The sequence below is a fragment of the Gossypium raimondii genome, chromosome 9 (assembly GCF_025698545.1).
Source record: "Gossypium raimondii isolate GPD5lz chromosome 9, ASM2569854v1, whole genome shotgun sequence".
Taxonomy (NCBI): domain Eukaryota; kingdom Viridiplantae; phylum Streptophyta; class Magnoliopsida; order Malvales; family Malvaceae; genus Gossypium; species Gossypium raimondii.
The window spans coordinates 34,860,185-34,978,452 of record NC_068573.1 but is presented as its reverse complement, the minus strand read 5'-3'; the positions used below and the strand labels follow the sequence as shown (position 1 = coordinate 34,978,452).

At 32.8% G+C, this 118,268-nt stretch overlaps 10 protein-coding genes, 1 long non-coding RNA gene and 1 other non-coding gene across 15 annotated transcripts; 2 read left to right on the top strand and 10 right to left on the bottom strand.

Annotated features, from left to right (window-relative positions):
* Positions 1 to 10,854: 10,854 nt before the first annotated feature.
* Positions 10,855 to 16,326, bottom strand: LOC105799235 (OVARIAN TUMOR DOMAIN-containing deubiquitinating enzyme 6). 3 transcript variants are annotated; one of them, XM_012629674.2, is made up of 9 exons: positions 16,135 to 16,326; positions 14,761 to 15,756; positions 14,186 to 14,347; positions 12,654 to 12,731; positions 12,195 to 12,273; positions 11,955 to 12,100; positions 11,679 to 11,744; positions 11,407 to 11,581; positions 10,855 to 11,311 (listed from the first exon to the last, which is right to left on the bottom strand). In XM_012629674.2, exons 2-9 carry the CDS (start codon positions 15,445 to 15,447, stop codon positions 11,070 to 11,072), a joined length of 1,635 nt encoding a protein of 544 aa, XP_012485128.1. In that variant the 5' UTR covers positions 15,448 to 15,756; positions 16,135 to 16,326; the 3' UTR covers positions 10,855 to 11,069. The 3 variants fall into 3 exon arrangements, with proteins under 3 accessions (XP_012485128.1, XP_012485129.1, XP_012485130.1); XM_012629675.2 differs by having other exon boundaries at positions 14,761 to 15,644; XM_012629676.2 differs by having other exon boundaries at positions 14,761 to 15,634.
* A 5,462-nt stretch (positions 16,327 to 21,788) lies between these two features.
* On the bottom strand, positions 21,789 to 23,666 carry LOC105799234 (capsanthin/capsorubin synthase, chromoplastic). Its single transcript, XM_012629672.2, has one exon. It carries the CDS (start codon positions 23,447 to 23,449, stop codon positions 21,956 to 21,958), a length of 1,494 nt encoding a protein of 497 aa, XP_012485126.1. The 5' UTR covers positions 23,450 to 23,666; the 3' UTR covers positions 21,789 to 21,955.
* A 7,161-nt stretch (positions 23,667 to 30,827) lies between these two features.
* On the bottom strand, positions 30,828 to 34,271 carry LOC105799233 (vesicle-associated membrane protein 714). The gene is made up of 4 exons (XM_012629671.2): positions 33,917 to 34,271; positions 32,801 to 32,991; positions 32,198 to 32,361; positions 30,828 to 31,174 (listed from the first exon to the last, which is right to left on the bottom strand). The coding sequence occupies exons 1-4, from the start codon at positions 34,131 to 34,133 to the stop codon at positions 31,084 to 31,086; spliced, it is 663 nt and encodes a 220-aa protein (XP_012485125.1). The 5' UTR covers positions 34,134 to 34,271; the 3' UTR covers positions 30,828 to 31,083.
* A 2,673-nt stretch (positions 34,272 to 36,944) lies between these two features.
* LOC105799232 (transcription factor SRM1) lies at positions 36,945 to 40,086 on the bottom strand. Its single transcript, XM_012629670.2, has 2 exons — positions 39,580 to 40,086; positions 36,945 to 37,304 (listed from the first exon to the last, which is right to left on the bottom strand). The coding sequence occupies exons 1-2, from the start codon at positions 39,936 to 39,938 to the stop codon at positions 37,031 to 37,033; spliced, it is 633 nt and encodes a 210-aa protein (XP_012485124.1). The 5' UTR covers positions 39,939 to 40,086; the 3' UTR covers positions 36,945 to 37,030.
* A 4,509-nt stretch (positions 40,087 to 44,595) lies between these two features.
* On the bottom strand, positions 44,596 to 45,829 carry LOC105799231 (NAC domain-containing protein 90). The gene is made up of 3 exons (XM_012629669.2): positions 45,622 to 45,829; positions 45,241 to 45,533; positions 44,596 to 45,152 (listed from the first exon to the last, which is right to left on the bottom strand). Exons 1-3 carry the CDS (start codon positions 45,773 to 45,775, stop codon positions 44,913 to 44,915), a joined length of 687 nt encoding a protein of 228 aa, XP_012485123.2. The 5' UTR covers positions 45,776 to 45,829; the 3' UTR covers positions 44,596 to 44,912.
* A 6,154-nt stretch (positions 45,830 to 51,983) lies between these two features.
* Positions 51,984 to 53,570, bottom strand: LOC105799230 (uncharacterized). The gene is made up of 2 exons (XR_008188628.1): positions 53,098 to 53,570; positions 51,984 to 52,188 (listed from the first exon to the last, which is right to left on the bottom strand). It is a non-coding gene; the product is annotated as an uncharacterized LOC105799230 (long non-coding RNA).
* Positions 53,571 to 54,382: 812 nt separating this feature from the next.
* LOC105797916 (putative F-box protein At3g23970) lies at positions 54,383 to 55,573 on the bottom strand. The gene has a single exon (XM_012627792.2). The coding sequence runs from the start codon at positions 55,571 to 55,573 to the stop codon at positions 54,383 to 54,385; it is 1,191 nt and encodes a 396-aa protein (XP_012483246.2).
* Positions 55,574 to 59,512: 3,939 nt separating this feature from the next.
* LOC105799229 (uncharacterized) lies at positions 59,513 to 60,505 on the bottom strand. Its single transcript, XM_012629666.2, has one exon. It carries the CDS (start codon positions 60,388 to 60,390, stop codon positions 59,659 to 59,661), a length of 732 nt encoding a protein of 243 aa, XP_012485120.1. The 5' UTR covers positions 60,391 to 60,505; the 3' UTR covers positions 59,513 to 59,658.
* A 5,673-nt stretch (positions 60,506 to 66,178) lies between these two features.
* LOC105799228 (uncharacterized protein At2g27730, mitochondrial) lies at positions 66,179 to 68,698 on the top strand. Its single transcript, XM_012629665.2, has 4 exons — positions 66,179 to 66,330; positions 66,839 to 66,963; positions 67,805 to 67,843; positions 68,221 to 68,698. Exons 2-4 carry the CDS (start codon positions 66,859 to 66,861, stop codon positions 68,419 to 68,421), a joined length of 345 nt encoding a protein of 114 aa, XP_012485119.1. The 5' UTR covers positions 66,179 to 66,330; positions 66,839 to 66,858; the 3' UTR covers positions 68,422 to 68,698.
* Positions 68,699 to 69,788: 1,090 nt separating this feature from the next.
* LOC105799227 (N-carbamoylputrescine amidase) lies at positions 69,789 to 74,267 on the top strand. 2 transcript variants are annotated; one of them, XM_012629664.2, is made up of 9 exons: positions 69,796 to 69,996; positions 71,599 to 71,647; positions 72,335 to 72,426; positions 72,583 to 72,734; positions 72,834 to 72,880; positions 72,991 to 73,024; positions 73,291 to 73,457; positions 73,722 to 73,818; positions 73,921 to 74,267. In XM_012629664.2, the coding sequence occupies exons 1-9, from the start codon at positions 69,908 to 69,910 to the stop codon at positions 74,094 to 74,096; spliced, it is 903 nt and encodes a 300-aa protein (XP_012485118.1). In that variant the 5' UTR covers positions 69,796 to 69,907; the 3' UTR covers positions 74,097 to 74,267. The 2 variants fall into 2 exon arrangements, with proteins under 2 accessions (XP_052477447.1, XP_012485118.1); XM_052621487.1 differs by lacking the exon at positions 73,921 to 74,267 and having other exon boundaries at positions 69,789 to 69,996; positions 73,160 to 73,457; positions 73,722 to 73,820.
* Positions 74,268 to 76,466: 2,199 nt separating this feature from the next.
* Positions 76,467 to 76,556, bottom strand: LOC128033000 (small nucleolar RNA R24). Its single transcript, XR_008189335.1, has one exon. It is a non-coding gene; the product is annotated as a small nucleolar RNA R24 (small nucleolar RNA).
* Positions 76,557 to 97,426: 20,870 nt separating this feature from the next.
* On the bottom strand, positions 97,427 to 102,023 carry LOC105799225 (rho GTPase-activating protein 5). Its single transcript, XM_012629662.2, has 5 exons — positions 101,355 to 102,023; positions 99,291 to 99,411; positions 98,957 to 99,076; positions 98,449 to 98,679; positions 97,427 to 98,231 (listed from the first exon to the last, which is right to left on the bottom strand). Exons 1-5 carry the CDS (start codon positions 101,762 to 101,764, stop codon positions 97,629 to 97,631), a joined length of 1,485 nt encoding a protein of 494 aa, XP_012485116.1. The 5' UTR covers positions 101,765 to 102,023; the 3' UTR covers positions 97,427 to 97,628.
* Between the last annotated feature and the right edge of the window lie 16,245 nt (positions 102,024 to 118,268).

The following is a 118,268-nucleotide window of genomic DNA, read 5'->3' as shown; positions in this document are numbered from 1 at the left end:
CCTTCTTTTATTTTAACTTCATTTATTGATTATTTTGTGTTTTCTCTTCCAATTCGGTTTTTTTACTTTTATCATTATTATTATATTATTTATTATCACTTATTATTTCTATATTTATACGCATATATAGTATATATACATTTTTTAAAAAACTTTTATAAATACATACATATATTTTTGTACATACAAACATTTATATATATATATATATATATACTTTTATATCTTAATATTTTTTTTACTTTTGTAAATATGAATATACATTTTTTATGTTATCCTTTGTAGATTTTTTTTACAAACGTATGTATATATGTATACCTACATATTTTAATACATATGTGTTTCCCATATCCTATAGCTTAAAATATACATTCATTTTCTATAGTATAAATATATATATATTTTGGTTTTAAATTATTATAAACATTTTATTATTTTATATATGCTCCATTATTTTATATACATATATACATATTCAATTTCTTTTTAAATACATATTTCTTTTCATATATTTAATAATTTATATATATATATATATATAAACCTAAGTATATATTTTTTATTTTTTAAATATATATATGTATATATAAATTTTGCAAATACATGAACATACCTTTACACTTTATTTATTTCTCCTAATTTTCACATGTATCAATACATATACTTTTCTTTTATAATTTGTACATACATAAATTTCGGGATTATCATAAGCCTTGTGCTTTATATGTTTCATTTTTTTCATACGTATACTAGAATATGTATGTTAAATAGGTGCACACTCATATTCTCGAATTTGCTTGCACATTATACTTGTATATATTTTGTGAACACATATCCATATATGCCTTACATTAAATTTTTGTTTCATATTGTACATTTTTTAACATACCCTTTTGAAAATATAATTTGGTTTTATCGGTATATCAAAATCATTTTCTCTTGATTGAAGTTTTGTTTGAATAAAAGCAATATTCAAGGTTTGGGATTTTCAAAAAATTGAGCCCTAACGTATTGGGTTCCGATTTTATTTGTTAATCCTAAATAACCAAGAATATTCTTTATTCAAAATGCATGAGAATAAAAATCATTTTTGGGAACTTAACTTGTCGTGTCCTAACGTATTGGGTGTGGCATGTTACTTTCTCAAAATGAAGATTTTCGCATAAAATAAAGTGATATTCAAAGTTCGGGGATTTTGAGGAATTGTACCCTAACGTATTGGGACTCGATTTCTTTACATGACTTGGGTAATTGATTATCTTTTTTCAAATTTCATCATTTGAGTTGATTTTAAAATTTTTTTAAAACCTTCGACACTAGGACATCAAATAATTAATTTGGTACCGATTTTGGGCGTTACGAGGGTGCTAACCCTTCCTCGTGCGTAACTGACTCCCGAACTCGTTTTCTCAAAATTCGTAGACCAAAATCATTTTAAGGTGAGCCGATCACACCTTAATAAAGGATCGGTGGCGACTCCAGTTTTTATTTTTAAAGTCGACAACTAAATTTTTGTTTTCAAAAAAACGGTTTCGACAGCTTGGCGACTCCACTAGGGATATTTCAGAGTCGAGCCATGAATTGATTATGCTTTGTCTTTGTGTCGAAAGTCAAATTTTAAAAAAAAAAAATCATGATTTCCTTTTGCATTTATTGATTTTCATCATTTGCATGATTGAATCAAGTTGGTTGATCTGTATTTGCATTTTGCATTGCATGGTCAATGTTACCCTTTAAGTGGGAGCGAGAAACTAGTCCTTCGTGAGGTTTTCACCTCCGTGCAAGGTAGCGGACCGCTTTCGGGATACATCCGTACCTATGTCTTCGTGAGATTTTCATCTCCGTGCAGCCATAGGGAAATGTATCCCCCTGAACTGAACTCGATCCACATGAGCCTATAATGGGTGAGGATCGAGGAATCTGCTGGTTCGGGTACCCTTACTTTAGAAAATAACCCTCATATAGTAAACATTAGGAACTTACCCTAGGTAGAGCTACACTAAACCTTAGTAGATATCTGAATAGGAGTTTTACTATTTCTTGGTTATATTTTATGTTTATATGATACTGACCTTTTTGTGTTTTGTTTTGATTGCATGACATGGCATTACATTTTCATTTTAAAAAAGAGGTGTTGATTCACGTTCAGTTGCTAAATAGAGAGCTTGTCATAAGAAAATGGGTTTCTTGATAAAGTGGATGACAATATGGTTGTCCGAATATGGTCCAAGAACTCGTGGTAAGAGAAGGATGATAATTTAATGGAGGACTACACGACTATGGCTCCGTTGCCCAAGGATTCAAGATGACAAAGATTATTCGAGAGCTGCTGAACCTTCTTAAAGAGAGGCCAATGAGCATCACGAGGATGAGTGAGCAACGAGTTGTGACCCGGATCGAGCAAAAAGAGGTAGAAGAGACATCTTTTTTGAAGAGTTTGTGAGATTTATCTTAACGCTCGAATGAAGAAGAGGATCGAACGTCTCCGCCTATGAGGGCAATGCCATATAAATATCCATTTTATGTAAAGAGATTTGTTTTCTAGTAAAGTTTTCTAAATGGAATTGAGTCAGAATCAACGTCTCTTTATGCATTTATTGCATGCATTTGCATCACATGACATCATACGCATTAAAGTCCATTAAAAGATCCTAATTGATTAAAATCATTGCTCAGTTAACTTGGAAACCAACCAACTAACCAAGCACCGTTACGGCACCCGAGCAAAGATTAAAGATATGGATCAGAGGTTGGAAAAACTAGAACAGTGTCAGAAGGAGATGCAAGACCGACTTCAGCTACAGGTGCAGGAGCGGTTAGACAAGATGAAACAAGAGATGTCTGAGAAGATGCAAGAATCCCAAGATGATATTATGGCGAAGCTAACCAAACTGTTGACTGGAGGAGGTGATAAAGGAAAGGGTCTCATGGCTGATGGCGAGGAAGGTAACGAGGATGAACTACTATATCCTCCAGGCTTTACTTCTCCACATGCGCGAGCTCAACCTGAAGCATACCCGCTCAAACCTCATCACACAATTAAGCCTCAGCAGTCTCGGTAGATGCTTGAACTTTCAAGCTGCATCGGGCTCTAACCCCAGAAATAACCCTGTCAACCTGGCCATTCCTGACTTTGATGAAGTGGCAGAGAAGGAAAGAATAAAGGAGAAGTTGTCGAAACAGATAGAGGAAAGATACAAGTGGCTCGAGGAGAAGTTCAAGGCAATGGAGGTCGCTGAAAGTTATCAAGGTATTGACCCCAAAGAGCTGAGTTTAGTACCGGATTTGGTACTCTCTCATAAATTTAAGATGCCAGAATTCGAAAAGTACAATGGGACAAGCTGCCCAGAAGCTCACATCACCATGTTCTGCAGGCGAATGGCTGGATATGTTAACAACGACCAACTCTTGATACATTGTTTCCAAGACAGCCTTGCAGGGGCAGCATCCAAATGGTACAATCAGTTGAGTCGTGCCACGATTGGTTCATGGAGGGACTTAGCACAATCGTTCATGAAACAATATAGTCATGTGACAGACATGGCTCCCGATAGAATCACCCTTCAGAATATAGAGAAAAAGCCGAACAAAAGTTTTAGGCAGTACACGCAGAGATGGAGGGAGGTCGCAGTTCAAGTTCAGCCACCGCTCCTGGAAAAGGAAATGACCATGTTGTTCATTAACACCCTGAAAACACCTTTCATCACACATATGTTAGGAAGTGCCACAAAAAGTTTTCCTGACATAATCATGAATGGTGAAATGATTGAAAGCGCTATAAGGAGCAGGAAAATTGATACAGAGGAGAGTAACAAGAGGTTAGTCCCAAGGAGAAGAGAAAATGAGGTGAACAACACAAGTTACTCTATATCAGTTACTGTAAGTCACCCAAGAAAGGGGGTTGCTAGTCAACAAAGTTCATTGAGACAGGAATTTGGAGTGAAACCAGGTACTGAGAAGCTCAAGTTCACGCCAATTCCGATGTTGTATAAGGAGCTGTACCAAAGTTTATTCGATGCACACGTTGTTTCCCCTTCCTACTTAAAACCCCCACAACCTCCGTATCCCAAGTGGTATGATGCGAACGCACAATGTGACTACCATGCGGGAATTAGAGGGCACTCAATCGAGAATTGCATTACCTTCAAAAAGCTAGTTGAAAAACTCATCAACATGGGTATTGTCAAGCTTGATGACTCATCAAGTGCAAAAAATCTGCTTCCCAATCATGATTGACAATAGGGTGGATGCAATATATGAAGAGGTGTTGGGGGTGTTCACATCAGTGACATATACGAAGAAACAACTGAAGAAGGGACCTTGTCAGATATTCGCCATTGTAAACCTGAGAGTGTTCTAAATAATTGGACCGTAGAGGAAACCCCTGAAGTATTTAGAGTCTGTTAGAGTAATGTTCAGAACACACTTGTTGCTTTTAGCCTAAAAGCAATAAGGATTTCTTTGTGAAATAGGCTCACGTCTGAACATTATTATTTTAATGAAATACATTATTGCAATCATCTTTGAGCAAATGTTCTTTCATTCTTTACATTTTTTTCATTCTTTTGGACTTTTTCTGCTAAACGATTCATTCATTCATTCATATTATTCATACATTCTTTTGTATATTCTTTGGTACCCACTATGGGTCCCCAAATATCAATGACATGAGTGACACTGCTACAGACTCAAAATTGCCTTTTGAGTGAGACATGTGTTTAGAGGGATCTCATGACTTTGAAGATGTCATAAATTGTAGCTTATCTCCTGACTTGTTAAGGATGGTAAAGCAGGAAGGAAATTTTACCTCATGAGGAGACAATAGAAACGGTGACTTTGAGGCAACATGCATAGCCGAAAAACAAAGCAAGACGTTGTTGGGTTACTTCAAGCATTCAAAGATGCCTTCGCAAGGACATACCAGGATGTGCCCGGTTTAAGCGCTGTTATTGCAATCTGAACAACAACACGATATCAGAAATTTGCGGTATGTTTAAGGTGAATATTATGAATGGTGCAGTGAAAACTCTACCGGGGCAATGCCACTCTTTTCAGTTTATCACGATTTTTTCATTGAAGTTGAAATTCTTTCTCTTCGAGTTTTGACTGAGCTGAAGTAGGATAAAGATCCAATCCCGACACAATTAGTTGAACTTAATTGAAGAAAAAGGCTAGAAACTATTCATCAGGGTCAAATGTACCAAGAAATGAATGATGCGAGCCTATAGCAAAAGGTTTGTCCCAGAGAATTCCACGATGGCAACCTAATGCTGAAGAAGATCCTCACTCTACAAAAAATATAACGGATGCCAAATTGGGAAAAACATTATGTTATAGAGAAGGTCTTTTCCAAAGGAGCTTTGATTTTGAGCGAGATGGATAATAAACCTGCAAAGTCCTATAAACTCAGGTTCAGTCAGGAAATACTCCGCTTAAAGAATGAGATGACCAAGGTGAAAACCCACAAAAGGTGCTTTGAGTCCAAAAAAATAAAAAGAGAAAAAGAGAAAAATGGAGAGGCCAAGGTGAAAACTCGTAAAGGGCACATTGAGATCAAAGGGGATTTGAGTTGAAAACCCAAAAAGGGCGGCTCAAATATTGATCAGAATGGGGCGTGAGATTATTAAAGCAGCTCAAATACTAATCAGAATGGGGCATGCAGTGGTATTGCTATACCTGAATCAATAAGAAAGGGTAAGCGACATCTTGGGGCATCGAAAAAGTACTTCTAAACACATGTTAAACTCAGAATGGTCTTCAGAAAGTTTGTACAGAGAAGTTCAAGCTACGATATCTGGGGCACCTAATCCTTATACCATTTTTGTTATTCTTGGAACACTTCATTCATTTCCAATATACACATTTCTAAATCTATTTCTTTGTCATTTATCTTTATTATCTTTGATAATTTATTCATTTCGAGCCATGCTTAGAACCAATTCTATTCTTACCCATTGTTATGATCTCTTGCAAGCATGTTGCATTAGAATAATGATTGACAGGCTAATAAAACTTTCAAAAGGGAAGTTTTGCATATTACTCTAGAAGCTTCTAAATAATACAGGAACCTGAAACAGGACTATTGTTTAGAACGCACCTGGTTGGAAATCTAATAAGGAAGAGTCTAAATTAAGACTATCCTTTTGAATTTTGTTGTCTAAAACATTGATTGAAGAACAGCAAGATGTCGTGTTGGTGACAAAGCCTCAATGAACAAGCAAGCAAAGATCACCGAATAATAAGAAGAAGTTGTTCTTGGAGAAGAATATTCTTCATTTGTGCATGAACATTTGGTATGATTCCCTAGAAATGGTGAAAATGGCAAATGAGCTTCACATTCTATATCCCTGTGTTGTGATAGCAGATGATTAAGAAAAGGCCAAATCTTTTTACTCTTAGGTTACAACGGGAGAAAGATGGTACAAATTTTGCATTCCAATGGATCAAACTTGGAGGTTTACAGTGGGGGCAATCTGGTCAAGTGCTTATTGGGTTCGCCAGCCGAGCAAAAGGGCACTATAGCACATTAGCGATAAAACACTAATAAACTTGGAGTAATAATAACTCGAGCATTAAAATATCATTTTCATGACATTTTGCATTCATTCAAATGTCATTTATACACGTCTAGTTAGGAGCATTTGATTCATTTTGATCATGCCATCCTAATCATTAGGCATAATTAGGTTCATTATACAGGTCATGTTCCCCAGAGAACAGATCAGTGATGATAGCAGATCTTACATTCCTGCATAGACAGCGAAGCTGATCGAAGATGGCAGATTTTACCTCCCTGTGGTTACAGTGGAGAACATTGATGCCAGTAATTCTACTTCCCTGGGCAGCAGTGGAATAGATCAAAGATAGCAGATCTTGCCTTCTTGCATAGACAGCGAAGCAGATCGAAGATGGCAGATTTTACCTCCTTGTAGTTACAGTGGAGTACATTGAAGCCAGTAATTCTACTTCCCTGGGCAGCAGTGGAATAGATTGAAGATTTCAGATCTTGTCTCCCTAAGCAGTAGTGGGGCAGATCAAAGATGGTGAATTTTACCTCCCTGTGGTTACAGTGGAGTACATTGAAACCAGTAATTCTACTTCCCTGGGCAGCAGTGGAATAGATTAAAGATTTCAGATCTTGACTCCCTAAGCAGTAGTGGAGCAGATCAAAGATGGTGAATTTTACCTCCCTGAGGTTGCAGTGGAGTATATTGAAGCCAGTAATTCTATCTCCCTGGGTAGCAATGGAATAAATTGAAGATTTCAGATCTTATCTCCCTAAGCAGTAGTGGAGCAGATCGAAGATGACAGATTTTACCTCCCTGAGGTTACAGCGAAGTATATTGAAGCTAGTAATTCTATCTCCCTGGGCAGCAGTGGAATAGATTGAAGATTACAGATCTTATCTCCCTAGGCAGTAGTGGAGTAAATCGAAGATGGCAGATTTTACCTCCCTGAGGTTACAGTGGAGTACATTGAAGTCAGTCCTATATCCATGAAATTGCAATGGAGCAGATCGAAGACCTCAGTCTTATCTCCCTGAAGTTGCAGTGGAGTAGATCAAATATGACAATTTTTGTTCTTTTAAGAAGCTACAGAGTATGAATCCTATCTCCCTGACATTGCAGTGGAGTGGATTGAAGCACTAGTTCCTATACCTCTGAAGATGCAGTAGGAAGGAATGAGGCTACTTGAAAGAGAACAGCACTGAAGAAAGCGAGGCTCAGTAAGACCGGGCACAAATGGGCTTTTAGTCTTTGCTCTATTCTCGTTACACGACAATGAGCAAAGAGGGGCAGCTGTACAAGCCCAATAATGCCCGGGCCCAAGCAAATAAACAAACCCAATAAACTAAACCTAAGCCCAAACCAAACCTAGCCCAAAACAAACAAAAAAAATAGAAACCCTAAGCAGAAAAATTACCAGCCGCTGCCCTCAACAGCAACCACGTTCGTCGCCGCCTCTTGCGCGCCTTCCCCGCTCCGTTCGCTCCACGCCACACTGCGATGTGACGAAACAAAATGAATAGCAAAAACGAGCAATAGTATAGATTTTGTTTGGATTTTATTTGATTTTATTTATTTTTCTTTTCCATTTTCGGCTATAAAAAGGGCCGTTATCAAATCTGTAAAAATGGGGGACAAAAATTGATTGTGAATACAAAAAAGGTGATTTTTTTTCATTCGGGGTTCTGTTTCTTAGTTTCGTTCCTTGTTTTTTTATTTTCATTTTATTTTTTTTAGTTTTTGCTTAAAAAAACATAAAAGAAAGAGGGGGATTTACCTTTGTCGCCGAAACAGTGGGACCGGTGCCATCTCCGTCACCGCCGAAGCCTCGGCACAGATCGAAGCCAGCGGCTGGAGGCGACGAAACCCTAGGGAAGCAGACTCTGCTTCAGAGAAAGAGGAAACAAGTGTTTCCCTGGTTTTTTTTTGTTTGTTTTTTACTTTTAAAAAACTTTGAAACATTAACAAAACGACGTCGTGTTGATAGCCAGACCCGCGCGGTGACCCGACCCGGAGGGGAGGATCCGCGCGTTCTGGCCTCGAATGGGAAATTTGCGCATCTGGTCCTTAAATTTCTAAAATCGTTTTTAAAATCAGTTTTTGTTTCTTTTAAATGTGGCCGCACACTTTGCTTTTATTTCGATTTGATCCTTATTTAAACGCACCGTTTGGGGAGAGGAATTATTTCCATTTTGGCCCCCATGTAATGCGCGTGTGGCAGATTAGTCCTTCTTTTTATTTTAACTTCATTTATTGATTATTTTGTGTTTTCTCTTCCAATTCGGTTTTTTTTTTACTTTTATCATTATTATTATATTATTTATTATCACTTATTATTTCTATATTTATACGCATATATAGTATATATACATTTTTTTAAAAAAAACTTTTATAAATACATACATATATTTTTTGTACATACAAACATTTATATATATATATATATATACTTTTATATCTTAATATTTTTTTTACTTTTGTAAATATGAATATACATTTTTTTATGTTATCCTTTGTAGATTTTTTTTACAAACGTATGTATATATGTATACCTACATATTTTAATACATATGTGTTTCCCATATCCTATAGCTTAAAATATACATTCATTTTCTATAGTATAAATATATATATATTTTGGTTTTAAATTATTATAAACATTTTATTATTTTATATATGCTCCATTATTTTATATACATATATACATATTCAATTTCTTTTTAAATACATATTTCTTTTCATATATTTAATAATTTATATATATATATATATATAAACCTAAGTATATATTTTTTATTTTTTAAATATATATATGTATATATAAATTTTGCAAATACATGAACATACCTTTACACTTTATTTATTTCTCCTAATTTTCACATGTATCAATACATATACTTTTCTTTTATAATTTGTACATACATAAATTTGGGATTATCATAAGCCTTGTGCTTTATATGTTTCATTTTTTTCATACGTATACTAGAATATGTATGTTAAATAGGTGCACACTCATATTCTCAATTTGCTTGCACATTATACTTGTATATATTTTGTGAACACATATCCATATATGCCTTACATTAAATTTTTGTTTCATATTGTACATTTTTTTAACATACCCTTTTTGAAAATATAATTTGGTTTTATCAGTATATCAAAATCATTTTCTCTTGATTCGAAGTTTTTGTTTGAATAAAAGCAATATTCAAGGTTTGGGATTTTCAAGAAAATTGAGCCCTAACGTATTGGGTTCCGATTTTATTTGTTAATCCTAAATAACCAAGAATATTCTTTATTCAAAATGCATGAGAATAAAAATCATTTTTGGGAACTTAACTTGTCGTGTCCTAACGTATTGGGTGTGGCATGTTACTTTCTCAAAATGAAGATTTTCGCATAAAATAAAGTGATATTCAAAGTTCGGGGATTTTGAGGAATTGTACCCTAACGTATTGGGACTCGATTTCTTTACATGACTTGGGTAATTGATTATCTTTTTTCAAATTTCATCATTTGAGTTGATTTTAAAATTTTTTTAAAACCTTCGACACTAGGACATCAAATAATTAATTTGGTACCGATTTTGGGCTTTATGAGGGTGCTAACCCTTCCTCGTGCGTAACTGACTCCCGAACTCGTTTTCTCAAAATTCGTAGACCGAAATCATTTTAAGGTGAGCCGATCACACCTTAATAAAGGATCGGTGGCGACTCCAGTTTTTATTTTTAAAGTCGACAACTAAATTTTTGTTTTCAAAAAAACGGTTTCGACAATCGGGATCGTGAATTTAGGTAAAACCCAAATATTAAAAAAAAAAAAAGGGGGGAGAAGCAAAGAAGCGCTCGAAAGAAAGCTTCAATCATAAGTAGAGGATAAACATTATACGAAGTAAAGTGATGAGAAAGGAAGAATCCTAATCCGAAGAAGATGAGGAGAACTCCAAAGAAACAAACCTCAAAAAGAGAGTACCAAAGACCTAGCAACACAATGATATATAGATTCATTTTATCAATCTAGTTAAAACAGTTGGATTTGTTACTTTTGAACCTCTATCGTGAGTTTCAAGTTAATTACGAATTCAAGCTTTTTTCTACTCGAAAGGTAGACTCGGACTGGATTCTGGGTGCATGAGCTATTCGAAAGGTAGCCTTCGAGGGAACTCTTGCATTTGGATGTGTTGTGCAGTTTCCATTTGTTCCTTTCATTCAAGAAAACTACATTATGATCTATCGTCTAATGATTCAAAACTGATGAACGCACTTCAAATTTCTACAAGCCATGCAGATGCAGCTAGTCAACCTAATAAAATAGATGAATATACAGAAGCATATAACCAAAAAAGATATTGGATGCTAAGCTAATAATGCATTTTATTGACTTGGAATTTAGTTCAAACACATCTAATCGTTCGATGTTTTGTTCTCAGTAGATAAGAATTGTTCTATCTATTTTCACCAAGGCTACAACGAGGGAGAAAGAGGCCAATATTATGTTCAATTATACCACGCTCTGCACAGCCAGCCTGCTACTACTGTTTGTTCTTTTAAAAGTTTTTGGGGACTAGTCTATGATTAAATCTGTTGCCTTGCCTTTGCTTCTGCTGCTACTACCGGTTTCTATGAGATAACAGACCATGGAATCTACGTCATCCCCAAATATGCTATAAGCTTCATTTGCCTGCAAATAACTGAATCCCATTGACAGTAGTAATTGCATGCCACTGCTGAGAACACTATCCTGCAAACCATGCTCTTTTGAGCCCTCCAGTTTGGTTTCACTGCCTGCTGGCCCTGTCCCTGTTCCTGTCCACAAATAATTCAGAACAATGTATGATCATATTCATGACAGACAATAAGAGAACACCAACATGATGTTTTGAAATCTCTAGAATACTCACTAGCTCCAGACGATGATGGTTCAGCAGTTGAAGTAGACGATTCTTTATGGCCCACTTGTGGCTTAAACTTGTCACTGGCAAGGTATTCAGCTCGAGATGCTTCCATAACCGTTCGCTCAATTTCCTTCTCAGTAAGTTCAAGATCAGAGTAAAATCGACCCTCAGCCAGGAGTGCCTGATGGTATACAAAGTTGAAGCAAGATTCTGTTAGTTACAATACCATCCTAGACACACGGTAAAAAACTAATCTCAAACTATCGAAAACTACTTGCATTGTCTATCTGCTGGTCTTGTTGAGATTTAATAGCGGCCTTGACTTGATCCTTGTCCACATTTGCCTGCACATCCGAGCACAGTCGATACCATAAATCCAATTTGTGATTCTAATTCATTCAAACTCCATATTCAAATTGAAAATATTATGCCATTGAAGCCTTGCATACGAATTCAGTTCCATAGCATGACCGAAAGCAATAAGCATGTTCTAACCGAGAAACAAAGAACCAAGAAAGCAGAAAAAGAAACATGTGAAAGGAATTTAGACGCACCCCTCGAAGACAGCTAAATCCAAGCCCAGCACCAACTGTCAAACGACGAGGATCAACAAGGGAGTTGTAATGATTCCCATGATGGTAGCTCAGTCTTATGGGAGGTGTGTCGGTATTATAGCTTCCATGAAATATGTTGATAGGTTCTGCATCAAATAATATTTGTCCGTAGAAGGTATGAAGAAGGAAGAACACAAAACTATAAAAAATCAATCATCAAAACCATCAGTTGAGCATCACCTATGCTGTAGGAATAGATATGGATAGGTCTGTTATACATTTCAGATAACGCTTGAATCTCCACGTTGTTCCCATAGACCTGTATCCAAGATAAAAGAACAGATGCTTTCAAAACATTTAAATAGACAATGCACCTAACCCAGTAAAAGGAAAATGGATTAGACAAAGGGAAATGGATTAGCAAACAAAATGGTGATGGGAGAATCAAGATATTACTTTGGCAGAGAAGAATGCATCATCTAGAAGGTTACTTGACTCAACATTTTTGAATTCATCAAATAGAGTGCTAGCAATCTTGGATATGGACTAAAAAGTTCAAAATAAAATATCCAGATCACCATTATCAACGGAACCAAGGATGAGTAATAACCCTCATGCAAATTTCAAAAACAAATAATGATATGCTCTCAAGTATGAACATTAAGTTAGTACACAATCAATTATAATGCCTCTGCATACCTTATCTCTTCTTTTCCTCTTACAATAAGATGTAAAACCTTCTGTTATAAACTGAGAAAAGTGATCCCTCTCTCGCTCCTGGATGAACAATTAAAGATAAGCATTCATCCCAAAAAATAATCATAATCATGCTACTCAAGCACCTCAAAATTAATGTGATTGAAGCACCAAAAATAATGCAAATTGTAATCAAGAAAGCTAGGAATTATCTACACTTCAAAACAAATAAAAAATGTTAACAGTGGTCCAAAATAAAAAATATATATCATGCTCCTTTTTAGTCACATCCAAAAATTTAATCTGATTCAAATATTAAAAAAGAGAGAACAAGATCATTCTTTGTTCTACAATTATCCCTAGAACCAAGTTACATTTGATGCATCAGCATGGGGTTTACTGAAGTGGACAAAACATGCAGGCAACCAATTATCTGAGTTTGACAGGTAACAGAGATTCAACTAACAAGCTTAACAGGAACTAGAAGAGTGCTTAGGCTTTGTTTACCATTGAGGTTGAAAAGCACTTTTCAACCCAAACCATGGTTTCAAACAAAAAAGTTTGGTAAACAAGCAGCTTTTTAAACCAAACCTTGATTTTAATCTAGGATTTTAACCCAAGCCAAAAAGTAAAAATTTTTAGCTTTTGGCTTTTGGAGAAGTGTTTTTCAATGAAATTACCAACCCCTGATTAAATCTAATACTTTACAAAATCATGTCTACAAAAATAGGCATTTTATCTCCCCAAAAGCACTGTTGACAGTAATGGTAAATACTATCAAAATTTTCAAATGCACTGTTCTAAAGCATTTTTTCACAGCACTTTTCAACCTCAATGGTAAACTAGCCCTTAACAGTGCTTAGAAGAGGAATATACCAAAGACATTGCAACTGCATGTCGATAAATCCATTTGCTTTCAATCATCCCTAAAAGCCTAAGATTTGGTCTTACTCATTGGACAAAGATAACAAAGAAGGATACTAGATACAGAACTGTGTTACTGTAAATATAAAAAAAAAAATTGTTGCTACAACGCTACGACACCACTGTCCTGTAATTATGCTCAAAACTCTAAGCTAACTAATGACGATAGTTCTATTTATATGCTATCAGAATTTACAGCTGAGGATTTGATACTTGAGAAAAACAGGAACATTCAGCCTTCATTTTACGATGTTAATTTTGGAATCCCAGATTAATGAAAGTCTATTCCTCTTTCCATATTTTAGGATTCACTATTCATCTCCCGCATCCAGAAAATGTGAAGCGAAAATCTACTTATGTTGCAACTAACCAAACGTGAATATCACAAGTAAACAATTCATTAGAAACTCCAACTCTCTAATCAACTCTAGAGATGGCGTCGGTAGCTAATAATTCATGGTTTTCCATTTCTAAGAGAATTTTCACCCAACTGTTTCATTCAAATTGAGATTAGCATGCCACAGAGTGACTGTCTAGCACCTATAATAAAAGTAATAGAATCTTATGGCACGTAATTTAAAAATCAAAACTCAGGTAAGAGATATACATACCATGTAATCAATGCACATTTGTCGAATTAAATCATAAGCTTCAGAGTCCCCATACACTTGATCAGCAACAGCACGGAAGAGGCAGTTCCCATCTTCTAGCATCCGTTTAACTTCTAAGCCTTTTGCTCGTCTGATATCTATTTCGAATTGGCGTTCTCTTTCCTGGACCAGATGCAATAAACCAGAAAAAGGTGAATCTGATGTCGAAAACCAAACCACAAAACTAGGCATTAACTTCAGCTCATATCACTTCAAAAAGAACAATAAGTGTACAGAACATTTCATTCAAACATAAGAAAACATCATAAATTACAAGTTCAATATTCAATATAAGAAAACATGGCTTATCTACAAAAAAATAGAAAAATGCACGCAGAAGTAGCAACCTATTATATACAAAACTTAGGAAACTGAAGTCAACTGGGGTAGTCTTACAAGGAAAAAAAAACAAGGTACGATAGCATATAATTATATCAGATTTTCCCATGCCAGTGATATGAGAATTTCCGAAAAAGATGATATGTAGATAATCTACATGAAACACAATAATGATTTGATTATTCAGAATAACTTACTGCATCATCGTAGGAGGATACAAAGCATGGATTCTGCTCATCAGCACTATTGTAACCCTCACTCTCACCATGAGATCTAGGAGAAGATGGACGTGACCCAGACGGTGATGTCCTTATTGAAACAGTGGGCCAGGCAACAGCTCTTCTAGATGATCCAGCACGAACAGGATTTGAACTTCCTGAGGCAAATCTTCTTGAATTCGAATTAGCTGCTGAAGGTTTAGGAGGTGGAACAGGCGGTGGAGGCGGATATGAACTTCCATTTCCGAAAGGTAAGGGATCATTGCTTGAACCTTCAGTTTCAGCCACAACTGTTTTTGAAATCCTCAACCCACCCAAATCATTCATTACATCGCACGGACCTGAGGCATCAAGAGTGTTCACTTGTTCAGCCTCAGCAAGTGCATCACTTGAAGTTATGTTCCGATCATTACGCAAGTTTTCTGGCGAAGGATCATCACTTTCTGTGGCCTTATTTTCATTACTGTAACACTCTAAAATTTCATCCGAAGCAATTTGTTCCTGCACTTCCTCACTAACTTCATCATCTCTTGAAGCTGGTGGAACCTGAAGGGAAGAAACTTGTGGCTCTGCCCGAGAAGAAGATGGCCCAGGCAAAGAAGAAGATCGGCTTGGATTTGAAGAAGAGCTGCCAGTGGAACCTCGTTGAACCAAAATGCGAGTCATTGCTTTTGATGATAACTATTCTCAATGAGAAGCACTAGCCCTAATTCTTCCTTTCCAAAACCCCCTAAATTTAGAGACCGAGACTCATAGTTTTGTCTCGTTTTCTTGCCTTGGGCGCGGTAATGCCAATCCCTTGGCTGAAGGATTTCTTCCAGCCCAGCACGTTTGCCTCCTCACGAAACAATCTCTGCATTCCCCTGACAATTCTCATGAGACCCAGACCTCGTACTTTAAACAATAAAACCCTCAAAGTACTCGATATTTTATACCCAGAAAAAATTCCCCAAAATTCACCTTCACTAGCCCAAGCTGCAATCAACAACCGCGCAAATTTCCAAGAAAAAAGAATATCAACCAAAACATGAAAACTATATCTACCAAAACCTTGTTTGATTCCCAAGAAAAGGTAGGAAACGGCTAAAAATGATCTTAATAACCACAAACCCTCTCTATTATCCTATCATATATATAATTAATAAAAAAATTTCTCTACAATTAAATTACTGATAATTTCCTACCATTTCTCAGCAATCAACCAAGCACACAAAAAAGGGTAACAAAATAACACAAAAATCAAGCAAATATCAAAACCCAAAAGAACCAATCCCCGATCAAGAAAGTCCCAGAAATAAAAAACCAATCAATAAATCGAAATCAAAATAAAAAGGAAAAGAAAAAAAAACTCACCTTTAAACAGAGAGAGAAAGGTTTTGGAAACCCAGTTTAGATCCGCAAGAGAAGAAAAAAAAAGATGGGTATTTTATCTATTTTCTGGGTTAGGGTTTTTGTTTTGACGAAAGGCAACAAGGCAAATAAAGGAGATAAGTAGGAAGGCAAAGAAGAGTATTTAAAGGCAGAAAATAAAGAAAATAAAGAAAAGAAAAAAAAAATTGAGAAAAGTCGCTTTATAAAGAGAAAATGGGAGGCTGGCTGATTTTTAAACGTCGACGACGGGGTGGCTCGTCGCCGAGAAGCTGACACGTGGGGAGTAGGCCGGTGGAGCAGGTGTGGGATTTGTACATCAGGGGATTAAATTGAGGAGTGTGACGTGGCCGTCTTTAATTGGGTGAGAAGGATAGTACTTTGTTGTTTTCTCAGTTTGCTTTATGAGACTTTATTCCTTGCTTTACTTCCCCTCAAGCTAAGACCATGCTAAGCTCCTTTGTTTGTGGATGATAAATTTACATATTCAAATTCATTTTTATTTTATTTTTTATTTTTTTTATCAAAAATATTTTTATATTTACTAAATACAAATATTTAATTATTTAGTTATTTGATATAAAATTTAATTACTCTGAATCCAAATTAGGATAATAATATCATATTTAATGCGAATAATAAATCAAATTCGTAGATATTATATTGTATTGCATTATAGTGTTGAATCGTGAATTAGGTTTGAAAGATATTAATCGTACTTCTATAGTATTGCTTCCCAAAGTCTCTAATCTTTTTAGCATGCCTTAGTTGCGACCAATAAGTTTATGCTCAGTGCTATACAAAATTATTTCTAAAGTTATTTTCAATAGATTTCAAAGTGTGTTGAATCACTGTATAGATGAAGCTCAAAAGTGCTTTCATTCTAGGAAGGCTTATTTCTGATAATATTCTTATAGCATATGAAGTCTTATGCTCCCTAAAAGATAAGTATACGGAGGATAAATGTAAAGGAGCCTTTGCATTGAAGTTGGATATGAGTAAGTGACACAAGATTATCGAATAATGTGCAAGCGCACACAGTCATCAACATGTAATAAAGTAGTAAGTATAGAGTTATCGTCTCCACAGGGACTGTATAAGTCAAGCAAAAATTGTGAAACTATCAATTTGGCAAGTTGGTGATTGAAATAATTAAAAGTGAATTGAAGTGACTAATTAACCTAATTAAGATTACTAAGTATGTAAGACAAATGAGAATGTTAACACAAAATAATAAGCAGTAAACAATTGAGCAATCCTAGAAAACATGCTCAACATTTTCCACTTCGCCTGTACATTTGGGATAATTCACAGATCTTACCAACCTCCTTTGGTATAGATTATATTTAGTAGGAAAATAACTGTTAAATATCCTCTAATTCATCATTTTTATTTTAGAAGGTAGATCCAAGAACCGAAGTCTTTTGTAAAAAGTGTTGTAATCATGTTGTTCATTGTTGAGAGTAGTCAGTATGTTTCTTGTATTAGTATTTTGTATCCACTCCTTACCGAGTATACACCAGAAGCCTTACATCACCATACCAACGTGTCCTCTTGTGGTGCGCATGGTAGAGGAATACATAAGATCCTATCAACCTCTTGTTCATTAAATGTAGCTTTAATTAACCCTTCCTTCCAACAATTAGCAATTTGGTTGATTAAATCCGACACATAACATTTATGCTGGTCGTTTGCTCGTGTTTGGATTTTGAAATCCACAGCACTTGGCACACACGCGTCCTCCCAAACCAAGACTTGATCTCTTGATCTAATTCGCCAGCACAACCCCTTCTTTAGTAACCCTTTCGCCGCTCACACACTTTTCCAGATATATGAAAGTAAATTGCCTAAACTAGCACTTAAAAAATTTGATTCTGGATAATATTTAGCCTTTAATGATCTTGCCAATAAATAATTAAGATAACAAATTAGACGTCAACCTTGCTTTGTTAATAATGTCAAATTAAATTCTGATAGGCATTGAAATCCTAATCCCCCATCCTCTTTCAAATTGCACAAATTCCTCCATTCACACCAATGAATACCCCGCTTGTCATGCCTCTTTTGCCATCAAAATTAGATAAATTAATTTTCTAATTAAATAATTTTCTCAGTCAAATTCTAATCCTGTTAAAGTCATGGCAACTTTACGGTAAATGAATTTATGAGAAACTATATTTAATTTTCATATTCAACGAACTCGCAATGACTAATTAATTTAATTTCATTTTTTGAACGTCAATTATTTGATTGAATAATAATTCAAAAAAATTAAATTAAATCTTAAGTCATTTCCATACTTAGTGAGAAAGTACATTAATTTCTGAATGTGATTCATTTCTTTAACTTTATCGTTTTCATCTATTTATGTTCATTTGATTTTGTATGCAATTCATTTCTGGTTTCAACAAGTTAGCAGAGGGATTGATTGGACAAATATAACTAGGGCTCAAATGATTTATAATTAAGTTTTAGCTTTTCGCCTAGTACTTATAAACTTATTCAGTCATGAATTCATTCCACTATAGCATCGTGACTGCATTCTCCCTAATTACATATCATTATGAAAGCTACTCGAACAGTGCTCGTCCAATGGGCTTGTCATAAGTGTGTTATCCTCACAAGATATTCTTAATCTCTTTGGGATAAATCTATTCTTCCAATATGATCATATTCTATCTTATGGTAACCATTACATCTTTCTTTCATGAAAAGTCAATTACTATCAAATAATAATTAAGTTATGTATCAAAAAGGCAAACGACCCATGACCATGTTAATAACATATCACCACTCAACATCCTTGTGAAATTGGCCTATGTAATTTGACTCAATATGATGTATACAATACCCATAGTGTGTATGATCCCATAGGCTTCCATGTTGATCAATTGCAACTTGTATTTTGGGTGCCCAATAGAAAATGATGCATATATTGAGTTGCGGCACAATATGCCTTCTCAATTTAGTCAAGAAGAAGTCTCAAGCATCAACGATTTCTTGTTCAACAATTGCAAAAGCTATTGGCTGGATTTTTCGATTATTATCTTGTGCAAAAACCAACGACAATTGATGCTCGTGTCTCTCGTACATGAATGTGCGGTCAATTTGGACTAATGACTTACAATACTAGAATGCTTCAATGGCTTGAATGTCTAAAAAAGACGATGGAAAATTCTTTTCCCTTGGACCATTTGATTTCTATCATACGCAGGTTCCGTTTGTAGACCAATGACAATACTTGGGACGTACTAATTCGGTACCTTCAACTATTTCCACAAATTATTATATGGTTTATCACACCCGTTATGCATATTTTTCATAGCCTTTTTATTTTGCAATCCATTCCTCGTAGTACGACACAATGTATTCGTACTGACTATGAATATTAGCAATCAAAATCGACATGAAAATCCTAGGACTCATTTTCACCATAGGTAAGATAATGTCAAAGGTCAAGTTAGAATCCAGTTTCAGATGATCTGTAACATACCTGCAACAACACAAGTACTTCACCATACGTAAGACAACGCCAGCGATCAGGTTAGAATCCAATTTTGGTTGATCCTGTGACATACCTATAACAACACAAGTATGTGGAGCATTATATTTCTTAATTGTTTAGAACCTCGTCTTCTTTCTCATAGATGTCATGATTTTCTACTGAAATCTATTGTCACAAATTGTGCACTTCGCTTTATATTTTTTGGCTTGCAATTTTCTAACATGGAAGTTGACCCCATACTTTATGCTATACCACTTCACTACAACAATAAAAGTATCTTTATAGGGAAACTTCATTCTAACTTGTAAATCGCCAAAATTTGTAGAAGAACTCGTATAGCCTGATCTTTTATGAGAAAGTTTTGGAAATTCTATCTCATCTTCAGCATCAAGGTCGACATTAAGCATGTGGGGTGAAAGTGTATATGTTGTAAAATCTGGATAGGTTCCTCCAGTATTGTTTGGACCTTTACCGTCAGAACCACTCCTTTCTGGTTCAATAGGAATGACCTATGGTTCAGATAATAATACAATTTTAAGCCATCCGACTCGGACTACCAAATTGGATCATCATTGTTTTCAGATCCTCTTCGTTCTCAACTCCCTCTTCGTTCTCAGTTTCCTCTTTGTTATCGACCCCAATTGCAAGTATAGGGTTGGATGTCCCTTCGTTGGGTAGATTGTAGGGAGTATATCACCCGTTCTCGTAAACCCTATGTTAAAACTAATGTTACTTGCAGATTGCCCACCAGTGTAACTTGATGACATACCCGCATAAGTATTTCCAACATAGAACATCAACTTTCAGAAATTGAAATCAAAAGCACTAACGGGATGTCGTGTTGGGGTCTCCAAGTTCAGGTTACCAACTAACCTCGATTATACTCCAAAGTTGAAACGTAACAACACTGTGGAACTTTTGAGCTCAAATATATCATATTTAACAAGATTGGACTTTCTACTTCCTATTCTCAAAACAAGTTTATTGAAACTGCTCTTGAATTTGGACCACCTTCCTCAACATCGACAAAGTGGACAAATAACTCTAGTATAGCATTTTCACTAGAGTAGTGCGTATGGAGCATTGCATCGACATCCTTATCACTTTTGAGCTTAAACATATCATATTTAACAAGGTTCAATGACGTTAGATATCTATATTTCAAGCTTGAAATTATTCTCCGTCTTGAAGTCGACACTTTCCTTCTAATTATTAATCGAAGCTCGTTCAATTTTATGCTTCGGCTGAAAGCCAATTTTGTAAATTGGACTGATACAAAAACGACCCCAATAGCAGTATTGCAAATTTGACCGTCGTAATAAATAAGGGCTGTAGTTCGTCTACTCGTCTTTGCCCAAAAAACTCATTTCACAAGTTTAAAACGAAAACATTATACAGAAGAATAAGTACACATTATCCAAATTCAAACAACGACACATACTTGAACTAATTTACTTTGTTGGGTCGATTTTTGAACTATAGATTTTTAACATCAACAATTTTCTCCTTATGAAAATAATCTGCTCCGAATTTAACTATAGATACCTCTCCACAAAATATCTTCATTTTATAGGAAATTCTACCACCGAATATGAAATATAATTTCAAAATGTTGAAAAAGATTGGATATGATAAGTAAAAAAAAAAAAAAAAGCTTCTAACAAGAAGCGGTTTCTAAAATGTTTTTAAAGAAAAAAAGATTGGATGAGATGTGGGAATTTTATCTTGGGATTTCCAAGTTTCTGAAATTTTATCTTGAGTTTCTCGATTTTAGGGTTAGGATTTAGGTTTAGTGATGATGAAGGTTTTAAGAAACACCTCCTCTAAAAACAGCCTATTTCCTTACATTTCCAAAATAACAGGCCTAAATTTGTCCTTAAGTTTCCCTTTAATCAATCCTTCCTCTCTTTTGAGAACCTTAATTGTATTACGTGTATAAAAAAATGTTTTCTCTGGCTTTCATTTTTATTCATTTTTCGCGTAATTTTTAACGTAAACTTTCGTTTTCAATTGAGTGAAAAGAGATATTCAACACATGTTGAAGAAAAATATTTGGGTTACAATGGGAATAGCTTTGATAGTTTTGATGGTGATGATAATTTAGTATAAATTAAAATTTAATAACACATTCAAGTTAAAAGTTATAATCAATTCATTCATAAAATTTTAGTATATTTTACATCAAAAAATGTGCTTAAAAGGTGATCCAGAGCATTCAAATAATTTCATACATTCCCACATAAGAAAGAAAGAAAAAGAAAGCATACAAAATGGTGCACTCATTGATCAAATCTTCCATCACTAAATGACTTGGAGAGCTAGATTTCCCAACATTCGAACCAAAGGAACAGGGCATTTTGACATAATATCAAGCCTGGAAGAATTGGAGGCATGTCCGAACAAAGACAAGCTAAAAGAAGCAAGTTCATGAAGAGACAGCCTTGAAGAGAGGAACCCATGCCAATAATATGGATCCAAATCAAAGAATGCTTCAAAGAAATTCCTTGTTCCCACTAAGTCAAGCTTCAGCAAGGTTTCCATGCCAAAACAGCAAAATTCTCTGCTAAGTCTCCTCTCAATCGGCCACAATCCGTTCCATACTTTATGGTAAAGCGGTCTCCCTCGTATCATCCTCGTCGAACCAAGACATTCTGCAATAGCCTCCGCCACGAGTGGCGCTAACGCCATTGTCCGAGCCACCATGTACCCAGTCGATGGATGGACTACCCCAGAAATCCCACCTATAGCCATTACATTTTGAGGGATTCTAGGGAGAGGACCACCCATTGGAATCAAACACTTCTCATCTTCTATCACTCTCCTAACTCTAATTCCTAGATGCCTAAGCCTTGCTTCCATCCTTCTCTTGATCTCTGAATAAGATAGCACAGGTCGACTAACCAGAGAAGTCTCTTCCAAAAATATTAAGTTCGAATCGAATGGCATTGCATATAGAAACGTTGCTAACTTCGAGTTGTTAACCCGTAAATAAGGTTCGTTTCCTAAATGGGAATCTCTCCAATCCATGAGAACCATCTTATCCAAGTCAAAAGGATGACTATCAACCTCAGCTAAAATACCATGAGCAATTTGATACCCATAGTTCCTAGGTTTATCATACTCAACGAAACTGCTACTGAAACCGCTAGCATCTACGATTAAGCTCGCCTTAAGCTCACCGCCATCATCGCACTGAATGGTAGACTCGAATTCCTCATGTTTCACTTGCCAAACCTTAGCTTTATGAAATTTAACAGAATTTGAGACACAATTCTCCAACAACTTTGTCTTGAGTATCTTCCTAGAGACCCTACCATAAGGCCGGTCTAAATACTTGGTCTTATGATCATCAATATAGACACAAGTCATAGGCCATATCTTGTCTAGACATTCCACTAGTCCTAAGCTCTCAAACTCATCCACCCACACTCCATAATTATTAGGCCAAAACGAAAGCGGTGAAGGATCCACACAACATACCTTGATTCCGTATTGGGATACTTGCTCGGCGAGCCGGAGACCACCGGGTCCAGTGCCGATAATGATGACATCGAAGCACGGCCGATCCGAAGGGTTGAACCATGGAAGATCGGAATCTAAGCACCCGGGTTTCGACTCTGGTTTTAAGTGGAGGAAGTTACCAAACCTGCTGGTGTTGATCTCATGATGATGAATCTTCCTTGATGTTGTTAAATGGGGTTTTGAAGAAGGAAGAGAAGCAGTGGGAGAAGGGAAGAGTGGTCGATACTTGCTGGTTGTCAAAGCTGATAAAACTGGCCCAACCAAGGTTCCCATGAATCGGAGGAAAAGGGAAGTGGATACAGAGAGAAATGAATTGTTTTGAAACGGCTGGAACAAGTGATAAATTTGGCATTTAATGAAGCATGTGATATAGAATAGTTTATGTTGTCATGTTTTGGCCTCCATTATAAATGCCACTTACAGATGCTTCCATCTGTGAGAGGTTTTTGGTTTTGGAGCATATGGGTTGGTTAGATAGAGTTGGAAATATGCAGTTTTCTAATGGTTGAATTAGGCAAATAATGGGGCGGCCACAATTAGGCAAAGGAGAATTACGCGGCGGTGAATGATTGGATGCAAAGCTAGTGCCTTGTCGTTTTCTCATTTTGCTATGTCAAACAGCTTGGACCCTTTTCTACTTCCCACTTGAGAAGGTCATCTTTAATAAAATATATTTGATATATTACAGTAAGAAAATTAAGTACAATAAATAACTAAACAGTTTGATAAATATAAATTTCAAATTATAAAAATTATTATTCTTATTTTTTTAACATTTTACTTATATTAAACAAAACCAAATTCTAAATCATTTTTAATATAAATACAAAAGAATTGACATAAAATTTATTATAAAATTTAAACAATAACCGATTGAAATGATTGAATCGAAAATCGATCGAGATACACATCCGGAAAAAATAATTAAATTGTTTGAACCACAGTCGAACCATTTTGAGCTACAGTCGAACTGTGAACTGTCACTAGACCTGTCCATGGGTTAGGCCCTAACAAAATTCTAGGCTCGTTTGATAGCCTCGGGTCCTGCCCAAAAAACGGGCTTAATTTTTTGCCCAAGCTTGACCCGAATTAAATGCTAAACCAGGGTCCGGCCAGGCTCGGCCCATATTAAAATTTTTTTATATAAAACATTTAAAATATAATACATCAAAAATAATAAAAATATTAAAATTAATGTTTCCTAACAAATTGAAAATAAATTTTTAAAAAATCTTTATACTATAACACTGCAACTTAACAAACAAATGCGTCTAAAATAGTAACAAAATTAACAATAAGATAAGAGTTATACAATATCCAAACAATAACAATAAAATAGTAGAGCAAAACAATGGAAAAATAGCAACAAAATAGCAGGTCTTTTTTTTCCAAATTTGGGCTTGGTCCGGAACAAAAAAACCTTACTCAAGGCTTGAAAACAGACTTATTTTTTCTCAAACCTATTTTTCGGACCTATATTTTTTTCCAAACCCTCCCACTTTTCAAACGGACTTTCGTAACCCGACCGTTGACAAGTCTAACAATGACCATGTTTTTATGTTTTTGGGCTAATTTTTTCATGGACAGAAAAAAGCCGAACCATCTAAACTAAGGCTTAGTTTGGAGAGGCAGTGTATTTACTTTCGGTGAGGTTAAAAATAGCAGTGGCGGTGAGATTAGTTACTGTAACGGTGAGATTAGATACTGTAGCAGTGAGATTAGAAACAATGGTGGAGTGTGTGTTTGGATTCAAACGCAGCTATAGCGGTGAGGTGAGAATAAAAAAATGATTATTAAGGACATCAGATAAGAATTGATATATAATAGAAGTTTTTAAATTATTTTACTTTTATAAAATTATTAAAATATGTGAATTTATAAATTAATTTAAAAAATATTAAAATGTATCTTCCAATATTTTATTATAAATATTTTAATAAATTATATAATCAATTTAAATTATTTAATAGATGAAATGATAATTATTTTAAATTTTATAGTTAAATATTCTTTTATAACAATGATAAATATTATTTTCACAAATAGTAACATTATACTTGGATCGAATTTTACAGAATTCGGTTGGGAAAGAAATTAATTTAACTTTCAAGGATAAAATGGTAAAATAATAAATAAAAATATGAGTATTTTTGTCTGTTAAAAATACCAATTACCAACTGCCCACGTGAATTTTAATTGCTGCTGAAATCTCCAGTTGATTTTCAGCATATCAGTGTGGTGGAAATGCATTTTCACTGAACTGTCATGCTGAACCAAATAGCATAGCAGTGAGGTTGGTAGCAATTATTTACCCCAACTGCACCTCATTGGCATTAAAAGCCAAACCAAAGGAGGCCTAAATCAACCAGCCCAAATAAAAAAAAAAAGTAAACTATACCACGGGTCACCTAATATTGTCTCTCATTTTTTTTGTCACTCAATTATCAATTTTTTTAATTTGGTCATCCAACTAATTAAGAGTGTTTATTTTCTGTCTATTTCTGTTAAGTGTCGTTAAATCTCTTATGGTAGGGTAACGTGGCAGTTAAAAAATTAATATAATAATAAATTTAGCCCTCAACTTTTACATATTCTATTGATTTAGTCATATTTTTTAAAAAATAACTGTCAAAATTTACAAAAGGTCTCAATTTGATTATCAAAATTTACCTTCCTCTTCTACTTCCCCTACGGACACTACCATTGTTGCCTCCACCTCCACCTTTCTCCAAAAAAAAAAAACCTTCCTTCCTTTTTTCTATTTGAACCTAAATTATCATTAAATAGTAGCATATATATTCTTACATATCAATATATAATTTTATTATAAAAACACTGAGGTTTTCTAAAATATATCTAGCAGTTCTCACTTCTACAGAAAGATTCAATTCTATTAATACTTCTCAAACCCTTCTTCAAAAGGGGCATAATAAACAATATCAAAAACCAACAATTTATGATGTTATATAATAAAACGAGAATATTGTGTTTTCATCTAAATTGTAGAAAAATATAGTTATCAAACAAACAAAAAATGAGAGTAAAAAAGAGATGTTTTACTTGAAGTAACAGTAGAGACAACATTGTTGTGGTTGTTGGTGGCGGTAGGATGGCTGGTGGTACTATGCTGGCAGGTGGGCTCGTTAGAAAGAGTGGGGTAATAGTCATAATTCATCGTTGTCGTTGGATTCCTTCTTCTTAAAGAGGATTTAAATGTTAATGATGCCACCATTGAAATATTCATATTACAAATAAACCAAAAAAAAAAAAAGTGTTTTTGATTAATTATAAACGAGGTCCCTAACTTTAGTCAAAAGTCAAAAAATGCCACGTCCAACAATCCGTTAGTGGGCTAACGGATTTTTTGATGACAGTGACCAATTCAAACAATTATCTCAATTATAGTGATTAAATTAATTAAAAAAAACTAGAATAACCAAAATCGAAACAATGCTATTTTAGGGTGACTTGTGATATAGTTTACACAAATCTTAAATACTAAACAAGTTAAACTCGTGTACTACTTCAAATATTATATATAATATTATGATTACGACCTTAAATAACTTTTTATAATAAAATAAATTTCAAATATTCAAATATTATTATTCAGGTGCATATGTAAAAGATTTTAAAAGAATTAAAGTCTCAGTCCAAAAATTTCTAATTAAAATAGTGAAAATATGCATAAAATTATTTCAAAGAGTATATATTTGATTGGTAAAAGTAAATCATATTAAAATATAATTTTATTAAATTTTATAATGATTTAATTTTGCTTTTCTTTCTTATGAGTATAAGAATAAGAATAAGAATATTAATTCAATAATTAATCTAAATATATATTTGATTGATTGGAAATGGAAAGAGATAAAATTGAACCAATAGTTAATGAGGTTTTAACTAAAAGTGTTATCAATCCATTATATCAAATTATAAAACCAAAATAAAAATTTAGAGAGACGAAATACAAAATTTACTTTAGTTGGCCTTAATTTATTGTTATATTATAGAAAAAAGTTTAATATATTATTTAGTAATTGAGTTTGATTGATTCAATCTGGTATTTGTATGATGAAGTTCTTTAGGTGAACTCTAAAATCCAAATTAAACACTAAAAAGCTAATATCGTTATCTTTAGGTACCAAAATGTATATTTATTTTCAAATATAGCCAGATTGGATAAAAATTAATACAGTACCATATTAAAAAAGTGTCAAATTTAGATACCAAATGATGTATCTTTGCTAGGCCATTGAACACATTAATATTATTTTTATAATAAAATTATTTTGCATATAAATTTGGAACAATTTAATGCTCTTGATGTTATTACATTTTTGGTATTTTCTTTGAAATATAATACAAATAATTTAACACATATTTTTATATGTTGTTTATCCTAAACTAATAATTATTTCGAGTTTTCTTGATGTACATTTTCTTTTGCCCATATTGAAGTAGTTTAAAAAATTTGGAATTGTTTTCTTTTTATAAATTCTTTTACATAAAACAACAGACTTTATAAAAAGTTATAAGTTGCAAAACATAATATTTTGTAAAAGAATGTTGTAGGTTGGTTTAACAGTTAATGTGTTGTGACTTGGGTTCAAGTCATGTTAGTCGCATTTCTATTTTGCAAAAATGTAATACTGTGTGAAAAAATATTGTATTTTAACCTGATGGTCAGGACATTCACCGCTCTAGATGTGGTATGGGTTCAAGTCGAGTTGTTAAAATTTTTGTGAAATACACAATTAAATAACAAAATTTATGTAAAAACGATTATTTTTTACAAGGATTTAAAAACAGCTCTTAAATATTGTGTATATATATGTAACTAATTAAACCTGCCTTATATATGATTAGTAGCTGCTAGCTATGTACGCCCACACCAAAATTGTAGATATTTTATCAAAAACATGAATTAATTTATAGAATCTAAATTACTTTTACAGAATTACGTCAAGTTCTTAAGAGTAAAGATTCTATTTAGAAAACCCTAGCTAGCTAGGTTAACCATAAATAGGGGATTAGAAATTAGGTTGTCGACAAAAGGTTTGAAGGTTCCTTTGATTGAGTTTCGACATTTCGCTTTCTTCCTAGTTAGCTAACAAGCATGGCTACCTAATCTTGATTTCTGTTTCATAGCATGCAGCCCCCCCATGGTAATGAGTATCATAGATAAAAAAATTTAATTTAGAAAAACCAATTCAAATCGATGATCCAACGTGATTCTTCTTTTGAAAACCTTATTAGCTTTCTTTCATTGTTGGTTTTATATTCAATGGAATCGGAAGGCAGATATTAGAGATATTGAACGTATGTAGAAGGAGTGTTGATAGGGGTGCTTCGTGATTTGGTCATGTCGTGGAGAAAATCAACTGAAGCACAAGCAAAGCAGAACCAGAAGAAACGCATGTTCATGCACCAAATGAAGAGGAATAATGACAAGGAATAAATCGTAAAATTTGTTTGAAAATATTTCACTAAATATTTTATTTTAAAATTATGTTTGGAATAATACACAATATGATTCCAAAAATTATGTTGACCAATTTCTTTCACTCTCCAAAAACTACCACAAATTAATCTTCATCTTCTCTCTTTGATACTTAAATTATTTTCTCCTAAATCAACCTCTAAAATGGTAAATCTAATTTTAAAGAGAAAAGCCAAATAAAAATATCAAAATTTCACTTCTATTTCTACCGGAGATCATCAATTGTTTTTAGATAATTGCATGTTTGTGTTCGAGGAAGATGCTGGTTTTAAGGTCTTTTTTAAGTTTCACTTCTATGTCTCTTCGTATTTTCTGATTACATGTTTGTGTTTGAGAAAGATGTTAATTTTATGGTCTTTTTAAGCTTCACTTCTATCTCTTCTTATGGTCTTTTTAAGTTTTCACTTTTATGTCTCTTCTTATTTTTTAGATGATTGCATGTTTATGTTTGAGGAAGATGCTGATTTTAATGGTCTTGTTAAGTTTTTATTTTTAATTTTCCCGGCAAGTTGTTCTCCGGCATTACTATCTCCGGTGTTAGAGTTAGTTCCCTCTCCCTACACGGTTTTCTGTTGGGTTTGTCCACTATTTTAAGTGGGGATAAAATTGTACATGACTAACACCCGTACTAACCATTCTCAAGCCCCTGCAAAGAATGACTATTACAGCCTTGAATATAAGAAGGGAAGAATAGCCCATTCCACGGAATGGGATTCATTCCAACCAACCCTAAACCTAAACTTCACTACACAGCATGGAATGAGACCTGAATGGGAATCTTATTCAGGTGAACCAAATCTATTTAATAAAAGAAATGAGTGATTTACTCAAAGTTTGGTATTATTATTATTATATTATTATTTTTTGAGTTTACTAGTACAATTATAGATACGAGCATATCTAATCACAATACAAAACACGAATCAGAACCTAAACCAAGATTTTAAATCTCACATATGGTTGACTTTGGAGAAAACTCACACGTGACGTTTACACATGATTGAACTTATTTCTTAGAGGAATCGAGTCGAATTAGAATTATAGATTTTTGAATGAGTTAAAATGTAATTTTATCACCATAAAAGTTTTACAACTTTTGAGGGATTAAACTATAAACTTCCCATTTTAGAGGGGACAAAATTAAATTTTAAAAAAGGTCTAAATGCATTTTCACCATTTAACTAACTTAAAATTTTGCAATTTCCAAAAGAGACTAGAACAATTTTTCAATTTGGGAGAGGGGTAAGGTCATACCTGATGCTCTGCCTCTAGTTAAACTCGAATAACTATTATTATGGTATGAAAAAATATAGTTTAGTGCAAAATAAAAATTAATAGAATATTCGAAGTTGCACTAAATGTGCTTAAAAAGTGATCCAAAGCACGCAAACAATTCTCTATACACTTTACCCCTTTCCTCGGAGGAAGCTATCTTGTGCCAAGTTTAAGTTGAGCATATAATCTTCTTAGTAAAACTTCAAATGACAAATCATCAATTGAGTTGAATCAACTCAAAGTTGTAAGAACCTAAAAATTCAACTAAAGTTCGATTGAATTTCATTTCCGAAACTCGATTCAAGATTTATCTATTAAAAATGAACACGATTCCCATGCTCGATTACTTATCCTCAGGCTCAAATACAAGTTCAAAATTGAAAATTTCAACACTAATTAGAAATAAAAAGCTTCATTAAGCTCATGAGCTACTCAATTCAAATATTAAGATACTCGAATTTGCCTTCTTTAATACCTTGAAAGCTCAGTACAACTCAATAATGACCTAGTTGAACTCAAGTGCTTTTTTTCCTGAGTCAAACCCAAATGATACGTGAGCACATATCTCTCGTTTATCCCCCATCCCCTCCCTTCAATTTCTACCAACACTTCAAACATTAATTAAAGCTTAGCATATGAGTAATCACATAATTTACAGTTAGAAGTTCCCACTTCATAACTTTCTTAAAACCTCAGCAGCAACATAGTACAAAAAGAACATCGTAAAACTCGATTCCATTTACAACCTAATTGCATTTATACTACAATGCAACGTACATTCTGCAAGTAAGTAAAGGAGAGGTCTTAAATAAACCAAGAACTAAGTAACATGGATCGATAGAGAGAGAGATTGAGAGAGGTGCAAGGAAAAAGGAAAATATAAAGACACCAGAACTAAAATCATTGAACAGATGATTGTGTGAATATTATGATTGTTACAACAGGCAGTTTTCATCGAACCCCAAAAAAAAATAGTGGACACAATTGAGCGGGTATAGAGACTATGTTGCCAAAAATACCTAGAAACCTCCATTGGGAAACCAAGGAGCCTCCAAAGGTACAAACTTGCACAAAAATGTTGAAGATAAATGCGTACCTCAGCAGAAATTTAGACCAGTAAGACTGCCACTCAAGATCTGCAAGAAGGTAGAGTGATGCCTCCGCAGCAAGCAGCTATTATTATGTACAATAACAGAACAATCAAGCATGTCAACAGTGCCCTGTACACACAGACATGTAAGTTTCCTCATGTGGAACTGAATATGTTCCTAAGAACCGAGTAGTTACAACTATAATATCAAATTAAAATGATTCATGAAATTAATTTAAGATACTAAAATGATTTCTATTGACATGCATGTATGATAACAGCTGATAATGGCAAACTAGCAATACAGTCTGACAAGTTTTTCACACAAGTTACGAGTAGCCTAAGAATAGGGAACATCAGTTACAACTCCATTGACATTGCCCAACAGAAATTCTTCATAAGTAGTCAAATATCAAACCGATGCTTTCCTCAATTTTTCATGTCATCCCTTATAAACAGGTTTTGTACACAGTACATGAATTAGAAGAATCAGAAACTTGAAGACTTTGATTAAACACAATTGAGCAAAGTTTCTTAAGCTCAGTGGCAGAACAAAAGGCCTATGTAGAATAACTCTAGAAAGAAAATTCAAATCTAGCCAGTTATCTCTCTCTTGAATTTTGCATTGTTTTGCAAGTCTATAACAACTAGTTTTTTCCCCCTTTTGCTATGTTCTATTTACGTCTTTCATTCTCCTGTTGGTTCCCTTCCTTGGATATGGGCAGCCAAAGTCAATATTTTTGTTCCAAGATTGTAGCTAATAGGAATTAATAAAGGCTAAAATACTAAGAAGGCCCACATTTTCACTTTTCTTAAGCAAGTCCCCCATACTTTTATTTTACAGTATCCAAACAAGCCCTTATCCTTTGATTTATACCTACATAAGCCCTTAATCCAAATAGAAGGTTGATTTATGTTAGGGGTTTATTTAGGTATCAATTCAAGGTTATATTTGGGTTCAAAGTACAGGTAAAGGTCTTATTTAGCTGTAAATTAAAGGTTATGAGCTTATTTGGGTATAACTTATGTATACGGGCTTAATTTAAGTAGTAAAGTTTAGCTGTTTTTTCATTATTTAGCCATTAATAAATGGGCTATTTGTTTGTATTTCCATAAAACAAAATAAGATATATAAAGAATTTAAATTACTCACAAGAGTTTGGCATTTTTCATCCAAAGAGCTTGACGAAGACGTTTAGATTGTTTCTTGAAATGGAATGCACCATCTTTCATCGTTGCAGTTTTGTCAACAAGAAGTTCAATCCTGTCGCCTCTTTCAAGTATTTTCTCAATGTTCTCCACCATAATTGTACGAATCTGAAATTTAAAAATTAATCACAAATTCAGGGCACAATAGTCACTTGATGTGCAGCCATTCAACTTACAATGTTAATGTCACAGACAATAACAAGCATAAGGGTGTTTTTCCAGAGATCCTGATCTAAAGTGTTTTCCCCTTAAAGAACTGGCTAACACTAGTGATGAAACTGGTATCTTGTTCGTAAGGTTGAAAAACCTCATTCCAACAGGGTTCGAGATTTGAATTTCAAAGACATTATGCGGTGAAAACAATTGCCGAGGAACTACATGGTCAAATGCAAAGGTAATTAACTTAGACTGAAAAAGAGCAAGTAATTTTGCAACACTCTAAAGAACCCATCCACACATCATGACAGACACGAGATAAAAAAAAAAAGATTAGGAAAATCCAAAAGATGAATAAATAATGAAGTTCCAGCTATAGCAAGATACTTGCCTCACCCACTTCACCTCTAACACGATTGAGAGTATCTGCACCAGGATTATTAGAGAAAAACTCCATTTGTTGATGTAGCACCCGCGAGAATTCATCATTCATTGCATATGCAGGTGCATAATGAGCCACTTTGCCATAGTTTTTCATGAACCTCATGTGAATATCCTCCAAGTACGAAAATGGAATTCTCCCTGCATTGAGGCAGGGTAATTAATAGTGACTCATAAAGGATATCTTCTGTTTCTTTTACTTTTATCAATGAGATAAAGCTGTATACAAATTAATATCCATATTTTAAATGATAAAATCAAGCCAAACTCCCAACCCCCCAAAAGGAAACACATTAAATTTTTTTGCAAAAAACAGTAAAGTAATCCATAGTAATGAAACTGCTCATAAGCTTAAGGTACAAAGCGATTGTTATAATGATACAGAAATGATTAGAACTTCTATGAAAGGAAAATAGGATAAATAAAATAGAATAACATACCAAATTTTATCTCCATAATGGGGGAAAAAAGGAACGAAAAAACTACTAATCCAAAATCAAAGCAAAGGAGAAATTTGATGATTTTGAATGGAATTGTTCAAAGCTATTTTTCGAGAATACCCCAATGTTAGCTTCAAATAGAAGTTGTTAGTTGCGTCAAATGTATCTAATCTGAACCTAAGGTGTTGGAAATGGATCCATGAGAGAATATATGAATAAGTTTAGTGTTTTAAGGGCAATAGAATTAACTATATATATATATATATATATATATATATATAAATTCATGTGATTAACTGAGATTCTCTAGCTAATGATTAAGCACCAAAAACGAACACCTTATGCTGATATATTTGCTAACAGATAAATCCTATGCATTATTCTTAAATCAATTCTAAATTAAATGAAAGTAGCTGGTTAGTTCTACTATAAAGCAAGATATAAATACTAGAAAAGAAAATTAAACGAAGCATACATTTCAAGTCACAGACTTTAAATCCCTAAACTTTAAAAGAAAGAATTCAAAATCCCTTTCACTACTTCAATTGTCGACATTTAGATTTGAACTCGTAACAGAAATCGAGAAGATGTAGAATTTTAGAAATGATGAAGTAAAAGAATCGTACTTCCGAAGTTATCGTTAGCCATACAGAGGAAACAAAGGCCATCGGATCTAAGGATATGAAAGATATAACGATCTTGCGAGAAGCATAATCTCGAATCAGCCTCCTCCGGAAGTTTCTCCAGCACCCTCCGTGCCACCGCCCCAGCGTTCCCCGTCACGGCGCTAAACTCCGCTAGAACCACCGTGCCTCGAGCCACCACCGCGTAAAGGATCGCCATCGAGAATTTTTTTTCCTTTTTTGTTAATTTATTTTTCTTTTGCTTCAGAAAGTAAAAATTGTTTAAATATTTATGAAAACAATTAAGCTAAAATTCATGCTTTACATTTTAATAATTCTTTCTTCTCCTTTTGTAGTTTAAACCAAGTATGTATCATTATTTTGGTTTAGCTAACTTTCTTTTGGTACCTAAATTTTAGTACATTTTTTAATTGATGTTAAAAGAAATAAGGACAATATAATTTTTTACCACCAAATTTTGTAATACCTATAGTATTTTGGGTAAATTACTAATATAGTCACTTTTGTTTATCTCAAGTTACATTTAGTCACTGAGTCGTTAATTGCCGTTAACGGTGTAACAGATGACTTCTTGCCAACGAGATGTACCAATGAGTGCAATGGTTTGAGTTAAGAGGCGAAGGTTCTGAGGGGCAGGACGACCCGATAGTGAGACTAGTTAGGAAAAAGCTACGGCGTCAAGAGATTTCAAAGGCGAATAAGGTCGGTGCCATTCCGAAGGCACAATGAAGGCGTTGCGAGAATGGGTGGAGGGAGAAGGCCAAGGTGCAAAGGTCGTGACCATCGCACAAGATGCATCCCATGGAGGTCTATCGATTAGATGGGAATCATTTGACCCACGAGAACTGACCCGATTCAAAGAGTTGTTGGACAAGTCTATTAGACTAAAACATGGATGGCCAATGATGTAGATATGAAAACATAGGCTACCTTAGTAAATATGAGAACTAATATTAGAAGATTGAGGGGAATCATATGTTGCAAGATTATATTATATTTGATATTGTAATCTTGTAAATCCCTTGATTTAAGAGATAAGCTTAATCTCGTCTGTCGATGTAACTTGATTTAAACCGTCGATTTTGAGGAGCTCAACTATAAATAGAGTCTCCTCACTTGTAAATCATCAATTGTATCTTGAATTCTTAAGAGTAATAGAATTCTTTGAGAGCATTTACTCAAACACAAGATTTCTTTTGTTTTGTGTTGCTTTCGCTATATAAATCGGTGTTTTGGAGGAATTCTTTTGTGAATTCTTTTGTGAATCCTCAATTGTTTGGTAGTTAGGCTGACTTAGGTGTGCTTGCATCGAAAGGATCGTCTAAGACCACATGGATTATAAGACTAAAGTTCTAGTCGCGTGACACAAGTATGTAGAAGTCAAAAATATATTATTTAATTGCATCTGTTGAAGGCTTGGCTCCACCAATTAAGTTAAGCGTTATAATGTTGTATAGACGGACTTTTCACTAGTATCTCATCTACATAGACTTCCACAGACAACCCATGTGATTCTTAAAAATGTGTTCATCAATCTTTGATACATTGCTCCAATATGTTTTAGTCCAGAAAACATTATGACAAAACAATAAGTTTCAACTTCAATTACTAAAAAAAAAAAAAAATTATCATTAAGGTCCATGTGTTTTTTGGTCGTAGCCTAAAAAAGTGTCCATGAAGCTCATAAGTTGGTACGTTATAAAAGTCTCAACCGATCTATTAATGGAGGAGAGTGAACATTAATTTTTGGGAAAAGCTTTGTTTAAGTTGGTAAAATTTATACACATTCACCACTTTCCTTTTTTTTCTAACCATAACAATGTTGACTAACCATTTAGGGTATCTTATATCATGGATAAATCCTACTGCAAGTAGCTTGTTTGTTTTTTCTCAGATTGCAAAGATTCGCTTAGAGGCAAATCTGTGCTTATTTTGGCATATTAGTGTTATTTCAGGATTGACATTGAGTGAGTGAATAATGACATTCATGTGTAATCTTGCCATATTTATTGCAAGTACCATGCGAAAATGTTAATGTTATTTAGGAGAAAGGCAGACCTGGGGGTTGACTGCTTTGCTTATGTTCACTATGAGGTCGAGATTTGTTGGCTAAGTTAAAGATCTTCTATTTTGTTAGTTGATTGAGCTCTTGGTTGCACGTCTTCCTAGTGATCAAGGTTTTTTTAAAGTTAAGGGCAAACATTAAATGAGGCTGCAAGTTAGGTGGAAATTGTTAGATTTTCCAAGATGTTTTCCTGCGACCTTATTTTAATTCTAGGGAACATGTTGTAGCTATTTGTAAGCAATCAACTGCCTCTGTTGGCTTCGTTGTTCTGGTGAAATTGAAAGGAACATAACATTAGTGTAGGATGGTTAACGAGGGTCGTAAGATGTCACACTATTGCTAGAGGTGAATGGCATTGTATGGGGGATTTAAAGGGTTTTGGTAACATAAACAAGTAAGGCTTATAGTCAAGCTTATAAAGGTAAGTCTTAGCACTGGGGAAAGGAATGTTAGCTTTAAGGGGGTGATCCATGGTTCTTTTCTCAGTTTCTATAGGTGGTGTCAAATATTAACGATTTGAAAGTTAATGCACTTACGAGATAAATGGAATTCTATAAATGTGTCAAAAGTATGTGGTATAGGATGCTTTCAGATACTTAAATTAAAAGAAATGAAATGGGCTGAGAAAAGTAATAGTAAGACAAAAGAGAAGATGCTTTTAAGGTTGCCATTTGCAGGAGAGTGTGTGAGACTAAATTGTCCCCTACATATGATTGATTAAGATATATGTCTTTGATCGACGATACTATACCTCTAACCCTTTTGTTTGTTCATCTTATCATTTGACTTAAGTATGGGTCTTCAGGATTGTTGGTTACTTAGAGTGTGAGGCTTGCTTGATGAGCTAGTCTAATAAAAGTCGTATCATAAAATAGACTGCTAGGTTCTTAAATTTTTTTTTACAAATATATGTTGTATAAACTTGTTTAGATAAGTTGCAAGCTGTTTTATAAAACTGTACAAGTTACAAGAAAGGGTATTCATACAAGTTCTTAAGTTTGTGTTTTGTGTAAGTAATCTAACTATACAAGTTACAACAAAGGGAATTCATACCCATGATTATTCACAAAGGAGCTTCCTTGTTCATTGAAAAACTTGGATTGGGGGTCCATCGAATTATCATCTCCCATTTTCAAATCATGAATGCTTGACCTTTTCTTGTTTTTCTCATTGACGGAGTTGAGACGAAGAAAATACTTCTGTGCATGGCTCGCTACTTGAGTTGGCGTTCTTGAAACGACGGCGTTTCTTGATATGCTCCTCCAATCTCCTTTCCCATACTTTTGAAGTCCAATCAGAAATAGTCTATCCAATAATAGTAACAAAAAAAAAATACTATTGTGAAAATTTTTAATTTTGAAAAATTATAACAATCTTTTAAGTTATATTAAAAAAAAAAGAAAAAAAAGAAGAAGAAGAAACGAAAACAGGATATGTGGCAAATTTTACTATGTACCTAAGAGAGTAACCTATATTAGTAGAGACTAGAGATGTTCAATCGGTTAATCGACCTGAATTATTATTAACCGAATTAATCGATCCTTTTAAACCTTAACCATTAACCGATTAATTTGGTCGGTTAACCGAATTAACCGACCGATTAATTTATACTTCTAAAAAATTAACCAAACCAACCGGCCCCGATCAAATACTTATATATTATAATATTATTTATTAAGTTCGATTAATTCGGTTAACCAACCGAATTAATTGTTAACCGAACTTTCAAAAAATTATTAACCGACCTCCAACCGAATTAATTCGGTTAACCAACCAATTAACCGAATTCAATCGGTTAACCGAATTAATTCGGTTTTACACGAAATTTACACACCCCTAATAGAGACCTAGGGGACCATGGCCTCCTAAAATGGTAAATTGTCAAATTAGGTCCTTTATAATTTATAAAATTTTAAATGAGTAATAATAAAATTACACTTTGGTCCCTCTAAAAATAATAAAATCTAATTTAACCCTTTAAAAAATATAAATATATAGCCTGTTAAAATGATGAAATTACATTTTTACTATTGTAAAAATATACAATTTAATTCTAGCCTTCCAAAAAGATTTTCTAGCTCGCCACTATGCTAAATCAAAGATTTAATCAATGTAAATTAATTTGATATATTTAATCTCTCTAATTTTATGACATGCCCAAACAATTAACATATTTAACTAGTTAATTAAAATGTTGAAGTTAATTTATTCTTTTAAAAAATCTATTTACGTATGATGTTGACTTAATTTTTTTGTTTTAAATGCTAACATGGACTTCTTCTTTTTTTTTTGTCTTTAAGGGTGTTTTATCTTTTAACTAAAAAGATTAATACGTAGTTGACCTCTGAAATTGTTTAAAAGTATCTATTTGATATCTAAACTTTTTTTGGGCTTAATTGGTATTTGAATTTATATTTCGTAACACATTTTGATACCTTCACACTACCATCGTTAGTTTGTGCTGACGTAGCATTGACAACTAATTACACGATAACACGTGGCAACCTCTCATTATGACATATGTCAAATATAACTACAAAAAAACTAAAAATATTTAAAAATATATAAATTAAGAAAAAACAATTTTTATATCAAGAATGAACTTGGACATATGACTATCTAGATTTAGATACTAGTTGTCCATATTCATTCAAGTTACATTTTATTAATTTTATATGTTTTTATATTATTAGTTTAAACTTAAAAATATTAAATTTTAAAATATACAAATTAATAAAAATATATAAAATATTTTTCATATCAAATGAACCAGAACAATCATTTGTCTACATTCATTATTGATGTGCTTTTAGTAATTTTATATATTTTATTTTTTTATAAAATAGTAGGCTTTGTGTTATTGTTATTTTGAAATATATATAAATATAAAATATGATATAAATTTATAAAAATATTTAAATATAAAATTATAAAATCATAAATTTATATATAAATATATATAATCACTGAAAAAATCACATCTAGAATCACCTGAACAAATGGCTGTCTAAATTTATTTGAATATAGTCAAAACATTAGTCTAGGTTCATTCTCGATGTAAAACTTTTATTATTATTTTTTATCAAATAATAATAATAATAATAATAATAATAATAAAGCAAAATATTTTATAAAAATAAAAAATATAAAATTACTAAAATTGGAAAAAAAGAATTTTTATATTAATTTATATTTTTAAAGATTTAAAAAATTATTTATGTTTGTCATTTGCAAAATTAGAGGTTTTCACGTGTTATCGCGTGATTGGTTGGTAATATCATATCATCATAAGTTGACAGTGTTAGTATAGAGGTATCAAAGTGTATGACGGAATATAAATTCAAGTACCAATTAAACTCAAAATATAGTTTAAATACTAACTAGATATTTTTGAATAAGTTTAGGTAGCAAACTGCATATTAACCCGAAATACTTAAGAATGTTAACTTTTTGGGCACTATAAAAATAAAAGGAACAAATGATCAGAGACGAGAGTATTGGGACTAAATGTCAATTTTGACCGTAGTTGAGGAGCAAAAGCAAAAATAGGCCATTTAGGTAAATAATTCTAGGTTCTAACCTGTGTTCTTCTTCGGTCCAAGGGACGCCTTTCCTTCTTTCGCTTTCCCTTTCCCTTTCCTTTCCTTTGGATCCAACCCAAACTTGGCTCCTACCTGACTCGTTAACCCAACTCGCTGATTCCAACTCACCCTCATAACTCGGCAACTCGATTCTTCCTGACTCAATCTCCAAAACATCATGCTCCAAATCCTCGTAATGTCTCCTAACATCCGCCGCCGACTTCCCCGGAACTTGGGCAGCGATTTTTTCCCACCGGTCGGACGATTCGTCGTTGGAGAACATAACCAAAGCTCGCTCGAACAGCTTGTCTTGGTGCCAAGACCAGGCCGAGGAAGCATCATCGTTGGTTCGGATCATAATTGTAAATTGAAATTTGTGTGTGTGTTGTCTGAGAAAATTGATGCTTGTTTGGATTGGGGGTGAGTGGGTGTTTTATAAGATCTGAATCTGATTTTGATTTTCTTTTTGTTTTTTAGTTTTGGATTACGTTAACTTTCGGCTATCTTTGACTTAAAAACAATTGATCTGATGAGATGAGATCATGTTAAACACGTTTCGCCATTATTTTTCTCGATTCTCAATTAAATTTAATATATTTTTTATTTTTATTTTTATTTTTTTCTGTAAAATGTAAACTCTTTATTACTTCATCAATAACTGAAGCTGTTTTGTGTTTCCTGACTATTTTTTTTTTAATTTAGCTTATTCTGTCTTGTCATGATGTCGGTTGGAAAATCTTTTTATTAAAATTTTCCAATTGATTCCGCTATTTTCTGATTGTTAATGGCGGAAAGTTTTAAAAGGCTGCTCTTTATTTTTTCCTTTTTCAATTTAGATTTAATTTTTATTTGATTGATTTAAAAATAAAGTTTAATTGATAATGTTGTTAAACTATAATATGTGTATCAGAACATGTTTAAAATTTATAAATATTATTTGGCTTTTATTATATTTAAAAAACAACCAATGAGGTATTGGCTCTGTTAACAATGGTGGAGGTTTTAGATATTGAGTATCTAAGTTTGAGGTTTATCATGTACGATTTTAAGTGTAAGTATTTGAGTTTCATCATATACTGTTTTCATGGATAGATTTTAGTTGACTGCTGGCGGAGTGAACTAAATTTTAATTGGATAAACTATATTATTAGACATTTAACTATTAGTAAAAAAAAATTGTCATCGAACTTACAAAATAGTCACTCAATTATTCAATTTTTTTTCACTAGATGTCTAATGGTAACAGCTTTTAAAATTGGCATAATAGTTACTTTAACCTTCAACTTTTGTACATTGAATCAATTTAGTCTTAATTCTAAGAAATCTAATCCTCAATATTTACACATTATGTAATTTGGTCTTTTCTGCAATTTTACTTTTATTTATGACCCTTTCACCTAAAAGTTAAAAAAAACATGTGTATTAACTAAATTGAAATAGACAAAACTGGAATCACCCATAAATCTAAAATAACAATTTTCATATTTTCTCTTTCTTTTAAAATTAACTCTCAAAATAACAAAGAAAAATAAACCTACAGAAAAAAAAATACCATACTACACAATGTGTAAATGTTAAGGGTTATTTTTAGAATCAAGATTAAATAGGCATAATTTATAAATGTTGAGAGTTAAAGTTATTATTATGTTGATTTTAAAAGTTGTTACTGTTAGTCAACTAGAAACCAAGAAAAATAACATTAAAAATTGAGTTATTATCTTATAATTTTTATATTTAAATAAAAAAATACTTGCTACTAATATAATTTACCCGCTATAGTACTATAAGTACATACTTTAGAACAAATTGGTGCAAGGGAATATTCTGGAGTGCCATGCAACTCCACATTTTTAATGTAGTAAGATATTTTATTTTGGGTGTTGTAAAGTATAAGGTTAATTAGTTGTAAGTCTTAGCCACTTTTTAGACTCATATCTTTTTATGATCAACTATTAAATGCTAAATTCATTCTTATCCGATTAAGGATTATGAGAGAAGAGACAAATCAACTGATTCTGGTTGGTTGAATATTTTTTTTTAGATTCTTGATTATCATTTCAACAATTTCAAATTTATTTTTTTAGAGTGCAATGTGTATAAAATATCTGAATAATTTCATTTTAATTTATCCTTCTAATCGAATAAAATACTGCAATTGAATTGATTTATACTTAGGTGGGTTTGGATGAGTGGTGCGTTTACTTGCAGTTAGTATAAAAATAGAGGTGGCGGTGAGATTAGATGCTTGTAACGTGGGATAAAAAATAAGTTAAATGCACCGCAACACACCCCACCACCCGTCCAAACCTACCCTTAGTATTATGTGTAGGATAGACCTGTCCATGGGCCGGACGGCCCGGCCCGACGGCCCACCCGAAATATGGGCTTGGGCAAAAAAACGATGCCCGTTTAAAAAATGGGCCGGGCTCGGGCTCAACTTTTTTGGCCCGGGTAATAAATATATATTTTTCAATTTTAAAATACTTTAAAAATATTTTTTGTGTTTATTAAAAACCGGGCCGGGCCGGGCTCGGGCTTATTTTGGGCCCATATTTCGGGCCGGGCCGGGCCTAAGAGTTGGGCCAAAATTTTTTTCCGCCATGGACAGGTCTAGTGTAGGATAGATAGGTGTTGTATGATAAACTAAAACATTAAGTTCTCGAAAAATTATAGTTGAAAATTGAAGTATTGAATTTAAGTTATAAAACCGTTTTTATGTATTACTTAGAATTAACTACAAAATATAATTAGATTGTTTGATAAATATAAATTATAAAAAATATATTCTACATTTTATCTTTAGTTTTAAAATATTTCATCTTATTCTAAACAAAAATCTAATTTTAAACATAATTTTTAATAGGATAATATAATATTAAAATAATACAATAAAATTGAATTAATTGAAAATATTCTCTATTAAGTAATAAGTAGCTCTTATCTACTTATTATTTTCCACATTTTTTGGATTATCAAACATGTGTAAAAATTTAAATCATTTAAAATATTAATTTTAATTGATTTATTTTTCTCAATGATTTACCAAACAAATCATTAGTTGAGTTGAATTAATCTAGTTAGTTTAGAACTTGTAATAATTGATTTTTATCGAAGTTATTAATATAATTAAGAGTTAATGCATACGGAAGTATTTGAATTTGACAATTTATACTTACTTAGTACCAAAATTTTTTGACACTTAAATAATATCTAAAGTTGAAAACTGTATGCCAATATGCTCCCCTTTCAATAATATCTAGTCTTTAAATTTTAGTATTTTTTTAAATACAACATATTTTATTATTACACTCATTATTTACTAATTATAACTTTTAACTCAAATTGAAGCTGCTGCTACCATGTCCCATCATTTTAACACTAAATTTTATCTGTTAATAAATGCCAATTAGTTCTGGCCAAAGGCCAATAAATAAAACAAGAGAAATGCCAATTAGAGATTTTGCTTTCAAAGATGAAAGTTGCAAAACTGCAGAGTCTGTCTGACAAAAAACTTGCTTAAGACTGAGATAATCCTACAAACCAATGTTGCTTCTTAATGTAATGTTGTTTAAACTAATCAATGCAAATTTTTATTCTCAAAATTAAAACAAAATTATGTAATCAATTGCATTCAGATTTATGTAATATAAAATATATATAAATATTAATACGCAGCCATCCCTCAACTTAAGCAACCCAGGTAGCTCTTGTATGAACTCGATTATGAGTTCGGGACCTCTCAATTTCGAAAGTTGGACGAAAGAGTGGGAGGGTTTGGATAAAAATATAAATTTAAAAAATAAGTTTCAATAAAAATAAAGTCTGTTTTTTAAAGAGTCGAGTTTCGGGTGAGATTTTTTAGCTCAAGCCCGGCTCAAATCTGCCTAATTTTAGGACCATTTTTTAGGTCGGAACTATGTCTGAAAAATAGACCTAAAAATTTATATTGGCTCGGCCTGGCTCATGGTTAGTTCTACGTGTACCATTTCTTTTTTAATTTTAATTACAAACCTTCAAAATCTAAGTGCCTATAACAATAAGAACACGGTGATTAGTAGTAAACACTTTAAGAGGAAGCCTCTTATTTTTAGTTATAGATAGGGGTGTTCACATTTCGGTTAAAATTAAATTAATTGATCGAACTGATTTAATTCGGTTAATCGCTCGGTGGCCGAATTTAGTTCTGTCGAAGGTCAATTAATGATTTTTTGAAATTTTGGTTATCGATTAATTCGGTTCGAAATTGGATAATTAACTTAATTATCCAATTAACCGAAATATTTGTGTTTTCAAGACTTATGTAGTGTTTCTAATGTGTTATTTGTTGTTTTCACTTCCATTTAAAATTTTTTGAACTATTAAATAAAAGAAAATGAACATTATTTTAACCAAAAGACAAAAATATATAAATTTCGGTTAATTTAAGTAACCGACTAAATTAATCAAAATATTTCGTTAATGTATTTAAAAAAATTAATTCGATAAATGGTTAAAAATATGTATATTTTAATTAATTCAATTAGAATATTAACCCACCGTTTGAACAGAAAGATGTAGAAAAAGTTCGACTTAATATGTCCGTATCGATTGTTGTAATGGCACTGGACATTCATCTAGTTTTTCCGCTCCTCAAAGTGTTGTATTGCTTTTTAGAAGACTTGCTACCTTCGGCTTAGAAACCACCTTTGTCACGGGATATTTTTTTTCTTTGACTTGTTTGATTGGGCTGATGACTCCCACTTCACTTGAAGGGCCTTTTTTTCATCCTTGTCGTGTGCTTGTAAAGAACCCATTAGATCATCAAAGGTAAGTCAATAGCAGCTACTACATGTTCAGACATTGGAGTCAAACTCCTCAATAACTTGATTCAACAATCTAATTTTGACTAGTTTCCCCTCCAAAAGACCTCATTTGATTCATAATTGTAGACATTTTAACAGCCACAAAATCTTGGACGAATTAACCATCACTCATAAAATTATGTTGTAGTGATAGCATAGAAAAGCAATAAAAAATTAAAGAAAGAATCGAACCATTTTTTTCATATAAATGATGGGTATAACCAACACAACAAAATCTAAAAAATTATAAATAAAAAAAACAAATCCATTTTACACAAGCTTCAGTGACAGATATCTCGACAAAAAACCTACGGGATTTCTCCGAAAGAAAAAAACAAAAGCCTATTTTACACAAAATGATCTCCTTAGAACTTGCTTATTAGTTGTATTGTTCCTTTGGTCTACAAGTATGAACAAGCAAATCCGCTACTTACCAAGTTCGTTTGTTCATGCTCTTCGGTTATATGTGCCGAACGGGGCTGATTGCCTACTTATATTTCATTAATTTGTCCCCATCCTATGGCATGTTCTTCAAGATTGTTAACCAACTCCCAAAACTCATCTTCACTAGCCTCGGCTGGATTATAGTGGTCTCCTCCAGCATGTGAAGTACCTGAGGCTCCCCCGGAAGTTGTTGCAGCATTGTTGTGTGCTTCTAGTGGGCGTCTATCGAATGCTCGAGAGCTGCTCGATGCAACATAGACTCGACACAAACTGAATTCATGTCTCAACTACATTAAAAAATGGTAAACAAGCAAACGATAATTAGAAAATAAAGTAGTGAATTTAGTTTTAAAATATAAATCTTCATATGTTCACCTTAGGAGGAGCAGACACATATGGGTCGGACAGTGCTTCGATGGCTCTATATTCATTCATCTTCCATTTGGTTTTCCTCCCATTTGGGGCTTTTCCCTTGTAAAAGACCATTGTTTTCTTCATCCCGATCACTCGATCGTCCGACGAGTAGACAAAGCCGGGAGACCCCGTCGCCTTCCAATATCCCGAAGCTGTAGTTCGGCTAGCTCTTCCCCCACGAGCTTCCCTCTCTTGTCTTGGTGTAAAGTAAAACCATTGCTCCACGTCTCCCTTACAAAGCTCCCCAGCAAGCTCTGCAACCATAAACAAAAAAAGGTTACCTACTTACAGTGGGATTCATCATGTTGGTGTGATCAGTGAAGAAAGTGTATATATATATACTTGGAAGGTCCCAGGGCTCAAGGTCGTAAAAAATGTTGAGGACTGGGATAACAAGGTGCATATCTTGTCTCATGCCTTGTAACTGGTTACGTAGGTAGAAGGAAACCAACTCTTCTTCCGTCGGAAAGAAGCGAAAACCGATGGCCATCTCCATCTCTGACCGGTACGTAGCTGATCTATACGTGTTGTGTGTTGGAATTAATGAGCTTTCCATGTAAATGAAATTGGTTTAAATAGCTTGCTAGCCGAGTAAATTTGGAAAAAGAAGCTGTGGATTCCACACGGTTACAGCCAACATATTGTTCTTTTATATCCTATGATAAAACTTCACTCGTCTTGTACGGATCCAAGTTATCCTATGAAAATCTGATGTTGAAGCAGTCAAAGGTCAATTTAAGACAGATCCATCCTTTAGTTTCTAATAATTAAAAGTCAACTGCTAGGAGTCTTATGCAGTTCATCTAGTAGAAATTAAAAAAATAAAAGTAACAATCCCTATTGGCCGTGACCCACAATCCATGAGTTCAAACTGGACCGTGCAGTGATTTAAGTAATAATTTTTTTTAATTAAAGGCAAAATTAAAAATTAACTACTATTTTTTAAATCAGGACAAAAATTAGTAATTATCTGTAGAAAAACTAAAATAAGATTATAAAATTTGAGAAAATCAAAATTAAAAATTTAGCTTAAAAGAGCTGAAATTAAATATGGCAATTTGTTTCATTAAAAAATATAGAAAAGGTCAAAATACTTTTTTTATTAACCAAAGGCTAAATACACAATTTAACTTTTTGAAGAGGACACACTCTAAAAACACTAAAAAAAAACAAAATTTTAGGTACCAAAATAGATATTTTCAAAATATATGTAACTTATTAGAAGATATGATAAAATACAGAGGCTAAATATGATTTATCTTTTTAGGCTTTCCTTTCTTCTTTCTTAATCCCAGGTGCCAAATCATAAAAAAATTTCAAACATTGAGGGCCAAATATCTAGAATGCCCTCAATGTATGTTATTTTAGATATGTTATTTGAATTTATAAATATAATTTTTGTGTTTATATAACTACACAATTTAAAATAAATAAGTTGTAAAATTTATGAATAATTTTTATGATAAGTTCTAAATTAGCAAGAGACTTTTAATAACTAATGTAAAGTTCTGGGTTTTTTCCATGTATGTCAGTTGCACCCCTCCAAATGATCAATCCACTCTGTCATGTATATCCTGATCATGGACATTAATGGTTATTAGAATAAATATGAAGGAGGCTATTAATGGTTTTCTCTTTCCTGGCACTTCACAGGCTCCTTTGTCATTCATTGATACTAGTGATTTTTCTACTCCTGGGCCAACTCGAGAGATTCTACCATCTTTGATACAGGACATACTCCTTTGGTCGATAATCTTGTCAATCCAAATTCTAGTGTGGGTGTTGTTGGAGAAAACAGAGGATAGAAGACCAAAGATTATATTTAACTAAGGAATTGATTTGATATTAAGGAGGCATTGTGGGACTTGGTGGAGCAAGGATATGAAGTCGAGTCCAAATCGGATGTAGAAGAAGAACTGAAGAAGCAATTGAAGGAGAATACAAAGAAGAATGCGACAACTTTGCGATTTATTCTACAAGGGGCGAGTAAATCCATCTACCACACGCCCCCTTAATTTGTAATTTTCATTGAGTCTTTAAACTTCTCGAGCTTCTCCAACGACACAGGCTTCATAAGAACATCTACAGGCTGCTCGTTGGTCCCGACGAACTTCAAGCAAATTTCTCTTTTGTTCACCAAATCTCGAATGAAATGATGATGGAGCTCAATGTGCTCACTTCGGGCATTAAGAATTGGATTCTTTATCATCGCGATTGTCAACATATTATCACAGAATATGGTAGTCGAAACCTCTTCTTTCTGCTGTAGATTAGTTCTCATCAGCCATCTCTCCACCATCTTCTTGCTGCAACTTCTCATTAAGTGCCATTGGCATAGGCACCAGTTTACAAGTCGACATCTAAAATTTCTTCAATAGGTCCTCCACATACTTTTCTTGCAAAATAAAAATCTCGCCACTTGGTTGCTTGACTTGAAAATCGAGAAAATACTTCATAAGGTCGAGATCAGACATCTCGATCTCTTCCATCATGGCCCTTTTAAAATCTTCAACCATCTTCATATCGATTCCCGCATAGATCACATCATCAACATAAAGAAAAACTATTCGAAAGTTCCGATTTAGTCCAATCTTCACATAGAGGGATGGCTCGCTCGGGCATGACAGCTTGGAGAGCTTGAAACCCCTTAGAGCTTGTCCATGTTGATATATGTGCTTTAATACTCATAGTGTTCTTATATGTGCTTGTCCAATGCAACATAGCCCTTTTCTAGAAGGCCTTATGAGTAGATAGGCCTTACGGGTAGAATATCAGTGTATCCATCGCAATTATGTCATTGGTAAGCCAGAATCAAACTAAAAAGATATTTACGATAGGAGGTGTGTAAGGAAAAGTGAGACTCTGCAAGGATGGTGTTTGTCTTGAACCCACCAAAATTAGTGGAATGGTTATGAGTCGGCCAAGTAACAATCACTCAGCGATCAATCCTCCATTAAAGAAAGGTGGAAGTTGAACAAGGAGTAGTGCGTTTGATTCTTTTCTGTTTAACAACCTATGCAAGATATGGTCTATTTTCGAGTATTGTGGTAAAGAAATTATGTTCGTTTGAACTTACAAGGGTTTTGAACTGTGGGTGTAGGATTTGCAAGATAAGGAACTTGAGGAAGGACCCAGTTAGCTCATGATAAATCAAGGATTATCGTCAGGCAGTGTCATGCACATAGGAAAGGGGTATCTTAAAGGCTTCGCCTTGAGGGTCAAATATGTTGTAACTAAACGGTTTCCCCATAGTCCGAAAATATTGTGATAGTAAACTTTTAATTTAATTTATTATTTTTTGTTGTAAGAGTATTCATTTATGAGTATTAAAGTTCGTCGTTTAAATAGTTAAGTTTAAAATTTATCGATAAGTCCAAACCAGGTTTAATTGTTACATTCTATACCCGGATTCGGTAAGTGAGTCGGGTGAGAGTGTTACATGAAAGATTAGAGTCATAATTACAAAAGAAACAAGAGACAAGTAAGGTAAAAAGTAGGTATATTGGGGGGCTGTCAATTTTATCTTGGTTTTTTTTTTTAATTTTCTTCTTAATTCTCATTCATCCTCTCTTTCTTCGTTTTTGGTTTCCCTGTCTTTCTTGTATTTACCTGCTCATTTCAAACCTTCCTTAATAGACATGTTTCCTTAATAGCCAAACACAGTAAAAGTACCATGGAGGAGTTTGTATTAGGAGCCAAATTGTATTTTACCCTTTACTTAAAAAATAGAAAAATTAGTCTTTGTATGTTAACTCAAAGAGAAACTTGGTTCTTTCTATTAAAAATTTCATCAAATTTTATTGTTAAAATTTGACATGGTTATCGAAATAACCAAATAGTTACACATTGCATCCCACATGTACCTTATGTTGATGTGCAATGACCAATTTTTAATAATAGAAACGGATTAAATTTTTAACAAAAGGGCTAGTTTGCTATTTTAATCTAATGTACACGAATTAATTTGCCCATTCTTTTTAGTAGATGGGACAAAATGCAATCTGAGTCCTAGTACAAGAGCATCCATGGTACTTTTACTCGCCAAACACTTATGTGTAGTAAATTTATTTTCTTATTATTTATTTATATATTTGCTTTTGTTTATCATAAAATAGGGCAAAACATAAACTTCATTAAAACTTTAATTGTCACTATATTATCCAATTAACTCGTAATAGAAATATTAATTAACATAGTTTATCATTTATAACTTATTGGAGTCCTAGGCTTTAAAAAGAGTAAATGAATTATTTAAACTAAAGCTAATATTCATTAAAATTGTACTATAATCAATGAGGTTGTATTATCTAATTAACTTATAATTGAAAATTTTAAGTAACATTATTTGCCATGTCATGTTGGAGTCTTATATTTTAATATATTCAATTTAGGATTCATATAATATATGTTTTTTATCCTTTCAATTTTATTAGAATTTATACTATCATAAAGAGGTTGTGGTATTCAATTAACTCATAATCGAAATATTAACTTACATTGTTTACCTTATTGGAGTCTTAGATTTTAAAATGAGTGAATGAATCATTTAAATTAAATCCAAGATTCATATAATATATATTCTTATTCTTACAATTTCAATTTCAATTTGTATTTGTATTTGTTAACTCATAATTGAAATATTAATTAATTGTTGTTTACCATTAATGATTTTAATAATATCAATTTTAAATTAATGATGAATGCTAATATACAAAGATTATTTTTGAGCACGTCGAGTAAACTTTAAAAATTAGTAGAATAAAATTTAAAGAGTGTGTAATCAAAGAAGAATATCAAAGCAAACCTTGAAAAACAACTAAGATTTCTAACACATACTCTTGAGACTATATTCACCAATTTCTAACTTATATCCCCATCTGTCTGAAGTAGTTTCTAACTCATATTTCGGTACAAGCTTTTAGTGTTTTTCCCTCCATAGTACAATCTTAAGAGATGTTTGGTTGTAAGCAAATTCTATGACTCTCAAACATTTCGTGACCTTTCACCAAATTTGGCAGAGGATGCAGTATGGTAAACCTTACTGACATAATCTAAGCCCTTTTAAAATTACATATGTTGTGTTGATTTTTTTAGAAAATGGTAATTCATTTCAAAGACATGCCAAACATCACCATCGATAAATGCAAGATCGCATAGTACTTACAGAAAAAACAAAAAAAAAAAAATCCCAATAATGACCTAGACAAAATGAAACAAATGCCAATCCAAAAAAAAAAAGAACAGAAACAGCCCTAGAGTAGTCCCAAAATCAATGGCCTAACAATATTAAAAGAACAATCATCCAACCGCACGAAGTACCAACTCTTGCACCTCCTATCCTCCACTTTCATGCAAAATGGAGATGCATGGTTTGTTTGCCATCGATCCTCGATTGAAAGTTGTACTATGAATTGAGCTAAACCACCAAGAGCCTTTTGATGTGTTGGTAGTGCTAGGAAGTGGGGGAACAAATAGATGCATCTTCATTGGCTACCTAACAGTAGGAGATGACCCTTCCTCAACTTCTAGAACAATATTATCAATTTTAGCACCAACAACAATAGGAATTGTGCCTTACCAACACTACAATTACCTCAAAGTGGCAGGATGATAGTATTGTCCCCATCTATAGAAAGGTAAAAAGAGTTTAAAAATCTTACAACAACAATGGTAATGCCAACGACTGTCCCACTCAAAGGCTAAACTAGAATAAGGCTTCCTAGCTCATAAGCATAGACGGGTTCTAAATCCCTCTAGAATTCAAAGATATTATTGCTAGGTAAATTCATCTCAAGTAAAACTTCCTCACTTTAGGTTAGACTAAAAGCACTTTTAAAAACCTCCCTATCCTCTTTCCTTTCCCGTTTAGTTCAGTCTATCATACTAGTGAAATGCACTTCTTGTTTAATCTGAAGGAAACTTTTACAATGCTTGTATTTTGCTTATTCTTCTATGTAGAGAGGGAGAAGAGAAAATGAGAAGAATGTGATGGCAATGATAGGAAAGGAGAAGAATCCTCGTTCCTTCATGCACTTTAGCTTATATAGTAGGTCATCCCTTGTCTGGTAGTGTTGCATGGCGATCTATGTAGGGCCTTACGTAGGTGTGTGGCTAGTTAGGTGTCAATGTCATTACAGGTCATTTGTTGCATTGTTACATGTTACATGATCTCACTTATGTTGTAGGTTGTCCTGCTCTAACACTTTTGTCCTTGAAGCTATATGAGACAATTAAGCCAAGGTGGTTCCACAAGAGCGGCGTTTTAAAGATATGCAAAAAAATCAATAATTTACACCGGAGTGTCACTTTTATTTGTAGGGGTGTGCTATTGTCACTACACCGAAGTGCCACTATCGCGAACAAAAATTTCCTAATGCCATACCATTTATATCCTACTAGTTCTCATTTTGTCTACATGAGCATTTAAATATTTATTTTCTCTACATTTTCTCAACAAATAAAAGCAATTCAAACTTTACTCTTTTTACGATTTAGTTCTTATCGATATAGAAACCAACAATCATCAAATTTCATTTAACATTCATTTTATCAACACTTAACACTTCACTTCATAGTTTATCTTATTATCTATTCTACTTATCAAATTTTATACACTTTACAATTTAGTCCTTTTCTCCAAATTCACTAAAAAGCTATTTAATTTATTATAATAATTCATCTTCACTTTCAAATAAATTTCATAATACACAAATATTTTCTTATATCAATAAATCCCATAAATGTTACAAACTAAATAAACAAATTTTCATTTAGATTTTAATTAGGTAAAGTAAAATTTTGAAGTACTTGCTATTTAATTCTTGGATGGGTTTCTTCATTCTTCCTTCACTCTTTTGTCACTTCTTTGCTTTTTATCTTCAACTTGTTGCTCACTTTTCTTCTCTTTCTCTTCATTAACATAACACACATACACAATATTTAATATCAAACAGCAAACAATAATCACATACTATTTCCATGAGTTTTTTTATGAACTAAATATAAAATCCTTAAGAAAACTTCATCATCCTTACCTTGAATCCATATTCAAATCCCTAACTTCTCTTTTCTTTTTTCTCAAATATATACTCAAGCTAACTTTAAAAGAAGCATAGCTTGCCATCGTGTTGTTCTTTTGATTTCAATAACAATCTATGGAAGAAATTTGAAATTTTGAGCTTGAAATGGTTGATAACGGTGGAAAAAGGACCAAAATAAAATGAAATGAAAGTTGGCTAAAATAAGCATGAAAGAGGTGTGGGAGAGAAGATGAAGGTGATGATGAAAGACTTTTTCTACATCTTTCTATTTAATTTTGTATTTTAATTTATTAATAATATTTAATTAAAAATAATCTAATCATTAACATACCAAACAAGTGGACCACGTACCATTTCAATCTCATCCACAACCTATTGTACCTTCTTGATTAAATTGCACTTCTAGTCCTTTCTCTTTTTTTCTCATCCATCTAATCTAATCATTTCTTATATATATTTTTTAATTTTCACACTTTTGCCCAACACTTCTCACACATTTATGATTTGGCCAATACCTCAAATTAATTTCTCTAAATTCAAAAGTCTTTTTAATTTCTTATGATATCAAACTACCTTCTCCACTAATATTAGTAATTTCTATTTTACCTACTTCAAAAATTCTAACATGTATACAATTCGAGATGACATTGTTCTCATCTGAGGGGTGTTAGGGATGTTACACATTCACCCAATAACAACACATTTCATGTTTATTCATATAACAAATATCATGTTTGTTGCCTTATTTTCATATTAATAACTTCAATTCATTATTTACCTTAATGGACGCTCTACAACACTTAAGTATGTCTCCATAAGCTCCAATCCATCATTAATCAAGCTTGGAAACCTCATTCTCATCATTCAACATTTTCCGTACATAAAAAATAATCAAAATATTAACATATAATATTTCCATGCTTTCTCAAAGCAACCCATAACAAAAATCAAACTAAAGGTGTAGGAAGCCTTTTCTTACCTTATTAAACCTTTCTCCTTCAATCTTCATTTTCTCACACAAAAACCCATGAAACCCTATTTTGAAAATTGAGAGATCGTTGGTGGAAATGTATTTAGGTGGGTAATGGAAATTTTGGGAGAAGATGGAGAAATGAGAGAGGAAATGAAGGAGAGAAAAATGGCAGCAATGGCTACTGCTAGTGGCGGGAAAATAAGGGAAAATAAGGTTGATGGGGGTTCTCATGATTCCCTTGTAACCTTCATTATAAGACCAGGATGATGAAAATTACATTTTACCCCTTTTTGATAAAATTGGAAAATTTACGATTGAGTCTCTCAACTTTCTAACCTTTCCAATTTGGTCTCAAAAGTAATTTCCACTATACTAATTCATATTCTCATGTCAAATAGGAAGTAAAAACCGTTATTTTCCCTTTTGGCCAAATTTACATTTTAGTCTTCAGACAATTCAAATTTTGTGATTTAGTCCTTTCATCACATTTTCACCTCTAAAATTCTTTTCATTAAATCCCACATCGAAAATCCAAAATCATTTTATCTTCATGATTTTGTTTTTGACAAAATTTCCAATTTTCTCAATAATTCATTATATCTGCTACCGGAATAGTGCCATGGGTCAAATAAAAAATTTGAGATTTTCAAATATGGATAAAGAATATAGCTTAGGTTAGGATTTTTCATTATCAGTAAGCGCGCATTATATGAAATTGAGACGCTCTGTGGGTGAAAATTAATTAAAATTAAAAATGATTTATTATTATAAAATACGAAAGAAGTAATTTTTTTTATAGTTACAAAATTAGTGCATAAAATAAGATTAAAAAGAGGTAGTTTTCATTTTGGATAACCGAAAAAATTAGTTTTGTTTTCCTTAGAACTTGAATTTGAAGCTTTATTATAGAAGTAGAGATAAAGTAGTTATTTTATATCATTTCTCAAACAAATCAATTATTTAAATTCATTTAATGTCATTTTCCGGTATCTAAGAAAATCATATATTAAATTTTAATTTTTTTTTATATTTACATAATTAACATCAACTCAATCATCTGCATAGAATAACATGGTGTGTAGTTAATGTATTACCAAAATGGTTGAGGAATTGTTGTTGGCCATGGTGAGAAGACAAAAGCCAGCAATTGATGAGAGTAAAAGTTCCTATGAACTACATCTAGTTTCCTTGTCCCCAGGTTATAGGAAACCAAGCAACCTCCATATCCCAGATACACAATATCAAATTCATGAGGGTGGAGTGCCAATGGGAAGATATAGAAATTATCTTTGGGTATAAATTCGTTTACTTCATCAATCCAAGAACCACTGAACTTAATCCTGTACTCCAAACACCATCGTTGAGCATCATAATCCGACAACACCCACACACGTAGATCACGTGGTCCGAAACAAGTATCCGTCACCTCGAAGTACCGGAAACGACCGCGAGACACCCCTAGGAGGGAGAGATGCTCGCTTTGTTTGTCATCGGGCAAGTTCATTAGATGGAGTCCAGTGTTGGTTCCATTGTGGGGATCGTATGTAATAATTTTGCTATGGCGGAACTCAAGCCAATGTAAACTCCCATTGTAGTGCACAACGGGGGAATCTGTTTTGATATAATAGTCCAGAACAGGGCAATTTACAATCGAGCAATGCCATTTCCCGGTCTCGGAGGAGAAAGTTTCCAATCGTAAAGTATTGGACGGTCCGTAATTGGCAGTCGGAAACCGTATCACTTCATAGTGGCCATCTTTGCAAATGAAACCAACTGCAACTGATTTTATAGCTTTAGGTGGTTTAGGAAGAGCAATCCATTGTTGAATAAGTGGGTTGCAGATGTAGTAATTTTTTTGCCAGTAAAAGGTTTCACAACATAGTAATAAACCATTGCTTGATGCCAGGATCTTTATTGGGCAATCATGTTTAGAATACGGAAGGAAGTTTAATGAAAAGCCTGGGGATGAGAAATCCTGGGATTGTTGCAGGGCGATTCGGGTATCGATCATACTCGATGGAACGATGCGAACTTCGTATAAGTAACGGAAAAGAAGGTTCCATGGTGGAGATGTGGATAAAGATGTGTTGATTCTGGTGGAATAAAGACGAGCAAAAAAGGGGTCAGAAATGAGGATGAACCATCTCTTGGAGACGCATTTGAACTTGAAGATGTGTTTAACCGGTAGCCGTTGAAGGATCTCGGTTAAAAGCCAATCGGGAATGTTGGAATCATCGATTAAAATTTGCTGTTGTAATGCTTTTTGGGAAGTTTCTGCCATGGTGATCATCACACAGAATCAGCTTGAAAATGTGTGATTACCCAGCAGCGAAAAGAGCTTCATTTGAAGTCCGACATATGATCATCGTCATCAACATTTATTTCTTGAGAATCTAGTTTAAGAATAGAAGCAAAGAATGGTTGTTGATGGTTACCAGGTTAGTGGTTGATGTTTGATGAAATGACTGCTACAGAATGGTATCCTTCCCATCCTTTGAACTAAAATTTTAATGGTCTTATCAATCACACTCCCCCTGTCCCTAGTCTCTAATTCTAGCTTCCTTAAATATAGGGTTCCCTGAACTACGGGGTAAGAAGATACCCAAATAAACAAACAATTAAAAATGCTACAAATACATAATCTTTTATGTGGACAGTAGATTCCGGTGCTTTACCATTTACATTACAATTAAATCCATGATACATAATTAAAAACAGAGTAAATCATTTGAACCGATTTTTCAACTAATTATGAATTTGTGTTCAAAATTTTTTATTTATATTGACCAATGATTCAACTAAAAATTAATCATCTGATCAGTTCCATCACTATTTCAGTTCTTACAGCATTGGAATTTCAACTAAAAAGTGGAGAGAGTCCAGAATGGCCTTTGCTTGCTGGCCAAGTCATTAGGTAAGACTTGAAAAAATTGAAAACCAACTCCCAAAAATACCAAGTTTTAGGATCTGAACTACTCATTCATGATTGTCCTCTGAAGTTTTAGTAGTTTCCCTTCTGACCAAGATGTTATCGACCCAAGCAAGCAAACAGATCAAACTAAAATACTTTATGTAAATTCCTGCAATTGAATATCACAGCACTGTCACACAAAGAAAAGAAGGGCATTAGACTACCAAAACAGCCTTCATCCGAGTACCTCGGGTTGTATTTAGTTTGTCGCTGTGGTTCCTTTCTAGATGAATGCATTGATAATCCCACAGGTCATTTATCCAAATAAGTACAACCTTAGATCACTAAAATCCAATTGTATAGATAAAATAGAGATTCTGAGAATTGTTAAAAGTTTCATAGTCATATTCAAGTATTTAAATTATCTTAACCGTCGCATTATGTTTATTGCGATTGCAGATTTGACAGATGTTATTGTGATAATTGTAGTTGTAAATTGTCTTTTCATTTTTGCACAACTCATTGCAAAATTTAATAATTATACTTTTATTTTTTTAACAATTGTAGATGAATTATATGATTTTAAATTGATTTAATATTTTTATCACAAATTTTATATTTAAAATAATTTAATTTGTTTATTTATAAGTTAAATTGATGTATTCATATAATAATAATCTAGAATCAATTTATATAAACCTTTATTACCATAAATACTTGAAATACATAATTTTCTTTAAAAATTTATATTATTTAAATTATTCACAAATATATATTTTTGAAGCTAAAATATATTTTATTTTATTTATATAAATATAAATCTAGCTAATGAAATTAATATATAAAACAAATATATAAAAACAGCTTATTTAAATGGTTAATTATGTTATTAGTCTTTGGTACTTTAAGAAAGTTGTAAGTTTAATCCATATACTTTTATTTGATCAACTTTATCCTTGTACTTTTCGAGTTGGTCACTTTCAATCCTTATATTTTCAAAATTTTAAATTTTTTATTCTTGATCCAAACAGTAAGAATTAAATTTGTTTAGTTAAATTCAATTACTAGTCTTGTCTTTATGCGTTACATAATTAGTCCATTTTCTCCAAGTGAATCATTCTACATCGATTAGTGAGTAATATATGAAAATAATAAACTGACATAATATTATACATGTGAGAATATATTTGACATATCAAATTTTAGAAATAACATAACTATTCGGTGAGAGGACTGATGGCAGAATTTAAACCTTTGTTTTCTTATCTAGACTCCAGATTCTCCCCCTAAAACTAAACGTGTAGCAATAGGTATAGCCTTTATTATAGCATTTTTCATTTTATATTTGTCTCTATCTTCTCTTCTAACAGACTAACATCATCTTCCTCATCCATCCCTCTCTTTCATCTCTGAAAATAAAAAATTTCACAGAAACAGTAAGAAATCAAAGGTCTGGGTTAGTAAAAACGGTAATAGCGGGCCGGTTTTGCGCTTTTCTCCGTTATGACGCTATTTGAATCCCCGGCCACATCCTAATCACAGATTCCAGAAAAATAAGAAGTTATCAATACAACTTTAAACAATTAAATTGAAAATAATTAATGATGCCTTGCAGTATGTATCTAATAATAAGGTAATCACCTTAGACCCAAAGGACTATACTTCACAAATCCTTGATCCTTTGTCTTCCATTGAGGATCATGTAACATGAGCATAGTTTTATTGATGAGCCATCAATAGAAACAACATTCTTTTCATCAAATCTATTAGCTTTCGAATGTCAATTCTTGCAGTCAAACACTTATTAAAATGAACAGTATTAGTCCAACATAAAAGTTCAATTGTGTTGCACCTGTAAATTTCAACTTCTATAGAACTTGATGAGCAATCTTGTGAGATGAATTAACATGCCATGCCCTGGGCATATTTTAAGCAAGGAATTAAACAAACAAGGGATACTAGAGAGTTCAAAAGTTGATGACCAATACACAGACTGGCTCCTTACTTTCTTAAAATGAATACATCTATTCAAATGACTTTAACCATTTACTCCATGGCTCCGGCCAAAGCACTATCCTACATGAAGAGGCTACTCCTAATGCAACTAAAAAGTGTTGATGCATGACCAATAATATAGTGCCAATCATGACCAGTGAAAGTCCAAATGAAAATATCTTCAAGTTTGGCACCTGTATTGATTTCAGCCAAGCTCCATAGTACATAATCATGACATGAACAGCTATAAATTATTCTATCCTCTTCATTATCCATTCTTACAATTTTACTTCAGTTTTGTTACCAAGGTTAAGACCTAAACAAGTTCCATTCAATAGTTAACAGATATGAGTTCTTGGACAGCAACTCAAAAGCTTAGCCACCAGCTTTTCAATTTTTCCTTATTAGATAATAATAAAATGGTGACTTCCTATTTCAGTTTCAGTCAACACTGGCATCAAAATAGACCAAAATTTAATCATGCACAACTAAGCCAACCTACCATCATCATCCCAGAGTCCTTCACACTAGCAACTTATGAACAATAAAACCTTCTAACAGCTTACACCCAACAAGCTAAGTCAAAGCTATCAAGCCACCAGTAAAAACCAAGCATTCCACAATAATACCTCACCACATTCAACCAAAAACGATAGAACACAAACTCCCTGGCTCCAAGCGTTCATCATCCCAGGCAAACCTTTTACACTAGCAAGTAAACATATTGTGAACAATAAATCTTCCAACATTGTAAACCCAATTAGAGAAGTTCAAAACTATCAGTCCATCAACGAAAGAGAAAACCAAGCATTCGACAATGATACATCAATGCATTCAACCCGAAACTAAACCACAAATTCCCAGCTCGCAATCATTGTCCAAACAATACAAGCCCCTTCACGCTAGCAAGTTATCAATAAACCAGCAAACATCTTCAACCCAACAAGAGAAGTTCAAAGCTATCATGCCACCATGGAAGCCAAAACCAAGCGTTCTACAATAACACCTTGCAGCATTCAAACGAACACTGGACCACCAATTGCTTAGCACCAGAAGGGGCTATTATGCATAAAGCAATTTACTTTGACACAATATGGAACGACGTGGTAGAATGTTGACCACCCTCGATAGCAATAAAATTAGTGAAGAACTTCCATTCTTTAATTCAGCAAAGATTAATTAGACGATTTTGCAGTATGAATAAAGCAATTTACTTTCAAGTTTCTAAGTTCTAACATTACTAACACCTCTAAATTTCTTTTTTCTATTTGCTTAATATATATTTTTTCATATAACCAGAAAAACTAAACCACATAACAAAGAGTTAAATTACATAACAAAATAATCAAATTTTGATTACATTAATCGAATACTTAATACTTTGCCATATCCAACAGTCAATAATCAAACCCCCAAAATGAATCTTCAAAGAAAAACCAAAACACAAGTTTCTTCCTCAATTAATCAAGAAACCCAGTTTGTCTCCAAACAGCATTCCTTACCTGCCTTAGATCCCTTCCTTTTAGGGTTCTCCCCACGCCTTCGAGCACTGAACAAGCCAACATAGGGGACTGGGCTAAGCTCTTGGCCACAATCTCATGCGGTGGCAACATTTCCCCTTCTTCCTCCAGCTCCATGTCGTAATAGTCGTCAAAATCTTGCTTTTTCCTCATCGGTTTCGCCAGCATGGGCACATTAACCGGTGCCGATTGATGAAACCTTCCTAAAGAAGAAGATGAAGACGAAATGACGGGGATTCGTTCTTGCGGCGGTTTAGGAATCGAAGGAATTGAACGAGCAGAGGAAGATGCTGAAGCGACAGAGGAGGAAGAGGAGGCCGAAGTAGAAATCGAGGGCTTTTGGTAGAAATGGGATTGCGGACGTGAAGTGTCGCGGATGGCGGCGAGGATTCCGAAGTTTTCGGAGTGAGGGAAGGATTTATGGTTAAAGGGAGTGGAGGAAGGAGATGTTTTTTGGTGGTGGGAATTGGAGAAGCCACCGGCAGAACTGGAGCCATTGGAGTTGTCGGAGAAGTCACCAGATGAGAAGATATCATCTTCATTGAGCTCTTCAATGACGGCGGAAGAGTGGGAAAGGTGGTTGGACGGTGGTGCATGGGGGTAAACGCCGAGGAAACGATCGGTTGATTGGGATTTGGGGTTGCGGAAGCGGGAAGGTCCGTTGATTTCCATCGTGGGTCGGGTCCGGTGGTTTCTCGTAGATTCGTGGCGGCGGTTGCGTTTACATTTAAAAGAGAGTTTCTATTTTTTTTAAAATTGTTATTTTTAGCTTGTGATATGAAAGCGAGAGTGACATGAAAAATAATAATTAATATTATGCATTTTTTCAATAAATATTAGGTAATTTTAAGCGATAAATGCGACGCTCACTTTTAATAATACTAAAAAATACGACACTCACTTTAATTTGAGATAAATCAGATGACTTAAGCATATTGTGATGTGGATTTTGAAAATCTAAAATAGATTTTAGAGTATTAGTTTATGACTTGTAATAAATATATATTAAAATTTTAATATATTATGGCAATATCTTGTTATAAATAAAATAAAATTTATGTGGCACCGTTTATTTGTTGCTATTTGGTGCATTAATATGATAATAACGGTAATTAATAGGTTTTATTAAAGAAAATATTTTATGATATTTATTTCCATATTGAAATGAATTTTTTTTAAAAGGTAATTAAATATTATAATATTTATTGAATAAAAGATGGAAGAAATCGAAAGATTGAAGCTATGATTTTACGTCATCCTTATCCCTTTATAATAGTTGAATGACAAATCGATTTTTCTCCTAATTTTCAACTTTTTAGTTGGATATAAATTTTTCATCCTTATTTTAATTTTTTAGTTACAAAGATTTTAACAATTTAAAAAATTATAAAAAATAATTTTAACCATTTTAATATTAAAATAAATTAATTTAATAATATATATAATAAATAATCTATAAAATTATTAATAATGTTATTTAAATTATAATAAATTAAGATTCAAGCCAAGATGATTTTTTGTATTGCTTTAATATTAAATATTTTTAAGATTAAATAAAATAATATAACTAATCCTAGATTTGTTATATAATTTCAAAAATATTTTGAATTGCATTACTTTTTTATTATTTTGAAGAAATGCATTAATATTATAAAAAACTATTATAAAGGTATGCACAATCAATATGTGTATCGTATGAAATACGAAGAGTTAAAAATTATGGTGTTTTAGGTTTGAATCCCACCAAATGTATTTTTAAAATATCATATGATTTGATATGACAAAATATCTCCACAATAATATTTATTATTTTTTCAATTGGGTTGAGACTCAGTTGAAATGTGGTATAAACTTAATAAACCCGTATCAAAAATAAATTAAATTGCACGCTAAAATTAACTAAATTGATCATATATATATATATATATGTGTGTAAATTGAAGTAATCAAATCCAACTTATTAAGGCAATAAAGATCCACAATAACTGAAGGAGTTTCATACAAGGGTGCGTGGCGAGAGCTAAACAAATATTGATAGGTACTAGAAGAGGTGTTCAAAGTTGATTGATAGTTTTAATATTAGAGTTTAGCTATTTATATACTTTCTTGGTGGATCCCTTAATAGTGCAATTGTTGAGCTAGTCATGCATTAGGAAGTGATTAGGATGTGACTCTTGCAAAAGGATCTTGCATTGTTTGGAATGTGGAAGGTGAAGGTCCACATATTGCATGCAAAGTTGTGTTGTCTTTTTAGAGGTCATATGATTAGCCTTTGATTTAATACACTAGGGATCTTTTATGTTAGTTTTTCCTGTGGATATAGAAGTGGAGTGAACCTATATAATTGTAATACCCCTTATCCGAGACTGTTGCCGGAGTCGAACTCGAGGCATTACTTTACTTAACTTAAAATTTTGGGGCATAAAATTTTACTTTTAAAATTAATTTCACTATTTACAACAAAGCTGTCCACCTGTGCAGTAGTTACTAATTTAGTTATAACTCGAGCTACGAAATTCAAAATTTAAATCCATAAATTTTCCCTGAAACTAGACTCATATGTATTCTTACCATAAATTTTTCAGAATTTTTGGTTCAGCTAATTAGTACAGTTTATTAGTTAAAGTCTCCCCTATTTCACCACTCGACTATCCTGACCTCTTGTTACTAAAAATAAGCTTTCTCATTGTAGGATTTTCATATAGTGTTCTCACTTATTTCTACAGAAAATAGACTCAATAAGGAATCTAGACATATAAACTACAACTCATAACTATTTTTTACAATTTTAATGATTTTATAAACTCAGAACAGAGGACTCCAAAACAGTTCTGATCCTGTCTCACTAAAATTCACATATCTTAAAATATAAAATTCATTTTGCTACATAATTATTTTTTATGAAAGTAGACTCAATAAAGTTTAATTCTATATATCATTCACCTTCTAACTCATTTTATACTATCCTAGGTGATTTTTCAAAGTCACGTCACTGTTGCTGCTTGAAATTTGTTTCTTTGCAAATTTTACTCTTCCATGATTTCTATTTATGATTTATCACCTAAACATTTGTAACAACAAACACCTTCATACTTAGCCATTTTATCAAAATACTTACATATCATTCTTTAGCAAAATCATAAATACAAACATTCAAAATAACTAAGTCCCTATACATGCCATAATCCAAACATGGTTCATCATAAAATACTGAGTTGTTGTCGATGATAGTGTGGACGATCTCCGACGTCTTTAAGTTCTCGAAAGTAGCTTTACAATACTTAGTACAAAATATAGTCAAATTCACCAACTTAGCCTTCAACTTTATTCTTTCCTTTGTCTAACCTCGAGTTTCGTTCTTCTTGATTATGGAGCTTGGAAGCTTGAAAACCCTAACTATGGCTTCTTCCCTTACTAAATTTGGCCTAATAAAGAAGATGATCAAAAATTGGCTTTTAATTTTGTTTTTAATTCATTTTAATAACTAAATGACTAAAATGCCCTTAATGAAAAACTTTAGAAACATGCCTAACCATGTTCATTTTTGTCCACCAACTTAACCAATAGTCTAATTACCATACAAAGACCTCCAATTTAAAATTTCATAACAATTGGACACCTCTAACATATAGAACTCAACTTTTTCATTTTTTACAATTTAGTCCTTTTGACTAAATTGAGTGCCCAGACGTCAAAATTTTTGAACGAAATTTTTACGAAATCTTTCCATGAAATTGTAGGCCATAGAAATATAATAAAAATAAATTTTTTCTCATCGAATTTGTGATCCTGAAACCACTGTTCTGATAACTTTAAATGTGGGCCATTACGATAACTGAGAATATCATATATGTGTTAGGTTTTTACTTTGGATGTAGCAGTTAGATGAACCTATATAGAGTATCTTTTAAGTAAAATTATCAAGTGAAACAAGGTGGATTCTAAGCTTTCTTAATGTTAAATTCAATAATTACTACCTAAACAAGGAAAAGATCATAAACTGACTTTCATCGAGACTAGAATTATTTAAGTTATATGTTAAGTGTTTATTATTTTACATGTTGAAGTATCATTCTCCATTAAAAATGCTAAAATTGAAATAATCAAATTGAACTTGTTAATAGCATTTCACATCAAATAGCATTAAAAGGCAATGAAAACTCTGATATAATTTGTGAGTGATAAAGGGTAAGTGATCGAAGAATGTTGATAGAATGTTTGGTGATGGAGGTTGGAGAAGGCTTACATTTATAGTGCTAAGAGCCATAGGTTATTCTAAGGTTGAGATCAAAGAAATATTTGGAAATATTTAACTAGAGAAAAAAATGTAATCCTTCTTTTGATGATGATAGAAGGGACATGAAGCATGGCATGGGCATACCTAATATGCTACAGTTGGACGTGATATGATTAGACTAAACATAATTGTGTTTTGTTTGGAGGTATTGGCATTAGGACTTAGAGAAGAATCATGATTTGACATGAGCTTGTCATGGATGGATCTCTTTGAAATTTGGCAGCGATCACATATCCTCCAAGTTGGGTGAACTCTTTAAGTAAGCCTTTTTTTTTTGGTAATTGTCTTGGTGATTTCTTTTTGGGTCAAGTGAGTTGAGAGGACACGAGTGAGGTGAACGATCTATTGGCAACCTCATATTCTAGGTGAGGCAAAGTTTTTATGTATAACAAACAAGAAGTATTTATGAATTAACTTGTTTATGATCTAATTTAGATCAACCTCAAAATAAGTAAAGGGTTAGGGTAATGACAAATCGATAAAGGAAGTATTTTTGCATGAAAAAAACAAGTTATCTATAGAGTTTATATTTGGCTTAATACTTAGGTTCGCCTTAGGTTTATATTTGTTTTTCTACATTGGTGCCTAAATTTATTTTTGTCTCACTTTAGTATTTAAATAATTATTTCGTCATTTAATTGAGTCCAATTTTTATAACGATATTAAAAACTCGATTAATCGTGACACCAATTAAAATGTGTCATGTGACAATCCAATTATTTAGAAGACCAACGTGTAGCATTCATGTTTTTATTTAAATTAAAATGTAAAATAAAAATATAAAAAATTAAAATTTTAGAAAATACACGTCAACTGTGACCAATATTGACATTTATTGATCAGTGTTATTTATAAAATTTTATGTTTTATAAAATTATATATATTTGAAATTGTTTTTAAAAAGCTATTACAAAATTTCTAGAACTTATATTTTTGGAGTTTTTTTCAATTTCTAAGTTAAACTTTTTCAAAATTTTAATTCCTACCATTTATATCGTGTTGAAAATTTTCAATTTTGTTAAAAATTTTAAATATTGTTTTGAATTTTATAATCTTTTATATATTTCAGTTGTTTTACAAAAAAATATTTTAAAAATTTATTGTAATTTTTCTAAAATATATATTTAATCTTTTTACTTTTATAATTTTCAAATTTTAGCTAATTTTGTCTTTCTAATATTTTTTAATCTTTTATATATTATTTTGAAATTTTAGAATTTACATTTGTAATTTTTAGTTTTTTAATTTAATTTTATTTTGAATTATTTATATGTTATATATAAATTTTAATTTTTAATTAATACAATTTACGTAATATAAAAATAAAAGAAGACGACGTGACATGTTCCAATAGTAGATATGTTAGTTTTTTAAATATCGTGGATTAAAATGTGTAATGGAATAAAATATTTTAAAAAATGTTTAAATGATCAAAATGAGAAATTTGGTATGGTTGAAGGAAAAGCTTTAAGCTTTTATTTTTTCTTAAAAAATTGTTTATATTTTTATATGGGTTAAATGTAGTTTGCCTTCTAAACCCTTCTAAACTTGCCAAGAAGTACTTAGTTGGTACTTAATTTTTTTTTGTCCTTAGTTGATATTTTAACTTGTATTCCGTTCACATACATTGTCTCAATTTATTAACAATGTTAATTTTTGTAAGGGTTGAACTTATTCACAAATTTATATTTACTAAATTAATTTATATTTTTAAAATACTTTTAATTTATATATACTACGTATCATACTGAAAGGTTGCCATCAGGGGCGAAGCCAAGGGGGCTGGCAGGGCCCCAGGCACCCTTAAAGTGAAAAGTTTCACCTTTAATCTTTTTATAATTTTAAAAATTTTAAATTTGTATGTGATAAAATTACACTTTAACCCCTCAAGAATGAGAAAAAATCGATTTAACTCTCTAAAAGTTATAAAAATATAGACTATTAAAATGGTGAAATTTCGCTTTTGCTATCATAAAAATATACAACTTTATTTTGGCCCCCTTAAAAAATTTTCAAGCTCTGCCCTTGGTTGCCATGTGTTACTATAGAATTGATTACCAGTGTCACGTTAGCACAAACTAATGGTATTAATGCTGAAGTATCAATTTGAATAATAGAATAAAAATTTAGCTAAGAAATTCAAGTATCAATTAGATAATTTTGAACAAGTTCAGGACAAACAACATATTAATCCTTTTTATATCATGTAACGGGGGATGAGCTTTCCTTGGCCCAATTTAAAATCCCCTACAAACCCTTCTTTTTAGGTTTCGCACAACAAATTCTCGACTCATCGGTTTCAGTTCAGCTACTCCGTAAGCAATTTCTCTCTTACCCCGTTGTCACTTGGTCTTTTTTTCTCTCTTAGATCATTTAATCCAAGATATGGGCATTTTTTTTTGTCTATTTATAATTTAATCTGATAAATTGTGTAATCTCGGTTTAATTCCTGCGGGACTTCACTATGTAGGATTAGTGAAATGAAAGCAAAAAGTAGAAATGAAATGGAAATAAAACCTGGGTTTTAGTTTAAAATGCTTAGAAATGAAGTTTCCGTGGTTATCTAGAACGTTTTTAGCTTTAACTTTTACATGGTTAAGTCCTTTAGGTTTCCATACCCTGGAGGTTTGATTTGTTTGAGGACATTATTAGATACCTTTGTTTGAAGCTTATGTGATTTTTTAAGTTCTATGAATGCATGGTTATATTGTTTTAATTTGACCATAACCTCCTTGCTTTGAGAAAATTTGCTATGGTGGTAATGTGAGATTTTTGGTTCTATACCCTTTGGTTACCTGATTGTCTATGGTATGCTGATTTTAGGTATTATATAGTCAACTACTATGGCAACCAGAATGTCTGTTAGATACGTTTCTCGTAGGTTCTCGAGTGGGAGTGGGAAGATACTCAGTGAGGAAGAAAAGGCTGCTGAAAATATTTACATCCAGGTATTCATTCTTTTCTGCCTGTTTTCTTCATTTACCATTTGCTTATAAATACCGTTGTTTTGGTGCGAGCTCAGAGTTCGGAGGTTGTGTTAACATTATGATTAATCATTTTTGTTTAAACTACTTTCATTTTGTTTATTTCCTATAGATTTTATTATCTTTCCTAGTTCCTACTAGATTGTTTTTAGGCCTGTGAAGTGTCAATTGTTTATTCCCTAACAGTATTTATTCAACTTGGGGTTATCAATAAGTTGATGATGGTCATAATATTCTCTAGGAGATAGGTACAGTGAGGTTCAAAGGTCTTGAAATGGGGTCGTCCATTTTTGGCCAAGCAGTGAGAAGAGATATCTAAGGTCTTGACTCTTGAGTCTTGACACCATAACTTCCTGGCCTAGTATACGTAAAATGTGACGATGGTTATCTTTGTTGTTCTCTTCTTTTTCTCACATCAGAACTAGATAACTTTGCATTTTAGAGGGCATGGATTACTACCTCGGATTGTAAATAATATCTTTGAAAGGGTCTAATATTGGTCTCTGAGTTAACATTCTAGCACTTAAAATGGCAAATATTATAGATTTCATAGTAATCAATGATGTTCAAGGTTTGTACTTCATAATGGTGTATATATGTATATATTTATGTTATGCATCATTGAGGTTTGTGATTAAACGTTGCAAGTTGATCTGTTAAGTGTTTCTCTCTCTCTTCTGCTTCCTTTCCACTCTATTGCCCCCTTCCTTTTGATCTGTTCTGCTAAATGTCCTTAACCAGTGTATTTAATTATTTCTTCTCTGTTATGACTTGATACTGAATTAAAAAAGCTGTATTGTTGCAGAAAACTGAGCGAGAGAAATTGGAGAAACTTGCACGCAAGGTATGTTCTTATCATTGTTATGTTGATATATCTTGACCTGAAATCTATGGGGTGTGGATTAGATGCTTAAAACAGTTTTTAGATTTTTATTTCTTTTCAATCCTTATTCAGCCTACATTTTTGTTCACACAAGATATTATCCAATAGCTAATGATACTTGCACAAACACTTTTTACTTTTCATGCCTATGCATTGTCTTATACACTCGTACATGTTTGGTGAGTAACTAGGATGCGCAATGGTTTAATGATTAGGGTCATTACTCGTTAGTTATTTGCTTCCCTTTTTCAAATTGTGATGATCATGTGTAGACAGAAAATTTGAGTTTGTGTAAGAAATAGTGGTCAAGCATTCAAAGAACTGTTGAAACATTTCAGGGACCCAAGCCAGAGGAGAAACCGGATGCTGGTTCAGGGGGTGCTGCGACCGATGGTAGCACTACCTCTACATCGGGAACATCTGCTGAGAAAGTATCAACCGATAAGTACCGAAACTACGGGGTTCTCGCTGGTGTTGCAACCCTTGGTGCTGCTGTGGGATGGTATCTCAACTCTAAAGACAAGAAGCAAGAGGCCTGAAATGGGGGTTAATGCGATTGGATTCTCTAGGTGGAACATGGCATGAATGGTTTACCCCAATGCCCTGTTCGTGTGCAAAGTAACTGAAAAATAAAACAAACTTTGTAAAGCAGCTTATCATGTTTTCTGATAACGTCTGTGTTTGAATCAGTAGTGTTCTTGTGTACCTCAATGCCAATCATGGTTTTCTGCATTGTCTTTTAAAGAATCTTTGATGCCAACTGATGTTTTTTTCTTTTCTAAATAAAGGTGTTTGAGACTTCATACCATCAAAAAAGTTGCCAAACATGCTGTCTTTGTTATTTTTGAAAATTGATATACTCTGGCTGCTTCCACCATAAAGCTCCCCTTGATGGTTGCTCATATTTTATCTGCTCCGGCACAATGGATAATATCTTCGGCAAGAGGTGACCCTACCCTTTCTTGACGTGCGGATAGGTTACGTTCTCGGTGATAAGGGGTCATTTTATGTAATACCTCGTGATGGTCTGCATTTTGGTTGAAGTGGTGGTGGGAGAGGTAACACAATCCAAAATGAAGGATATCCAAGGCTTATGGAAATCGAAATGATAGAGCACTTTTTTCCCCTGAAAAACCTCCCTTTGCTTTTTCAAGGTCTAATTTTATCACCATTAAACCAAAATTTTCTTTCTTTTGCTGGAATGGTGATGGTGATATAAGATGTTTATCACCATTAGGTCATATTCTCCCTATAATTTGAGAATTAGGCGTTAGTACTTAATATTTTCAATTTTTTTACTTTTTAATTTAAAAATGCTAATTTAATTATTATCTAGTATTTTTTGCCAATTTTGTATGTTTATTTTTATCAATTATTTATCTTTTCAACAATCTAATCAACATGTTAATGTTCCATTTTGATTTTAAATTGAAAAAAATTATCTTTTTTCTTATTAACTTTAAATTTTAATTTTTATATGTAAAATTAAATCTCAAATTTTATCAAAATATATATTTTATTTTATTATATATATGTGAACTTCAAAGGTAACTGTCAAAAGTGATTGACATAAACCTTATTTAAAATTTTAAAATTAACAAAATTATGCAATTTAAATATGTAATTTATTATTTTATTTGAACTTACAATTATAAATATTTTAAAATAAAGTTCACACTATATTTATCTACTTTAAAATGAATGATTTAAATATGAAATTTTATAATTAATTTTTTTAAATTTCAAATTAATATATCTATTTAATTATGTTAAAAAAAATTTAGTAAAATATAGTTGGTTTACTTAAAAATTAAGTTATTAAATTCTAAAGTTTTAAATTAATTCTTTTGGGTAAATTTTGTCAAAAAATAAAAATAAAAGTTGTGGTGCATACGGCACACCTGGAAAAAGCTAGCGGGACCCAAAACAAGAGCTGGATGGTTGAACTTTTGTGTTGCTCTGTCTGCTTAAGTTTTACTCTACTCGGCGGCTGTGGTTTGAGGATTGAGAATCGAGATAAAAGAAATGGAGAAGGGAAACAGGCAAGTAGTTGTTTCAGCATTGCAATTCGCTTGCACCGACGATGTGCCCACCAATCTCGCCACTGCCGAAAGGTTTCTTTTCTTTTTTACTCCTCCTATTACTTCCCATTTGATTAGATTTTCTGGGTCTTTCATTAATTTCGAATTGTATTCTCTGGTCAAACCTATATTCTGGATTTGCTTTGCTACTCTTCCACTTTCATCTGTTAAAAAGTCTCTTCATATTGGTTTTGTGGTTTCTTTTAGTTAATTCTTCCTTTAGTCTCTATTTGATTGAGATTTGGAACTGTGGTGTAAATTGTTTGTTTGATTCTTATATGCCTATTTACTATGTGGTGAAGAACCGATTAAAGAAAAACAAAGGATATAGAGACTGTTCATGGTTATAAATTGTTTTCAAATTTAATTTGGTTTCATTGGAACCGTCCAAGTTCGAACTTTGTTGGGTTTTTAAGCTAATGTTATTACCTTGGTGTTTTTTCATGCATAGTCACTCTCATGATTCATTTTGAGCAACAGTGAATGCCTCAATTTACTTATAAGCATAAGGCTATATGCTTTTATCTACACAGCTTTGGTGGGAAAACTCTAATTAAATTTCATTAGCTTATTGGTTTAAAGGTAATCATTTTTTGGCATCTGTTTTCCGATACATGCTTTTCTTTTTCCTGTTTCAAAAGAAAAGATTTTAGATGGGACATTTCACTTTAGCTCTTTGTATTTCTTCACCAAATTTGGGATATTTGGTATTCACAATCTACAAATTTTAATATTAGCCTTAATTAGCAATAACTATCACGGTTCTTAATGCTACATTTCCCCTAACCAGTATCTCATCTTTTCTTAGGATACATGTCCATTTTGCCTTATTGTTGTGTTTGATCCTTTCCATTTTGGAGTTTTTCACTTGAACTAAGGAAACTGTTAGCAATCTTGATGCTTATTTTCCTTGGTTCTAGGTCTTTCCGTATTTGGTATGTATTTAGAAATTCTTGAATGCCCCAATTGCTTGCATATACTATTCCCATAGATATTGTCTGCTTGCAGTGTCTAATACACACTGTGTGTGTATGTCCTGAGCAGCTTCTGAAGCATATGTATGAGGTCAATGTGTTATTAGGATTTTTTTCCCTACTTCCTTGGAGTTTCAAAACCCCTTTTTGTTAAACCATAGTCTTATAAAGCAAATACTTGAACTGTATTGATCTGACTTTCATCTTTGTATAAGTCACTACTTGTAATTAAGTTGTTTTCTGGCTCCTTTTTTTATTGAATCTGTGCTTTATGCGTGGTGTAAATTTGAGGTTAGTGGAGATGAAAATGTAAAGAAATATTGGCTTATATCCATGAAGAGCTAATTGATGATAACACATTTGAGGAAGTTCAGACGTGAGAGGCAAAGACCTCTAAGTGTTGAATAAGAGAAGTCACTTAGTAAAGGATGCCATGTTGGACAGGGAGGGAAAAAAATAAATGGAGCATGATCATGAAATATTATGCATGCAGCTTTCCTCATGTAGTGGGGCATCGTTTGTTTGGCTATGGTTGTCTTTTTTTTTGTGTGTGTGTGTGTAACATACTCTACTTTTACTCTCTAATTTATTGTGATATTTTGCATCATTTCCCCATGGTAACCTTCTCTTTAGTAACTTAAAATGACTCTCCTCTACACAGGCTGGTTAGGGCTGCTCATGCAAAGGGAGCAAATATCATTCTTATTCAGGTATGTGCTGTTCAATTTTATAAAATTGGGCACTCATAATGTTTTCAGCCTTTTCTTAGAGATGATCTCTCTCTCTCTCTCTCTTTTCTATTTTTGGGAGGTATTTCAATTATATTGTGTCTAGTAAATGCTTTTTTAGTCTAAACCAAAATTTCTTTTCTATTCTTTTTTTGGCTTTGTTTATTGCTGATGAAATTATTACCACTCCTCAACTCTAATACACTATCTATCTTGCAAATGCTGAACAATATTCTTAAACAGTTAACAAAAACAATTGAATGCATGCCATAACTAAATGATGCTAAGTGGCTGGAAAATAAATTGATACAGAAAAGAAAAATGGAAGGAAAAATTCATACCTCTCAAGAGTTAGAACATAGGAACCAGAAACAGATTGTGATGTTAAATGAAAATCAAGATAAATTTGTACATTAACTGCTTTTAATGAAGAACATAATGCTACAGCTGTGAAATACTGGCTTTCCAAAATGGAAATTTGAGTAGTTCATGACTCTAATTTTAATGTCACTATCTAATTTCTCTCATTTTCTCCAATACATCTGAGGTTCTGTAATTGGTTGTATAATAGAAGTAAGCTATCCAAATGATTCAATTTTTTTCTACTGATTAATTCCTTCGTATTTGATTTAGTTTAGCTGCTATTTTTGTGTATTTATTTGTCTTCAGGAACTGTTTGAGGGTTATTACTTTTGTCAAGCACAAAGGGAGGATTTCTTTCGGCGTGCTAAGCCTTATAATGATCACCCTACCATTAAAAGGTAAAATCACTGCCTACTGACTGACTTCTAAAGTGAAGTTGATTGGTTGCACCAATGCCTTGTTTTCTCTTAATAAGAACAACTAAACTTGCTTTGAATTGCAGATTCTAGTTATTTACTCAATTCAACTTGTTTTTGTCTACTATACGCTTTCAGGATGCAGGGACTTGCAAAAGAGTTGGGTGTGGTGCTGCCAGTTAGTTTCTTTGAAGAGGCAAACAGTGCCCATTATAATTCTGTAGCTATCATTGATGCTGATGGGACTGATCTTGGACTGTACAGGAAATCTCATATACCTGATGGACCAGGTCTCTAGAAAACTTAATGCTTTACACCTTCAATATGATATAATTCATTTTGATTTTGGCTTTGATTATTAAAATCGAGTTTCCACCCTCTTCTTTTAGGATACCAGGAAAAGTTCTACTTTAATCCGGGAGATACGGGCTTTAAGGTAGGTACTTAGTAAAACCTCAGTTCCTCTGATGCTAACATTTTTCATAAACTTCAAGATTTTATGTCTATTGTCTTTATTACTTAACATGTGGATGCCATTGATAACAGGTTTTTCAGACCAAATTCGGAAAGATTGGAGTTGGTTAGAGCTTCCTTTCCTTTTCCTTTTAGACAATTCTTCTCTTGATATTGTGAAGCCTGCAAATTTTTTACAAAATGTTTCGTCTGTCACTTGAATGAACCAATGTATGGTTACCTTATATTGTTGCCGTTACAGTCTCGGTGCTGGGGCTAGAATGTGTTGGCAACATAAATTACTTGCAGAAATGTGTGTTTATTTCATCAATTTACCTGCAAAGCCAATATGCGGAAGACAACATAAAGTTATTGCTTGATTTTGCATGTCAGCAATATGTTGGGATCAGTGGTTTCCAGAGGCTGCCCGTGCTATGGCTTTGCAAGGTGCTGAGATATTGTTTTACCCTACGGCTATTGGCTCTGAACCACAAGATGAAGGACTTGATTCTCGTGAGCATTGGCAGCGAGTGATGCAAGGGCATGCTGGTGCAAATGTGGTAAGTGAGAAGACTGGTGAACTAAAAGTTCCTTTTCAATGTTACTAACTTTTTGTTGCTTTCATGGTATATTATGATGTGATCTTTGAAATCCAAATTTCCCGTTTACATTTTGATTACCATTTCATTTCCTGTGATCTGATAATTATGTTGGCTAGAGACATTATGTATCTGTTGATTGTAATCAAGGGCTTAACCAGCCCGATTATTATTCTGTTATGAAATTTAGAGAGGAAGGATTAACGGATATCATGCTTTATATAGGTACCTCTGGTAGCTTCTAACCGCATTGGAAAGGAAATAATTGAGACAGAGCATGGGAAGAGTCAGATTACGTTCTACGGCAATTCCTTCATAGCAGGTATGAATTTGATGATTCTTTTCTCTTCAGCGATTAGTCATATTATATTCATCAACTTTACTTTGTCCAGAATAAGTCTAAATATCAATATTTCCATTCCAGGACCAACTGGGGAAATTGTTGCAGCTGCTAATGACAAAGATGAAGCAGTTCTCATAGCACAGTTTGATCTTGACAAAATCAAATCCAAAAGAAGTTGCTGGGGTGTGTTTCGTGATCGGCGCCCCGATTTATACAAGGTGCTTCTGACATCAGATGGAAGCAAAACTTCATCGTGATTCAGAGCTCCCCTTTTGCTTATCATCACTATGTTGTTGTGGAGATAATCAGTGAGTTCCCTTCCATGCCATGTATTTGTTTGACTGCAAAGAACGAAATGACATATATGTAGGCAAATTTCCATGAATACAAAATTAAGAATATCAATAAGAAGAACCGAAATTCTAACACTTATCAATTATAGGATGCTAACTGGTAACGTTTTGCATCCTGAACCATTTATCTTAGGTCGAACCGGGTGATCCATATGTGTTTTAAGTTTGATCGTTCTGCTCTTTTATGATTCTTGGGTTTTTCCCAAGGCATTTTGCCATGGAAGAGGATTTCATGGACGTCACATATTATAGTTTTTACCTTACATTTAATGGATAATGAATCCCCTTATTTGATATGTTGTTCTACTTTTCTCTTTTCGAACGTCCAAACATTTCCTTGAAAAATATCAGACTGGATCAGTGGGTTGAATCTGCTGAACTTGAATAACTTGATTTATAGTGGTTTAAAATTGTAAAATATTAAAGAAAATCAAACTGGATTGTTTTGATTTTTAGGGCACGTTTGGTTCGCTGTAATGGAATAGAGGAGTAATGGAATAGAGCTGTAATGGAATAGAGGCGTAATAGTAATTTAATTGTTTGGTTGAATGTAATAGAATAGAGGCGTAATAGTATTCTTGTGTTTGGTTGAATGGAATGATGTTGTAATAGCATAAGGAAAAAAACTAAAATGATTAGAATACCCCTTAGTAGAATTTTTTTTAGGTAGATGATTATTGTTATTGTTATTAAATTATAAGATTATTAATATAAATAATAAATAGTTTAATCTTATTTTAACATAATTATTATTAAATATAATTTAATAAAATATATAATTTAATAAAATTCTTAATATTAAATATTCTTATATGAATTTTCTAAAACCATAATATATAATACTATAAAATATAATTTAACATAATTATTATTAAATATAATTTAATAAAATATATAATTTAATAAATTTCTTAATATTAAATATTCTTATATGAATTTAATAAAATCATAATATATAATACTATATAATATAATTTAAAATAATTATTATTAAATATAATTTAATAAAAATATATAATTTAATAAAATTCTTAATATTAAATATTCTTAAATGAATTTACTAAAATCATAATATATAATACTATAAAATATAATTTAAAATAATAATTATTAAAAATATAATTTGGTAAAAATATATAATTTAATAAAATTCTTAATATTAAATATTCTTAGAATTTACTAAAATCATAAATACTATAAAATATAATTTAAATTAATTATTTTTAAATATAATTTAATAAAAAATATAATTTAATAAAATTCTTAATATTAAATATTCTTATATGAATTTACTAAAATCATAATATATAATACTATAATATATAATACTAGAAAGATCAATGATGAATGTTCAAGTTTCGATTAATCAATCAATTCATGATTGTTTTGGTTTCGATAACTTCCTTGCCCTGGTTCTTTATTTTCGTTCTTTGTTTCACTTGATCCTGACATTAGCATTCTACTTTCTGGTTTTGGGGTCAACCATTTTCAATCTCCACCTTAAAATAATCTGACAAATTCCAAGAAAGAAAAGTCTAAACAATAAAATCGACATCTGAAATTATATATTTTATCCCAGTTATTATGGCTCATCCTTTTGTTATATACTTCACAATCAACAGACACTTACAAAGTTCCACTACTGCAGGATTATTTTGGAAAGGTGATAATAGTTGGCTATAAAATTGCAATGGCAGAAGCAATGTCTCAATATCAGGGGGAAAATAAAGGGTAAATAGCTCCAAATCTCTGTTGTTTCAAAATCTATCTAGATATAAAATTCAACAACTCAGTTCAAACCATGAAAAATAAGACAAATTCAAAAAGGGTAAAAAATGTCAGGGCAATGAAAATAGCAGAGCTCATACAACTGAAAGGTCTAGCTCACTTCACCACGAACCTTCAATGCTTGCCTGTTCCTCTTCTTGACACTAGACTTGGCTACCTTTAGACTCCTGTGCACAGCACTCAACATTGCAAGGGCTGCTTTTGTTAAATCTGGCCTGTAGTAGTTGTCTGTCACCTAAAATGTTAGAGAAGCAACTTAATTATAAAAGCGGACTAGAAAAGCACCTAAACCTAGATTATCTGAATATTTGTATATCATAGAAAGATACATTAACAAAATCTCAGAATATCATTGAAAATCTATAGTAATAACAGCACAAAAACAGTGCACACTTGGCAAGTTCACACACTAAAATTCAGCATAAATATACATATTATTGCCCAAAGCTAGCAATATAAGCATTGAAATGACATTTTATAACATTCAAAGCCCAGAAGCCAAGCGTAACAAGTAAATTTCATAGAAAAACCCAACAAATATATCCTTCTTACATGTTATTGCTTCATCACTGCAAGATCTTCCAGAAAAATTTATGCTTGAATGGCAAGTAACTACACCTTTAGACAGACAAATCATTATTTAACCAAGAAATCCAACAAATTTTACTAGTTCATAGACTACACATTAAATATAAAAAGCCAACATAAAAAAGGCTTCCAACATGATCTTAGACAAACAATTTCTTTCCACACACAAGACAACCTAATCATTAGCAAATTACCAATAGCAAACCCAATAAAAGAGTAGAGAAATGAGTTTCAGAAAACACTAACTATTTACCTGGTTTTTGACCGCCTTGGCCATCCTGGGGAACTCTTTTTTCATGAGTAACTTGTGAAGCAAGGCCGAAGGCTTGTTCTGCTTCTTAGTCTTGGTGGTTGCTAGCGACCTGATCGGTCTTTGCCCCACTTTGAATGGTGATTGTTTTCTTGTTTGCCAACCCTAAAATTACAGAGTAACTCAATTAAAAAACAAAAGCGTACAAAATGTGCAAAACATGAGAAACGGAGGATTAAATACAATATATTAGACAAACATCATAGCTTGTTAGTCATAAATTATATCTCAGACATTAATATATTGCCCGGCCCACTACCCAAAATTTCATACCAAACCCATCTAATCTAAAACCCCATCACCCAATTACAATTAAACCAAACCCAATACCCAAAACAAACCCTAATAGCCCAAATCACAAAAGAACGAAATAAACAAAACCCTAGGTGCGCCGCACCTAGGGCTCTCTATCTTCGACTTGGCCGCCTCCTCCATCGCCATGCCGCCGCTCTGGCTGGCGCGTCGTCGTCCCATCGCCATCACCCCACTTGCATCATCAAGTACACCAAAGCAACCAAAGCAAAGGATGAAAGAAGAAAAAGAAATAAAAGAATATTTTTTGTATTTTTTGGGGGATAGGAGAATCGGTTTAAAAACCGACCTTGGCATCTGTAATGGGGGCTTTTTTTATTTTGTAAGAGCACTTTAGCAAAAAAATATACAAAACAGATTCAAAAACAAACGAATAGATTTACACCAAGGTGGTTTCCGCTTAGATTTCTTTTATTTTATTACTTATTTACTTTTGTCTTTTTTCTTTCTCTCCAAAAAAGAGAGTTCATATTCGAGCAAAGAAATATATAAAAAGAAAGGTGCGAAAAGGGGGAAAAATACCTTTTTCTGAAAATGTACGGTGGCGGCGCGACGCCGGTGTGACGCCGGTGCGGGGGGGCCTTGGCCGGAATCTAGACTTAGTCCAGAGAGTTTTTTTTTTCTTTCTTCTGTTTTTTTTTCTTTTCAATGTTCAAATGATTTTTTTTCTCAAAACACTAATTTTTATACCCCAGTGAAACGGCGCCGTTTTGGCTCAGCTCCAAAACACCCAAAACGACGTCGTTTCACTCCCAAGATCTTGTCTTGATGACCCGACCCGGGGAGGATCCGTGTTTTCTTTAAATGGGTTATTTATGCTGCATGATCCCTCCTGCTTTTCAAATATTCACATTTGGTCTTATTTCGCTATTTTCTTTTATTTCTAATTCGCCCCAAAGTTTTATTTTTCTCTCAATTTAGTCCATTGCAGACAGCTTTTTGGGACTTTGGTTTATTTACTGTTTTGGCCCTTCTACTTTTCAGCGCTCACATTTTAATCCCTTATTTTATTTTATTTTGATTTCAAATACTAGATTTCGTTTCCATTTTGATTTAGTCCTATTGTTATTATTATTATTATTATTATTATTATTATTATTATTATTATTATTATTATTATTATTATATATAGGAGTATATTTTTTATATTTTTATATATACTTATATACATACCTACTTTTTATGTATTGTATAATTTTGTACATATCCATATCCATATTTATATATGTATTTTATTTTCATATATATATATATATATATATTTACATATTCTTCATTTTTTAAAATATGTATTTTATATATGTATTTTATATTTTATGATTCATATATATATACCTATATGTATATACTTTTCATATTTTAATTTACATACGTATATATGTATGAATATGCTTACTTATATATATATTTTTATATAGTAATTTTAAAATATATACTTATATATATATTTTTATATTTTTATAATTTTATGTATATACATATATATAGTCCCTTTATGTACATACATATTTTCATATTTTATAAATTTCATATATTTTCCTTTATTTTTATGTTCATTTATGTATTTATTTATATGTTTATTTTATGCTTTAGTTTATTTATTTGTTTATTTGTTATGGTATATGCATGATTGATTTATTATTCGTTTTTGTTCATTTTTATTTACATAATCATGTTTATTATTCCATCATACATATAAATATCATACTTCAAAAAAAAAAGGGAAAATATTTCTAATTGAGGCAATATTTAGCGTTTAGAAATTCGAGAAAACGTGCCCTAAGGTGCTGGGTGTCGATTTTTCTCGTTCAACCAAATAGCTAAATATCCTTTTAAAAATTTTACAATAAGGCAATATTTTGCGTTTGGAAATTCGAGAAAATATGCCCTAAGGTGCTGGGTGTCAATTTTTCTCGTTCAACCAAATTGCTAAATATCCTTTCAAAAATTTCAAAATAAGTTAATGTTTTGCGTTTGGAAATTCGGGGAACGTGCCCTAAGGTGCTGGGTTTCGATTTCTCGTTTAACCAAATTGCCAAATATCCTCTTGAATTTTAATCTATGCTATTCGAGTTTTTTTAAGGATCGTATTTTAAATTTCTTTAAAGTTTTCAGTTTTTCGACACTAAGACATTAAATAATCAATTAGGTACCAATTTTGGGCGTGTCGAGGGTGCTAATCCTTCCTCGTATGTAAATCGACTCCGAACCTGCTTTTTCAATTTCGTGGACCAAACTTATTGTTTTAATAAAATAAAATCATTTTGTTAAAAACAACCACTTTTCGAGGTGATCCGATCACACCTCATCAAAAAGGATCGATGGCGACTCCCATTTTCATTTTCATTTTCCAAAACCCAAGTCGACCCCGTTTTTCATCAAAAAAATGGTGTCAACAGCTTGGCGACTCCACTAGGGACTTTTTTTCAAAATAAGTGAGTCGAGCCACGAGTTGATTATTTCTTGTCTTTTTGTCGAAAGTTGAAAGTTTGATTTAAATATACGATCCTCTGATTGCATTTCATTTGTTTTGAGTTATAGTTTTTATAATGTTTTGTATTTCAAATTTCTATATATCTCTGCACATTACATTGCATGACCGTTGGTCACACCTTTTAAGTGGGAGTGAGAAGCTACTCCTTCGTGAGGTTTTCACCTCCGTGCAGGATAGTGGATCACTTTCGGGATACATCCGTACCTATGTCTTCGTGAGATTTTCATCTCCGTGCAGTCATAGGGAAATGTATTCCCCTGAACCGAACTCGGTCTATATGAGCCTATAATGGGTGAAGATCGAGGAATCTGCTGGTTCGAGTACCTTATCTTTAGAGCCAAAACTCATATAGTGGACTTAGGAACTTAGCCTAGATAGAGCCACTCCAAACCCCTAGTAGTCACCCGATTGGGTACTTTTTGTTTTCCTTGTTTATTTTTGTACTAACCCCTCTTATTGTGCTTTGATTATGATTGCATCGCATCTGCATCTTAGGAAAGAGATATTGATTCAAGTCTGATTACTAAATTAGAAAGCTTGTCATGGAATACGAATTCCTTGATAAAGTGGAAAACAATACGACTTCCCAAATATATTCTGAGAAACACAAGAAAGGCGATGAAAGAGTTCGTGATCTTTACTTCGTGGCCTAAGGGTTCGAGACGATTGTCTAAAAGCCTTCGACAAGCAGACGAGCCTTATGAAGATGGGCAGATGATGGATCGCGACCAAGATCAAGAAAATGAGCTAGCAATGGCATCTATTGGCAAGATTACCTCAAGCATGCAAATGAAGAAAAAGACTGATGTTGTTTCTTGGAATATGAGGTGAGGTCGTACATGTATCCGTTTTATGTAAGGGAATTTGCTTTCTAGAAAAGTTTCCTAAATGTAATTGAATCAGAATCAACGTCTCTTTAGGCATTCATTTCATGCATTTGCATTACATTGCATGACATGCATTAAAATCCATTGAAAGAATCTAAACGAGTAAATTTATTTCAGCTAACCTGGAAACCAACCTACCAAACCAACACCCTTGCACTACCAGAACAGGAACTAAAGAAATGGATCAAAGATTAGAGAAACTAGAGCAAATGCAGACAGAAATGCAAGAACAGCTACAGGTGCAAATGAAAGAACATATGGAAAAGATCCAGAAAGACATGGTACAAAAGATGAAGGAGTCTCAAGATGACTTAATGACTAAATTGACGCAATTAATAACCAAGGGAGTGGATAAAGGGAAAGGTCCTGTGATTTGCGATGAAGAAGAAAACAATTATGAACCACTTTTTCCTCCAGGTTTCACGCCTCCGCATGCGCAAGTTCAGACTAAACCACATCCACGAAGACCTTCTGTTTTGATTAGGCCTCAGCATTTTCAAGGTGATGCTTCAATGCCGAAGAACCTTCAGGTCGGATCTGGTTCTAGTCCTGGCGATAATCTGGTTAATTTTATTGTCCCGGATTTCGATGAAGTAGCTGAGAAAGACAAGGTGAAGGAAGAGTTACCAAAGCAGTTTGAGGAGAAATGGAAATGGATTGAAGAGAAGTTTAGGGCAATAGAAAGTATATACAGCTATCGTGGAATAGATGCGAAAGATCTGAGCTTAGTTTCGGATTTGGTACTTCCTTACAAATTTAAGATGCCGGAATTCGAGAAATATAATGGGACCAGTTGCCCAGAAGCCCATATCACTATGTTCTGCAGGAGAATGACGAGGTATATTAATAATGATCAATTATTAATACACTGCTTTTAGGATAGTCTTACAGGTGCGGCGTTAAAATGGTACAATCAGCTAAGCCGAACCAAAATTGCTACTTGGAGAGATTTGGCACAGGCATTCATGAGACAATACAATCATGTCTCAGAAATGATGCCTGACAGGATAACTCTGCAGAATTTGGAGAAGAAATCGAACGAAAGCTTCAGACAGTATGCTCAGAGGGGGAAAGAAGTGGTAGTGCAGGTGCAACCACCTCTTTTGGAAAAAGAATTGACGATGCTCTTCATCAACACATTGAAGGCCTCGTTCATCACGCATATGTTGGGAAGTGCTTCAAAGAGTTTTTCAGACATAATCATGAATGGCGAAATGATTGAAAATGCCATCAGAAGTGGAAGAATAGATGGTGGAGAGAGTAACAAAAAGTCAGTCTCAAGAATAGAAGAAGATGAGGTGAATAACATAGGTAACTCAAGATCAGTTACTGTAAGTCATCCAGGAAAAGGAGTTGCTGGTCAACAAGGCTCATTGAGGCAAGAACCTGGATCGAAACCAGGTACTGAGAAGCTCCAGTTCACACCAATTCCGATGTTATATAAAGAGTTGTATCAAAGTTTATTCGATGCGCATGTTGTTTCCCTTTCCTACTCAAAACCCCCACAACCTCCGTATCCAAAGTGGTATGATGCAAACGCACAATGTGACTACCATGCAGGAATTACGGGGCACTCAATAGAGAATTGCATCACCTTCAAAAAGCTAGTTGAAAAACTCATCAACATGGGTATTGTCAAGTTGGGTGACTCATCTACTGCAGAAAATCCGCTACCCAATCATGATTGACAATAGGGTGAATGCGATGTATGAAGAGATGTAGGGAAATGTTCACATCAACGACGTGTCTGAAGACACAATTGCGAAGGGACCTTGTTAGATGTCTGTCCTTATGAATTCTGGAGTGTTCTAAACAATTAGACTGCGGAAGAAATCCCTATAGTTTTTAGAGCTTTTCTAGAGTAATGTTCAGAACATTTTGTTGTCTTTAGCCTAAAAGTGATAGAAATTCCTTTGTGAAATAGGCTCATATCTGAACGTTATTATTCTAATAAAATACATCTTTGCGATCATTTTTGAGCCAATGTTCTTTCATTCTTTTTGAATAATTATTTCTGATTATTTCATTCCTTCGGATTTTCTTCCACATCATTCATTCATTCATAATCATATTGTATAAATAATTGTTCATAAATTTATACTTTCTTTTGTATATTCTTTGGTACTTATTATGAGTCTCCAGATATCAATGACATGAGTGACACTGCTACAGACTCAGATTTTCCTTTTGAGCGAGACATGTGTTTAGACGGATCTCATGACTTTGGAAATGTCATAGATCGTAGCTTATCTCCTAACTTGTTAAGGATGGTTGAACAAGAGGATAGACAGATCCTACCTCTCAAGAAATCATTAGAAATTGTGAGTTTGGTGAAGATTAGAATTGACCTGACTGCAAAGACGAAACAAAGCCTTGTTGAGTTACCTCTAGAGTTCAAAGATGTCTTTGTATGATCATACCAGGATATGCCCGGATTAACCGCTGATAATGAAATCTGCACAATAGCGCGATGTCAGAAATTTACAGTATGAACGGTACAATTCTTTGCCGGGGCAATGCCTTTCTCGTGGAGTCAGCATACTTTTGCCCATTTGAAGTCGAATTTCTACCTCTTCAAGTTGTTGTTGGGTCCATCCTGATTAAAGAGGAAGATCCAAAGTTTTACGTAAGTGAGTTAAGCCCCAAAAGGCTCAGATCAAAAAAAGGGAAGAAAAAGAAAAATCAAAATCAAAGTCCAAATGAAAATGAAAAAAATCAAAAATCAAAATAAAAAAAACAAAAAGAAGAAAGAAGAAAAAATCAAAATCAAGATCAAAATGAAAATGAAAAAAAGAAAGAAGAATGGAAAAAGAGAAATCTAGATGAAAAAATTAGAATGAAAAAGAAAAGAAAAAGAAAAGGAGAGGCCAAAGCGAAAACCCGCAAAGGGCGCTTTGTGACCAAATGAGGTTTTGAGTTGAAAACCCGAAAAGGACGACTCAAATTTTGAGCATAATGGGGCATGGACATCACCATTATCGAAGACTTCTAATGGGCATTGCTTCATTTTGAAAGGCTACTTAATGAGCCAAAGTCATCGTATACCGATACAGAATTTCAGAGAAGAGGGTATTGGAGAATGCATTGAGCTTAAACAATAGCACGATCGCTGAGGTCTCAAATTAACTCAAAAGTGGACACCACGATCTGTCACTGAATTGCCTAGAGTTGAACATCGAAAATTGAAGGAAAATTACTGAGACTTACAAGGATTGGCATGAGAAATTACTATTTGCCTTCCTTACTTGTCGAACATCTGTACCGGGACAATACCTTTCTCTTTGGTTTGCGGGGTTTAGGTAGTTTTACCTATTGAAATCCTTTCTCTCCGGGTATTAGTTGAGCTAGAATTGGATAAAGCAGAATGGATCCAATCGCGATGTGATCAGTTGAACCTAGGAAAAAGGTTAAAAGCTATTCTTCAGGGTCAAATGTACCAGAAATAAATGATACGAGCCCATAATGAACAGTGTCATCTCAGAGAATTCCACGAGAGGGTTAGATGTCGAAAAAGATCATTCCTCTCCAAAAGGATTCTAGAGGGAAATGAATGTCAAACCGAGAATGTCCCTACGTTGTAAAGAAGACATTTTTCAGAAGAGCACTGATCCTGAGTGAGATTGCTAGTCCTATAAACTCGGATCCAGTCAAGAAACACGTCTTTTAAAGAAGAAGAAAGGACCAAGGTGAAAACCCGCAAATGGCACTTTGAGTCAAAAAAATGAAAATGAAAAATGAAAAAAATGAAAAATGAAAAATGGAGAGGCTAAGGGGAAAACCCGCAAATGGCATCTTAGGCCAAAGGGGATTTGAGTTGAAAACCCGAAAAGGGCGACTCAAATATTGATCAGAATGGGGCATGAAGTGATCAGAGTAATTCAAATTTTGATCAGATTGGGGCATATGGTGATCTTGCTGTGCTTGAATCAACAAGAAAGGATAGGCGACATCTTGGGGCATCGACAGAGCGCTGTAGATCTCCTAAGCACATGTCCAACTCAAAATGGTTTTCAGAAAGTTTGTACAGAGAAGTTCAAGCTGTGATATCTGGGGCACCCAATTCTCATATTATTTTTTGTTCTTGGAATATTTTGTCCTTTCCAAGATATACATTCCCAATTAATTTCTTTGTGATCCTTCTTTACTATTTTCGATAATTTGTTCTTTCGAGCTATGCTCAGAACCAACTTTATTCTTATCCATTGTTATGACCTTTTTGCAAACATGTTGCATTGGAATAATGATTAATGGACTAATAAAACTTTCACAAAGGAAGTTTTGCATATTACTCTGAAAAGTTTCTAAATAATATAGGAGCCTGAAGCAGGACTATTGTTTAGAACACACCAAATTTAAAGGTTGAAAATTTGGGAAAGGAGTCTAAATTTAGACTTTCTCTTTGGATTATGTTGTCAAGTGCATTGATTGAACAAAATGACAAGATGTCGTGTCAATGACAAAGCTTAAACGAACAAGCAAACAATGATCATCAGGCAGTAGGAAGAGGTTACCTCGGAGAAGAGAGCCTTCATCTGCGCATAAGTCTTTGGTATGGCACCCTGAGAATGGTGTAAGAAACCAGAATGATTTTGGTCATGCATCCTTGATTTGTGATAAGATAGGATTGAGATAAAGGCCACATATTTCTACCCTTGGATTGCAGTGGGAGAATGATAACACAAATTGTGCGCCCTAATGGATTAAACTTTGAGGTTTACGGTGGGGGCAACCTGGCTAGAAAACGCCAGTCGAGAAGGAAGGTGTTATAGCACTTCGATGACAAAGCCTTAATAAACTTCAAGTAATGATAACCTAAGTGAGATCATTCACGAAAAAACAAAATTCTGCATCCATGCAAACACCATTCACACATGTCTAGTTAGGAGCATTTGATTCATTTTGATCATGCCATCCTAATCATTAGGCATAATTAGGTTTATTATACAGGTCTTATCTCCCTAAGGTTACAGCGGAGCAGATTAAAGATAGTAATCCTATCTCCCTGATGTTACAGTGGAGCGGATTAAAATAAATTATCTTATCTCTCTGAAGTTACAGCAGAGTAGATCGCATCAGGTCTTGTCTCCCTGAGGTTACAGTGGAGTAGACCGAAGAATTTCAGATCTTATCTCCCTGAGGTTACAGTGGAGCAGATTAAAGCCAGAGATCTTATCTTCCTGAGATTACAGCGGAGCAGATCGAAGACACTATCCTATCTCCCTGAAGTTACAGTGGAGCGGATTAAAATAAAGGATCTTATCTCTCTGAAGTTACAGTAGAGTAGATCGCATCAGGTCTTATCTCCCTGAGATTACAGTGGAGCAGACCTAAAGATTTCAGATCTTATCTCCCTGAGATTACAACAGAGCAGATTGAAGATAGTAATCCTATCTCCCTGAGATTACAGTGAAGCGGATTAAAATAAAGGATCTTATCTCTCTGAAGTTACAGCAGAGTAGATCGCATCAGGTCTTATCTCCCTGAGATTACAGTGGAGCAGACCAAAGAATTTCAGATCTTATCTCCCTGAGATTACAGCAGAGTAGATTGAAGCCAGTAATCCTATCTCCCTGAGATTACAGTGGAACGGATTAAAATAAAGGATCTTATCTCTCTGAGGTTACAGTAGAGTAGATCGTTTCAGATCTTATCTCCCAAAGTGGAGCACATTGAAGATGGCAGATTTTACCTCCCTGTGATTACAAGTGGAGTATATTGAAGCCAGTAATTCTATCTCCCCGACGTTGTGGAGTGGGCCGAAGCGCCAATGCCTATACCTCTGAAATTGCAGTAGGTCGGATTAAATCTATCATAGCCAGTCTTATCTCCCTGACGTTATAGTGGAGTAGGCTTAAAACCACAAACCTCGCCCCCCTGAAGTTGCTGCGAAGAAGATAAAGGCTACAGGACGCATCTCTCTGAAGTGCAGTGAAATGGATCGAAGCAACAATACACGGTAGACTGGAATAAAGCTACTTGAAGAAGAAATGCACCAAGAAGTCAAGACTCGGCGAGACCGGGCAAAATTGGGCTTTCTTAGTCTTTGCTCATTTTACGTTACAACGAGCAAAGAAAGAAGCGATTAATCTGACCAATATATTGCCCGGGCCCACAACCCAAAATTTCAGTACCAAACCCATCTAATATAAAAACCCCATCAGCCCAATTATAATTAAACCAAGCCCAATACCCAAAAACAAACCCTAATAGCCCAAATCACACAAGAACAAAAATAAACAAAACCCTAGGTGCGCCGCACCTAGGGCTCTCTGTCTTCTGACTTCGGCGCCGCCTCCACTGCCACCACCGCTCTGCTGGCCGCCGCGTACGTCCCATCGCCATCACCCCACTTGCATCATCAAGTACCTACAAAGCAACCAAAGCAGTGACAGAAAGAAGAAAAAGAAATAAAAGAATATTTTTTGTATTTTTTGGGGGGGTAGGAGAATCGGTTTAAAAACCGACCTTGGCATCTGTAATGGGGTTTTTTTTTATTTTGTAAGAGCACTTTAGCAAAAAAATATACAAAACAGATTCAAAAACAAACGAATAGATTTACACCAAGGTGGTTTCCGCTTAGATTTCTTTTATTTTATTACTTATTTACTTTTGTCTTTTTTCTTTCTCTCCAAAAAAGAGAGTTCATATTCGAGCAAAGAAATATATAAAAAGAAAGGTGCGAAAAGGGGGAAAAATACATTTTTCTCAAATTTTCGGCCACCGTACATGGTGGCCGGCGCGACGCCGGTGTGACGCCGGTGCGGGGGGCCTTGGCCGGAATCTGGACTTAGTCCAGAGAGTTTTCTTTTCTTTCTTCTGTTTTTTTTTCTTTTCAATGTTCAAATGATTTTTTTTCTCAAAACACTAATTTTTATACCCCAGTGAAACGGCGCCGTTTTGGCTCAGCTCCAAAACACCCAAAACGACGTCGTTTCACTCCCAGTCCTGCGCGGTGACCCGACCCAGGGGGAGGATCCGCGTGTTTTCTTTAAATGGGTTATTTATGCACGCAGTCCCTCCTATTTTTCAGCGCATTACAGTTTGGTCCTATTTCGCTATTTTCTTTTATTTCTAATTCGGCCCCAAAGTTTTATTTTTCTCTCAATTTAGTCCACTGCAGCACAGTTTTTTGGGACTTTGGTTTATTTACTGTTTTGGCCCTTCTACTTTTCGCTACCTCACATTTTAATCCCTTACTTTATTTTATTTTGATTTCAATTCTAGATTTCGTTTCCATTTTGATTTAGTCCTATTGTTATTATTATTATTATTATTATTATTATTATTATTATTATTATTATATATAGGAGTATATTTTTTATATTTTTATATATACTTATATACATACCTACTTTTTATGTATTGCATAATTTTGTACATATCCATATACATATTTATATATGTATTTTATTTTCATATATATATATATATATATATATATATATATTTACATATTCTTCATTTTTTAAAATATGTATTTTATATATGTATTTTATATTTTATGATTCATATATATATACCTATATGTATATACTTTTCATATTTTAATTTACATACGTATATATGTATGAATATGCTTACTTATATATATATTTTTATATAGTAATTTTAAAATATATACTTATATATATTTTTATATTTTATAATTTTATGTATATACATATATATAGTCCCTTTATGTACATACATATTTTTCATATTTTATAAATTTCATATATTTTCCTTTATTTTTATGTTCATTTATGTATTTATTTATATGTTTATTTTTATGCTTTAGTTTATTTATTTGTTTATTTGTTATGGTATATGCATGATTGATTTATTATTTGTTTTTGTTCATTTTTATTTACATAATCATGTTTATTATTCCATCATACATATAAATATCATACTTCAAAAAAAAAGGGAAAATATTTCTAATTGAGGCAATATTTAGCGTTTGGAAATTCGAGAAAACGTGCCCTAAGGTGCTGGGTGTCGATTTTTCTCGTTCAATCAAATAGCTAAATATCCTTTTAAAAATTTTACAATAAGGCAATGTTTTGCGTTTGAAAATTCGAGAAAACATGCCCTAAAGTGCTGGGTGTCGATTTTTCTCGTTCAACCAAATTGCTAAATATCCTTTCAAAAATTTCAAAATAAGGCAATGTTTTGCGTTTGGAAATTCGAGGAACGTGCCCTAAGGTGCTGGGTTTCGATTTCTCGTTTAACCAAATTGTCAAATATCCTCTTGAATTTTAATCTATGCTATTCGAGTTTTTTTAAGGATCGTATTTTAAATTTCTTTAAAGTTTTCAGTTTTTCGACACTAAGACATTAAATAATCAATTAGGTTCCAATTTTGGGTGTATCGAGGGTGCTAATCCTTCCTCGTGCGTAACCGACTCCCGAGCCCGTTTTTCTGAATTTCGTGGACCAAACTTGTTGTTTTAATAAAATCAAATCATTTTGTTAAAAACAACCACTTTTCGAGGTGATCCGATCACACCTCATCAAAAAGGATCGGTGGCGACTCCCATTTTCATTTTCATTTTCATTTTCCAAAACCCAAGTCGACCCCGTTTTTCATCATAAAATGGTGTCAACAATATTTTCTCCGATTCTGACCATTCGAAAGATAAAAATAATAATTTTATTCTACATTTCGTTAGAGTTCTAAATCAATTAGGATTCCCCAGAAAATCCTAGAATTTACTCAGATTAAGGTAAAATCCATTCAATTTTTCAAGAAACCAGATCCAATTCTAAGAAATACCCAATATTTCCCTTCATGTTTCCTCGATAACTACAATTCATATATAAATAAGTCATTCTTTTTTTATGAAAAATACCATTTCGCTTTATTTATAAGAAACGAAAAAGAAATGAAACAGAAAATAAAACTTGGATCAAATATCCTCAAATGAAAATAATAGTAAAAAATGAAACTTTTGGATCAAAAGAATACCAGAGTGTTTGTAGGAGTGGAGGTTGTAGAGATTGTTGGGCTTTTCTTTGAATCAAGGCTAGCGTTCCTCTTCCAAACCGCCTCACCAAAAAGCAATTGTTCTTCTTCACTACCTCCCAAATCAACTGTCAAGGGTCTGATACAAAAATCAAAGATGAAGAGAAAATCAAAGAAAATACAAAAAAGATAGAGCATATAACTTGGAGGTGGCTTTCGGGTTGGGAGGGTAAAACAGGGCTTAGAAATCAGGAGGGTTAAACGGAAAGCTAAACTGAGCTTTTGGAAGCGAATAGAAATCAGAGAATTTTGGGAATAGAAGCGTAATGTAATAAGCCCGTAATAGGGCATTACACCCAACCAAATCACGAAATAGGTGGGGCCCACGGAATAGGGCTGTAATGGCATAGCCATTACCCCCGACCAAACGTTACCTTAGGGTATTGGTTTTATACTTTTTAACAGAAAATTAGGTTTTTTTAAAATATGTTTTGCATTATTTTCATCTTTAGTTTTTTAAATATAAATTTTTTAAAATTATTTTTAGGGTAAAGTACACTAATAGTCACTAAACTTAGGTTAAAATAACAAAACAGTTACTAAATTTTGAAAAGTTACAATTCAATCACTGAATTTTAGAAAAATAGCAAACCAACCACAAACAACCATTTTCTATTACGTCACTAATGAAAAGCAGACCTGTCATTCAACTGGCCACGTTGGCATCCTAGTTGTCATTCAACTAGCCACGTTGGCATCCTAGTTGTCATGGTAAATGGCCCCAAAACCCTAACTGGGCAGTAGAAGAATAAGAGAAAAAGAAGAAGATAAGAGGAAGAAAAAGACCATGGGGAAGATTTGCAGCGAATGTTAGAGATCCATTGACAAAAACTAGGGTTTGGCTAGGGACCTTCAATTCGGCTAAAGAAGCTGCTCGAGCCTACGATGTGGTGGCGATTACCCTCTGTGGAAACAAAGCAAAAATGAATTCCCTTTTAACTCCTCTGATTTCCCTGCTTTAGGAATGGATCGTGATCATCGTCGAAACAACGAAGGCTTTATCGCCAACGACCGTCGGTTACATCAGACGGGCGACAATTATGAAGATTCGGAAGTGAACTCGCAGAGACGACGAGGAGTAGCATGAGTAGCACGGTGGAGTCATTTAGTGGTCCAAGACCAACCCAATCATCGTGAAACCCAACAGATTTTGAGGCAGTTTTGATACAAAAGGTTATTTCAAAGGTTGAAAGATTATCAATACAAAAGGTTAAAATAACTTATTTTTTTTGCCAAAAATAGTGTTAAATGGTGAAACAGCCTTCTTCTCTTCTTCTACTGCCCAACCCAGCCCATCCCATCCCAAATTTCAATCTTCCCTTTTTCTTTTTTATTTTCTACTCGTCCATTCCTTTCACCCCCAAATTATGACCTTTCGGCTGCTCATATCCAATCTAGCAAGTTAACTAATCACGTCATCTGTTTTATTAGGCTTGTAATTGAAAACGTTAGTGAGTGGCTGGTTTGTTATTTTTTTAAAATTTAGTGATTGAGTTAAAAGTTTAGTGACGTTATTTTATCAAAGTTGAGTAACTATTGGCATACTTTACTTTACTTTATTTTTATATTTTGTTTTGTTTTTTTCTTAATTATTATTAACATATTTTTTAATTATTCAACATTGTTGAATAATCCAATGTACCTAGTCAAATTTTTTAATTCGATTTTTCAACCAAAAAAATCATTGCATTCCACCTTATATTATTTGGGATATTCAACAATGATTAACCAGAGTGGCATGAGCCACATATGTTTGTCACAAGTTGACCATAAAATTTTGGTATTGATTGGAGCTAAAACATTCGCATATTAAATTTATATAACATAAGGATAAATTATGGATTTAGTCATTTATGTATATTTTAATTATATTTTACCCATTAAATATTATAAAACAATTATTGATATTATTCATTAACATTTTAATTATTAAACTGTTTACTGCCATTAACGAACTGTTAAAAACTTTTCTTTTTTATCATTTTTTCCTTCTCTCTTTCATGTAAACTTTTTTCTTTCTTTCTATTTTTTTTACCTGTTATTTTTCTCTCTTATTCTTTCTCCATTCTCGGCTTCCAAAGGGAGCTTTTTAGAAGCCACAAAGATGCTAAACAATCTGTCGTTACACTGGTAACGATAATTAAATGTGCAATGATTAAAATATTATAAATCAATAATATTAGTGAGTATTTGGTAATAAATTAAAGTTCAGTTACCAAAATATAATTTAAACCAAACATAAATGATTATTTTGTAGTTTACTTAATTAATAAATAATAATATTTTATAAATATAATATGTTAAAAGTTTTAAATATATATATATATATAATATTAGTTTAAAATTATGCATTTTTAAAAGCATTGTTTTCTTTCCTCTCATATTTCAACTCTACCTAACAATGAAAAGAAAGAAAATTACTTTTCTTTCTTCCTTTCCTACCAAGCACATCTATGAAAAGAATATATATATATATATATATATATATATATCATTCTATTTTCTACTCTTATAACTTTCTATCTTTTCAATTTTCTTTACATTTTACTAAGTTAAGCCGGTAAGATTGCCACTAGTGCAATTGGGAGATGACAGAATATATGCCTTAATGACAATTGGATTGCACTTGGGATATATGAATTAATAAAGCAAAATCGCATACTAACAAGTAGTATTGCAAGGGTTTTCTTTTGTGTTAGTACGAATAACATACAAGTTGTTCAAATTGTATACACCTAGAATGAGCTTGGCCCGAACCTAATTCAGCCCGGCCTACAAACAAGTTTGACTAGAGGCTAGCATATGTCAGGCCTTCATGCATTGGTTGTATGCAACCAATTCTGTAGGTTGAAGTATCTAAGATACATGAGGATAACAATGGATGTATGTTTTGAAAACAAGTTCACCAAACATGACTCGCTATGAGGACTCCACTCGATAGAACCACTTAAGTGTCTTGGAATAAGCTCACATGGCCACTGTACAAAAATTGGCCCTTTGACTTGAGATACCAAGTCATCTTATATGAGGAAAGGTATGCTTTACAAAAGTTGTGGATTCAGTCATTGAATCAAAATAGAAAACATAAGGTTGAAAGATGTTATTAGTCCCTATACTTTACAAAAGTTGTGGATTTAGTCATTATACTTTAATTTGATCAATTTTAGTTCCTATACTTTTTGAATTGATCAATTTTAGTCTCTTTTAATTTTCGAATTTTGAAATTTTAGACCTGAACCAAACAGTAGCAATTAAATCCTTTTGGTTAAATTTAATTACTAGTCATGTACTATGCACACAGTTGTAGATTTAGTTCATATTCTCTTTGTAACACCCCTTACCTAGATTAAATAGATAACCTGAGCAATGGATGTCACATTTAGGCACTAATTCATTGTTTGGGAGAAGTGGAGTAATACCATCATTATCATGACCACAAGTTGGGTGTTGTCCTGACAACGCCTTTGCAATTTCCAAATTTAATTCTAAACATCTCCAAACACATTCCAATCATTTCCATACATAAACCCATCATTTAAGCCCATGAAAACACATCAAAAACCATTTAATTCATCGTATACTCGAAGCATAATTCAATTAAATCCATTAGGCCATAAAAATATTTAACCTACACAAAATGCATTCACTAGCATCATTCTACATAGACTTAAAAATACCTATGTACATGCTATAAAATAACACCAAAAGTTTGATTTCATACTCTCTTCCAAGACTTGTGAAGTGATGATATGTGGAAATGTCAAACCCTCGATAAAAAGCTTTTAGACAATCCTCTACCTACACGTTGGAAAAATAACGTGTTAAACTTGTGAAAGTTAAGTACATCAAGAATTAAACTTACTTTTGTAATATTAAATTTATACATGTATGTGCAATAAATGTAACATATTAAGTTAGAACTAAATAAACTTCAAAAATTAGGTAACTCAAATGTTCATACCTTATATCACTTACCAATTCACTATGAGATTCACTTACCACTTTATGTTTTGCCCATGTAGACTCAACAAAACTAGTAGGATATGCGAAACTAATACTAAAATCACTAGAATGAATGTGCTTATCACTGTAATGCACCGAAGTGCATAGTCGTTGATGTAACACCCCTTAGCTCGACCAAATCGTTAGGTTCGAGTCACCCGATGTTACGATCGTTGTCGGAGCAATTACGGGCATTCATATGCTTTCCGACCAATTAAACATGTAATTCAACATTAAAATGTATTCACAACATGATACACAAACATATTTGGGTCTCAAAAGAGCTTACGAAAGCTCTTTTGCTAACTTGAATATAAATATGACCAAATTGTAAAGTTTTTAAAAGTTCTAGACCGAAGGCAGGACCTTAAGTTTCCTCGTCGTGGCGATGTCATCATAGTGAGTCATGTCACGACGTCACTCACTGTCAATCGACATCAAGACGTTAAAGACTTCTCGTCGCGATGTTTCATCTGTTTTTTTCCAAAATGCATATTCAGTACCTACATTAAGCAATTTCAATTCATTCCAAACATGTTTTCATCCACATTCAGCAAAAATAAGGTTATTCAACTAAACCAATTAACAACCAACTCATGTATAACTAATCAATCAACCATACAATACCTTATCATCTAATTATTCACCTTTAGCTATATATACAAGACCATTACACCTAATCCTACCAAAATGCCTTCAATTTTCAACACAACACAGTCATCTTACCAAGTGAAAGCCGCCAATTCAAGAGGATAACATGAATAAGTTAAAACAGAACATACTTATCATAAACATTATCATTTCCAAAACATTTTATTCAACATAACCAATTCAAATGGCTTAATTGATGGCTTAACACGCCAAATTAATCAAAAGCAAAATCATCATTCAAATATCATTTAATCATGATAAAGGATCAAAATGGGAGATTTTTGACATATTTGGCACTATGGTATCTATACCCTAGTATAGGTATCAATACCTAGCATTTTTCAAATCGTTTTTCAACAAATAGATTGCCAAAATAGAATTGATACCTGATTAAAGTATCAATACTCTTTTCATGGTACTGATTCTTTACAAAGGTATCGATACTCTGAACATTTTTAAGGTTTTACAAAAAGAAACAGAATCGCAAATTGGTATCAGTACTAAAATTAGTATCGATACTTTATATAAGAAGTATCAATACCATATGCTAGGTACCGATACCAATGAGACATGAATGATTTTTCTAACATTGAAGTTTAAAAGGGGTATCAGTACCTTTTCAAAAGTACCGATACTTGATCTAAAGTTTTGAAAACTTTACAATTTGGTCTTTTTTCATGCTAAAGTCTACAAAAGAGCTTTCGTAAGCTCGAATTTAATTGTGTATCATAGTGTGAATGTGTTTATGACATGATTGAATGTTTGATTGATTTATTTATGGTGTATTTGATTGTAGTTACTTTGGCAACGAATGTGGCATTGTGTTGCTCGGCCCCGACGATCAAGTCGGATAAGGGGTGTTATGTACACTTAGGTTAAATTAGATAAAGTAAAATTCTTGAGGTATTTACACAACAAAAGCTTGGATGAGCTTTCTTCTTCTTCCGTTGACTTTTTTTGTTATCTCCTTCCCTTTATCAACACCTTAATGATCACTTATTTTCTTTTTCTCTTCATTAGCATATCACATATACACAAGATTTAATATCAAAACTATGACTAAATATCATTTCCATGCATTTTTACTTAAAATAAACATGATCATTTCACTAATTCATGAAAATATTACCTTAAACCCTTAGGGTTTCACTTGAACACTAAATAGCAAATCGACCATTGTTGAATTTCTAACCACGTGACATGTGCTCGTAATTTAAGACTTGGATAGCCTTGCGATCTAAAAAGCGCAACTCGAATTAACGGTCTCAACCGTGTGGGTCGTTTAAATCCGGTCACAATCTCCCTTGACGAAATCCAACTAGCTTTTCCCAACTGAACACGCCAATTTATTCGCGGGATTTTGAATACAACATGGCCGACTCAACTTCTCAACTGTACACCAAAAGACTCCAACCCAACGTGCGCTTTTTGAGTTGAAATCGAATCAACTTTAAAGGACAAATTTGTACTATCTCATATACCGGAGAGATAGCGAATACCGAATTGCAAAGTATTTAGTATGGGTTCATATCTCACGATTACTTTCTTAGAGCGATAACCGGACTAAGGCTAAAAAGGAGAATAGTTAAACATGAAATAAATCATTCTAGATGGTGAATGAAAATGGATTTAATGGGAATTATGGAGAGGGAAAAGGGCTTAGAAGGCAAATAAGCCAAAATGTTGAAAAAATGAAAAGGAAAAATAATAGCAGAATGAAAAGCAACTGACGCGGGAAGTGGAAGGGAAAACAAAGAATTGATTAATTCCTAAAGCCAAGTTTGTCCAGTTGGTTATATCCTTTTCTTTGTATGATTTTGAATTTCAGCACATCTACTTGATAAAAAAAATTCAAATCTAATAATATTTTGATAATTAACTAAAAATAAATACATTAAAAACACAAATTTATCTTGCTATGAGTGAGTTTTAATTTATTGATTTTGCAATAATTTAAAATATCTAAAATACAGCAAGATTCTGTCAAAAAAAAATACAGCAAGAAAAGTAGGTTCTTTTCATATTTATTACATGAAGCAAAATCAACCTTACAAAGTAATTATTCCTCCTTTTATAATGCAATTTGGCTAAATAAACTAGATTAACCTCTGATAGTTAGGAGGCTTGACATTGCTCTTTAGCTTCACCAATTACATCATTGATTAATAATCCTTCTTCCTCAAATCCTTGTTGCATATATGCATCACTTTGCTGCATAAACTGCAGCTTCAACCGCCCATCTTCCCTACATGCATGCAACATTTCTTGTGTAGGAATTCTCACCTGTTTCAGCACAAACCTGCCATCTTGCCTGTATGATTTGAATGATACCCAAGGCTTCCCACAATTCCCAATACTAGGAATGGGTGGTGGAAATTCTCCTATACTTTTTGATCTTCTTGACCTAATCATCCTCACTTCTCCCTGCCTTCTATCTATTATGCTGCTTCCTGTATCTATCTCCCCTTTGCTGCTTTGCCGCTCTTGTTTCATCTCACCACAGCTCTCCAAATCCATTCCTTCAGTGCACAGTTGCAGGCTCTCAGTGTTTAATGAGTAGCTCTTTTTATGGCCTATGGTCTTTGGGGTGCTTGAGCTTCTAGTGTTTTCACCCTCCCTGGAGTGCTTCAATATTGCGGAAGGAAAGGGTAATTCAGAGTTTTCCTTGAAATGGAGTTCACCAATGATTTCAGTGACTGAAGATTGCTCAGTAGGTTGAATAGCAGCAGCTGCAGGCATGATTTGTTTACAGGAAGAGAGGGTTCCAAGCAGTGTTGGGCTTTCTGGTTGTAATGTGTGTTCAAATATGTGCTGAAGGCTTCTACAGGCAGCCATGGGCTGGCTCTCCACTGCTAATTGTTTCTCCAAAAAGAGAGAGAGAAAAAAAAAAGAAAAAAGGAGGAAGCACGTCAGAAAAGAAGGAAATATAAAGAGATTATGAGTTAGTCGTTTGAGAAAGCAGTGTTAAACATTAGAATAATGAGTTGAAAAAATCAAGGGGGAAGATGCTATTAATTTGGAGAAAGTTTGTACCTCTTCTAGTGGAGTATAATATGGATGGTTTGTTTATAAGTTGACTCAAATTGGTGGTCATTATTGTTTTGCAACATGTTGACAGCTATTACAGCATTATTTATTAACTAAAACACATTTTTTTATACAAAAGAGACGGTAACCAGAAAATAAAAGATGTTGGGATTCATTGAACTCTAGAGGTAACTGCATATCAAAATAGAAATGTTAGGGTTATTTAGAAGGTTAAGCAAACAAGTCAATCACACTGAAAAGATACACGAACAACTCAATTTTTTTTTCTCCTTCACAACTTGCAAAATGAACAAACATTCACAGCAATCATGTCAAAGTATCAGTTTAGAGTCCTACAGCGGTTGAGTACCCTTCAACGCCATGCCTCAATACGTTCTATCCTTGAATCTACACGGCTCAAATTGCTTATTACTTTGGTCTTCTCAACACTGTTTGTAATCTGAAGTACCGATTGCAGGCCCCTAAGTTTGTTGGATTCTTTGAGACTTGAATTACTTGATTGACCAACATTATTGTTCATTCCAGCATTCACTGGAGCTCCAGGTTTCAGGTGGTTAGCTACAATGGCATCTGTTTCAGTGATGGAAGTTTCAACCTCAGCTGAAGTGTCATCAGAATGATCAGCAGCGTCAGTGGTTTGCTTCTCGATGGTGGGTATCGGACTGTGATCTTCAGTATTTGGCATCTCGTTGTTTTGACTGTAATTCCTGAAACTTTCATTTAAAGGTTCTTCAGCAAGAAAGACCAGCTCTTTCTCTTCATTATCCTTTTCAGTATCTTGAATGCAGGAGAGTGAAGCGGTTTGATCTCCATTCTCATCGAAAGGTTCCAGATGGAATGCCAGAGTTGGTTCTATCACTGAATCCTCTCTTTCCCGCAGGGTCCTTAAGATAAGTGTCTTGAGGAAGTTCATCACCTGGACTGCATACATCAATGCAGTCAAGGGATCTGCCATCTGATATTTTAACACAAAATTCAGCAGCACCGGATTGTAAGATGCGGGCCACGAATATTAATGTGGGAAATGAAGGCTTTGTTCAAGATGTACTAAGTTTGGATACCCAATGTGGATGCAAACTTTTTCAAATGTAGATTAGATCCATTTTGCTGTATTTAACCAGAGCGGCATATGTAGTGGTGAAATAAACATGTGAAAACTCAAATAAACTCACCTGAGTCATGTTTGGAGCAAAAACCATAGCGATATTACGTGCATTCATCTTGTTTAGATGTTCTTGCTGAACAACATCAGCCATGAGATTGATAGCCCAATCCAGTAGAGCAGATTCTGTTGGGGGTAGAAGTCTTGCGAGCTCAGCACACTGCTCTTCAGTCTGGCATTGCATTACTTGCTCCGAAGATAATGAATCCAAAACTCCGGTCGGAAGTTCTCTGAACCAAGCCTAAGAATAACTAACACCAAATTAGTATATCAGAGTTTCATAAGAGAACAAAAAATGGGTAAATTTTGAAGAAGATACAGCTGAAGCCGCTTCCCCCCAGATATAACTGGATATTCAAGCATAAGATGCATGCTTAAAATTACAAGATAAAATTTACATTTGGGATACATTTTAAAAAATTATGTGCAGTAAGTTCATCTTTTTCATTCAACTTCATATACATCTTCAGGTATAAGTAAAAGAAAGATAAAGTAAGATTAAAATGGCATTTTTGTACCTTGATTAGTCCTGCCAAACAATGTACGTCAATCCCTTCAGGAACAACTCCGCTGTTTAACTGTTCTCTAACATACTCTTCCTGGCTGTTTTCAGCATTTATTCTGAATATTCCTTCTGCCTGCATGTGGTGAAGTCAATGGTAACAACTCATAGCATAAAACTTAAAAACCTTCAAGAAATCTGTATGGGTTAAAACAAAACTAGGAACATGTAAGACGATAAGTTTTGGTCATAATATAACAGAAAATACTGCAAGACTTCTATGTTCTCCAATTTTCATAGATACAGCATATGGAAGAGGGAGGATAAAAAAAGAAAGAAAGAAAGACAACCTGCAAGCCACCTTGAGCATACAAACGCCTTTGCATTAGCAGGAGTATTGTTGGCACACTGTTACCTCTGGAGTCATAGGATAACTGCATGGATTCTGTGGAAACTCCAAAGACAGTTGCGCTGCCAAAAACGAAATAACAAATTATGACACATAATAATCAAAAGAGATTGTTTTCAGGTGTTAGCCTTCTATACATGCCATGAATATCCTACAACACAATAATTTACATGAAGAAATAAAACACCGGTGATGCTGAGTGCTGGCACTACGGAAATTAAGAAGACTACTTAATACAATTGCAGAAGTTCCGGTTTCTATAATCAAAAGCACATATTTCAACATTTGGCATGTATGTTTATGGGTGTGCATAGCAAATCCAACTTGAACTTTAAAGTTTGCCGCACTAAAGGAATTCCAAGCACTAGAGAACCCGCACTGAGCGTGCCTTTAATCTTTTCCCGATGAATTGCTTTTTTTAATCCTCATAAATCCTGATGTTAAACATATAACCTACAAAGAAGGTAAAAAAGGATAGAACTAACCCTGTATTTCTTTAAACAAACAATAAAGACAGATGCCATATAAGCTCACTGTCCTCTTAATTTGTTAACTTTTCTGAAGGGATAAACCCAACATTAGAAGCATTTGTACTCGTCTATAACAGATATGGAAGAAGTAGAGTGAGAAAAGATCTCAAACATTCGTCGGCAATTAAGTTCTGCAGCAATCTAGAACAGTAAACTAAACTGCCAGTTCAGACCCTACATGTTTACCTCCCAGTTCAGACCATTAACTCCATATGGTAAGAAGACAATGAAAAACTGGCTACTCTAATCATTTTGTCGCATCATACAAACAATTCTAAACTTAGACAGAGGCCTTTTCCCCCAAATATAGCTGCCTCTGTGAAATTTCCCCTTGCCCGTTCTTGAATTTACCTAAATTTTGGCTACAGATTTCCTGCTAGCTCAATTACTAGATAGATGCATCTCAGTCTTGATGAAACTTGAGGGAAGAAACAAAGAGAAAAACATAAGAAATCATCCAGACTCTCTTTGAAATGATTCACCAGAACACTTAGGAAAAAACGACGACTCAGCCAGATAAGCTACTAGCCAGCCAACCATGGAAAGTTGGAAAACGAGTAGAGAAAATTTGGTTCCTGCATGTCTCACCTAGACAATTGACCTTTTTAATGCCAGATAATGAAGACTTATTGCTATAGGAACTTGAGGAGTTGAAAGAGAAGCTTCTGATTAGTTAACTTTCAAGAAATTTAACAAAGTGATCCAATTACTCAAAAATCCTCCTCAAAGACATTCCAAGTCAAGTCATACCTGGTATATGTCTATCAAAACCAGGAATAAACTACTTTATGATTCTCAATGACATATAACTGATTGATATATATATATATATGTATATCATAACATGTATGTGTGTGTATTCACCCCATCAAAAGGATGGAATACCCTTTGTCCATCCATAGTGCCAACATTTTCCTCCAAGGAAAGCATTTTGGTCAAACAGAACAAGCTAATAAGCAAATGTGGTAAAGAACATGTTGTCTCACATTCTTCTTCCGAAAACATACAACCAGTTATAGCATTTCTAAGAGATAGGTCAATACAACTCCCCAAAGGAAACGTGAAGTTCAAATAGTTGAGAATTTCAGGAACCATTTCTTTTAATTTAAAAATGGCTTAAATCAAGACAAAAATCTTCCTTCTCTTTTTGTTCTTTTTTCAAATTGTCTAAACCATCATCAAATCAATAAGAAGAAATTACAAAACACAAAATTGACACAAGGTAACAGAACATATTTTATATATATAATCACAGAGCAGCTAGTGGCATTAACCGAAGTTCAACTATTGAAATTCACCATCTTCCGGTGAAACAACTCCAAAATCCAGACAAATAGTATCATAGAGAAAACCCCATAATGCAGCAAATGTTGAGACTACAAAGCTAATAGACCCCAAACAAAACGAAAAGAAAATCAAAACCAGAAGGAACATTTCAATAATTTTTTTGGAAAGAAGAAAGGAAAAGGCGAAACCTTGCACTAGGAGCTCTCCTGGGGACTTCAGGCTCAAACTCGACAGGCAAACCCAAGAAGCCATTGAACCTATCGAAGGTAACATGTGCAACGTGGCGGACATTGGTTGGCGAACCGATCTCCATAGCACAAAGCTCCCTTCTATCAGTACTCTTACAAGCAACTAAAGATTTCCTAAAAAGGGTGACAAGCAAAGCTAACAAAGGCAACTGATCTGTGTCCTCTTTCTGTCTTTCCTTCACCTCTCCCTCTGGGTCACCACCACAGCTTGTTTCATTAACAAACCCATCTCTGTCATGAGTGCAGGCTAAGGATGTTTGGGGACCACACGACAAGGCAGGTTCGGAAGAAGAGGAAGGAGAGGAAGTATTAGTGCTTTGAGGTGAAGGAAAATGGAGCACCTCGGTCATGGCTGGCAATGACAGCAACGTTTCCTGGATTTTTTTTATAATATTTTGAAGAAGCCCCAAAAAAAGAAGAGATTTTTCTATTGCATTATGAGATTTGAGAAAGGTGGAGTTGGATTGAAGGAAAAGGGAGTCTTCTCAAACAATGTGGGACGTGAGAAACATTAACTGAATTCACAAATAAAATATACAAGAAGTGAGACTGATTTTTCTTTTATGGGTTTTAACTTTGCAGAAGCAAAATTTGGTGGGAAATTAAGAGAGGGTAATTAATGGGAGTATAAATTGAGGCAACTAAAAGTAGAACAAAATTTGACTTTTGTTGACCTTCTCTCTTATCATTACTTGGGTCTATACATAGATTAGCCTTATATGGAGATTGATGGCATTTAACCTGATTTCTTGGCTTTTTGATTCGGATCATCTTCTTTCATGGTTGGTGGGGATTAAACAGGAAAATTAAAGTTGCTCTTAATTTCTTCATAATTATTCACATTTTCATGTCAGCAACAGCGATATTGAAACCAAGTGCTTGCTTTCCCTTTCTTTTTTGCATTTAATTTTAAATTTTAGCTAATATAATAAGTACACACATGCTTATAATTTAACCCAAATATTCTAAATCTACTCCAATTACATCCAAACTTGCATGTAAAAGAAACCTAATTGATACAATAGTACTTAATTAAAACACTTAAAACTGAGGGATGAGTTTAAAATCTAAGTGATAATTTGAGAGGTTTGATAAATTTATAATTGTATATAAATATAAGGATTTCCAATCACTTGATCATAACCATAAGATATTGTTGTTATTATTATGCATATGTTGCTAAGATACAGTGTGTGTGTGTGTGTGTGTTTTATTATGTTCAGGAAAAGGAAATGGATTGAGTTTGAGTGTCTTTTCCTTTTTCTTCCATACATCTAGCTTTCGGTAAAGAAGGATAACATGTGCATGCATTAAAAATATAAAAAGACAGAGGAAATTTAAATCTTTCTAAAATATGTTTCGAAATTGATTAGTTAAGGATAATATTAATTATATGTAATTTTGATTGGTATAATAATAAATTTAGTTTTTTATATTTATATATTTTGTGTATATGTTGTAATCTAAATTTGCTAAATCATGATCAAATCGGGGGCGTAGCTAGAAGAGGCTACCAAGGGCCTCATCCTCCCTAAAATAAAAAATTTTTCATTTAGTTCTTTTAAATTTTTTAAAATTTTAAATTAGTAAAGGTAAAATTGTACTTTGACCCCTAAAAATGATAAAATTTACGTAAAAAAAATTTAGCTTTGCCCTTCGATCAAACTAATGGAATATATAAATGCTACGGGCTAAATTTTTTAAATTAAGACCAAAATTGATAGAATGTGTAAACTTTCAAGGTTAAATTTGTTATTATACCAATAACAAATAGTTACAATTGACAAAAAATATTAATGTTGTGATTAATTCTCATTAATTACACACTCTCGAAATGCTTTGATTTTTTTTTGAAAAAGACCAATTTACTCAATATCAAAATTGAGAAGGATCAAAATTTTTTTTTTACCAAAATTAACCTATAAAAAATTCAAAAAAATACAAGAAAATTCACTTAAAATGAGTCAAAGCCCAACTCTAACAAAATCACCAAACATCGAACTTATGATCATCAAAGGAGAGCGCTTAAAAAGATCGAAAAATCAAATGTAAAGAATTAAATCAAATTGATTGGTCGAATTAGTTAAATAGAGAATCGATTGTTCAACTGGTTCAATAGGAACCAAAAATTCGGAGGAAGATTGAACCAATATAAAACCAGTTGAATCAAATTTAATTTAATTTAAATATTACATTTAATGTTTTATATATAATATTAGAGGTAAGGGGTGGAAATAACACGATTCGAACCATATCAAACGGGTTGTTTAACAAGAGCTTTAACTAATTTTGAAACAATTGAAACAGGTTCGACCATTGGTCTAATTCTTCAAACATTAATCAAAACAACCATATCTCGTTTGTTTAAATCTACTTGTGGAGTTTAAAAACAACAAAATTACAACCCAAAATATAGTATTTAATAGTTAAATGCACCAAACATCTCCAAGCTATGACCTTCATTCTAAATTGGCCCGTACGCTTCAAATCATTTTAATTACATCCCAAACTATTGAGGTTGTATCAATTAGGTCATTTCGTTACTAAATTAATTAATTTAACTGTTAAATGACACATAAGATCTTATGTGACATAATTTAAAATGAAAATTTTAAATGAATATTGTAAAAGTAGATTTTTAAAAATTTTAGTTTGAGATTTTTAAAGTTTTTACAGAAGTTTTATCGTTTACTCTTTTTTCCCTCTTAGTTTTACTTTATTTTTAGTTCTTTTTTTATGAATTACAATAACAAGGCAAAACCCAAACAACTAACGCGACTAGCGCAACTCGAACCCAGGCCATCACATGGGGTTCTTTTAAATATTTGTGGCAATATTTTATTTTTTAAAAATTTTCTTTTTAAATTTAACTACATAATATTTGATGTGCCAATTAATAGTTAAATAAATAATTTTAATAATGAAAGAACCTAATTAATATAAAATTAATAATTTAGATATATAACTAGAACATATTAAAGTTTAAAGATCAATTTAGAATAAAATTCTTAGTTTAAAGATATTTGGTGCAATTAACTCTATACTTAAACTATTAATTTGAATTAAAATTCGAAATCTATCCATTTTATAGTAAAGTACACCCATTAATTTCTTAAAGGCAAATTAAACTCAATATAAAATGATTATGATTTAAAAAAAGCTTTTCTGGATTAAAAAATGCTTTTTAAAAGGTTGTAAAATTATTTTGAAAAGTGAGCTTTAAAATTTTAAATATTTAACATTATTGTAAAAAATATTATGAGGAAATTAAAATGTCATTTTCTAGTACAGTTAAATGTTAATTTTTTATTTTCAAAAAATTAATTTAAATAATATTTAAATTCATTAATGTTATGATATATGGAATATTAACGTTAATCAAATAACCTATCATTCCTTTTCAATTAAATTTTACACACATTGCAGTATTGTATTGTTTTCAATGTTAAACAAATCCTCTCAATTTACATTATCAAATTAAAATTCTCGTATACAATTAATAAAATTAAAATTGAATTAAATAATATCATAATTATTTGAATTGGATTAAATTAGTCGATTGAATTAAGAATCAATTGAAGTATTAGTTTAAAGAATGTTTTAGATTGATTGAACTATCAATCAATATAGACCGATAAATTGAGTTAAAAATAATTCAACCAAATTTTAATTTTTTATCAATATTTACTAATTTATTTAACCGAACTAATCAAATAGATAACAAATGACGTAACCGACTTAACTACCAATCCGAGCTATGCGTAAATAACTTTGACCAAACTGATTTTCTCAGATGATTGATTCATAGGGGTCTGGGAAGCAAGGTGAAGTTGCAGTTCGCCTAGTTCTTGGGGGTTGATTAACATTTGGTGACAGATTCAAAGAAATTAATCTATTTGAAAGCATTAATTAATAAACAGGTAATTATAAATATGGAATATTATGAAGATACGGTATAAATTTAGGGATAAAGTTAGATTATATATGGATTTTAGTTTAATAAATAATATTATAAATGAATTGTGATTTTATATAATTTTTAATAAAATATTGATTTGACTCAGTTTTTACAAATGATTAGCATCTACATCAATATATTACATACCCAAATAATTATATTTATCCAATATAAAAATAAAATTATATATTTATTTCTTTAAATATGTACGATTAAATAAAATTAAATTTTATGTATACATTTAAACTACAATCAAAGTTTAATATGTATAATTGCACCACATCAAATACATATAACCAAACTTTATGTATAATTTTAATATTTATTTATACAAATTTAAGTTTAAATTTTTATAAAAGAAATACACATATTTTAGGAAAAATTATTTAAAAAAAGTACATGGCATATTTGAAAATAGTTTGTGAAATAAAAAGTTTTCACTAATGTATTAAATATTAACTTTATTAATAATTAGTAAAGTTTTTTATTCGATTATTGTGGCTTTTTTATTATTTTTCAAAAAATATATTTTTGAAGGGGTACTTCTATTCCTGGTTGAATTCAAAAAAAATATCAACTCATCATAGGAGCATGTGTCTGTATGTTAGAAGGAAATGACTGCAAAGTACAATTAACGGTGCTTTGACTCTGATGATTGTTAGAATTCAAGGTTGTAAAGTTTGATTAGGGTATTTGTTTGTCCTCTATTTGCTCAAGTAACCCATTTAATGCAAAGAAGTCAACAACCATGGGAGTTGGCTTTCTTTCCTATATATACCTTGATCCATTCGCTCAGATTGTTAGATATTTGTCCACTAGAAGTCCCTTAACAACACTACATTTTTTAATGCTATTGGTATTGTGGCTTCATCGCATAGGAGAACATAAGTCTCTATTGTTTAATGAGAATGGATATAAATGACAACATGGAAGTAACTTTTCCAAATTCACTAGCGTGATAGAATCAACTTGTATTGATCAAGGAATTAAGATTTATTCCCATATTATTATGAGCTCAAGCCACAAGAAATACTCTAATGTCGATGTCTTTTCAACTTCAAATTTCAATAAACGAGTAGTCAGTAGGCATGATTAAAAACTATACGTTGGACTAATTAGTTATGTAGGTTAGTATAGTTAATACAGAAAAGGATTTGTTTTTGTTTTAGTGTAAAATTAATAAGCTGGATCCTATTTATAGGGTTTATGGTTTTGGTAGGGTTTTTGATAGAATCTTGACACTCATGACTGATGAGTTGAATTTTAATTTTATTTAAAATTTTCATATTACAAATATACATTTTAAAAAAAAACTAAGTGGAACTCGATATAATAGTGTTGAGTTACGTCTAAATATTTTCCTCAATTGTTAGAAAATTAAATTATATTTTACATTTTAAAAGAACATGACACTTACGTATTAGAGAATAGGAGTTGTTAGTTAGTTAGTGAGTCTGGTAAGGTTGTTGCTCAATTCAGAGTAGTCACTAAAGTCTATAAATACTGTACATTAAGAATTCAGAAGCAAGCAAGTTTGAATAAACAATCAAGAAGTTTATTCTATTATTTTCTTCATTTCACTCTCTGTTTGGATAGATATTTCTTCCTTTTTTTTCTAGTTCTTTCATTACAAATTTTACGATGCTGTAATCATTTCAAAATAGTTATCTTGTCTATAACAAGGTGTGAAAAGCTTGACAATACGATAAACCTTCCTAAACTAGACATTAGTTTGAGATAACTCTAAAAATATATTTTGAAAAAAACTATACTTTATCATAATAATAAAGTAAAATACCTAATTAGCAATTAATGAAAGAGATAAATATCAAATTTATTCATGAACTTTGTTTTATTGTGCAACTTGATACATGGACTTTGATTTGGTGTAATTATACACAAGAACCATGAGTTGTGGTTCATATGTATACGTGGAGTTTTGATTTTGATTCAACTGTTCTCATTTAAAGAAATAAATATATAGATTTATTTTTATATTAAATTAATATAATAGTTTACGTATGTAGTATATCATTGTGAAATGATATTAATTTGATAATATTATTAGTGAACAAATTAAAATTTAATATATAAAATTATACAATATCAAAATTCATTAAAAACCATACATTTAAAAAATATTTGCTTTTTAGTATAAAATTTGTAGATGCGTTTGGTGAGCTACGGTCCTACTGTATATGAGTATATCTACCAAACCAAACTCTTTACTCATGGGGCCCTTCTAAGCCGTCCACTTGGATGCAAAATCTAAGGAAAAAATGGTATCTCTTTTAGATGAATTAAGTGTTTGTTAAGCAATAAAATCCAACAAACCCCAACGTTGCTCTTAAATTAGATTGTTTTTATGTCAACGAAGATTTAGCTGTGTTGATTCATGATTGGTGTGAGTTTTTAGGATTTTGAAGATTTAGATTTAAGTTTCATGGTGTGTAATTTATATGGAGGTGTTTTTATTATATTTATTAAGATTGATTAATTTGAGTTGAGTTGATTGTTTAGTTAATTATTGTTGAATTAGATATTTATAATAATTTATTTTAATTGATTAAAAAAAGGGTGATTATTTGATATATTGTGTTTTAGATTCTACAAGTGTGTTGAAAGTGTAGCAAGTGTTATATTTGTATAATTTTATTTATATATTTTTACTATACTATATAATACACTTGTCAAATCTTCAGTTTTTATAGTGTATCAAATAATTTTTCTTAAAAAATTATATGTATTGTACTATTCTTTTGATTTTGATGTTAAGCAAATTAACTTTGTATAATTATATAAAATCAAAATTCTTAAGTTCAATCCAAATTTTAATAAAGAAGGTGTAATTTTTCTACTGCTTTTTAACCTATAATTAGAATGCTTTGTTTGGTTATTAATTCAATAATATGACGAAAATATTTATTTATTATATATGTATAATAATAGTTAGATATAAAATAAATAATAAATAATACAGTTTGAAACTTAAAATTAGAAAGATGAATAAAACTCTTATATAAAAAAGTACCTCTTCAAGTTTTTTTAAAATGTTCCTTCTTTTTGCTAAAAGTAAGTCATGGAAATGACTAAATATTACCAATTGGAATAATCTATTGTCCACTCAGATACTAAAACATGCATAAAAATAATACTTCTACCAAAGGTAGCATAAAGTTTAAAGAGTTAAAGCAAATATTAAGTTGAAAAACAATATATTTAAATAAAAATAATAATTTCCTTCAAAATATAGGTTGCATTAGAGCTCGACATTTAAGACTAAAACTAAACTTATTTTTAAATATTATATAATTTATATCACATAAAAATTATATTTATAATAATATATAATATTATAATATGTGTTGACACCATTTTTTGATGAAAACGGGGTCGACTTGGGTTTTGAAAAATGAAACAAAAACGGGAGTCGCCACCAATCCTTTTTTGATAAGGTGTGATCGGATCACCTTGAAAAGTGGTTGTTTTTAATAAACGATTTAATTTTACTAAAACAACGATTTTGGTCCACGAAATTCAGAAAAACGGGTTCGGGAGTCGGTTATGCACGAGGAAGGATTAGCACCCTCGATACGCCCAAAGTTGGTACCTAGTTGATTACTTAATGTCTTAGTGTCGAAAAACTGAAAACTTTAAAGAAATTTAAAATACGATCCTTAAAAAAAACTAAAATAGCATAGATTAAAAATCAAGAGGATATTTAACAATTTGGTTAAACGAGAAATCAGAACCCAACACCTTAGGGCACGTTCCTCGAATTTCCAAACGCAAAACATTGCCTCATTTTATAATTTTTGAAAGGATATTTAGCTATTTGGTTGGACGAGAAAAATCGACACCCAGCACCTTAGGATATGTTATCTCGAATCTCCAAACGCAAAGCATTGCCATATTTCGAGATTTTTGAAAAGGATATTAAGCCATTTGGTTGAACGAGAAAAATCGACACCCAGCACCTTAGGGTATGTTATCTCGAATCTCCAAACGCAAAACATTGCCATATTTCGAGATTTTTGAAAAGGATATTAAGTCATTTGGTTGAACGAGAAATCGCAACCCAGCACCTTAGGGCACGTTCCTCGAATTTCCAAACGCAGAACATTACCTTATTTTGAAGTTTTTGAAAAAGATATTAAGCCGTTTGGTTGAACGAGAAAGATCGACACCCAGCACCTTAGGGCATGTTTCTCGAATTTCCAAACGCTAAATATTGCATCAATTAGAAATATTTTCCCCTTTTTTGAAATATGATATTTATATGCATGATGGCATAATAAACATGATAATATGAATAAAAAAATGAACAAAAACGAATAATAAGATAAATCAATCATGCATATACCATAGCAAATAAATAAATAAATAAATAAATAAACTAAAGCATAAAAGGGCATATAAATAAATACATAAACAAACATAAAAGGAAAATAGGTGAAAATCATAAAACGAAAAGTATGTACATAAAAGGGATTATATATGTATGTATATACATAAAATTATAAAATATGAAAAATATATATATTATAAAATATAAGTATCTACATGTATATGTATATAGATTATAAAATGCTAAAACGTAAAAAATATAAGTATGTACATTATAAAACACGTGTATGTACATAAATATATATAAAAAAACTAAGATATAACAATGTGCATACTTATACAAATTTAAAAAAATATGTACATACATATATCATAAAACTTGTTCACACATATATATATACTTGAGATTGTAAAATAATAATAATAAATATGTACAATAGTTTTAACAATAATATATAATAAAAAGCACATATTAAAGTAATGTTTACACACATATATAAGGTAAATGAAAATGTAAACAAAACAGAAATTAATAAAGAAAGAAAAATAAAATAAGAAACGGAGGGGATTAAATCGAAAACAGGGATAAAGTTAAAGGTCCAAATCATAAAATAAAAAAGGTAATTAAAACACGCTACAAAAGGATAAGGGACAAACGTGCAATATTCCACGTCACTCAAACGGTGCCGTTCCAGCGGAATCCAAACGCACGGTCTAAGGACCAAATCGAAACAACAGAAAAATTTAAGGCCAAAATTGAAAATATGCAAAAAAATGCATTGAAAACACTATAAAATCAGGGGACCAACCGCGCAAATAATCCAAGAGGCAAAAACACGCGGATCCTCCCCTCGGGTCGGGTCACCGCGCGGGTCAGAGTCCAAAATGATGCCGTTTTTGGTTTCTGAACCCTAAGCCCCAAACGGCGTCGTTCTATGGGGTTATTTGAACCCAAATTTTTCCCAAAAATTCATTTCAGCCACCGCAAGAAAAAAAATGAAAAAGGTCCTCCCTTTTCCTCTCAAGCACCCGACCTTTTGGGGTTCCAGGCCTCCGCCGCGCCGCCTCCACGGCCGGTGATCGGAGATGCGCGAAGTGGGCTTTTCAGCCCTATCCTTTTGGCTTCCCTGAAGGCTTGGCCTTCTCCACCACGCATTCAAGAGGGGAAAGAAAGGAAAAGAAGTCCCTCCCCGCGCGTTCGACTCCGACGATGGCGAAGATGGGCACCGACGCCGGCCTTCGAAACGAACAGGTACCCTTTTTGTTTTTTTTTGTGTTTAAAAGGAACAATATAACAGATAATGAAAATAAAATAAAATATTAACAATAAAATAAAGAACAACTAAAGAAGGGACACAAGAACAGAAAATGAACTAGAATCAACCTTTTCAATCTTTCTTTTTTGATCTCGTTTTTATTTTTTTTCATTTTTTTTTGAATACAGATTTTGGTGGCTTTTATAGCCAAATAAACAGATAATCCAAAAAAAATCTATCCTATTCCCTATTTTATTTTTATCATTTCTGTCCAATGACGCTGCTATTGCTGCTGTTGTTCTCCTTTTTTGCTTTGTTTGCAGGTACTGGTGAAGTCAACGGAGGCGAAGGTTTCGGCTTTTTGCCGTTTTGGTGCAAGGTGGCCAGATAGGCCTTGGGACGAGGCATGGGCGTTGCGCCCGAGGGGGAGCGGCGTGGAGGCTGGGACTAGGGTTTGATTTTTGCTGAAATTGTTTTAAGTTTGGGCCATGGTTGGATCTGTAATTGGGCTTAGGGATTTTGGTTTAATTTTTTTTTTATGTTTTGTGTTCTGTGTTTGGTGTTTGGTATCTAAGGCCCGGGTAAAATTGGGCCCGTACAATATGAATATTAAAAACATGTTATCTGTATTTAAAATATCAATAAAAATAAAATTATTAGATATGAAATTAAAATAAAAAATTAAATTAAAAAAATCTAAAAAAAAGTAAAGAATTATTTACAAATATAAACAAATTTAAATAAAATTTTAAACTCAAGAAATCTAACATAAAATATAATAAATATTATATAAACTCTACCCAAATTTAATCCCATAAACACTACTGCCTAACCTATGGCTATAAAATTGTGGAAGTCATTTTCAGCATTCTGAGTGAACTCGCTTTTATTGGGTAAATGTTGGTAATAATTACTTTGAAACCTTTTTGGTCGAAAGTTGTCTCTAAAGTTTGAGGAACAGAATGAATCACTGTTTTAGAAGAACTTTTGTCATTTGATTCCTTAGATCACTCCCATAAATTCACGTCAATTGTTTTGCTGATGACACTTCCTGGTTGCTAAATAGTTTATTTTACTATGATCTCAAACACGAAGAATAAACTCCACATTAACTATTTACTAGAGTTGATTTTAAAATATTATCGTCTTAACTTTGTGAGGCATTAGACATAACTAAGAGACTCAATAAACCAAAATAGAGAATAACTTGAAGGTTAGAATGTAACAACCCATTTTCAGTGAAATCGGAATAGTGGTTTCGGGACCACAAATTTGAAGTAGAAAAAAAATATTTTATTATTATTTTATGGTCTACAGTATGATAGAAATACCGTATAAAAATTTTGTTAAGAAATTTTACCGTTTACATAATTTGATAAAAAGAACTAAACTGCATAAAGTGCAAATATTGTGTTCTAATAGCTAAAGGTATTAAATAGCTATAGAATTTCAAATTAGAAGTCCTTATATAGTAATTAGCCATTAAGGTTGATTAGTGGTTAAGCATGAGTAGTCCTCATTGGAAATTGAATAAATTATTAAGGTTCATTTTGGAAATTAGTGATTAAAATTATAATAAATAAAATAAAATAATCTATTCTCATCATCTTCCATTAAAAAAAAAGAAGAAGAAAACCTAGTCATGGAACCTTGAATTTGGGCAAGCTTATTTTGCTCAAATAGGTATGTATTTTTGTCCCGTTTTTGATGATTTATATGTGTCTGATATCGTAGTAGCTTAATCTAGCTAGCTCAGGGATTAATTTGCAAAACTGTTAAAGTATTAGGGTTTTGCCATTGATGAATATGCTTGAATTTTGAAGTTTGATAATAGAAAATGAATGGTTGTTGTTAGATAAACAACTTTTGTAAAGAGAATTTTGATGGATTAGGGATTAAATTGAAAAAGATGATGAATTTATGATAAAATTTGTGAATTTTGTGAAATATATGGGCTGCTATTAATATGTATAAAATCGGCTAGACTTGAGTAAGGATTAAATTGTATGAATTTCATTTTTTGAGCCTACGGAATAAATTACAAATGAATTAAAAGTGTAGGGAAAAATGGTAATTTTGCCAAAATTCCATGTTGGATTAAATTGAATGAGAATTATATTGAAATGAGTTAAATTTATTCGTATAGATCCTGTCAGACCTCATACAGAGTTAGACTGAGGTAAAGAAAAAATATCACATTAGTCGCCTTCGTGTTTACATACACTTATCGAGGTAAGTTCGTCTAATTAAATTGAGTATTTATATGTTTTAATTGAATCATATATATGTGATTTGTATAATTGCTATGTGTAAATATCGATCGCATATCCAACGATTACCGAGTCCCGTTTGAACCTTAGAAATTTGTAGGATACAAATGACATGTCATTAGGGTTACCAATTTGGTTTGGGTCCTGCATGTGTTGCGGACATACCACAGCTCGTATGAGCTTCCCGATTTGCAGCTCGTGAGAGCATACTGATTCATAGCTCGTATGAGCATACATGAATATGAATTTACAGATTACAATTTAGTACACCTCGAGTGTACTACCCATGTATCCAAAGATATTTTAAATGGTTCAACGAACACAGTTCTGTTACGAGATTATATGAGTTTGATATGAACTATTACTGGTATTTACATGAAATACATGAAATATGATTATTTGATGAATTCAACCATGTGTGTTGGATCTTATATGTGATTTTCATTACTAATATGTTGGTGATAATGTGTTTAGGCTTTTGGCCAAATTGGTTGAGATATGCTTTGTTTACTTACCTATTTTATGGATATATGGTAAGTTAAATTCTGTGTTATACGAACTTACTAAGCTTAAATGCTTACTCTGTGTTATTTTCTGTGTTTTATAGTAATTTGGGAGCTCGTTCGGGTTGGAAGTTGGTCGGAGCTATTTCACACTATTCATTGGTCTTTTTGGTACTTTCAGTAAATTAATTCCAGTTACAATGGCATGCATAGGTTAATTTGGCCAATGTTGGCATATAATTGTTTTGTTGAGATTAGCCACTCATATGGCTTGTGTTCGATATATTTTCATGCATATATATATGTGGCCTCACCATATTTGATGTGTGTTTAATATGGTAGAATGATGAAAAGTAAAATGTGGTTTGAATATACATATATGTATTTGGTCATTTAGGTAAGTTTGGATACTTGACTGACATGTTTTTAAGTTGTCTTTTGAGGTGCCTAAGAGCATATTGGTTGTATGTGGTGATATTTCTTATTTAAAACTTGATTTTAGCTTGATTTGAATGCCTTGTTATGACCTGTTGATGTTCAAATTGTTGTGTTTAGGTTGGTACCAAATTAGGCGAGAAATGTGGCTTGGAAAATGACCTATTTTCATTCACACGGGTAGAGACACAGGCGTGTGTCTCAGCCATGTGTCCCATGTATCTTTTAAATTGCGCAAGTTAGTATGCTCACACGGCCTAGCACACGAACGTGTGGCTTGGCTGTATGGCTCAAGTCAGGGAGTTACAGAGGCACGAACACGGGTTGGGACACGGCCGTGTGTCCCTATTTCGAATGTCCACACGGTCTAAGACATGGGCGTGTCTCTTGCCCGTGTGAGTCTTAATTCAATTTCGTATCAGGTATGTCTTAAAGTTGTTAAACTAGCACAACAAAGGCTAACGGCTTTGTGACCCTGGCAGCTTTAAAAATTTTAATGTTTTCTGAAAAATTCTTTGAGTACTCGATTTAGTCCCAACTTATTTTTAATGCGTATTTTGGGCCTCGAGGGCTCACATAAGGGACAATATGTTTGATTTCGATTGGTTTCTGACAAGAATGTTATATGATATGAAACGTTTGTTTATTTGATCTGTAAACTTTGATAATGCTCTGTAACCCTGTTCCGACGATGGATACGAGTTAGGGGTGTTACATAGAATGGATCACGATATTTGACATTGGAGTTGGCTCCAAGGTAGTAACGATGTGCCCTTAAGAATAACATTTCCTTACTGAAGTGAGTAATATGTCATGGTCTTAAAAAAGAATCATAAATCTCATATTGACTTTATACTCTACAATTTATACTCTACAATTTGGGAATAAACATTAACTTGATGTTGCTCTAAAACTCAAAAGTTAAGTTTAGGGGATCTTATGCCTATATCTGTCACATTGTAGATGGTTGAAAAAATTGTGTTACCCTAAGAGGGTCATCGAAGAGGTGCTAGTTAAAGTGGACAATTTATTCTTTTGACAAATTTCATTATTTTGAATATGGAGGAAAATAGAATGGTACCACTTATTCTTGATGGACCATTTCTTGCAACTGGAAGATCATTAATTGATATTTAAAAAAGGTAAGATTATTATAAGGATTAATGATAAACACAAATTTTAAAAATTTTCTCTTCTTTGAAACATAAAAAAATAATGCTTCTTAATTAATAATTATAAAACAAAAAACCTAATAGCATATTTGGTTGGGAGGAATGATCATTCCATATAAAATCTTTAAGATCTAAATATTATGCAGATCAAATCTCTAATATTATATAAATGTTGATTTTAAATCTTTAGAATAATATGTGTAATAGGCCATTTTAGCCCGGGCCCAAATGCATAAACCTGAAAATAAAAATACAATAAATTACAGACCCAGTTTTAAACCCAATAACACCCCGACCCAATAACCGAATTATAAGCCCATTTTTTTGACCCAATTGCAGGGCCCAACTGGCCTAAAGTCACAGAAACCTTAAGCAACAGATAGCCGATATTGCTTGCCCCACGTCGTCCTTGCACACCGCAACTGCCCACGTTCTTCCCTCGCAATAACGCCCCACGTCGTAGCAACTCCCGCACAACGCCTACACACCTGCAAACCACGAATAGCATTAAGAGGATATACACAGCAAAAAACTGGTAAAACGGGGGGTGGGCTATATAAAGGGAATTGATTCTTTGTAAAAGGGGTTAGCAAAAATATTGTATGAAAATTAACAAGAAAATACAAGAGAAAGAAAACGATTTTGGAAGGTAACAGATTTTGTTTTTTTCTTCTGTTCTTTTACTGTTTTTATTTTATTTTGTTTTCCTTTTGTTTTTTAAAAATAATAAACGAAGAGGGGAAGAAAAGGAGGACTTTCCGTCGTGAGATTCGTCGAAAAGCAACCTCGCTTCGCCGTTTCATGGTCGAAAATAGGAGAGGACTGGAATGGTGGAGCAGATGGAGAGTTGCAGCGCATCTGTGGAATGCCAGAGAAGTGGTTTTTAGGGTTTTAAAATTGGCTTTTATAGGGCATTCTTAAAAACGGGGCATTTGCGCAATTGATCCCCCTATTTTAGCAGTGTTTTTTTTATTTGTTTTGTTTACATTTCTTTTAAATTTCGCAAAATATTTTATTACTGTTTCAATTGGGTCCAATACTGCGCAGCGTTTTAGGCAGTTTGGGTAAATTGTTTTTTTTAGTCCTCCTTCTGTCGCGTATGTTTTAATTTGATCCCTTTCACGTTATTTTGAAATTAGCCTTTTAAATTCTGTTTTTTTTTACATTTGATCCTTATTTTATTATTTTTAGTTTTCATTATATTGCTAATATTGTTTATTTACATTATTATTACTGTATGGTTATTAGTTTATTATTGTGTGTTATATTATTATTATATTTATTTATATATGCGCATATACATATTAATTTGTTTTTTTAATAAAAAACATTTTAAATATATATACTATATACATATCCTATATTTTATTATTACTTTATTTTTCTTAGCTTTATGTACATATGTATGCGTATACCTTTGCATTTTATAGTATTTTTATATTTTCTATATTTTACAACCCAAACATATTATTTTCTTATAATATGTATACGTATATGCCCACATTATTCGACATTTTTTAAAATATATATCCTTCACATTTTCTTTTGTATATACATATATGTCCATATTTTTTTTATAATTACTAATATATTATGCTTATATTTTCTTTATTTTATATATATATATATATATATTATGTTATTTTGTTTACATGTATATATGCATCAATATTTCATCATACTTTTTAAAAAAATATTTTGATTTTATCAAAACATTAAAATTATTTCTTTTTTTATGATTCAAAGATTTTTTTAAAATAAAAAACGATATTCAAAGTCGGGGATTTTCGAGGAAAATTGAGCCCTAACGTATTGGGTTCCGATTTTCTTTGTTAATTCCAAATAACCGAGAATATTCGTTATTTAAAATATATAAGTAAAAATCATTTTTGGGAACTTAGTTTGTTATGTCCTAACGTATTGGGCATGGCATAATTGCTTCCTCGAAATGAAGATTTACTTATAAAGCAAAAGTGATATTCAAAGTTCGAGGATTTTTGAGAAATTGTACCCTAACGTATTGGGTCTCAATTTCTTCGTATGACTTGAATAATTGATTATCCTTTTCAGATTTCAACATTTGATTTTAAAAAAACCTTTTTGACTCTCGATATTAAGACATCAAATAATCAATTTGGTACCAATTTTGGGCGTTACGAGGGTGCTAACCCTTCCTCGTACGTAACTGACTCCCGAACCCGTTTTCTCGAATTTCGTAGACCAAAATTGTTTTTAAGGTGAGCCGATCACACCTCAATAAAGGATCGGTGGCGACTCCAGTTTTTGTTTTTAAAAGTTGACAACTAAATTTTTGTTTTCAAAAAAATGGTTTCGACAATATGATTTTCACAACTTTAAGACATACCTGATACGAAATTGAAGTTTGCAATTAGCCTTTGTTGTTAAACTTAGGAAAAGAAAGAGGAATAAATTTCAATATGTCTATTGTTATACAAGTGCTAGGTATTTATACTAGTACTTAGGCAGCAGGAAGAAAAATACACCAGTTGATTGTTCTCATAAATCCACAGTCACATGTGCAAAGTCTGCTAGAGGAGGACATAAACATTTAGCTGCATGAAGCCTCGCTTGGACATTAGTCTTGCTGGAAATTTAGTCACGTACTAATTTTATTTTCTACCAAAAAAGAAATGATACGGGAGTCAAGCCAAGACAATCCATTGGCCTTTAATCACATGGGATTTTATCGCTCTATATTTGAACCGTCTGATGAATATGTCATCCAAATAAAAACCATGTCTTGGTTCTATGCTGCCATCATTGGCCCGCCCTGCTGACTGACTTTTCAGCTGCTTATTCACTTTTGTTTCATTTCAGCCTCCATTTTTCTTTTCCCTTTCCATCAACGCATGAATATGAACTTTACACAGGAAAAATGTAGCAGACCTTTGC

What these genes read in the sequence shown, in the direction of transcription:
- LOC105799233 (XM_012629671.2), bottom strand. Translation starts at nt 34,133, where the DNA reads ATGGCGATCCTTTACGCGGTGGTGGCTCGAGGCACGGTGGTTCTAGCG. An exon ending in TTAGAGGTGAAGTGGGTGAG is followed by an intron (nt 32,362 to 32,800) that starts GCAAGTATCTTG and finishes TTTAAATTTCAG; the next exon opens with ATTCGTACAATTATGGTGGA. An exon ending in ATGAAAAATGCCAAACTCTT is followed by an intron (nt 31,175 to 32,197) that starts GTGAGTAATTTA and finishes CTGTGTGTACAG; the next exon opens with GGCACTGTTGACATGCTTGA.
- LOC105799229 (XM_012629666.2), bottom strand. Translation starts at nt 60,390, where the DNA reads ATGGAAATCAACGGACCTTCCCGCTTCCGCAACCCCAAATCCCAATCA.
- LOC105799228 (XM_012629665.2), top strand. Translation starts at nt 66,859, where the DNA reads ATGGCAACCAGAATGTCTGTTAGATACGTTTCTCGTAGGTTCTCGAGT. An exon ending in CTGAAAATATTTACATCCAG is followed by an intron (nt 66,964 to 67,804) that starts GTATTCATTCTT and finishes GTATTGTTGCAG; the next exon opens with AAAACTGAGCGAGAGAAATT. An exon ending in TGGAGAAACTTGCACGCAAG is followed by an intron (nt 67,844 to 68,220) that starts GTATGTTCTTAT and finishes GAAACATTTCAG; the next exon opens with GGACCCAAGCCAGAGGAGAA.
- LOC105797916 (XM_012627792.2), bottom strand. Translation starts at nt 55,573, where the DNA reads ATGGCAGAAACTTCCCAAAAAGCATTACAACAGCAAATTTTAATCGAT.
- LOC105799232 (XM_012629670.2), bottom strand. Translation starts at nt 39,938, where the DNA reads ATGATCCGAACCAACGATGATGCTTCCTCGGCCTGGTCTTGGCACCAA. An exon ending in TGGACCGAAGAAGAACACAG is followed by an intron (nt 37,305 to 39,579) that starts GTTAGAACCTAG and finishes ATTATTGGATAG; the next exon opens with ACTATTTCTGATTGGACTTC.
- LOC105799234 (XM_012629672.2), bottom strand. Translation starts at nt 23,449, where the DNA reads ATGGGAACCTTGGTTGGGCCAGTTTTATCAGCTTTGACAACCAGCAAG.
- LOC105799225 (XM_012629662.2), bottom strand. Translation starts at nt 101,764, where the DNA reads ATGACCGAGGTGCTCCATTTTCCTTCACCTCAAAGCACTAATACTTCC. An exon ending in GTTTGGCAGGACTAATCAAG is followed by an intron (nt 98,680 to 98,956) that starts GTACAAAAATGC and finishes AGTTATTCTTAG; the next exon opens with GCTTGGTTCAGAGAACTTCC. An exon ending in TTGCTCCAAACATGACTCAG is followed by an intron (nt 98,232 to 98,448) that starts GTGAGTTTATTT and finishes TTAAAATATCAG; the next exon opens with ATGGCAGATCCCTTGACTGC.
- LOC105799231 (XM_012629669.2), bottom strand. Translation starts at nt 45,775, where the DNA reads ATGGAGATGGCCATCGGTTTTCGCTTCTTTCCGACGGAAGAAGAGTTG. An exon ending in TGAGCCCTGGGACCTTCCAA is followed by an intron (nt 45,534 to 45,621) that starts GTATATATATAT and finishes TTATGGTTGCAG; the next exon opens with AGCTTGCTGGGGAGCTTTGT. An exon ending in ATGTGTCTGCTCCTCCTAAG is followed by an intron (nt 45,153 to 45,240) that starts GTGAACATATGA and finishes TTTTTAATGTAG; the next exon opens with TTGAGACATGAATTCAGTTT.
- LOC105799227 (XM_012629664.2), top strand. Translation starts at nt 69,908, where the DNA reads ATGGAGAAGGGAAACAGGCAAGTAGTTGTTTCAGCATTGCAATTCGCT. An exon ending in CGGGAGATACGGGCTTTAAG is followed by an intron (nt 72,881 to 72,990) that starts GTAGGTACTTAG and finishes CATTGATAACAG; the next exon opens with GTTTTTCAGACCAAATTCGG. An exon ending in CGGCAATTCCTTCATAGCAG is followed by an intron (nt 73,819 to 73,920) that starts GTATGAATTTGA and finishes TTTCCATTCCAG; the next exon opens with GACCAACTGGGGAAATTGTT.
- LOC105799235 (XM_012629674.2), bottom strand. Translation starts at nt 15,447, where the DNA reads ATGACTCGCATTTTGGTTCAACGAGGTTCCACTGGCAGCTCTTCTTCA. An exon ending in AGAGGAAAAGAAGAGATAAG is followed by an intron (nt 12,274 to 12,653) that starts GTATGCAGAGGC and finishes TCTTGGATACAG; the next exon opens with GTCTATGGGAACAACGTGGA. An exon ending in TATCTATTCCTACAGCATAG is followed by an intron (nt 12,101 to 12,194) that starts GTGATGCTCAAC and finishes TATTTGATGCAG; the next exon opens with AACCTATCAACATATTTCAT.